At 37.7% G+C, this 144,179-nt stretch overlaps 1 protein-coding gene across 1 annotated transcript; it reads left to right on the top strand.

Annotated features, from left to right (window-relative positions):
• The first annotated feature begins 24,656 nt into the window (after nucleotides 1-24,656).
• MDFIC2 (MyoD family inhibitor domain containing 2) lies at nucleotides 24,657-122,618 on the top strand. Its single transcript, XM_061197484.1, has 6 exons — nucleotides 24,657-24,744; nucleotides 78,595-78,633; nucleotides 108,445-108,666; nucleotides 120,785-121,033; nucleotides 122,192-122,377; nucleotides 122,497-122,618. The coding sequence occupies exons 1-6, from the start codon at nucleotides 24,657-24,659 to the stop codon at nucleotides 122,616-122,618; spliced, it is 906 nt and encodes a 301-aa protein (XP_061053467.1).
• Nucleotides 122,619-144,179: the final 21,561 nt, after the last annotated feature.

Here is a 144,179-nt window from a genome sequence, read left to right as displayed (position 1 = left end):
ACCTCAATCTCAGTTCTTTAACTTATTAGCAGGAGAACTCTGAGATTTTTCAAATCTGTTTCTTCATCTATAAAAATGGGAGAAAAATAATTTACAAGGTTGTTTACAAAGGATATTGAACAAAATAGACGGTATCATGCATAGAGCTTACCCCAGTGCCAGGCATACAATTAAGCATTCAGTAAATAGGAGCACTTACTTATAATCATTTTTGAAGTAGGAGCAGGATTTAGCTAAGTAGCAAAAGGAATATATTATCCTATAGGTCACAGGTATCCAATTTATTTTCATTGAAATCAGCATTAGTGAAATACAGATTCGAGCTTATACCCCCCAATGCACATGAAGTTATTTATATATTGCATATATATGCTTCTATCATGGGCTAATATCTCAAGGCATTCTCTTCCTAAGAGGTCATGTCATCATTAATAATACTGAATGTAAATCCACGTTTTAAATTGTCTACTTGATAATTCTGAATTTTTTGGACTAATTCATATTGAATATGTGTATTATTGTTTATTATTATTCATGCCTTACAGTGAGGCTGACGAAGAGCTTGTACCCCAAAAAGCGGAAGGATGCTTACATAACGATACTACCGTCAGGTACTGTGGCTTAGAGATCTCTCGATGTCGCTTTTTATAGTTTAGAAAAAACAAAATTATATAATCTATAAATCTACTTAACAAAACTCCAGTATCCTTCAGAAGCTCAAAATATTCTGAAAGCAAGTGAACCAGTGAGGGTGCCTCATCTATAGACGCCCCCGTGTACAATTCCCACCTTGAGTGATAGCTGACCATCAGATAAATGATCCAGTGAGAAAGCCATTGACAGTTGATATATAAAATATTAGTTATGTTTAATTTCTCATTGATATACAATTTCTAATAGCTTATTCATGTGCTCTACTGGGTTATCCTGCCCACATCCCTCCGCTTGGATACCACTACTATGGAAACTGAAAACCGTTAAAGATGTTTAACAGGATTGAGACATAAAAAAGCGGCGGGGAGGGCGGGGGAGTGAAGCTCACTATTTAGCAGCAATGTGCAGGATAGTTTGGAAGGATGAAAGAAGAAACAAGCAGACCAGTGAGAAAACCAATTTAGACTCCAGGCTCTATATAAAAGTTTGACAAATAAAAGAAAGTCAACCTAAGTGTCCATAAACAGATGAATGGATAAAGAAGATGTGGCACATATATACAATGGAATATTACTCAGCCATAAAAAGAAACAAAATTGAGTTATTTGCAGTGAGGTGGATGGACCTAGAGACTGTCATACAGAGTGAAGTAAGTCAGAAAGAGAAAAACAAATACTGTATGCTAACACATATATATGGAATCTAAAAAAAAAAAAAAAAAAAGGTTCTGAAGAACCTAGGGGCTGGACAGGACCAAAGATGCAGACGTAGAGAATGGACTTGAGGACACAGGGAGGGGGAAGGGTAAGCTGGGACGAAGTGAGAAAGTGGCATGGACATACAGACACTACCATATGTAAAACAGATAGCTAGTGGGAAGCAGTCGCATAGCACAGGGAGATCAGCTCGGTGCTTTTTGACCACCTAGAGGGGTGGGATAGGGAGGGTGGCAGGGAGACGCAAGAGGGAGGAGATATGGGGATATATGTGTACATATAGCTGATTCACTTTGTTATACAGCAGAAACTAACACACCACTGTAAAGCAATTATACTCCAATAAAGATTAAAAAATAAAGATTAAAAAAAAAAGTTAAAAAAAAAAGTCAAGACCCAGATGGCGTCCATCTATCCCCCAGTCATCCTGTATGGTATTTCTTGCCTAGTATCAGGATGACTGTGGCAGTTTCGGGAGGACATCAACATAAGTTTTTGTGTGGGCATATACACTGTTGTCATTTCTCTTGCGTAGACACCCAGGAGTGGAATTGCTGGGTTATCGGGTAACTCAATGTTAGCATTTTGAAGAACTTCTAAACTGCTTTCCAAAGTGAAATTTCCAAATTTCACCAAACTTCTTGGTGAACATGAAAAATGCGTCTTTTATGTTTACTTAAAAACTGAAGGAACATTTTGGCCAACCCAATAGATATGACAACTTCCAGTGAGAAAAACAATGGAAGTTTCCACTTACAAGTCTTTTTAAAACTAGGTTTCTACTTACAGGTTTTTTAAAATATAGTTTCTCATGATTCAGGTATTTTACATTATTTTATTTGTTTTTTATTGTAATTATTTTTAAATTTAATTCTTAAAGAGAAGAATACCTTTCCTAGAAATCTCACGCACATCTCAGAGGCAGGATTGGGTCCCATGACTTTGCTCTAGGCCCAGTGGGAATGTGAGTACAGGTGGACCTCATTTTACCGTTCTTCACCTTACCATGCTCTGCAGATACTGCATTTTTTCTTTTTTTCTTTACAGGTTGAAGGTTTGTGGCAACCCTGCATCGAGGAAGTCTGTCAGTGCAATCTTTCCAGCAGCGTTTGTTCACTTTGTGTCTCTGGGTCACATTTTGGTAATTCTCACCATATTGCAGACTTTTTCATGATTATTATACTTGTTATGGTGATCTGTAACCAGTGATCTTTGACGTTACTCTGATGACTCTCTGAAAGCTCAGATGATGGTTAGCATTTTTTACCAATAAAATATTTTTTAAGGTATGTACAATACATTGCTTTTTTGACATAAGGTTATTGCACACTTAATAGGCTAGAGTATACTGTAAACATAACTTTTATATGAACTGGGCAACCAAAAAATTCATGTGACTCGCTTTCATGTGATATTGGCTCTACTGGAGTCGTCTAGAACCAAACATGAAATATCTCCAAGGAATGCCTATGTATGGCATTTCAGTCTCCAAAGTGGGAAACAGGCTCTGTGTACAAGGAAGGAGTGGGGACTATTGGCTGAGCAGTGTCTGAAGCACAGTGACGTGAGAAAAGAAATTCCCAAAGGATAGAGTGTAGAAAAATTTGTGACCTAGGAGGACAGCCTGAGTGAGGATGACACAGGAAGAAAAATGACTCCCCGTTTCTGAGGCTGAGCAGTCAAGGAAAGATAATAACATGGATACAAAAGAGAACACAGAAGGACCCACCATATCCAAGAATATTATTGCTCATCATAGCAACAACTAGGAACTTACACAGTGCCAAGCACTGTGCTAAAACCCTCGTGGTCTCATTTAATTCTCACTCGAATCCTTGTGATGAAATATTTTACGTAACTTCTTCCCAGAGAAGGTAATGAGCTCAGTTTGGAGGATTCTAGATCTGAGATGATACCCGGACACCCAAGAGGAACATGAAGACAGCAGCTGTGTCTCGCTTGTCACCAGGATGAGGACTGCAGGGCAGTGCCTAGGAGTCATTCCGAAGAAGCTTAACCTAGGGAAGGCCAGCTAGCCTGTAGTGCTAAGGAGGGAAATAGAGTCATTTCAACATCATGGAGACCTTCTACAAGAGTCAGACTATTCATGAGAGAGTTTTAGTGAAGAGAAAACAAAACACCAATCTGAAGTGAGCTTCTGGTCAAAGCCCTTCCCTCCCCAAACACATCTTTTCTCTTTTGAGCACTGTGTGTTTTGAATTAAAGAAAGCCATCCTAAAACGTCTGTTTAGTTGACTTACATCATTGTGTCCTTCATTTGGAATATTTGTACAGAGAAGAGAAAGCGACTCTCTGAAAAGGTTCACACTGACCTAAACAAAGGAGCTTTGCATTTCTAGATCATTCCTAAGATCTATCAATACTGAATTCACAAGTGCCACACTTCCCTTTGTCTGCACAGACAGTAGTGAAATAGTAATTTAATTGTGAAGTTACTGTACCAAATCTCATGAGATTTTCCCAAAATCTCATACTAATACCATTTTGTTCCATTAATTTTTATAATCTCCTGGCACTTGATAAATTCTACATTGTGCCATTATCTGAATATGACAGTCTTCTGTGAGTAGAAGCAAATGGAACTTTATTCCGCTAAGACTTCAATAACAGTAAAGATAAAGGGCAGGGATGCAAATTATCTGACAATTTTTTAGAAACAAAAACAAGGCGCTTTATTCTACCATTTATATATACAAGCTGCTTAGAAAAGTTTAAGTAAGTGAATTTTATATTTTAAAATAGTTAAAGGCACTTCTCCGGCAAGATGTGTGTGTGCAGACTTTGTTGTTTTACTTTCATCAACAGCACTTTGAATTTTCTACCTTATCTATCATAAAGTCCAGTAAGGCGTCAAGGGCTATGTGGAATGCTTAAGTCTAAAATAGATTGAATAAATTGGATTTGTGGGTGAGGTAAAATCTAGGGTCTGATAGCAGGTGGCCCCAAGTCTCGTTCTGATAAGAAGGAAACAGAAAACACACATTTCTCTCCCTGGAGTACCACGATGAGATAAGCTGCACATAAGCTCTAGCCGTCCACGATATTAGATCACCCATCCACCAGGACCAATTACTTCACGGGACGAAGTTTTGATTGGGCCAAGTAGGAGGGTTCACAGTAGCAGAAAATCATGCAATGGAGAGAAAAAAATATAGAAGAGCAATGGAAATAAACATAATGCTATAGAAGCTATTCCCAACATGTAGGATGAGATATCCTACGTGCATTTAAACAATCTTCAGAGTTCATGCTTTGAAGTATCTGTGCTTTGTCTAAGAGGAAAAAAGCTTCAGTTTGGGGATCTTAATTTTCCCAAGTTTCATATCCCCATAGGATAGTTATGCATATTGTTATCAATAGAAATAGAACTAAATTAAGATATGTAAATTTTTAACGCAGCCTAATCTAAAAGGAATTGTTTTATTTTCACTTTCAAGTGTATGAAATCATATATAATGAATTGCCTCTAATTCATTTTCTATCACTCCAATCATTCAGATTCTATACAATAAATGTCTTTTTATAGAATTTTCGATACAAATTTAAATGATTTAATGTTTAAATCATAATGTTTAATTATCATAATGTTTAATTTAATGTAATGTACATTACAAATTTTAATGTATTTGGAATGTTTTATTGAGATGTGAGAAAATTACAGCATTAAATCAACCACTCACTATAATCTACTATTATTTTTATATTTAATTAAAAACCCAAAACATCCTTCATTTATAATTGACCTAGTTTTAAACAAGCAGTACTGACTCAAATAGCGTAGTATCAGTCATAATTATCAAGTACAGCACATAAACAACTGTTTTTAAATGGTATGAAAATATTATACATGAAATAATGATTGCATTAATAAATAAACAAATGGTGTAATACAGAAAAACAATGAATACTGGGTTTTTCCCCTCCTTTGATTATTTTCTGGTATTCTCTCTTACCTATAAAAGACCTTAGGAAATCTAAATGCTGTATTCAATGGTATTATATAAAGACAAATATAGATATACCACGAAGATGAAGATAGCTTGTCTGAATATGCTATTTAATGTTAATTGTTCATTTCACTTTTCATGTACATCAGATTACTGATAACTTCTCAAAGTTCTATAACTAATTATAGAAAAAGGTTTGTGGGTTTTGAAAGATTTAGATTAGTTCATCATTAAGGTTTTAAAATGATTTGACTTTTTAAAATATAAAAACACATTTATACATGTTAATATTATTAGTTATTCCTTGGATCACTTTTTAAGTTTCTCTTAAAGTTTATATATTCTTTCTGAATTAGGGTTATGATCAGTTATTATTAAGAAATTTATATAGTTATTTACAGGTTACTCATTCTGTTTCACCAGAGTTAGCAGTCCTTTTTCACCTTGGAATCAAGTATTATAGCTGTCTTCTTATGTAAACTTAGACTACGTTTTTCCTGAATTTTTAAAATGTAAATATTTATATTGCACATAAAATTATTTCAGGTTCCACCAATACTTCATAGCTGTATGAAGTATATCTAGGTGTTTTTTGATAATTTACAAAATACAAAGATGAAAGTCTCTACTCAAAATATGTCTTGTTATTCAATTAAACCTTTTATTCCAATGAATTTTTGAGAACCTTCAAGTAAGCAAATAATCCTACTTGTTCCTTCAAAATTTTAAATAAAGTAAAATCTTTAGAATTCTTTCAATCATGTGATTTTCCTTTTATGTCAGATAATACATCTACAAATGAGTTTTATGAAACATGCTAAATTTCATATTATCATTTTTTTTCTCATAGGCAGTGTTTTCTAGTTTCTCCAGCATATCAGAATCACTCGAAAATTTGTCATTAAAACAGAAAACTTTTCGCATGGAAGTTACATTTTCAGTGATATAAGCCCATGGCTTTTTTCTACGATGTAATACTTCAACGATAATTTTGCACAAATCTTTACCGAGATTCAGTGTGTAGAATCAAGTTACTACCAGTTGATTAATACAGCCAGACATAAATTGAGTTAGAAATCTCAAGTACTCCCAATTCAATAGTCTTTAGAAAACTTGAGCAAAATAACAATAAAACAGCTTAACCATTAACTTGCTCACAAATAGCATTTTTAGAATTTTTTGAATGAAAAAAATAAAGGCAAATGTTAATAGAGCCTTTAAAATTTAATAACTTATCAAAGATATAAGGTTAATCCTTCACTTTTATTAAGCTACTGAAAAGCTTAAGGACTTTTATAAGTCTTTTTCTTCTTTAATTCTAATTACTTCAGAAAGTTTACTGCTATTATTATTAAAGTAAGATGAATGACTATGATTGAATATATGAAGTAATTGATTATCTAAAATTTTGTGTGTGTTGCCTAAAATTTGCACTGGACCTTTACTGTCTAAAATATAACTAAGAACGTAATTTCTTAAAATTTTTCTTGCAACAAAACATCATTAGTAAGTATGATCCCTGTTTAAAATGATAAAAACATTAATAGCTTAGTTGTCAAAAATATTTCTTGGACACATGATTTCAATTGAGACAGTCCCACCTCCTTCCAAATGCCGAAAAACACTATTCCCTAGCTATAGACTGGGACTTAGCCTAGTGAAACAAATACAAAGAAATTTTTTAGAGCAGGTTTAGGTTCACATTAAAACTGAGGAGGGGACTTCCCTGGTGGTGCAGCGGTTGGGAATCCGCCAATGCAGGGGACACGGGTTCAATCCCTGGTCCGGGAAGATCCCACATGCCGCAGAGCAACTAAGCCCGTGCACCACAACTACTGAGCCTGCGCTCTAGAGCCCGCGAGCCACAACTACTGAGGCCACGTGCCACAACTGCTGAAGCCCGCGCCCTCTGGGGCCTGCGTGTCGCAACTACTGAGTCCGCGTGCCGCTACTGAAGCCCGCGTGCCTAGAGCCCATGCTCCGCAACAAGAGAGGCCACCGCAATGAGAAGCCCGCGCACCACAACGAAGAGTAGCCCCTGCTCACCGCAACTAGAGAAAGCCCACGCGCAGGAACGAAGACCCAACGCAGCCAAAAAATAAAATTAAAAAAAATATATATATATATATGTGTGTGTGTGTGTGTGTGTGTGTGTATATATATATGTGTGTGTGTGTGTGTGTGTGTGTGTATATATATATATATATAAAACTGAGGAGAACGTACAGATATTTCCTATATAATCTCTGCCCCCATACATGCATAGCCTTCCTTATTACCAACATCCCACTCCAGAGTGGTATATTTGTTGCAAATGATGAACCTACACTGACACATAATCTTCCAAAATCTATAGTTTACATTAGGGTTCACTCTTAGTGTTGTACATTCTATGACTTTGGACAAATATATAAGAACATGTATTTATCATTATAGTATAATACAGAGTACTTTCACTGACCTAAAAATCCTCTGTGGTCTACCTGTTGATGTTTCCACCCCCATCCCCTTACAACTGCTGATCTTTTTACTGTCTCTATAGTTTTGCCTTTTCAAGAATGTCATATAGTTGGAATCATACAATATATAGCCTTTTCATACTGGCTTGAAGTACATTATTGCAAGCTCTATAGTCTGGCTATACCATGGCTGTGTTTCTTTGAGATCTCACAAGCTTAATTCCCTACTCCATGAAGTAAGGATGTCAATAGTATATATCTTTAAGATTTGGAAAAGTATTAGATGAGGAAAAGCACATAAAATGCTTAGCACATTGCTGCTTTGCATACTTGTAATGATGGTCTGCCAGTCTTGAATTCTCTCAGGTTTTTATGCCTGAAAAAACTCTTTATTTCACCTTTATTTTTGAAGGAGATTTTTGCTAGGAATAGAATTTGAGGTTGAATTTTCCCCTCTCAATATTTAAAAAAGTTGCACCACTGTTTTCCCTCTTGCATTATTTTAGATGAGATGTCTGTTGTCTGCTGTCATTTATCTATTGTACCCTATTTGTAATGTGTCTTTTCTCCCAGACACTTTTAAGATTTTTCTCTTAACACTAGTTTTAAGTAATCTGATGTGCTTTGGTGTACTTTTCTTTCTGTTTCTTGTGCTTGAAATTCACTGAACTTCTTCAACGTATGGGTTTATACTTTTCATCAAATTTGGAAATTCAATTTCCAAAAAATTGGATTTCTAGCCATATTTCTTCAAATATATATTTTCTTCTGTCTCCCTACTTTTTCAACTTTTTCTGAGCCTCAGTTCTACATAAAGTATACTGATTAAATTGTTCCACAACTCAAATGATGCTCTGTTGTTTTTTCCCCCGTTATTTTTTTCTCTGTGTTTTATTTTTGATAATATCTATTGCTATGTCTTCAGAGTCATTAATCTTTTCTTCTTCAGTGTTTAATATATTTTAATCCCATTCAGTATAATTTTTTTCATCTCTAAAAGTGCAAATTGGTTCTTTTTTTAGACCTTCCCTGTCTCTTTTTATGTGCATGCTTTCCTCTACCTTTAAGAACAAGAGAGTATAGATTTACTAGCTGTCTTGATGTTCTTGTCTACTAATTCTATTATTTGTGGCAATTCTGGGTCTATTTCTAATGACTGATTTTTTCCTATTTATTATCAATTGTCTTTCCTTGCTCCTTTGCGTGCCTGATAATTTTTTATTGGATGTCAGACATTGTCTTTTACATTGTTGAGTGCTGGAGGATTCTTTATTCCTAGAAATATTTTTCATTTTTGTTCTCGGACACAACTAAGTTATTTGGAAACAACTTGATTCTTTTTTGGCTTGCCTCTACACTTTGTTATGCTGAAGACTTACTCGACGCTCAGTGTTTTAGGTCTTTTTACTCTGGCTGGTGGGAACATAAACTCTTTGTGGCCCTGTGTGAGCTCCAGGTATTGTTCTGCCTGTTTCTTTCTGATAATTCTTCCTGGACTCTCATGGTTTTCTCACAGGTAGGCACAGAGCCATATTTAGCTGAATTCTTGACAGGGATCATTCACTCTGTGTGTAGCTCTCTTCTCCCCAGGACTCTGCCATAGGTATTCTATCTGTTTTGGCTTTCTTCATCTCTGAACTCTGTCTCCTAAACTCTCCTCAGGGTGAGGTTTCCTCACCCTGCAATGAACTTTTAAAATCCTTCTAAGAAGCAAGCTAGGGCAATCATTAGGCTCATCTTGTTCGTTTTCCTTCTGTCAAGGATCACTGTCCTGAACTTCCTGTTGTTCAGTGTCTAATTGTTGTTCCTTATGTTTGTCTAAATTTTTTTTCAGCTGTTTAAAGTGGAAGGGTAAATCTGGTTCTTCTTATTCCATTATGGCTAGAAGCAGAAGTCCTTTATAATATACTTGATGGGGTAATACTAGTATTAGTGGTAATCATCATGATCAAATATGTACAATGATGCCAAAAATTAGTAAAACAGCTTTCATCCATAATTGTCTTGCCATCATGACATAAACTACATGTACATGAAATACACATTTATGGGGTAATTGAATAATGAGAATAAAGGAAAGATAATATATATCAAATGGAAAAAATGTTCAAAATTTGATAAGACATGGAGGAAGGAGGAATGGAAGGATAAAAACTCTGGTACAACTGTTTAGACCTTCCAAGTGTCTCCTCAGAACATGAGAGACAACAACTGCACTAAACTTCCTGCCTAAGTGCCATGGACGTCTGTACTGTCAAATAAAAAGAAAGTTTGTTGCCCCACAAGGAGAAAGAGAAGTTTACATAACAATAACAATAGCCAACAACATTTATATAGTATTTACTAAGTTCTAGTAATTGTTCTAAGCACTTAACATTTAATAATCATTTAACCCACAATGACACTGTGAGATAGATACTGTTATTAATCCCCAGTTAAAAGATGAGGAGAGTGCAAAACAGAGTGGTTGAATAACTTACCCAAAGTCAGATAACTAATAAGTGGCATAGCTGGGATGTGAAACTCATCATTTGGGGGCTATATTAAGAATCCCCACTAATTTGCAAATGTTCCACTCTGAGGGTAGATAAGAAACACAGAATGACAGGAAAAAACAACAGAAGGTATGGAAGGGAGGGAGGGAGGGAGATGGAAAAGAAGAAAGAGGGAGGGAGGAGAGAGAGCACACATTAGAAATAAGATTAGAAATTCACAGAATTCAGAAATGCTCTGCAACTGTACTGATCCCAAAAATATCAGTGTTGTGCTGAAATCAAATCAATTTTGCTAGGATACGGAGAAAGTTACCAGGAAAGTAACAGTGAAAAGGTGATATACAAAAAGAAAAAAGAAAAAAATGTACTACAATCAACTGGACTGTAAATAGGTGAGGGAAAACAATTCAACAGAAGGGAAGATCTCTATATAGACCTAGAAGAAAGTAAACCAAAGTGATTGATCCCATACTTTAGGCCTATCCAGGCTATGACAAAGCAGCAATGGTAGCCCGGTCATTTTGTGGAGACAGGACCTGAAAGCTAGAGTAGATGGTTACATGCTCTTGGTGGACCTTCAGTTATTTTTGCTAAAGTTATATGCTCACCATTCACTCATCCACCCCGTCCTCTAGAGTCTGACTACTCGAAAGTATGGTTTGTAGAGCAGCAGCATGTCCATTACCTGGGACCTTGTTAGAAATACAGAATCTCAGGTCTATTCCAGACCTCCTGAATCAAAAATTACATTTCAACAGGATGCCCAGGTGATTCTGCAGGCATAAGAAATGTTGGGGCCTGGAGAGAAAGGGGTCACAAGACAGGCAAGGTCTCTTTCCACCCCTTTCATCACTGTATTCCCAGAGCCTAGTTCAGGTCTACACATAATAAATGCTCATCACACTTTTTTTAATGAATACATTATGGCTATTATTAGTAACACTTCAGGTCTGAAAACCAGCCTTGTTTTCTTCCTTGACTACCTCAACTCAGTGAGATGAACGTGTTAACCACTACACTATGGAAACACGATTATCTCAGGTCCTAGTGAGCTCTTCCCTGCTAAAATCCTACAGCTACTGAATGTGCATCTCAGCTGGCACTAATTAATATCATGCCATGTTTTAGTCTCTACCTTTCCATATGTATGTGTCACTGTACATGTGACATCCCTCCAACTAGAGCGAAACCTCCCTGATGGCAGGGATTACATGTACTTCCCTTAGATTATATACCCTTCCCTTAAATTACATATCCTTCCCTTAAATAACTAGTTATATTGAAAGCTATCTAGAACATACATACTCATGTAGGACAGCCTATAAGGCAAACTAAAAATACCTGTACACTGTAGGGTATAGTAATAAAGTATAAGTTTAGACACTAAGCTGACCTGGGGTCAATTCTGACTTCCACTAGTTCTCAGCATTAAACGCATTAGATATTTAAGCCTTCTGAGCCTCAGGTTTTATCTTTAGGGTGGAGATAATGGCACATTTCAGAGTGCAGAGCTTCCTTAGATACATACGGCTAGTGCTATAACTCATCAGCTACTCCTATTCTTCTACCTTTGGAGCTCTTAGTCCAAGATATAAAATAATAATGCATAAAGGGACTATTACACCAATAACCAAGCAAGAACATAAAATATTTTTGTTTTGGTCATGTGTAGGCAAGAAGGAAAAATCAGAAACTGCCACTTTGTCTCATTACCTATTTTTCATAGAGAGTTTAATAGTTCAGACAAGACTTCCTTTACTTTGACAGAGACATGATTTACAATCTGATATACCTACCAGTTGTCTCCAAGTACTGGCTGTTTGTTTTTATAAACATGTATTTACAAAGGTTAAAGGTTGATGTCGTGCAGGTGCAATATCAGCCACTCACAAATGATTTCTTGGAAAGGGAGTATTGTGAATAGAAGGATAAAGAGAGAGAGTAGAATTTGAAATGAGCAAATTGCAAAGGAAGGAAGTGTCTCAAAATTTCTCTCCATATAAGAGGACTACATTACGATTCTAATAAAATATTGTAATATATTTTTCCCTCTCACAGCATCAATTAGTTAGAGACTCTTTGTAGTTGATGATTTCCTCTTTTGAAAAATGTAAATGAACACTTGAAAGTTGAGTCTTATTCAATCTTCCTGCAATAACTTTTATCAGCTAATCAGCTAGGTGTGGATCTCCACACCTAGTTGAGATACACACATAGTGAAATCACTGAAATAGGAAAGGAAATAGACCCAGATGAAGTACTTTCCATGTATCTCAACAGAGAGGCAACTCATTTTGGGGAGGTCATTTCTTTATTGTGCGGGATCCTCCTTACATAACAGGATGTTCAGTACCCAAAGTTCCTGTCCTTGATATGCCAGTGATGTTCCCTAGTCATTACGGCCACCCAAAGGACTCCTTTTGAGAACCACTGCTTGCTTCACCGAGAGAAAACAAGTGCATCAAAAACTAACATTGTCTATTTTACAGTTTTGCCTTGCTGGCCTTGCAGCAACTAGTGTGCCATGGAAATGTCTCATCTACATGTAAACAGCTGAGTTAAGATACAAATGAAGTGTGTGGTCTGCTCTGAGCCTGACTTTCCTCCGTTTCACTCAAGGCTAACCTGGTCCCAGCTTTCAATATTCGATGCCTTCTGTTCATTATCTCATTGCCTTTTTTTGCCATTCACATATTCATCTTCTAACTCAACACTAAGAGGGAAAAAGAATGGAGAGAGGAGAAGAAGTATTCCCTCTATGACCTCTTTTCGTGGTCATGGTGCAGCGCACTGTGCCTTTCCTACACCAGCATGCATTTTCTGCCACCAGCCTTTCTCCTGTGGTTCAAGATCTCCTGACAAGGGCTGGAAGGAGTTACACTGCATATCAGCAAGTATTGTTCTTCGTTGCATTCTTATGATCACCTCCCCTGGATGCATTTAATTTTGACTGCCTAAGTGGGATTTTAAGTTACATTAATTCTGTTCTTAGATAGCACTTAGAAATGATGAGAGTCAAATGTTAAATGACTGAGCTTATCAGAATGTATTCCAATATTTCTCAAAGTGTGTTTCGTAACCACTGGTTGCAGGGTTATGTTAACAGGAGCTACTTGGAAAATGATTCCATGGTCAAATAAGTTTGGAGAAGGATGGACTGAACAAATTACTTTACTGCGTGGATTTACAGAGCCTTTACTGGGTGAAGGTGGTAGGATCTCAGTACAGTGGTGAGGAATGAGTTCAGGGTTTTTCAAATGTATTTGGCTACGAAGTCAATTTTCCCACCTATTACTGGAGCAATAAACGAGAAACAAGTGATTCTAGTCTTTAAGCCACTTAAGCTATGGGAATACAGACTTTCAGAGCTGCTGATTCGGCCCCTAGGCAGTGCACTACAGGACTATAGTAGTTGGCGCCATTTACATGGTGCAATGTGAATGGAGCACTTTATCAGTCAGAGTTCGATCACAGAAGCAGAACCACTAGGAGGTTTATATAGTAAGGGATCTGTTACAGGGATTTGATCTTACACAATTTGCGAAGTCGATTAGTCTCTATAGAGTTGTTGTTTTGTTTCTGATGCTGGAGTTTCAAGTGGGCGGAGCAGGTTATCAGGAAGACAAGAAGGTATGTAAAGCAGAGGATAAAAAGGATAAACTGACACCCACGAGCTTGAGCTGGAAGCCATGAGTTTGGATTAGAAACTGCGTTGGTTGTCACTACCTCCAACTCTGAGGAAGTAGATACCCTGCAGAGAAGCTGGATAAATTCCATCTAATTTGTGGAAGGAGAATTTCCCCTTTTATTATCTGTACCCTACTCCTTTCCCTTTTTCAATCATTCCTTTTTTTTAATCTCTCTCCACTAAAACTTTCTCATCTCTTCTCCAAGAAAACTCATTTTTTCCCCCTTAGAACTTGTAGAACATTAACAATTGTGTATTCTTAGATCACTGTGGCTTACCTATGTAGGTCCTGTGTGGTTTTAACTTTATTAAGTTCATAATTTAGGGATATACTGCTATTCTTTTCCAATTAGTCTCTACGGCTCTTCAAAGAATTATTTTATCTCAGATAACATCAAATAAAACAGCTTACAACTTTTTATTTGCTTTATAGTTCTTTAAAGGATACAAAGACATCATTTGTGAATAGCTGATCAAATGTTAGAATTTCTCTTTGAATCCAAAAGTCCTATTAAACTGGGATTGTATTTGAAGTTCAATTTATTTAAATGTCCTGCTTTAAGACTGACCCATGAGAGGTGGTCTGGAGAAAAGACTGATCAAGATAACATATTTTTTTCTTTCTCTCCAGGGATTAAAAAAAAAAAAAACAGTATTCCTCACTAATGTAGGTAGAAAACCAAGTACCGTGTGAAAGAAATCACGGTTGTCCATCCTACTTGGCAAAGGAGATCTTGGAACTAAAAAAGCCAAGACACAGCCAAGAAGATGACAAAGAACTTGACAATGACGAGACTCAAATAGGAGGGAAATAACTACATGTAGTCAAGAAATGTCTCTCCCCCAAGAGACAGACATTTCCAGATGTTAATATTTCAAGAGTACATTTGAATGACATAATGTACTGATTACAGAGGACTTTGTTTTAAGCATTATCATACCTCCACCAATAATATCCACTAGTTTACATAATTATTTAAAATAATTATTAAGAATTTAGCAAAAGGTACTGTAATGTAAGAATCCAATAAATCAATCCCTTCTCATTAATAAATAATTTTTAAGTAATTTCTAATACCAACTCAGTAAGGAACATTCTATATGGCTGTAATGGCTAGCATCCAAATATTTCAAAATATCTAGGTTTCCAGTGAGAAAGCAAAGTTGCTATTTCTCCAATTTATTTTCTAAATAAATTGCACTAAATGTTCTAACTGTATGAAAGTTCAATTATCTTTTAAAAAAACAATAGTCCACATTTCTGGGAAGACAATATGCCTCTTCATTTCTACAATACAATTTTGAGAGGTTAAGGGGCAGTATCTGGTCTTATTGTCTTGAATTTTATAAGCCACCTTTTTCCTCTTTAGAAGGTTTTCTAGCAGATAGTAGTTCAACAAAGACCTCACAGTAGTCAGATATAAAGATGAGACAATTGTAAACTCCACTTGGATGTCAACTAGTCTCTTAAAAGTAAAGTTGTATATTCTAGGGTGAAATTAATTTGCAAGCTAATGAACGCTATTTTTAAAACTGTATTTTCTAATCACAATTTTATTTATTGGGGGGTTTTTCTCATTTTCCCCTTAAAATTTTTTAATTTGATAAATACTAAAACCAAACAAAAAGTAAAACCACAGACTTGTGTCAATACGTAAGTGTTTACAACAGTTTTATTTGTAATAGCTGTAACAGGAAACTACTCAAACACCCATCAACAGGTGAATAGATAAACAAATTGTGGTATGCCCATACAATGGAAAGCAATAAAAGTGCACTATTGACACAACAATATAGATGAATCTCAAGACCATTGTGCTGAATAAAAAATCTAGCAAAACAAACCAAAAAAAAACAAACAAACCATAGTATATGATTCCATTTAGATTTAATTCTAGAAAATGCAAACTAATCTATAGAGAATAACAAAAAGAGGATTTGTATTTGTCTGAGAATGGGGGTGGAGAGAAGGTTGGATTACCAAGGGATGAGGAGACTTTTGGAGTGATGGGGATGTTTGTTATCTTGATTACAGTGATTGTATGGGTTCATACACATGTCAAATCTGACCAAACCACATGCTTTAAATATGTCACTTTTTGTGTTTCAACTATACCTCAATGGAGTTGAAAAATAATTCACTCATAATAAACATAATTTCTAAGTCTTTACTGAGTGTTTACTGTATGTTCAGGCTCTTTTCCAAGCTCTTTACATTCATTAATATTTAACCACCACCCCCAACAACTTCAAAGTAGATACCATAATTATTATATCTACTTTAAAGATGAAGAAACTGGAACAAATAAGTTGCCCACTTTGCTCTCCTGATTGCCCAATTTTTCCACTTTCTCACAACCCAAACAGGCCATCCTGTGTTAAACCCTAATGATTGGATCCCAATTCCAAATTTTGGGAGAGAGGATATTGGATTGGCCAGCTTGAACCACCTATTTCTGATACCACCTGTTATGGCCAAGGAATAGGGTGCTGGACCCACCTCTGTGAGTGATGGTGGTCATTATCTAAGAAGGAAGCCATTCTAAATAGACTCCTAAAAAGCACTTCTAAATGTTGCCTACATTGGTGAACTCATCTTTTAGAGATCTCAGGAGAGTGGTGGGAATGGAAGTATAGAGCAAGGCTATGTCTTCAGATCAACAAAACATATGGTGTTTTTATTTCTCTTTAACTGATATTAACTTAGCATTTGTGCCAACATTCCTACTGATGGTTGAAAACAAACTTACAAATTCAAGCTAATTCAATCTCTTCCAGCTTCAAAGAGAGGCTTTCAGGCTATATACAATCCCCCCTTAACTTCCCCTTGGATAGCAAATCTAATACATGATAATCCTCTGTCATTGCTGGTTTTCACTTAGAGAGAACACTTCCTGATAGCCTTTGGGGATCATCTCTTTCCCCACGATTTCTTCTCCCAAAATCCATAACCCTTCCATTGCCGCTAGCTTGGATTGTCTACTATGCAGCACCCACGAATGGCATCTCTTATTGGGACCAAGAGCCTTGTTTCTGTTTACTGGCCCTCAGCACTTCTCTCAAACTTGGACGAAGTTTGGAATTCTCCCCAGGTGTTCTCAGAATACACTGTATTATGGAAATACTCAAATCTTTTCACCTAGTCTTTCCATCTGCTATTGATATTTAGATGTCATGTTGGATGCAAAGATTTTTCTCTAAGTCTTGAAAACTACTAAGGTACTTCTAGGAAACTGGGCAAAGAACTATTCTGCCCTAGTAATCCCCAGATTATCCAGGGATCCTACTGTCCCAATCTTTCAAGAATTAACTAAAACAATAATGCACCAAATTCCTATTTAACGAACATCCAGCATCTAAACCACAGTCACACATCCCCTTCAAATTCCCTTCCTACTCACTTGTCAAAATTTAATTTGGTGGGGTGATTAGCTCAAACACTACTTTGAAGCAATTTTTTAGTCTTACCTAACATATGATTTATGGTTTAAATGTGATCTCAGTTCTTTGGTACTTCTCATAAAAAGGACTTGCTTTCAAAACTACTGATTCTTCTATGAACTTAAAATAAAATGAAATTTGAATCTCAAAAAGGAGTCACCCTTTGTTCTAGACTCATCTGCCCCACACCAGGGGATGTTGAAACCTGTCTCTGATGTCTGATTGACTGGAAGGATAGGGATAAAGGAATGTGCAAGATTTCTTTAACTTTTGGTCTCAATGGAAGAAATGATACTGGACTTGCATGTCTCATTTATAGTTATAAAACCTGACAAAATAAATGAAGAAGCTATTTTTAAGCATCAGACAACAAGCAAAACAGTAGTATAATTCTTGAGAGTAGGTAAAAACAAAAGACGAGCTACATATTTGCTCTAGCTCTTGACTTGGCAGCCCTTTCCCTACCAAACTGCAAGTATTGAATAGATGGGGCCAAAGCAGAGTAGCAAAGTTGTTGAAGTGAAGAGGCAGAGACCAGAGTTTGGGCTACTGAAGTGACTAGAATGTTCAGTGCAGGGTTCTGGAGAAGAGGGAGCTGCACGAAGTAGGTAAGGGGCAGAGTTCACCCTAGCATTCCTGGCTAGGGGCTGGGTTGTGCATGCATAGGATGAGACTTGAAGTATCTTGCAAAAATTAGCTTCTGCGGGACTGAGCAATGAATGCATGTATGAGGGTTAATACAGTGTTAGAGCACACTCTGGTCCAACTAGACTAGAGATATCTCACTGAGCACCTGGGAATTTAACTGAGCCCTGAAAAAGGACATGCCTAGCCATAATAACCAGATATTTTAGCCTGAGCTACATCGTAAGACTAAGAAAAAAACTGAAATTGACTCAACCCTAATAAAACATAAAACCAAGCCTGACAGGATCCAAAGGATATACCAGTAGTTTAACTGTTTGCTAGAACAAAATTCATTACCCTTTAAAAGAATGCAGTGTTGTCCAAAATCTCCATAATGTATCATCCAAAATATTTAATATACAATAAAAGATTATTAGCCATTTGAATAACCAAGAAAGCAAGCAGTCAATAGAACATCCAAATGTTGGGGTTACCAAATGCTGACTCTAAGCTAGCTATAATAATATGATCAAGAAATTAAAGGAAAAAATGGTGATAATAAGTGAGTATTATCAGCAAAAAAGTAGGAACTATTAGAAAGAACCAAATGTAATGTAAATTCTAGAACTGAAAGTATGTTTAAAATGAAAAATATACAAGATTGCTTTAGTAGTAGTAGATTGGGGAGTATAGAAGAAAAGGCTAGTGACATCAAAAGCAATTCTACAAAGATTATTCAATCTGAAGAAGAGAGACAAGAGGCTGGGGAAAAAATAAGTAGAGCCTCTGTGACCTTTGTGAAAATATTAAGTGGTCTAACACATGTGTAATTGGAATGCTGTTGGAAGAGAAGACAGAGAAGGGAAGAGAAAAGATATTTGAAGAAATCATGGCCCCAAATGGCTTGAACTTGGAGAAAAACATCAACTTGCAGAATCGAGAATCTCAGCAAAATTTAAGCAGAAAAAACTTTTTTAAAAAACTACATCTAAACACATCATAGACAAGCTGCTGAAAACCAAAGATTAAAAAAAAAATTAAAGTGATCAGAGAGGGAAAAAGGCATGTTAGATATAGGGGTACAATAACAGGATGTCAAAATTAAAATGAAGGAAGGAAGGGAGGGAGAGATGGAGAGATGGAGGGATGGAGGGAAGGAGGGAGGGAGGAAGGGAGGAAAGGAGGAGGGAAGGAAACTAGCAAACAAGAATTCTACACTCAGGGTAAATATCCTTTACTAAGGAGAATGAACTCAAGACATTTTTAGATAAACAGAAGCTGAAAGAGTTTGTCACCAGCAGACCTGAACTTCAAGAAATGGTAAAGAAAGTTCCTTAGGCTGAAGAGGAATGAAATCAAATGAAAATTCAGGTCTACTAGAAGGAATTGAAGAAAACCAGAAATGGCAACTGTGTGGGTAAACATTTTTTAAAATATCTATTTTTTCTTTTCCTAATTTATTTAGAAGACAGTTGACTATTTAAATACACACACTCACACACACATGCACACACATACACACAGGAACACTGCCCATCAGATTATAACATTTGTAAATGTACAGCATATAAAAATAATAGTACAAAGGGGAGAGTGTGTTAATTGCATTATATAGTTATAAAGTTACTACTTTTAACATGAAGTGGAACAATATTTACACTAACGGGACAGTAGTAAATTAAAGGATTTATACTGTAATCCTGAGGAAACAAAAATCTTCATAACCCACTAGCAAGTGTCATTCACATGTTTATTCTTATATCTTTTCTCAGTGCCAACCAAGGTCTATGTCAGTAACAGAAACTCTGTAAGGCACAAAAATAATTTGGTCAAGGTAAACAGCTTTTTTAATGGTTTGGCATGAAACACGGATAAAATTTAATGCATTTTATATCCCTGGGTGTTATTTCTTAAACCTAAACTTTTGATGAGATCTAACATCTAATAAATCCTTGAATTGGTATGCCTTGTTGTGTTAGCTGTAACTTTCCACTGGGAGAGCCTGTATTACAAATAAGGAATTTTCTTCTTGTTTTATTTGTCTTTACCACTGATACTTTAGACCAATGTTTATTTACTCCATGTGTATTTTTGTATCAAGGCCACATAATCTCAAAGAGAATTTTAAAATGTAAAACGTGATGGCATACATTGGTCATTAGAATGGCTACTGAAAACTTTTTCATTAACTATACTAAATAATACAGAGATTCCATTCTGTAGCAGAAAACATACTTTCGAAGGGTAAGCACTCATCCTATACCGTTTCCATCTGGACCCAATCTACCAATCCTTCAGAAAGATGTACTCTACAAGAGTCCTCAAATCCAATAATCTAAGTTGGTGACTTCTCTACACACTGATTAATATCATTTTGTGCATTATACATATAATGTCACTGTTATACAAACAATGGCAAGGGACAATGCAATGATTTTGAAGACAATCACAAAAGACTAATATGATAGCACATAATTATTTGTTAAAGAAGGCTCTAGTTTCACACATTCAATTTTATTTTAAAAGAAACAAGAAGATGAAACATATGACAATCTTGCAGGGATTTTTTTTTTTTTTTTGGCAAAGATAGCTTTATGCTGGATAGTGTGCCCTTAAAGATTCTATTTCTGGATTGGATTTTGATTAGGAACTAGAAATACTGCTGCATGAGTCAAAATAAAGGGAATGGAATTATTACTGCTGCATGAGTCAAAATAAAGGGAAATGGATAATTCAAATTATCTGCTTTTAGAAAAGAAAACAAAAAAAGAATTTAACAAGAAAACTTGAGCCTGGAGACCACATTCCTGGGTCTGAATTATTTAGCTCATTATTTGAAATAAGCACAACAAACATAATTTGGACAGGGGATCCTTTCAATAACATGTTTATTCTCCTTGGAGCTTAGTCAGACCAGTCTGACCTCTGAGGCTGGCCAGTCACTTCCAGGCTTCATTTTGGACCATCTATCTCCAAGTCTGCTCTGCCTGGGACCCACTGGACTTAACTCCTTTTTACTTCCTATCATCCACTGTGGTTTATCTGATTCATCCCAAGGCCCAGTCTAGCTCAAGAGACTAAAACCCAGTCCAAATCAGACTCCATCACCCGTATGGAGAATTCTGTGATCCAAGTACATCTCTAGGTGGGTGAATGAATGATTTAAAGGTTGGCATCAGTATGGAATACCCTTAATGCAATGTCCAACCAACAGGGACACTAGTGATACACAACTGGTTCAGGATAAAATACTTGATGCTTACTTTTATCATCTTTCCTGATGAAGTAGATGAAAAAAATCAAATACCATGCTTATTAATGTCTACAGTTCTCATTTTAAATGATTGCTAAAACAAAGACAGGAAAGGAATTTAAAATGAGTTGTCTAACTTCAAAAAATGGCGTCTTCAAAATGAAAAAAAAAAAATTCCATATAGAAAATTCAAATAACATCACCCACTCTTGAAGACAAAAGCCAATTCAAAGAGCAAAAGTGAAATCAAAGGGCAGTGAACGTCTAAGCAGAGAAAAATGATAAAATAGAAAAACAGAAAAATTTTAACTGTTAGGACATGTTTAAAATATATCAGTCAAAACTGGATAATATTTCCAAATTAGAAAAGAATTTTATCTTCATAAAAATTCCCTCCTCAGAACTATTCTTCCAAAGGATTTTAAAGTTTGCAATTTACTTAACAAATACAAATAAATGTATCACAGTTATTGCAAAAGTAAAACAAGTAGAAAAATATGTATAAAACAAGTGGAAAAACATGTATAAATCAAGAAAAATCAAAGCATAAATTAAGAAAAATCAAAGCATAAACCACAATCAATAGTAAACCATAACCTCCAAAGTAAGAAATGTGGACAGGATTTGAGTTATAGGTTGCTCTGGGGACAGATAATTAGAAACTAGTTTAGTTGAACATAAATAAAATATGTAAACATAATTACAGAATCCAAGGAGAGGCTTCATCATCATACACTCAAGGTAGGAATGGATTCTCTGCCTTAGAAATTGCAAGGAAGAAGAGGTTATACAATTTGTAAACTTACAGAGATCTAAAACCATTTTGAATGTTAAAAAAAATAGTTTCTGTTGAGGAATAACGTGGATAATCATATGGTCTATGATTAAAATACAACTGAAAATAAACTAGGAGGAATAATATGATCAGCAGTGTTTCGGCTCACTCATTCTCGCCTGAACACTTGACTATTTCTTCTCATCTGGACAGTGTTTGCATCTTAGGTTTCTTTAGCTCCGATGATGTCTCTACTGTTTTAAGATCACTGTGATTGTCATTTACCAAACATCTTTCTGACCCCACGAATACATAAAATTTAGATAATTTGTTTTTCCAAAGGACAATGCCCAAACTATTAAGGGCATTAGATTAAGTCTCCAATTTATGATGAAGGGACATAAAGTGCCATAACTAGACAAAAGAGACAACCTAAAGAAACATCGTAATCAGGTGTTTCCTGTGACTTTGGGACAAGGAAAACACCACTGGTTTTTGATATGCTGGTTTTGTTTATCCAACCATTGTTAATCTATAGGTGATCATGTCATACACTGAGCAAGATGCATAAAATGCAGAGACAGAGGTTGAGCCCTGGGGGGTGGGGTGGAGGTGGTTCTAACCTTGTCAGGAAGATAAGACAGGTTTACACAAGACCACAATGGAGATGATGATGCCAGGAGTCCCAAGGGGGATCAGAGAAGGGAATGATCCTTTCTAGACATCAAGAGGGCTTCAAGATGGGGGTGGAGGTGGGATTTTGAGGCAACATTCTGAAATGTTCATAACAAAAGCAGGTGAGTTCAAGGAACAGCAGCATTGCAATTAGGTTAAAGGGAAAGGATAGGCACCTCCGAGAAATCTTAAAACTTTAAGCCACAGTTTGAAAACGATGTTATAGATTCTGACCAGTCAAGGTCCTCCTTGGCTATTTAAGGAATCTGAAATTTATCTTTTGCTCCCAGTTTTATTGTTTTTAAAAACTACGTTGATCAGTCCATTTTCACGCGAAACTGGGAGCAAAGTAGAAGAAGGAATGAAGTTGGGAAAAGAGGTGAAATGGATACAAGTCGATCAGATAACAGACAGTTTCCAGGTAAAGACACTGGAGGAGGCAAACCACTTTGGGTTAAAAAATAAAGATTAATTTTTATGATGAAAAGAGGGGATATGTGTATACGTATAGCTGATTCACTTGGCTGTACAGCAGAAACTAACACAACATTGTAAAGCAACTGTACTCCAATAAAAATAAAAATAAAAAAAACCCAACAACAACATTTAGGAATGTTGGACTATTTATTATCACGCATTCCGAAGGGTTATGCTCACTGCTGCTAACCTTCTGTTGAAAACAGTACTATCTTTGCCTAAGAATCTAATGACAAATCCTCTTTGGAATGTGATTCAAAATTCTTTTGGGAATACCTGCAGACCCTCAAAAGAACGTGAAATGTTTTCTTGTTGTCTATAAAACGTTAGAAAAACTTGCCTTTTGAAACAGCAGCTGCAGGGTGAACTTATAGAAAATAAACCCTGAGAGGTTTCTCTTCCTTTTCTTTTAACCCAAATAGCCTACGTATATTTTTCAATCTCTTCTTTCTACATCCTTAATATTAACTGTAAGTGATGAATGGCGGGTGTGGAAAGAAGGAGACAGGAGAAACTCCGTCCATTTGAAAAGAGTTCATTCTTTTCACCCTATTTTGCAGAGTGTCATTTTAAATAAGTGCTGGCCTGGAGAAGGTTTTTATTGTTATGAACCACAGGCTTTACATTACCTTAAAAAAAAACCCTCTCAGCCGCAAGTTGGATGCTTCTGGCAGCAATACAAATCTAGCACCACCCAGGGAGGGAGCGTATTTGCTTCTTCGCTCACTTCTGGCAGGGCAGAGGAATGCTGGACATCGAGAGACAAGAAGGGAGGCTGCCCAGAGCATCGGCACGCTGCTCCCCCGTCCCACACCTTGGGCCTCCTCCCTTAGGAATAAACAGGTAAGTACATCGAGGTGCTGATGCAAGTGGGGCGTCCTAGCTCACTGCGACCAAGCCATGGAGGAAGTCAAGTGCAATGTACTGAGAATGCCTAATAGGTCTCAACACCTTCAGGAAGCTCAGCGTGGCCTGGCTGAGGTCATAAGGTTCTCATTCTACCCAGCACATTGCTGAAAAGTCCTTTGGTGTTTATTAGTCTTTCTAGCTTTGCACATCACTTTGCAGCATGCTTTTCTCTAGGCTATTAAGAAATGCATTAAAACAGCCACTGAATGTTTGGGTTTTGACAAATCTGGGGCTACTCGTTCATCTGTTTCTCTTTCGTATTCAGAAATCAGAGCTTACAGAGCTTACAAATCTTGACTGCTGAAAAGTGAAATATCATCTAAAGTTTCGTTCTCAATGTCAGTGTTGTAAAATACTACACATGGATAAAATGTAAGACTTAACATTAGGCAGGGAGCTGAAAAACTACAGAGATAAAATGTTCCTAAAATATGATAGTCGTCTCTAAATATAAGGGTCCATGTTATAAATTTGAGTTCTTAATGAATTTTTTATATAACCAATTCTGTTTCCACTTAGATGTCAGAAACTGAGCTGGAAAAGATAAAAGTCAGAACAGCTGAGCATTTTGAAAATGACAAAAATAACATTTCTTGGTTGAAGGAAGGTAAGTCCTCTTGCTGTTGATCTTCTATCAATGTGAGAATTGTGTTTTTGTTTATAAGCAAAAAAGAGTGTAGAAGAAAGAAGAAAAATGTCCCAGCATTTCAAATGACATTAATACTTCTGATTTTCTTTCTTTCTTTCTTTCTTTTTTTTTTTTTTTTTTTGGCCTAAGTGGTAGTTGGAGGGTGTTTAGTATTGAAATGCTTTTTGTATTCCTTAGACTGCAGAAGTCACTCAGATGATTTTATGCGTAAGAGGATATACATTTTCAATTCAGATACACGTTACCTGTGAGGTTCTTGTTGTGCCAGAGAATTTTCTCCCTTGTAGCCAGGAAGATGAAATAATTTGAGGACAAGTATTTTTTAAATAATAATCACAGAAAGGAGTGCAGGCTGTAGGAAGTCATGTCTACAAATAGAATTGCCATTCACTGCAATTACAGAAGCCACCTTCCCTTAATCTTTTTATGAACATCTTTAAAAGGAAACCAACTTGATATTCTATCTAAATAGATAAGTTGTGTCTTTCACCTCATTTCCTGAATCTATTCCATTGTTAAAAGACGGCTCTTAAGTAGTTGCCATGCCTCAAAATTGTTTTCTAAGGTCACAGGAGACTTTGATATATATGTCAAGTAAGTTCTACAACACCAGTAATAATAATAATAATCATGACATCAAACACGATGACAATGTGCATTAGTGATTATGCTGAATCATCACAACAACCCTAGGAAGCATTAATCACTCCTAATATTCAGGTAAGAAAATAGAGTCTCAAAGAGTTTAAGTAAATTGCCTAAAATTACAAAATGAGGAAGTAACAGAGCGGGGATTTGATCCCAGACTGTGTGACTCCATAGCATATAAATTGAACTACCACCTTACACAGTGTTTCATAGAAAAGATGTTTAAGTGACTTGTCAGGACATGATCTGTGCTCAGAAAGTTTTCCTGAAGTGTTTAAATCAACACCTCCACCTTCACACGTACTCTTCCATCCACTCTTATTCTTAATCCTGCTTTACCCCCATCCTCATGTTTTAACTGTTCACTTTTTTAAAAAAAGATTATCCTTCTGCCCCAGGGCCCCATAATCAAATTTAATAGCTGGAACTCATCTCCAGTGAAGACTTTATTTCAGGATAAAAGTGGGTACAGACATGTATTCTCAGAATCATTCCCTTCAAAGAGCCACAGAGCTAAGAAATTCTCTAACTTCTTTTTATTAAACAATCTTTTAAATAGAATCTTTAAAAAAACTGAACTCAGGCCAAAGATCCCTCTGTGTTTTTCTTGCGAAGACCAAGCCCACAAAGACAGAGAAGTTCTTCATTGTGACTTATAGTGACGTTTATCTTATTTCTTTTGCTTCAATTGCCCATGCTATAGATGTCTCAGAGAAATAATGACAAAAATTGATATACCAGTCATTTGCTTCCTGAAGAATTTCCATTTTAAAAAATTGTCTCCATTAAGTACAATTTAGGATTAAATTCTTATAATCTACAAAATCTAACTTCCTAGGTGACCTGTTTTAGCCCATTTGGACACTTCACTTAAGCTACACTCAAATTATGTTTACTGTATCATAAAAGGGATTCGAGCCAGATGCAAGATGACAACATCTTAATTGGGAATTACCAGGATGAGTTAGTTTTTGAACATAAACGTCTTTTTTTTTTTTTAATGTTAAGAAAAAGGATCTATGTTGGCTTTTCTTTCTTTTTCTTTCTTTTTTTTTTAAAGCAAGCCGGTGCAATGGAAAGAGCAGAGGATTTAAAGTCAGGCAGGTGAAGGTTTAAAATTTCAGCTCGGCTGTTTACTAGCTGTTTGGCTGTGCCATGTTGCTTAACCTCTCTGAGCTTCAGATTCCTTAGCCAAGGACTATAACACCTACTTTGTGAAATTATGGGGGAGAGATCTCATTACTTTTGTGTCTTTTTTTCCTCTTTAAAGCATGATTCAAAATAATATAATGTTTTTTTGAGATCCTGGTTCACACTTTGAACAATCTGCACTAGTACCAGCGCTGTATATTTTAATAGCTTTGTCAACAGAAAGGACCTCTATAAAGATGCAAAGAGGCAGTTTATTTGGGATCTTAGAATTGCAATTTGGGGAATCACAGATTCCGGAGGAACCCAGAATAGTGTCTCAACAGAGGAAAACGGGCAGGGGGTTTTATGGAAAAAAGGAGGAAGTTCATGAAGGCTTAGACAAGTTGTTTACCAAAGATTTGGATCGGAGGGTAAATTTGTTCCATATATACAACTGGGTTATCAAGCGTATCTCATCTCTTACTAGGGAAAGGTAGGGTTTCCTTAGTCCAAAACAAGTCCAGTTCTCAGCATTATTGTTTCCTTTTGGCAATTCAGCAACTATTCAGCAGCTTTAGTTTTGAGTGTTCAGCCGAAGTTCAGCATGGACAGCAAACACGGAGGTCCTTCTTGACACTTCAGTCATTCCTGCCATTGTTTCTCTCACAGCATTTTATATAAATTCCTTCCCGTGGTCCCTACAACCATTTAGTGTGCAGTAGCATTGTCCCATTTTACAGATTAAAAGACCGAGGCTCAGAGAAACTAGATCTTGCTCAAACTCACAGAGCTGTTAAGTGGCAAACTGAATCTTGAACCCAAATCTTCCAAATTCTGTTCTTTGCCTTAAACCACTTTGTCACAATGCCTTCTCCAACAGTTACCAGTATTTGAAATTTATCAAACCCCCTCCCCCTTAAAAAAGAAAAAGAAATATAGTCATCCCTCAGTATCTGCAGGAGGATTGGTTCCAGGACCTTTTGCAGATATCAAAATCCAAGGATGCTCAAGTCTCTTACACAAAATGGCATGGTACAGTCAGCCCTCTGTATCCACAGTTGCAGAACCCATAGATAGGGAGGACTGACTGAAGAGACTTGAAAGTGGTTCAACAGTTTTTTTCATGAATAACAAAAGTAATTGCTTCTCCCATCACAGTGCCTCTTGCCTCCCTCTGCAATTCCAGCTGAATACTGGCCACGTTTAGAACATAGGGAATCACAGCACTGCCCTATTAGGGTTGCAGCAAGCACTCACTGGCATAATCTACATAAACCACTGAGCACAGCACCTGACCTCATAGTGAGCATGGGACCAACAGGAGTTAGCACCATCACTGCCAACCTGAGTACTGATACTCTAACTTCTCATCTTCAAACATTCAGTCAATTTATCCAATTCGAGTCAACATTTATTAACAGCGGTATCACTGGAGACAAGGCATGAGCATAACAGAGAACAATTTTAAAAAATGAAAGAAGGAAAGAAACACAGTCCTGCACTCAAGAATTTTATCTAATTGTCCTGCTTTCCCCTGAAAGGTGAAGAGGTTCTTATTTGCCTTCTACTTTCTCTCCTATGGGACCATGGGCCTGATGGCCTCGGCAATGGTGTCAAAGAGCTGCTTAAAGCAACATCCAGAGCTTTTATTAACAATTAGGGTAAATAGTGTTTAAGAAACACACCAATAAACCTGAAAATGCACTCGGAGTCAAGTTAACTGAATCCTAGTTTACCTTCTATCAAACTACCTGGCAATCGTGTACCATTATTCGTCATCTTGCCTTTAAATTCTGACTTCTCAAATTTCAGATTGATCAGATTCCTGGGTCCCAACTTAAGGAGTTCAGGAGGATATAGGTGGAGCCCAGAAATAAATGCTTAAGAGCAAGTAACATGAAGTAACATGTTCAGGGACCATACTTGGGGAAACCCTGTTTTAAGACAATCAGAGAAACAAAATATGATTGTGAAATATGCACCAAGCAAGATGAACTGTACTGTGTAACTGTGGACCAAAGTGGTCTAGAAAGGCCAGTCTTGAAGGTGGTCATCCTCTATTTGCACAGGTGAAGAGGAGTAATGCTGGGAGCAAATCACAGGCTGCATGATGCCCGCTTTGGCGCTAGGGAAATGGGCATTTTGGCTAGTTACCTGTGTATGGATTAACACAAAACAAGGAGGACAGAAAGACTGAGTTCCAACTATAGGTCAAGTAGTTGGACATGGGTTCTAAGTTGTCACTGCAGGTCTGAGGTCAGGGACTAATATGCTGAAGCGTCATTTAAATCTGTAACTGGAGTGCAAAGGGGGATGGGGCAGGCAGAGGAAACTTTAAGGCAAGGGGGATGTTGATGGCTAAGACAGCAATGCATTTAGTAGCCCTGAAGTGAGGACAACACGACCAGCATAAAAGTCATAACAAGGAGAAGAAGAAAATAGGCCCAAATGTGAAAAACGTTACAAAGGAAAAATTGATATAACATAGAAATTGGGGGGGAAATTACAGGTGGAATAAGATGGCATGTAATACCCCATTAAACCAGGGAGCATTCTGGGCAAGCATTTCAGTGCTTGCTCCTTACACTATTTGATAGGGAAGAGAAACAGCAGAATGAAGGGATGGAAGCCTTTAAATTGTTGCCATTTGCAGTTTAAAATCACAGCATCACCAGTGTTTGAACTGCACACAATTTCTTAGTGTCTCCTGATTTTTCAGGAGAAAGTGGATTTCTATATGAAATCTCCTGATTTCTAAAGGTTAAATAATAACAATTAACAACAACAAACGACAATTACAAGAAAGGGCCATGCAGAACAAATGAAACCAGGTTCTGTGAGTCTATTTCAGCCCAGGGGCTACCAGTGTGTAACTTCTGTTCTAAGAGCTTGTATCTCTTAACAAAATCTAGTACAATTTCCTAAAAACTGATTTTCCATACATATATATATATATACACACAAAGTCAAAACAATGGTTTGACCTAAAAAATGTGAAGTTAAGAAGATCGAAATAAAACTGTTTGTCCTTCAGAAGACTAGCTCTCTGTAACAGTTTTAGTGAAGCAGTCTCTTTATGAGTGTAATAAATAGAGGGAAGAATAAAATTATCCCAAGTTACAAGTGTGCGCTCAATGTACGAAGCATAGTTTTATAATCTTCTAACCTGATGCTGACTCGGTCCCTTACGTGCTACATTGGGTGGAGCCCCAGAGGGAAAATTCATATTATAGAAAATACTTGATTTTTAAAAAATGGCCGGGGGATGGGGGCAGGGAGAGGGCAATGAATAAGCTTTCTCTCACTTTCCAAAAATGCCAGGAAGAAAAGAGCCTGGGAGATGAGAATTCTGTAGTAACTCTGAACAAACTATAGATCCTTTTCTATAAGCAGTCACATGGTGACTACAGTCTTCGGTGATTTCAAAATTACTATTTAGAGACATTTTAAAGGAAACTCCCCTAAACTTATTTAGTATTGATGTAGAGGAGTCAAGTCACCAATGAGTTGGCATCTTGAATACAGTGGTTATTATTTAATCAAAATTCAGGAGTATTAGAGACTAATATTCCAAGATACTGGAAAACATCCGAGAGGTCCAAAAAGCCATGTTACACAAATTTCCTTCTCAATATAATGCAAAACCTCAAATCCATACCACAAAAATCCCAGCTCATTCTTGATTAAGGTTTGTTTGCAAATGAGATAGAGAAAGTATAAATCTTACATTTATTGACATTCATAAATTCACTCAACTTCCCTTAATTCTAAGTGAAGACAGTTCATTTCATTTGCTCAAAAAATAATTTCAGATCATGAGCATTAAGACAATTCCAAAATGCATACTTTATACAATTCCACAAGCATTTGATGAGGCTCCTCTTGAACTCACAGATAACATATTAGGCGAAGAAATAAAGATGTCAAAAAAATGAAAACGCCACAGGTTTTGCCCTCAAGGAACTCATGTATTTCAGTGCTTTATTATAATGACTAAATATTAATCCATGCTAATTCGCTCATTCAGATAATTTTCATTTTTAAAAGGGCTACTTTTTTGTGTCTAGCTTAAAAATTAAGCCACACTAACGCCTATTTTAAATTGTTAATTTCCACCAATAGCATATCTTGGTTTCCTTTTACTATGTACACACAGGAAACAGAATCATTAGCTCTTGTTTCTGAGGTCTCCATGAACTTGTGAAAATGTGTTACCTAATAACCAAAATGTAGGTAAGGAGAAGGTAATAGTCAAATAGAATGTTGTGCTGTTTTTAACCAGAGCTGAAAGGAGAAATTATATGTGAAAATATGTCCTTGCAAGTCATATAAAGAAGTAAAATAAGCACAAGATAATTTCACAGGGTAATTGTTCTGAAGCTTTAAAACAAGATGATGTGATAGACATTGGTGTGGGGAACTGTGCTTGAGAATCAGTGGTCAGAGAAGTTCTGAAGGAGAGATATTTGAGTGGAGACTTAAATGACAAGAAGCAGCCAGCTGTGCAAAAATCTGGGAAGAGCATTCCAACAGGAAAAAGAGCCTGTTTAAAGATAGTATGGCTCAGAATGGCTGGATGAGAAGGAAGGAAGCAGGAAGAAAGGGAAGGAAGAAAAAAAGGAAATGAGGGAGGGAGGGAGTAAGGAAGGGAAAGGGAAGAAAAAGGGCTCAAGTTGCAAATAATGTAGAACCTTGCTGGTCACAGTCAGGAATTTAGGTGTTTTTCCTTAATCTGAATTAGAAGCCACTGCAGAGTCTAAGCAGGGGAATAAAAGGACTCATTTATATTGGATGTGGTAAAGAGCGTACACAGAAATAAAATAGAAGACACTGCAGTTAACCAAGCAAAAGATGGTAAGTGGGACAGGATAAAACTGTGAAGGTAAAAGAGGTAGAATAGGATTCGGGACCTATTTTGGAGGTAGAGCCAACTGAACTGGCTGGTGCCCTGGTGTGGGCCAACAGAAAGGAGGCAAGGCTGACTCCTGGCTTGAGACACTGCATGATGGTAATGCATGAAGAATAAGAGAAAAACTGGCTGGAGACGGGAGAATCAGAAGATCTGGGTGGGTCAGGTTAAGTGTGAAATGCTGAAGATAATCCCCATGAAGATCATCAATTGGGCAAGAGGATATATGAGATCAGTGCCCACTTTAAGTAACGCTGACAGGGAAAGCTGGCTAGAGATTTTGCTTTAGACTCGAAGATTGAGAAAGCATCTGCTGATGGGAGAGCACAGGAAATGAAATACAATTTCAAGTAGAAATACAATTTCTTTCAAGGCGGGAAAGAACATGTCATGTTCCATGAAGTGAACAAAAACAAGAAGGGCTGGAACATCTTGACCCAAAGGAAGGTTGGCGTTTGATGAGTGTGGGGAGTTTGCCCAGGAACCGAGCCTCAAGCCTTTCAGAGACCTTGATCAGTCAGCATCTTGGATTCCAATAAACTCTCTACCCTGGAAATGCCTACTAGAGATATATTTTATCTTGCAGTAAAATATAACCCACTGCATTTTATTCTCAAAAGAAAATTAGGTGAAGGACTATGAAAGGATAACGTACTACTTTCAAGATCTAACAATGATAAAATGAAGCTTTAATAGTTTGTATTAGTTCTCCAGAGAATCAGAACCAATAGGATAGATAGGTAGATAGACAGATAGATAGATAGAAGATAGATGAATGGATGGATAGGTAGATAGATAATAAAGGATTTATTATGAGGCACTTGTTTATACAATTATGGAGGCTGAGCAGTCCCATGATCTGCTGTCTGGAAGCTGGAGGCTCAGGAAAGCAGGTGGAGTAGTTCCAGGCCAAGCCCCAAGTTCTGAGAGCCAGTGGTGTAAATCCTGGTCCAAGTAAGAAGTTCTGAGAACTAGGAGTGCTGATGTCCAAGGGCAGGACATGGATGTCCTAGCTCCAGTGGAGACAGAAAATATGCCCTTCCTCTTTCTTTTTGTTCTATTTATCCCTTAACCCACTCTGGAAAGAGATTTTCTCTAATCAGACTATCAATTCAAGTGCCAATCTATTCCCTGAAATGACTTCATGTACACACCCAGAAATAATGTTTTACCAGCTCCCTGGGTATCCCTTAGCCCAGCCAAGTTGACACATAAAATTAATCATCACATAGTTTTTGAGAGGAAAGTAATAGACACTTTTTCTAGTGAAATTAATGAAAAGCGGTATTTATTGGAAGGCTGGGAGTCGGTTTGCAGTCTACAAGGAAAATTCAGGTCCAGGAGGGTCAGGAAGTAATCTAGCTCTGGTGATCCAGATAGCAAGATTTAACAATATATTCAGGTCACCATTCCTAAAACATGAGCTCCACACACTTTTTCTGTCCTCTCATCCCCCTGTACTCAAGACTCCAAATCTCAAGGAAGAAAGCTCAACAGATTTGTCCATGAGTCCCCATCCTGGCTAGGCAGGGCAGGAAGCCGTGACTGACAGCACCACAACGCTACGCGTAATGGGGGAGAGATGCTTCTTCGATGAAATTCAGTATGCTAGCACCAGAATGAAAGGGGAACAGATGCTGTGTGGCTTCCAAATAACGTCTACTCTAAGAGCCAGTACCCACGATTTTCAGTGCTTTGCTCCGCAAGGGATAATATTTTCTTAAGAACCTGACATGTGCTGTTGATGGAACACTAAACATTTCAGGAAGTAGAGAATTTACTTTAAATGTATTGGCCTTCTACCGAAGTTCAAATGTCAGAATCATTTTGTTTCTCTGATAACCTTATTTTATGTTGAGAAAGTCCAGTAAAAGATGAGATCTGTGTTCTCATAGGTCAACAAATTAAATTCACACGGCACATCCTACAGCTGACGGTTGAAATTTCTTTCCAACTAAGCCTATAAGGTGGTAAGTTCATTTCTTATAAAATGATGTTGTTGATCCCAATGGAATGGAAGGCATAGAAGATGCCATGTCAGCCTTGAGACTATGACCAGATGAATTAATCAGTACAAAGTCCCTATAAGTTGTTAAACAGCAGATTTAAAGACTCTCTTTCAATGATGATAGGGCAGTACATCAAATCCAGAATGATCTTAGCTCACCATTATTAACTGCAATTTTATGAACTAGGAGTGAAGCCATCTGTAGAAACTGGGAACCGATCTTTCCTGTCTCAACAGGAAAATGAAAGTTGTAGCTAACTAGAAACTTCAAGAGATTTACTCGTTTCAACTGAGATTTTTCAGGAGACTCATTTTCCTCTACGTCACAACAGCTGTTGGTGTGATTCACTTGATCAACATTAGTATAACGAGCAATCTTATAGGGAGAGAAAAAGTCCCCTATGTTCTATGGCTCAGGAATAAGGACACTCCATTTCTTGTAAATTCCACAAAGAGATACTTTATTTTTATATGATTATGGCCCATCTCTTTCAGCTTAGGAACAGCATTTAGAGGGAATATACTCTCTAATAAAACGTACCTGCGCTAGGTGTGCACCAGACCATTAGTAAAAAAAGGAATGTGAAGAGAGCAAATGAAGACATCAGTCTACAGACATAAATCACTTCAACCATTTTAGCCATTATTTAAGCCTGTCGAAATGTAAATGTGCAGCAAAGACAAAAAGCAAGGGCAATGACAGTAGTTTTGCCAGTGTATAACTTCAAGAAAAAAGAGAAGGGATAACTCCTAGAGGCGTAGTATTAAATAAGACATGAGTCAATTTCTCCTCTTGAGCTGAATTTCCACACTAGTATGGATTTGAAAAGAAACAGCTACCTTGCAGAAGGTAAGAAAGGTGCTTCACGATGTCTAATCTCAAACAACTGACAATAGGAGAGGAAAATCTGCATTTTAGCTCCTTCATTTGCTGATTTTATTTTCTTTATTATATTTAGAATATTCAGAATTATAGATTGGAAACCAAATTTCTCCCAGAGTTGACAAAAGATATATGTTAACACTAAAACATCCTGAATGTAAATTTCATTAAAATATGTAAAGTTTCTATAAATAAACTCTTCTGAAGAAAAAATTCATCAAAAATTATATTCCATCTACATTCAATAAAAAAAAGAAAGATTCCACTCTATACACGTGTCTTAAAACTAATTTCTTAGACCACTATATGAAAACTCAGATTGATAAGACAAAGTATTCATACCATAAAAGAGGCATTTGTTTTACAAAATAATATACAATTAAGTAAACCAAATCAACAAATGTTTTGATTTCCTGCAATGCAAAGACTTAACACAAATAATATGTCATGATTCTTGTGACCAAAGAACTTATAATTCAGTTGGAGAAACAAAATATCAACAACACATCCTGTGTGCCAGAGGATTCAGACAAGAGCAAGCTTTTCAACTTTATATGAAATATATACAATGTGCACAACCAATTTGGATGGAACTTTTCAGTATCAATCTCTCACACACCAAACCAAACGGGTATACCTAATTCCTTAGATAAAGATTTCTCTTCAGATTAAAACAGAGCTTGTTGGTTTGCTATATTTTTAATGGATTTAGCAGATTTCGGCTAAAACAATTGCGCTAAACATTCCCTTGAAAACAGGATTCATTTAAAAATATTAACTTAGATTTCTTACATAGTCTCTTAAAAGAAAAGAACTTTTTGTAAATATTCTTTATTACCCAGCCTTTTTTCTTAAAAGAAAAAAGAAAAGAAAAACAACTGATGCCCACATTTTAAAATGAGGAAAAACTATAGCATGAAGAGATAAAGATACTTAATAAATAGTAAGGGAGTTCACTTTTCCAAGGGAAATTCTAATGTGAATGACTTATTTAGTGAAGAGGGAAAACTGCATTAAGGACTTTTTTAAAAAAAATAACAACACAACTTGGAGGCAAAATATATTCACAGGTCATGAATACACTGTGGTGTCCAATATACTGTTAAAACTCTAAATTCTGTAGGTCAACAACCATTAATTAAGAAGCTACCCTCAGGCCTCTGGATTCTAGGACAAATTACCAAGTCTGAGTTCTAAACTCAATTCATCACTTCCTCTCTAATAGAAGAATGTACTTGTTGCTTCAGTTTTACTTAAGGACATCAGTATTGTCTTGCAGTCCCCTAGCAGCTAGGAGAAATAACTTGTTCTCATCACTTCACAGGTTAACAATGCTAATTGGAAATCGAATTTAATTTGTAAAAACCCTGAACAGGGAAAAGTTACATGGTTAAAAATTATACATACAATTATATATTATATACACATAATACACATAGTTATATATAATACATATGTATATGGAACAAAATATTTTATTCCATCCTTCCCTCTGGCCTTCTAACAATACATTTATTGACTATCTTCTCTTTGTAAGACAATATAGTGGTTTCTTAAGAGAGAATCAGACATAACACTTTAGGTGCCCACAATCAGTGTATATGTGATATCGCAGAGGCCGGTAGTAGCTAAGGAAACTTCACCATAAGCCAACAGATTTAATAAAGCAGAAATGTTAAGTATTAGATTGCTAATTGCTCAAGGGCATGGGTGTATCCAGCTTACTTACTTCTATATTTGAGCATCCAGATAGCCCCTGGAACAGAGCAGATGCTCAAAAATGATATGAATAAATGAAGGAATACATAAGTAAATTCCAAAGATGATATGATATTCAGAAGTGATATATGATATACGATATAAGAAAGAACACATCTACAATTCAGAAAAATCGGGGATGTGGCTGGGCTATAAATCATAAGTAGAGTAGGCAGTAGCATTACAAACTGATGGAATACTATGGTCTAAAGTGGAGACAGAAAAGTCTGGCGTGTTCACAGAACAGTAGTTATGTTTTCCTGGGTAAAGGGTATGTGTGTGACAGTAGGAAATAAACATTGGCTCTGTCATGAAGGACTTTTAATACTAGGCTCAAGAGCATATTTGGAAAGTTCTAGGACAAAGAGAAGCTATCAAATGTATCTGGGCTTCAGGTTGGGAAGGCGGACAGGACCTAAAGATGGCAGAAAACTCTGTGCTTTAGAAAACATTTGTGATTTAAGCATCTTTATTTAAATGGATTAGAAGCATATAAATTGAGGGGAAGGGTAGAAACAGAGTGTTGAATCCACAGATGAGAAAGAATGACTTCTGAATTGGGCTACTGGTTGCCAGGGCAATGGGAACAAAGTGGCTGGCACCCAAGAGAGTGCTGGCCCCAACGCCTTGGCCATGGACTAGATGTTAGAGGGTAAGAGAAGGAGGAGTTGTCAGAGATTCTAGAAAACCTCAGGGTTGAAACTGGAATGCCTCTGTGTGTGTGTGTGTGTGTGTGTGTGTGTGTGTGTGTCCCCTTATGTAAGTAATCTGTTTCAGAAAAATTAGAAAACGCAAATGGCAAAAAATTACTCCAAATCTTAACACCTAGGGGTAGCCACTGTACATCTTTCCTTATATGTTTTATATGTGTACCAAAGTGTATATACACACAATAGTAAATTTAATGAAATCTGATTAGGCAATATAATTAATAATGTGCTTTTCTTACTCATAAATGAACGTCAATACCTTTTCAGGTTAACAAATACAGATTTATAGCACCATGTCAATGGCTACACACATAGTACTCCACTACTGAAGTCATAAAATATATGTCAACATTTCCTTACTTTCGGATATTTAGGTTGTTTCCAATTTCTTGCTTTGAAATCTCAAAAGAATACACCACAGCATCTATTGCGATTTCCTTTTAAACGGATTAACCAGAAGCACCTTGTGCATCCTCACACCTTATCTTTGGTTGTCAGGGAACCGTATGCAACGTACTGCACATCAGTGCTTCACTTTATGTTCATAACAGCCATGCTCAGGAAGAAAGTAAAGGTCAGAGAAATTTTTAAAATGAGGTCTAAAGTCACACAGGTAACAGATCACAGAACCAGATCTCAAGCCAGGCATGCTTATCCTAAATCCAGTGCCTGCTCACCATAGACCCTGCTCTGAAATATACGTGAAGGTAGATAACCAATAACCCCTCACCTGCACTCATTATGACAAATAAAATTAAAGGAAACTAAAAAAGTTCGGGGAAGTCTTGTAGATAACGCATCTTTAAACCTCTAATTCATTTAGTTGGATTCTCTAAACACCTGTCTTCAGCAAAGACATGGTGATTTAAGTGGGAAAGAGGACTTAGTTATGACATTAGGCAAAGATTCAGAAGCCAACTTACCTACAGATTGTAGTGATTAAATAGTTCAGAATGAATTACAACATTGTAATATTGCTGCATTCATATTTAAGAGATAAAAGTTGGAGTTCAGTTCCCATAATATCCAGTCATTTAAGACACAAGAGAGTTAATCATGTTAATATCTTCCCATTGATGTTGGCTAACTAAACAAAAAGTATGGCTGATGGAGGAGGGAAGTGGAAATCTTATTTTGTTTGCTGATCTTTCTGAAACGAGCACTTGAAAATAAAACATATCACATCAAAGTGTGGGGGAAAAATAACTCCAGCAGAAGAATCAACCATGATCAGATTAAGAAACAGCAATATATTTTTGCATGGCTAATAAACAGATCAAAAACCTGCAGACCTAAGGATATTTGGATGCCAAATCTAACTTTAATTTTCAAATATCCTTATCTGGTCTTACCATCTCTCCAGCAAGAAAATTACATTACACATAGCCCTGCTTTCTCATATTCAGCAAGTAGCATCCCACGGTCAATCTTAGACGTGACCTTAATTTTCCTTGTTATATTCAGAATTTTAAAAAATTTGTCCCCTTAAATCTTTAAATAGTAGGATTTAGCAAAGAATAAAAGACACCATTCTGTAAAAGCTTGAAGCCAGAAACAAACACAATGTATTGCAGACATGATGGATACTTCATCCATTGTATTTTTCAACCATAAATTAAATTCAATTGTACTTTGGTGATCAGAAGCCTGCTAGTTTACAATAATAATATTTTTAGTTAAAATTATAAATAAAGCTATTTTTTTAGGTAATCAAATGACACTTAACAAATTACCTGAATTCTTACCATCTACCCCACCAACGGAAAACAACGACAATAACAAAATGCTTAGGGGAGAATTTTAATTTCTCATTTCACATAATGGAGGAAAGTGAGTCAAATATTTTTCCACCCTCTAAGAAGTTTAATGCAACTCAAAGAATTCTGATTACACAAATACACTTACTGCTCCACAAGGCACCCAGACATACGCAATGAAAAGCATTCTTATTTCTGTCTAACCAATTGAAACTACAGTGATTATATGAAATTGGCGTTAATAATGAGAGAAGCTAAATGAATAACTTGAGGGTTAAACAGAAGTAGAGTCTAATTACAGCCCTCTAGTGGCTCAAATATCTAAACTGTTCATTTTCACCAAGACATCTAGTCTCTGTGGTCTGAAGCAATTTTCTTACAACCTTTATCTAAACTTTGCCTAGCATATTCAAGTAAACAGGTTGGCTCTTTGGTTCTTTTGCTTTGTTTCTGTAAGGACTCATTTTACAATAACCAATTACTCAGAGTCAGACAAAATAATTTGCACAATTATTAAAATTGTCCAATATTAAATTCAACAAGGAGAGATTTGTGCTTAAATGTAAATTTTATTTGTTCTCTTTTTTAAAATAAGCAGAGATCAGAGAGAAATAGGTTTGTATCATTTCAGATTTCCATAAGGAATAATATATACACTAATTAGTCAATCAAAAATCATTGGCAAAACCATAATATACTGGGGGTAGGGGTTGGAGAGGAGGGTATTGGACCAAAGCCTGGCAATAGGCTAGACCAGAGAGGCAGATCATAGCGTACTTATTAACTATGTGAAAGAAGTTACTTGAAGGGCAATGGAAAATATTAAATGGCCTTAAACACAGAGAGACCATTATTAGATTTGCCTTTTTTAAAGACCACTCTGGCAGCAGTGTGGATGGGAGAGGCGGAAAGCAGATAGAAGGGTTCTGCAGTAGCCGAAGTAGAAATTTTTTAAATGACAATATGAATGAGAAGAGAAAATTTGAGGATTCGTTGAAAATTACAATTGTCAGGACTTCCTGGTAACTTGGTTCTGGGGATGAAGGAGACAGATCTCAAAGGCAGAATGCAAGTTGCTGGGTCAATTACCAAGCTCTTTGCTCAGTTGGAAACACAGGAACTGTAGTGTATCCTTCACTTGCTGTGAGTTACATAACTAAATGGGTTTGTTTTTTTTTAATTACCTTAATTGAAGAAGTATGTCAACCAATGTCGAGGTGTTAGAAGTGTTGGGTTTTAGAAATTGGAGTTGAGTATTTCTTGGACTTCGGTTAACTAACATGAATTCCATCATATTTTCTGGTGGGCTCTGGGTGCAGAAGTTAATAGGGAGGAAGCAGCATGTTTAGAGTTCTTTCAGTCTCTTAGGGAGACAATAAGCTGAAGATCTGGAGAGGGAAAACAAGCATAGGGTTTAAATGAAGCTTCATGGCCTTTTATGTTTTAAATTTCAAGTTGTTTGGGGGCTTATGGGAAAAGGAAATCTAAGGTTCGTAGTAGGTATAAACTACTCATTCATTTTCTCTTCACCTTATTACAAAGTAAAGAAAATGTCTTGATAAACAAGGCTTTCACCCTTTCCCCACCAGTAAAAATACTGCTGCTTGGAATGAAATTTAAGATGTAAAACAGATCTAGAATTCTGTTGATGTCTTTAACAAGGTGATTCACACATTAAACACAGTCTTAAATGGGGTACACAGAGGCTGTGAGGTTTGCAAATCAAGCTTGTTTCTATTTTTACACATAATTTACCTTTGTTGTTTCCATAAAGATGAAAGAATATAAGGAGCAGGTATGAGAAGCAAAGAGAAAATAAATAGGGGGCATGTGTTTTTTTATCAAACCATACTTAGTTTCATTAAGTAAGGCCCGTATCAACAACAAAAATGCAACAACTGAGATATTCAACATGAATCAAGAGGTATCATGGATCAAAAATACAGCACTTTAAAATATTTCCATTGCAGTATTTATACCATTGGGAATGATGCTGTCAAGAGCCGAGTCTTTGGAACCACACTGACCTGTATTTAAAATCTGGTTCTACTCCTAATTAAACAGTGATCTTAGTCAAATCACTTAACATCCTTGAGCTTCAGTTTCCAAAGCTATAAATCAAAAATAATAAAGGCTGCATATACAGTGGATTGCCTACCCGACATCCGTTTTCCCCTTGTTCTTAAGGAACCTCAGTTTTGTTCAGAAACCCACCTATTTCATTACAGCCACGCATTTCCAGGGAGGCTGGCTCCATCAACAGTCCCAGGAGTGAAATGAATTCTGATTGGTTTAACCCAGTCATGGTGGTCCCGATTGCCCTTACCGGTAATCGTTTTAGACAAGTTTGTGAAATAATTCAGGACAATGAGACGTGAATCTGCTGGAGACTTCTGGTACAGGTTTTTGTTTTGTTTTATTTTGTATAAGGAAAGGTGAGTTGATTGCTTTATTTGTTTGTTTATTTATTTATTCATTTTTATTTAGGTTTTAGGTTTTGGAGGATCCTAAGGAAGTTTACAAGAAAAGTTCTTTCCACTTTTGGATGCTGTCGAGTCTTTATGTGACACCTGAAAGTGGGAAGCCACCTTATGGTCCTAAAGGGGAGTCAGCCTGATAATAAAGTCATGCGTCTGACCTAAATTAACACAGGGGAAAAAAAGGAAACAAAAATCTTATGAGTGTTGTCAAGCAGTTGATTTAATCAACCCTTGAGCCAACCTACCTCTGAAATTGACATGTGAGAAATAAATTACCTTTTTTTTTAGGCAAGTTTTAGTTGGAATTTTCTGTTATTTGCAGCTGAAGGCTACTTTGCAGAATGAATAATAATGAATGAAAAGTACTGAGCACCCAATAATAACTACTGTCATTATCACTTTCACCTTTTTTTCTCATAGTCACTTTTTAGGTCTTTTTCTCCCTTTTCTTGACCCTATGGAAACCATCAGGGAATGTGTGGTTTCTTGTTCTTTTCTATATTCCCCTACATACCTACAACAGTGTTTATCAACAGTAAGTGCTTACAAATATTGTCAAAATGAAATAGAATTGAATCAAAGCATTTTCACACATTGTACTGTAGAGTCTATTAATGAACTAGAGTAGACAGATTTCATTAGCAAAAGAGGGTGTATTTTATAAAGAATAGTATGAGAAAAATCAATGTACTTTTTATTCTAAAGAATGATATATTTTTCATTCTTAAGAGAAATATAAATTTCCATGAACCAAGTTTCAAATGCTAGAGCAATACTATTTTGAACAAGTGACATTTCTAAAGCACCGGGAAAAAGAAACTCAGATGAGAAAACTTAAAACATGACAATGTCTTTGTAAAACCAAGCCGTACTCTTAATAAAAATTGATAAATATTAAAAATTCATTCAACTGTTGCCCAGAGTACCATCCTTGATCTTATATTCATATTCCTGAGTGATAGCTTGTGCTTTTTATGTTTTTATGCTCCGTCTTTCATCAGATAACTCCACTCTTTCTTTCTGGCTCCAAGAGTCTCTTTAGGCCTCAATGCGTAACACAAAAGTAAATAAAGTGACGAAATAGAAAACGGCACAGTTAATTTTACCAATTAGCAAATATAAGCAAGCTCATAAGGAGGCCTTTTTTCCCTCTCTTTTCAGTAAGAGTCAGATATTCATTCATCTTTTTTTCTTTCTTAAGACTTTCTGGATGAATATTAATGTCATAAAAAAAAAAATCCTGTTAACTTCTAGTGAAGTCTAGTGTTGTGCTGAAAAGAGAAAATGAGAAGAAAAGGATCAAGCCTACCAAAAAAATCTTATCTGGGGACAAGTCCCAAGCTAACACAGTTTTATATCACTGTAACATCCAACTAAAGCAGAAGTGTTTTGTTTTCACTAACCTCTAACTAAACTTTAGAATTCCCTTCAATCATAAAGGCAACATCACAATAATTGGCAACAACTGTGATTATGTGAACAACAGAAATCATGGATATTTTCACATCACCTTACAATTGTAACTGATATCTCAAAATGTTGTTTATTTTTATCCCATCATTAGTTATTCGATTTCTGTACTTACTGAATTTATGTGATAAAGATGCACATCTATTACTATATCAACAATTTTTAAATATTTTGATAACTATATGTAATTGGTTTCCTTATAATCCTATGGATTTTATTTTTATGCATTTAAAACATGACTCTGAGAAGTGGTTTATAGCCTTCAGCAGACTTCCATGGCTCAAAAAAAAATGTTAAGGACCCCTGAACTAAGAAAATGCAAATGAGCAGAACACTTCCAGAAATCTAAAAAGTAAAGGGGGTGGAAGCAGAATTGGCTAAGACTGAACCTCTGCCCCTCCCATCATACAATATGCTACGTATTTCTTCTCAAACAACAAAAATCAAAGTCGATTACACTCTCCACAAACAGCTTTTACTTCTTTCAAAAAGATAAATTCTTAAATTTTCAGAAATCAATTGTGCATATGTTGCTCTTGCATATGTTTGATAATTTTGAATCAAAAATATTCTAAGCTTATTTTGGAAAAGTTAATTATATCAGACTTATACCCACCAGGGTAATTCTACCTTCAAAAGAAAATTTTTGAACAAAACTTCTATTTTTAAATTACAATTCCAATCTGTAACCACGGAAAGGAAAGTAATTGTTTTTTTACCTGCAAATTATAGATAGATAACACAGATATCTGTATGTAGATATATATGTAGTATATACATCATCAAATATGTACTTTTAAACGTTTGCACATCATTAAAGAGGACATTTCATAGGCGAAAATACTGGAAATGAATTTTGATTTTGTCAAATTTTAAGGTGGTTTAAAAGTGCTATTGCTCAAAGAGAAGAAAATTCATCCCAATACAAGATATTCCTACATAAAAAATACATAAAAATACATAACAGATATGAAAGACTCCTACATAAAAAAGAAATCACAAGTTTGTGAACTTTCTTTTCTCAGTGTCTCTCAAATTAAAGGAGCCAGACAAACATAGCTTGAACTCCATCTCTGCAATTGCTTCCAGATTCACCGTTATTATGGTTAATAGTGATTAACAGTAAAGTGAGAGTAATTGCATTTACAAGGTGTCAGGCACACTAGCTAAACTGTAGCTATAAAAGGAAACAAGGCAGGCACAGTAACTACACTGTGAGACTCCGGTTTAGGCAGATATTATATAATGTAAACAATCGGTTAAATACAGTTGTTAATATTATGAAGGAAAATCATATTGTGTATTATCTCACTTAATTCTTACAACAACTCTGTGAGATAGGTTATTATTATCTTTGTTTCATGAAAAGAAGCTTAAATTCAGAGACGTGGAGTAACTTTCCCCATGTCAAAAGGGGGCCACAGAGATACAAGTGTAACAGGAGAGGTTGAAACATACAAATTTAATTGTAGAGTAATAGCTTTATATTACAGTGGTGTTTAGCTTTCTGAGGGAAGACAGTGATTATTTATTCAGCTTTGAAATCATCATGTCTTGTATGTGATAGGTAAAACTTAAGTGAATGACAATAAAAATAAATCACTGGACAAAATTTAAGAGGTAAAGAATGGGAGAACACAAAGTATTACACTCCTACATTCTGCCAGGAAGCCAAAGACAAGATCTGCCGACTGTACATTTTGGAAGAAGGTTATGTTCACCTTCGGTTAAAAAACAGAAAAAAGGTACTATTCTAGTGAGTGAGGTTTGTAACGGAGCAAGCTATGCATGCGGAGGGACAGGGGTAGGCGGGAAATCTCTGTGCGCCCTCTCAATTTTGTTGTAAACTTAAAACTGCTCTAAAAAATTCTCTTTACATTTTTTTCCACAATAAACAATGAATAAATAAATAAACAAGGGAAATATTACGTATTATTTAATATCTGATGAGCATCTACTATACGGGTAACAAATACATTGATCTTGAACTCTTTGGTTCTAATCGGCTGTCAGTAACTCCTAGGAGGGCTGTGCTGAAGGGCATTCTGAGTGGGGTAAGGGTAGCAACGCTGTACTGAGTACCGGAGGGGAGAATGACAGGATGCTTGCCAACGATTTGCCATTCCTGGCTACTGATGTTGTGATACTGTGCTAAGGGAACTGTCCTTTCTCAGGAGAATCTCAGAGTGTAGCGGGAGATAAGCTCAAAGAAAGAGAAAAAGCACAGGACACTGTGACAAGTGCAGGAACAGATCTATGTTCAAGATTCTAGGTCAGTCCAGAGAAGGGAGATAGGAGTTCTGCCTGTAGTTATTAGTAACTTGATTTATTAGTTATAATAACAATAACAGTGTAATATATTGCAAGCTAACAGTCTGTCCAGCACTGTACTAATTACTTACATGTCTTAAGTCACCAAATTCTCTCAAAATTCATGTGAGATGGCTGCTATTATTATCCGCAAAAAACTGAGAAACAGTTGAGAAAACTGAACTCTAGATAATATAATTAACTTGCCCAAGATCAACACATGGTAGGTGGGGAACCGGAGTGCAAACCTCACATGGTCCAGAGCCCAAGACATTACCCATGAAAATATGTGAAAAATACTTTTTTTTTTTTTGCACTGGGTGTGCTTCCTCCAGCGATAAGTAAAATTACTTTAAGAATATTCTTTTCCTTAGTAAGAAGCAAGTAATTTGGAACCACAGTGATTTAAGTTTAACCCACATAACATCGTCAATGAAACTTCAAAAACATGGATCAGCTATACCAATTCATTAACTCTTGATGTTTGTCACTCTTCAAGGAATTCTTTTTTTGCTTGTTTGTGCTTTTGTTTTCACATAGGTTAACAGAGTTTTGCAAGGAAACATACGAAGAGTCAAATACCGATTCTGATAGTTTACCAACTGGAATTGCAAATTCCAAATACAATTCTATAAAACTGTAGTGCAGGATTACAGAAATAAATCACAGGGATTAACAAGTACAGATATCCTGGCCTTGTCACTTTTCCTGCTGCTTAATGTTCATTAAGCCTGTCTAATGAGATAAAAACTATAAATGAAGCACAACATGACTCTAGCTTTCATGGAACTTTAACAAGAACAAGGTAACAGTTTTAAGAGTCAGACTCATGAAAACCAGTCTAATCGGGATTTAAATCCAAGTTTTATTCAGGATTTGAAAAAGCCACTAGCCAGTATCACTGCCACCCAAAAACATGTAAAGGCCTTTTGTATGAGGGTCGGAAGATTACAGATCAGGGAAGAGAAGCAGAGTTGTTAATCTTGGAATCATCGTGTAAGATTATTAACAGCACGTATATTAACTACTTGATTTTTGACATTTTACACATTCTTTTAAAAAGATATTATTTACTCACCACCCAGACTGAACAGATGTTAACATAAGGCCATCTTTGCCTCAGATCCTTTTTCTTTTTTCTTTTAAAAACTAAATACCACATACTCTTTAATCTCTCTTACTCTGTATGAAATCAGGATTCTAACTTGAATCCCCCTGGAGATTCAGACATTCAAACCCTAACTTTTATTATGATCATAGCTACAAAAGGTCAAACCCAAGCATCAATCCCGTGCAAACACCACGGAGTTGGGTGACACAATCGTGTCCGTCGTACAGAAGAGGTAACCAGCAATAGGAGAGACTGAGATTTGCTAGCTAGTAAGTGACACATGTGGGATTTGAACTGAGCTCTGACTGTCTTCAAGGTCCCTATTCTTTGCATGTGTCTACAGTTCCCAGGAATAATAATGATATCCATCAGTCTCAACAGTAACCATTCCGTCCCAGCTTCTGCCAAATCTAGGCCTATTTATACTACCGTTATTGAGCATTTACTATGCTCCAGGCACAGTGGATTAAAAACGCAGGCCAACCAAAAAAGAATCAATCAGAGCACTGCTGATTTTACAAGGCTTCTGCAAATTTATTCCAGTGTCTTCCTTCCTTAATAAAGCTGGGATTCACGGGCATCTCCTGCCACAGGATCACTTATGCTCTCAGCCATAGTGCTACTCTCTGTGCCAAGAGAAAGGGATTCTATTGCTTGATTATTAATCACCCCAAAAGCCACTGGTGGAGAGAATTCGACCGAGGTTCCCAAGCCATGAACCTCAAAAGCTTTGATGATTAGGATATATTCAACTGCTTCTTCCATCTCTTACTCTATTCTGTCTTGTTACCAGAATTAGTCTTGTCAACAGGCCTGTCCTGAACACCCAACTGTTATAAGACTCGTCTTCTAATTCCCCCTTTCCCTATTTTGTACTGGTGAGACAATGTTGGCAGGTTCATTTATTTTACAAATATTTACTGAACGCCTCCACTTCCCTGACACTATTCTAGGCACTGTGGAAGGAACAAACAAAATAGTTATGATGTTTGTATTTTAGTGGAGAATGGCAGACAATAAGCAAACAAGTATATGGTATTTCTGGTGATAAAACGATTAAGGAGTAGAAGCAGGTAGGGTACAAATAGAGTAGTCAAGGAAGGACTCTCTGATTAGGTAACACCCCAGCAGGGACCAGAATGAAATGAGGGCAAGAGCCACACTTGTATCTGGAGGAAAAGAATTTCCATCATGGTAAATAACAAGTGCAAAGTCTCTGAGTCAAGAGAATTCTCAACGTGTTCAAGGCCAGTGAAGTAGGATGAGCCAGGCTGAGTGCTAAGAGCTAAGGTCAGAGAGGATCAGAGGTCAGATCATAGCAGCCTTTAAATTTTAGCTCAAAAGGAATGAGTAACCATTAGTATGTATAAGTATCATGATCTGACTTATAAAACTTCGGTTGTCAGGATAGGACGTGGGCATTTCGGAATTTGGTGGGAGAACATAACAGATTCCATGGGGTTGGACACATCTTCTTGAATGGTGTGTCTGTCCAAGAGGGCTTCCACGCAAGCTGGGACTCGCCATGTGTGGTACACAGGGTGTTAAAGTAGGTCAAGGGGCCACACGGTGAAATCAACCAAAGTGCTTTATAAAATTGAAGATTCCATGAGGCTAGCTTAGATATGATGAACCAGAATTTCTGTGGCCAGGGCTAAAGAATCTGCATTTCAAACAAGGTACCCTAGTGGCTTACATATACGAGAATTTTGGAAAGCTAATGGGGTCAGGGAAAGCTTGGCAGAGAAGATGATTCTTGAACTGAGTTCCAAAAACAAGAAAGAGTTAACTTATGGGGGAGGGGCAGAGAGCAATGGTGGTGAGGATCCCTCAGGGAGAGAAACCATTATGAATAAATACCTAGATACATAAAATATTATCTGAATTTTAGATTCCCACATGCAATGTGACATAACCAAAGCAACTTTTTTTCAACATTTATCCTGTGCCAGGCATATATGTGATCTCATTTTATGACCCCAATCACCATGAAAGGAACTTTAAGGAAAGTGAGAACCAGAGAAATGAACGGACCTATTCAAGATTACTCAGTTAGTAAATGGTAAAGGCAGAATTGAGGCAAATGATGTTTAACTGAAGCATGTGATCTTAGCCATTAGACTGGGGAGAGTCAAATAACAAAGTATGAGAGATAATAGAACAGATCAGGAGGTCCTTGAATGCCTTTGTATAAGCCAAAGCATTTGAATGTTGACACAAAATCCATGGGGGGTTGCCTTGAAGAAATTTATGCAAGGGAATGATGTAATCAGATGTGAGTTTTGGCATGTGATTTTTGGCAGCAAGAATACAGGCAAGAAGTAGTGATGGCTGGAATCAAGTTAATGGCAAAGATAATGCATTCACTCAACTGCTCTAGAAATCAGAGCTTGAGGCAAGGGTAAAGTGCCGACGGCTTACTTGAGAGGTGCATACCTATGGTGGTATAAGGTGAAGAAATAAGGTAAGTGTAGGAGACTGAATAATGACCACCCAAAGATATCAGATCCTAATCCCTGAAACCTTTTAAATGTTACCTTGTAAGGAAAAAAGGATATTTTCAGATGTGATTAAGTTAAGGATATTAACCAGTGGAGATTATCTTGGATTACCTGAGTGGGCCCTAAACTCAATCATAAGTGTCTTTATAAGAGACAGGCAGAGGGAGATGTGACACATGCAGAAGAGAAGGAGGGGATGCAACCACAGAGACAGAGATGGGAGTGAAGCAGTCACAAGTTAAGGGCTACAGTCAGCCACCAGAAGCTGAAAGAGGCAATAAACTGATGCTCCCCTAGAGCCCCCAGAGGGAGTAAAACCACGCTGACTCAACTCTGTTGCAGTGAAACTGATTTCAGACTTCTGACCTCAAGAACTAGGAGGGAATAAATTTCTGTGGTTTTAAGCCACCAAGGTTGTAATTTGTTATAGCAGCCCTAAGAAACTAATCCAGTAAGCAAGGAAAGAAAGGATGCAAGGCAATGTGATGTATTACGATGCCTTACTATGCTGGTCACCACTTCACAAACAACCACATCATGTCATAACAGGTGGGTTGCCATGCAGCCCACGGGACTTCTGGAGAAGGTATACAAGGAGAAACAATACTCCAGAGCAGCCCATTAAAGGACAAAGGGTGAGGAATTTACCTGCCTGTATGCATAATCCAGCCCGTTGACAACAATTTGGAAAACCCCATTCCACACCTCATGGTGTGCATTTCATGTAAATGAAGAAACAGAAGAGCTGCTTAATGTAAATAGGACTCAGCATGTGGTGCAAGAGACCCATGCAAATCTCAGCCTTCAACTCTGATTCTGTCTGAATTGGGAGCTCAGCAGGCGGTGCCAGTAAAGGTGACGGTACGGTGACACATTTGGCAAGAAGAACATTGTCAAGGGAAGCTGAGAATGTGTACAAAATTTGCACGTGATAAGGGGTATAAAGATGAAATTATATATTCGGGATGTATTGTAGATACAATCAAGAGGACTTTCTAACTAGTTTGCTATATTGAATTGTAGTTAATCAAATGAGCATCTGAGTCAAGGAGATATGGTTTCAAATCTTAGTTCTACCACCTACTCAAATTATCTACCACCTACTCAAATTATTAAGGATAATTTGATCTTTCAAACTCTCAGTTTCTTCCCATCTGTGAAATGGAAAGAATAATATGCACTATGCAAGGTTCTAATGAAGCAATATGTGTAAAGCATTTATCACAGGGTTTGGCACAAAGCACTTGGTAAATTAAAAAGTGGAATGATACTCGTTGTCATTATTGCATGGAGTGAGGGAGGCAGAGGAAAGAATATAGGAGGACATTCAGGAGTCTGGCTTGGGCAACTGAGGATATTAGGGAGGAGAGAAAGCTTGACAAGGTAGAAAATGAGAAGCTGACAGGCAGCTATATATAGATGGATCTTTCTGGAGCAGCTTCACTGTTTTGCTTGACCACCCAGACCACTAAGAAGAGGGGAAAGGAACTATTCATTGAGTCCCAGCTATGTGTCAGGCACTATCTCACTACTTTACATGTGTTATTTCACTTGTCTTCATGACAACCCTTTGATTTAGGGTGTTTTGCTATGCTTTACAAAAAAAGAAATCTGAGGCATAGGGAACATAAGTTATTTTACCCCAGCCACTCATTTATAAATAGGTAGAGACAGAGATGTCAACCTAAATTCCTCTGATACCAAAACTGGTGTTCTTACCACCTCCCCCATGGCCCATGATATTCCGCACACATGCTCAAGTATACTTAGAAAACATATTCCCAAGCCAAGTATATTTTTTCTTGAATTTTCTACACATGCAGCATATAAAGGCATTCACATCTATTAAAATATTGCAACTGACAATATCAAGTACTGACAACAACACAGAGCAACTAGCATTCTCATATGCCGCTGACGGATGTACAAACTGGAACTATTTTAGGAAAACTGCTAAGCTTTATTTACCTAAAGCTAAAAATATGCCCATTCTACAACGTAGCAGCTCTACTCCTAGATTTATAACCAATAGAACTGAGTGTTTACGTCCACCAAAATAATATACAAGAGTGTTCAAAGCAGCTTTATTCAAAACAACCAATCACTTGGAATAGCCTCCAAGTCCCCCAACCATAAAATGGGTAAATAAATTCTGGTGTAGTCCTGCAATGGAACACTACAAGTCAGCAAAAAGAATGAACCACTTGTACACATAAAAACATGAATGAATCTTACCAAACAGGATGGTGAGCAAATAAAGTTAGGTATAGAAGAATATACATCACATAACCCCATTTATAGGTAGAACAGGCAAAAGTAATCTATGGTGACAGAAGTCAGGATAACAGTTACTCTTGGTGGCAAAGGTGCCAACTGGGAGTGGGTCACATGGGAACTGTCTAGGGTGCTGAAAGTGTTCTTTATCTTGATGGGCAGTGGTTACGTGGGTGTACATAAAAACTTAAAACAATCTGTACACTTAAGATTTGCGTACTTTATTCTATATAAGTTATATCTCAATGAAAATGTAATTTAAAACATTAAGGAGGCCAATGAAACTAGCCCCCAGGCCCTCAATCATCAACCTCTGATCAAAACCAGTTCTATATTAATCAGATCTGTCTCACCCTTTCATCCCCTACACCTGGCACACAGTAGTAGAACTCAACAAGCATTTATGTAACAAAGGATCACATGCCTAGGGCAATAGGCAAGTTCCCACCCACCATTAAGTACATCCCTCTCCGTTCCTCAGGTAAACCACAGACTGTGGTGGCATCAGGCTCTGCAGCTCAGGAGGTGGTGGGACCAATCTCCAAACCTGGCCATATCTTCATTAGAAGAAATAAGCCATAAAACCAAGCAGCAGTTTTGCAGTATGACACAGCAGTATTGCTTGCATTAGGCCAATTTTCCACTTATGACAGCAGTAATAGCACTAAAAGCTGATAAAAGCGGTCTGTTCGTTCCGAGATCAGCTCTTATGGCTTATTCTAAATATTATCAAGTGAATCAAGAGCCGCCATTACAGTGTCTAAAAAGCCTTCATACCATGTAAGCAATCTGACAAATAATCGTCAGCGTGCTTGTGTGAGGCCAGGACTGAGGGAAAAAAGTCAAATAACTGATATTCCCGTTTACATAAGTCATTAAGGTAATTTTGGTTAGTTTCGGAATAAACAAAATGGATTTCATATGTAAAGTCATATCCTACTGCTTTCAACAATTCCAGTATTTTTAAAAATCTTATTTCCAGGCAGCTGAAGATACGGGCTACTTAAGTTGTTGAAGCCTTCTCAGGCCTTATGAGGACAGAAGGAAAGTTCAATAAAACTGCTGAGGGCTCAGTCAATCACACTGGCTCAGCCAATATTTCTCATGTCTCATTTAAAGTAAATTTCAATATTTCTGATTCCACTAAATTTCAGATTTGGTGATTATTCATGCATGCTATGCTCAAAATGACTTGCTTCTAAGGAGTTTCTTAAGAAAAAATAAATAAGTCCAGTAAAAACCAAGCTATGTTTAGCTTGTTAATGTGAGAACTTCTGGATTACAGTTTAGGACATAAACTTTCTGGAGGATAATTTGACAAAATTACCATCTACCAGATCAGGAGTTGGTGAAATTTTTCTGTAATGGGCCAGACAGTCAATATTTTCAAATTTGCAGACCATGTAGTCTACGTCACAGCTATCCAACTCTGCCATTATAGCGTGACAGCATAGACAATATATAAATTCGTGTCACCATGTCCCAATAAAACTTTATTAAAAAAAAAAAGAGAGGCTGCATTTCACCCCTGGTCCATAGTTTACCAACCTCTGCACTAGACTGTAAGATCCCTGTCATAGGGCTAAACCTGCTTTATTCACCATAGTATCTCCAAGTGGGTGTCGAGAAGAGCACAAATTAGATATTTGGTAAATATTTACTAAATAAATATTGACTGAATCATAAGCCTTAAAATTCCATATAATTCATTCACCAGCCACCTCTAGACATTACCCTAAGAAAATAATCAGAGGTGAGTACAAGTATTTTGCTATGAGTACTTGTCACAATATTTGTTTACAATAACAAGATAACAGAAGTAATAACACAAATAACCAATAATAGGGGAGTGGATGGAAAAATATGTATATTAATAAGATGGAATGTTAATTACTCATTAAAAATGATGATATGTAATACTGGAAGAACAATATTTAACATTTTTAAAATATCTTCAAATTCATGAAGTAAAAAAATTTATTAGAAAAAAGTATTTTTCATTAAATAAATATTTATTGAACACCTACTATATACCAAACACTATTCTAGACACTGAAATAGAGGAGGAACAAAACCAGCAAAAATCCTGTCCACATGGAGGACATATTATCTTAAATAAGTATGGTTGTACTATCAAAAAAAAAGTACATATAATATTTTTAAGTTTTAAATGTTCTTCATCAAAATATTTTTAAAAATTAATTGTGGGGGAATAAACTCCTGAGTAATTTTATCTATGACATTTTGATTAAAAATATTAAACAAAGTTGATCACTTAACATGAATTGTATCAATAATAAATAATCTGATTTTAAGTAATTATTGCCTAATTAAACACTCATGGGGTAAGACATGACTTTTAGAATTTTTTAGCAGAAAAGTACCTATTTTGAATGAAATTTATTCACCAAGCCCTCATATAGCGTGTATATATATGTATATATATGTATGTATACACACACATACATACATACATATCTTATGCTAGACACTGCTCTAAGTACTTCACAAATATAAACTTATTTAATCCTTGTAACAACCCTATGAGGTAAGTATTATTATTATCTCTAATTGACAGATGAGGATACTGAGGTATGGGAGGTGGGGTAAGCGACTTACCCAAGGTCACAAAGCTAACCAATGGCAAGGCCAGGGTTTAAACTCAGGCTGTACCGTTCCAAAGCCTGTAGTTTTAATCATCATGACTACTATTTGGAAACGCAATATATAAAATAGGTAATAATTTTTTTAATGTCAACTTTCTTCGTAAGTTAAAATTTCTAACATTGATATAATTATAAGATCACTTAGAATGATGAGGAGGCATTTCTGTTAACTATGGGAATTTCTGTTTGGAAGTTATGAGTGACAGCTGCAGACTTATATCACCCTGAAGAGGCAGCTTATTTTTGCAGTTTGCTTTGGAAGACAAAGTACGGAGAATCTTCCTCCTTACAGACAAATGGTAATAGATTTTATTCTCCCTTTTTATATAACTTATATTGCAAAACAGGCAAAAGTCTTGAATGAAACTAACCCAGAGCTTACAGGAGGAATAGTAAAAAATAATTGGGTTTTAAAGTTAAATCACTAGCAACATCTAATAATTTTTATAACATTCCTTAATGCATATTCAATTTGGAAGTTCCTAAGTTCTTAACTCAGTTTAACATTATTTCCAGAAAATACTTCGCAAATGTATCTTATAACACCAAGCTGATGAATAATGTCATTGAAAAATTATATACCAATGCTCATTTCTGTCGGATATTCACTCTGTTTTTCAAGAGTTAAGTTTATTTTGTTGAATATGATGACTCTAAACCTTGTTTCATTTTCATCGATCATAATTTATCTGCAATCAAAAGCACCAAAATATTACAACCTGAATTGCCTAATTGAACTCCCTGAGATTCAAATAATCAGCTCTCTCTCTCTCTCACTACACACATACACACACCCCACATGCACTTATTTCTTCATTTTAATTATACTATTTATACCAACCTCTTGCTCTGAAAAGGCCAATAAATTTTGGTATCAAAAAGCAAATTCTGGACCTCTCTGTAAATGTGACTACTAAACAACTCTGAAAAAGCTACCCTTTAAAAAACTATGATCAATTCGTAACACCTGCTATTGGCACAATAGATGGAGAATGGCAACATATGTGTGCCAAGTATTTCTAAGGCTTGCCTTTTTCCCCCCTCTGACACTAGCAAAATGCTCTTATAACCAAAAACAAGACACCTCACTTCTTTTTAAAAAAAAGATCCTCATAACACAGACTTTACACAAGGACTGACTTTTTCCCAATTAGATGATACTATTGTATTATCTGGAGTTTACTGTTTTAGGGAGGATTTTTCTGGAGCATCTCCCAGGTGATGGCAATCATCCTAAAATACTCCTGGAGAGAAACAATTCTGTGATCTCATCCTGAAGCTTTTAAGACTTCCCTTCGGATTAAAGGTCTTAGCATCTCATCTTTAAGAAGAAAAGAGAGGTGATGCGTACTATATAAACACATATTTTCTTGAGAGTAATCTTCAGAGAAATTGTGGAGTCGAGTAAGTTTTAATGAACTCGCCGGGTTTAGCACACTTGTTATTCTACCTCTGGGACAAGCATTCACATCTGCATGAAACCTCATGCATACCTTTCATGTCTCCCTGATCACTGGGGTAAATCTTAGATTTGGCAGTCCTCTTAGGATCTTATTCATCTTCCTTTTACAGATAACCTTTCTCAGACAAAACTCAGGCTGGACTCCCTTTGGCAAAAGGTAGTCAGGAGTGTGACGAAGAATCTGTGAAGCTAAATGAGGAGGGAGGTTATTATGTGACCTGGACAGAGGCCTTAATGGCACCAATTACAAGGCACGTGACCAGGAAGGGCTCTTCGGAGAGCTATTGCAGAATGTTACCTGCTGGCTGTCTCTTTTAGTTATTTATTTCAGTGATCTCCTCTGATCTCTTTTCCATTTCCTTTCCTTCCCAAAATCTTGCTGAAAGAAAATTCTAACCCAGTGACCCAGGAAACATTCATTTGTGCTTTTCAATGAAAACTTGGAGGAAAGCATGGAAGAATTTAGAGGAAGGATAATAGGGTTTTGGTATTTCAGCATTGCTACATAGTCTAAACTCACAATGTGCTGAGAAGTTTTTTACAAGGTTGAACATAAACTTACCATACAAGGCAGCAGTTCCACCCCTAGGTATTTACCCAAGAGAAGAAATGAAGATATATGCCCACAGAAAGGCCTGCACATGAGTGTTCACAGTAACTTTCTTCATAGTAGCTCCAAACAGGAAACATTCAAGTGACCATCAGAGTAGAATAGATAAATGAACTGTGGTTTATTCATACAATGGACTACACACCTCAGCATTACAAATGAATGAACTCAGCAAAGTGGATCAATCTCAGAAACATTATAGTGAGCAAAAGAAAACAGACACAAGAGAGTACACACGGTATGGCTCCACTTACATTAAGTTCAGGAAAAGGCAGATTTAATCTAGAGGGACAGAAAACAGATTAGTGGTTCCCTGGGGCTGGCTGGTGGGGGGCATGGTAACTACAAAGGGGAATGGGGGAGCTTTTGGGGATATGGAAATGTTCTGCATCTTCATCATGGCGGTGTTTTCATTTGCCAAGATCCCGCCATACACATAGAAGAGGTACATTGTATTATATGTAAATTATACTTAAACAAACTGGACCAAAATAAATGTGCTGAGCAACCCTTGGCTTGTGACGGGGATTGTCATTATTCCTTTAAAAAATGTGATGGAACCATCACAATTTTAACCAATGTCATGCAGAGGTAGCATGGCACTCTTCTGTGCCTTTTGATAGGATTTTCACTACAACACAGCTTTGGCGAGTGTGAGTCAAGAGGCTGAGATTCAAGGGTCACCCCTGCCCCCAACTCTCTGTGAGGCCTCCTTGGACGGGTCAGTTACTTACACAGGTCTCAGTTTTCTCAGCTGTAAAAATGAAGGTAATGGGCGAGGCCAGAATTTGCAAAATGATGGGCTATGGGCCACATTCGATCAAATTTGCAAGTCCAGTGCAATGTAATTTTTGCAGTGTAATTCTTGTTAAATATTTGAATTAATTACCAATATTTAAACATCAGAAAGTTTTCATAGAAATTTCAGACTTATGGCTTCTTTGAAAAGCAAATATCCGATGACACTTAATCTGCACCCCAAATGGCACCACTTAGCTGGAAAGGATTAACCACAACTCCATTTAGCCAGGCATAATACTCTCCAGTTCGCCTTGCTTTCTCCCAGGCCCTTTGCATGTCCCCTGGTCATGTTGAGTTTGGAAATCCTAAACTAATGATGAATAACTGGTGTCCTCAAGGTGTGAACAACTTCCCAGCTCTGACAAGTGACCTATGATCTAATTTTAGGTATAAAATTGCAACGTATTAAAAATTGGCCCCGCAAAGCCACTCACTCAGGTATACACAAAGAGAAAACATTCACAAGCTGTGAAATTCCAGGCAACCTTTTGCAAACACTGGAGTAGGACTAATGTAGCAGCCTACATGTACCAGAGAAAGTTTCAATAATTAAAGTAGCCCAAGACCTACACTATGATAATCAGCCACTGATCTACTAGTGACTGAAACAAACATTTAGCCCTGAAACAGATCCTGCATTTATATGGGACTGCTCTGTGTTTTTCTTTTTTGGTTGGTTTGTTTCTTTATCATTTGGGGTTCAGGACTATATATTCTTTATAAAATTATTGGAAGCTGTTCTTATTTATTTTCCCTGCTTTAAATATTTTATAAAGCACTGGAATTAATAGTTGTACCTTAGAAATTTGAAAGGAATCGTCCTTAAAATCAACTAATAGTTGAGACTTCAACCACTTTTTCCAAAGCTCTTAGTCTATTCTGTTTCTCTACGTTTTCCAAATTTTAAAATAATCTAAAATTTCTAATTTATTTGTATAACTGTGTGGTTTGCATTACTATATTTCTCAGAACTTTGTGTTCTCGGTGTCTTTCCTTCCCTGGAGGAAAAATAAACTCTCTGATTCATTTATCCTTGCATTCTTGTCCAATTCTTATTTCTCATTCAACCTGTTTCCCCTTTCTTCTCTTTCCCTTAGGATCGTTTCCTTTTTAAATTTCTTGAGTTGAATACTTACATAAGTAATTGTCACTTAAGAGCAGTAATTTTCCTTAAGTTTATATTTGACTCATGCTTTAAACTTGGATATTTAGTATCACTGCCTTTGTTTCTAAACACAGTATAATTGTGTTTTGATTTCTTCTTTGTCCTAATAACAATTTGGAGAATAATATTTAAACTTCCAATCGGCTAGGCATATCTTTTTTAAATTGTCATTAATTTCTAATTTTATTTCACTATAGTAAAATATGACCTGTACATTTTCTGCTTGAAGAATTTATTGGTATTTTCTTATGACCTATCATGTGATGGGGGACTACCTTTTAATTTTTTGAAACACTGAATGTGGATATTTCAAACAAATATTCCACAAATGTTTAAAAAGAATACGTAAGTTTTATTACTCCACTCTTTATTTCCTTTTTATGCAAAAATACATATATTTTTTAACCTTTGACAGACTGATAAAAGGATATTACGATCTCCCACTATAAAAGTATTTTTCTCAATTTCTCTTTATGTTTGAGCTTTGTAATATACAGGAAGCTGAAGTCTTCTTCTGGTTCAAAAGAGAGCACCATGTTTTAATCACTGCCATTGTAAATTATTAATAGTAGGCATACATGATACGTGCTTCAGAAAAAAATAATTCTCATATATTGAGAGTTTATAAATCCATTGATACTAAATATTTGGTAATAATAGCTTAATTTCTTTGGTAAATGAGAGAAAAACATTTCTGAAGCAAATTATCACATGTAAAGTGGATACTACATTGAGATACTTCTCTAAAGGAGTTACTAGAATCAATAACTTTTTTTTTCAATTGGCTGCAAAGGAGCCGGGACAGACACTGAGAATTTAATCGTTTGAAAAAGAATGCTTAGAAATTAGAACCAAAGCTCAAATTCCCAAGTCTACTTTTCAGCAGTTGAACTAAAATCTACTGTTTAGATTATCAAAACAATAGATTGTTTTAATAGTCTAAAATTATTATCAAAAATCTATTGTTTTGTAGATTTTAGTGTACAGGTCATACACATATGTCCTTAAATTCATTACTCAGTATTTTATGGTTTTTGATGCTATCGTAAGTGGTATTTTCTTCAAATTCATTTTCCAATTCTTTCTCTCTCTCTCCACTCCTTCCTTGCCTCTCCCTCTCCCTCTGCCTCTACCTCCCTACCTCCATTTTACAGCTTGTCTACAATTCCTTTTTCCTCTTAGTGATACTCTCTCCTGCCACAAACAGGTTCTCTCTAGGAAGGAAAGTGGCCACTGGCATTGCTAAACCTAATTCCTTAAAGCTCATGGTACCAAAGGAAAAGATTCTTCCCTGTTGATTCCATCAAGAAATTCCCCAGGAAGTCTATTCTTGAACTGCCCTGAGTGACCGAATGCAAGAGGTTTTAAGAGATTAGGAAGAGTTTGCCAAGGAAACCCCTTTCCAATACTGAGTGGGCGGGGGCAGGCGGGGAGCGGTATTCAGAAGACAAAAAGCAGAGTTAACCAATTCCTAACAATAATCATAACGTATGTCATCAAATTACCTTCTAGGAAAGTTGTGCTGCTTTACCCTTCCATAAACACTGTACAAATATTCTCTTTCCTTTTTCATTCTATGCTCTAATGTTGATTTTTCACCATCATATCTCTGAATTTTATAACACTGACCAGATATTCTCCCCACCACTGGCCATGTCCTTCTCTCATTTGCTTAGTCACAAAGTCTGGCTTTTCCTTGGGCTTCACAGTGGGGACAAACTTTAATCCATTTCCCAAGGAACTGAAAGCATCTGCTAAATTCCAAGTATCCATCTACAGAAGTTCATTTAAGTTTCTAGTTGCCAACATAGGGGAAATAGACTATCTACTCTGAATTGCAGTGTCAGTGTGATAAAACATGTTTAGAAGCTCTCAACTTGAAAGTAAATGATTAAATACGGGGATTTCTCACAGTCAGAATAAACTAGAGGACCAATAGTATCATTCCACCCTTTCCATTGCTTCCCCCTACTTCTGGAAAAGGAGGGACATATTTCACAACTTTAGGCCCTACTGAATAACGCATTATTTATTTTACGGATGGAACAGAAAACGGCATCAATTTTCCAATGTTATATTAATTTCATTAGTCACTAGGATTCTAACACTTAGAAGAACTAATTGAACAATGGGGTCCTGAGATCCTCAAAGAGTGAGTATACCACCCTAAATTAGAATTGGGATTACAAGCTTTTAATAGTTACAGTTTACTGTCAGCATCCTATCTTTTTTTTTTTTAAATAAATTTATTTATTTTTTTTGGCTGCGTTGGGTCTCCGTTGCTGCGCGCGGGCTTTCTCTAGCTGCAGCGAGCGGGGGCTACTCTTCGTTGCGGTGCGCGGGCTTCTCATTGCAGTGGCTTCTCTTCTTGAGGAGCATGGGCTCTAGGCGCGCAGGCTTCAGTAGTTGTGGCTCGCGGGCTCAGTAGTTGTGGCTCATGGGCTCTAGAGCGCAGGCTCAGTAGTTGTGGCGCACGGGCTTAGTTGCTCCGCAGCATGTGGGATCTTCCCGGACCAGGGCTCGAACCCGTGTCCCCTGCATTGGCAGGCAGATTCTTCACCACTGTGCCACCAGGGAAGTCCAGTATCCTATCTTAAAAAAACCTTAGAGATTAGTGTATACACTGGATCATTATAGGGAGGGTTAATAAGAAGGCCAGACCATGGCTCTCAAATGATGAGTACACTTCTATATGACTCAGAGAAGCTGTAACAGAGATACACGTTATCCCTTTTTTTTTTGAATTTCATTTATTTATTTTTTTAAATAGCAGGTTCTTATTAATTATCTATTTTATACACATTAGTGTATATATGTCAATCCTAATCTCCCAATTCATCCCACCACCACTCCCATCCCCCTCCTGCCGCTTTCCCACCTTGGTGTCCATACATTTGTTCTCTGCATCTGTGTCTCTATTTCTGCCTTGTAAACCGGTTCATCTGTACCATTTTTCTAGATTCCACATATGTGCATTAATATACGATATTTGTTTTTCTCTTTCTGAGTTCACTCTGTATGACAGTCTCTAGGTCCATCCACGTCTCTACAAAGGACCCAATTTTGTTCCTTTTTATGGCTGAGTAATATTCCATTGTATATATGTACCACAACTTCTTTATCCATTCGTCTGTCCATGGACATTTAGGTTGCTTCCATGACCTGGATATTGTAAACAGTGCTGCAATGAACATTGGGGTGCATGTGTCTTTTTGAATTATGGTGTTCTCTGGGTATATGCCCAATAGTGGGATTGCTGGGTCATATCGTAATTCTATTTTTAGTTTTTTAAGGAACCTCCATACTGTTCTCCACAGTGGCTGTATCAACTTACATTCTCACCAACAGTGCAAGAGGGTTCCCTTTTCTCCACACCCTCTCCAGCATTTGTTGTTTGTAGATTTTCTGATGATGCCCATTCTAACTGGTGTGAGATACCTCATCGTAGTTTTGATTTGCATTTCTCTAATGATTAGTGATGTTGAGCAGCTTTTCATGTGCTTCTTGGCCATCTGTATGTCTTCTTTGGAGAAATGTCTATTTAGGTCTTCTGCCCATCTTTGGATTGGGTTGTTTGTTTCTTTAACATTGAGCTGCATGAGCTGTTTATATATTTTGGAGATTAATCCTTTGTCCGTTGATTCGTTTGCAAATATTTTCTCCCATTCTGAGGGTTGTCTTTTCGTCTTGTTTATAGTTTCCTTTGCTGTGCAAAAGCTTTTAAGTTCCATTAGGTCCCATTTGTTTATTTTTGTTTTTATTTCCATGACTCTAGGAGATGGGTCAAAAAAGATCTTGCTGTGATTTATGTCAAAGAGCATTCTTCCTGTGTTTTCCTCTAAGAGTTTTATAGTGTCCGGTCTTACATTTAGGTCTTGAATCCATTTTGAGTTTATTTTTGTGTATGGTGTTAGGGAGTGTTCTAATTTCATTCCTTTACATGTGACTGTCCAGTTTTCCCAGTACCACTTATGGAAGAGACTGTCTTTTCTCCATTGTATATCCTTGCCTCCTTGACACATGTTATCTTGATTCCCAGAAAGTGGCTTTATTTTTACCAGCAGCAAACAGTTTATAATATAATTGCTTTAACATTGCCATCTGAATTACAAGGCCCGCCTCAAAAAGTTGTTCCTTACACCAGGGGAAACTAATAGATAAAATTCTTTGACCTTGTTGGTTCTTGCCCCATCACCAAGACAGAGGCTTCCGTCAATTGGTGTGTGTTTGTCCCAGTTCCCAGTGTTCAGAGGGTACCTAAGGCAAGTTGAGGAATAGGCCTGCTTATTTACTCCTGAATCACAGAACCAACACACTTGTTCCATTTCTGCTTATTATGAACCAAATGTCAAGAACAGCTTAGACTCATCTATGGCCCTTTTATTTGTGTGCCTGGTGACACCCATAAAATCACAAAGTATTATTCATAGTTTTGTTTTATAAAAAATGTATCAGTCATTAGTACAATCTACTCTTTATCCTGTAGTTTACTAAAATTTTTTAATTTCTTTTACTTTTCTTGTAATGACATATCTCAAAGTAACTTCCTTGATACCAAAGACGCAGCATGGTTTAAGAACCAGTTTACTATTTTGTTAATTGAACTATTTACCTTTAATTGGTCCATTACTTTCATCAACACTTCTTTCTTCTTCAAGCTGGTTCCCCAATCATTCCAAAAATTATTACAGTCCTCCCTCAGTATTCACAGGGGATTGGTTTCACGGACCCGGCAGACACCAAAATCTGCCAATGCTAACGTCCCTTATATAAAATGGCATAGTATTTGCATATAACCTATGTACATCCTCCCATATACTTTAAATCGTGTCTAGATTACTTATAATACCTAACACAATGTAAATGCTATGTAAATAGTTGTAAATACAGTGTAAATTCTACATAATTCAAGTTTGGTTTTTGAAAAGTTCTGGAATTTCTTATTCCAGATATTTCCGACTCACGGCTGTTTGAGTCCAAAGATGCGAAACTCATAAATACAGAGGGCTGACTGTATTATAAAACTATAGGAAACAAGCTAAATGCCATATTACTGGTCAAATGCAGAGGAATATTATAAAATCATTAAAGAAAATGGGTAGTAGAAAAAGGGTAAAATAAAGACCACTGTATATAATAAGCTCTCATTTTTAAAATAAAAATGAGGGCTTCCCTGGTGGCACAGTGGTTGAGAATCCGCCTGCCTATGCAGGGCACACGGGTTCGAGCCCTGTTCCAGGCAGATCCCACATGCCGCGGAGCAACTAAGCCTGTGTGCCACAACTACTGAGCCTGCGCTCTAGAGCCCGCGAGCCACAACTACTGAGCCCGCGTGCTGCAACTACTGAAGCCCGCGCACCTAGAGCCCGTGCTCCGCAACAAGAGAAGCCACCACAACAAGAAGTCCGTGCACCGCAACGAAGAGTAGCCCCCGCTTGCCGCAACTAGAGAAAAGCCCGCGCACAGCAACAAAGACCCAACACAGCCAAAAATAAATAAATAAATTTATAAAAAATAAATAAAAAATAAAATAAAAATGGGAAGTGCTATATATGCAGAAATCGTGTAAAGAAAAACACAAGAAACTGCCCACAATTTAACTACTATGGGGCGGGAAGTGACTGAACATCTCCATTGGGGTAGAGTGATTGAGTGATGATAGGACTTCTAATTTTCACTTTGTAATCTCAAGAAAAAGACTATCTTTTTCTATCACTGTGATAAACTTAAGTAATGAACTTCTTCGTAATTACTGATTTCATAGAAGAAAATTGCTTTCCACATTTTGGTTTTTAAGTGCAACTACCTTTGCCACTTCACCATTGGGGAAAATAGACTTGTATTTATTGTTCCAAAGACTTCTATGTGAAAATTAATTTTCTCCAATGTTTAGCAGAAGGAAAGCCCCAAAAGAGTTTATTTTTGTTCTATATGCTTTGTATCTAAGATGGATTATATTATTTCAGATCATACTCACATCTGTTTATAATAATGTAAAACTTGTATAAAAAAAATAATAATTGAGAGTAATTGCACAGACTGAATAAAAATAAGCAATTTTAGAATGTTTGGGGTTGAGCATTTTTTTAAAAAATTCTTTTAAGTAGTCTTAAAATATGACTTTAATTTATCCATTAAACCCAAGAGAATTCAAAAACAGGCATTACAGCTGTTAAAATCATGCAATTGACACTAATGTTTTATCATTACTATTTAGCATACAATTTTTTGTGTGTAATTGGAACTAGGTTTTGTTATGTACAATTACCAAAAAATTTTAATGTTCTGAAAAGAATATTAAAAATATAAACGTGCCTACTAAATTCCTGCTATTTGAATCAAACTATACAGATTCATAATTAATCTTACCTCTGTATTTGTTAACCCTCTTCTTTAATTCTACTGAACTAGCTCAATTTTACCAATGAGCAAAACAGAAAAGCTTCTGGATTTTGTTTTGTTTTTAGATGTGATTGTGCATTTTAATATATTTAAATATTTTCATCTCATGGAACAGAATGTTTCCTTTTAGGTTTATTTGATGCGAGAATTTCAAACTTCTCTAAAATGGGTTATGGCATAGTGTTGTTGGATGTTTTATGTTACCTCACTTTTCTGCTGGTTTTTTTTTTCTCCTTAGCACTTATACCCATCTAAAATATTTTTCATTTTACTTATTTAATTTTTTATGGTCTGTTTCATGAACCAGAATATTAATCCCATGAAGATTTCTGTTTGTTTTGTCTACTGTTGTATCCGTAGAATCTAGAATAGTTTTGGACACATAGTAGGTGTTCAAAGACAATGCAGTGCCTGCATGACAAAACTAGTTAGAGCCAAATACCCACCTCCTATAAATGGGGTACATGTTCTCCAGTTTACCAGGCATGTCCCATTCCTATCACCTGGCCCACTTTATTGATTTGTGTTCTTTGCCTGTCTTTGCTTAAGTTTTGAGATTGAAACACTTGAATTATACTTCTAACCTATTACTCTCTAATCTACCTTAAGTGAACTACTTAGTTCAATAATCCATTTGCCAGCTATTACTATAATAGCTTATACCCTGTGAAAGGCTTATGGACCACTGGTACGTGCCACCATACTCCAGTGGACAATTACAGCATATACTTTAAACCTACGTGATATACTGGGTAAGAATTACACCCAGACTGTGTGTAGCTCCATTTCAAAAATTATTTCGAGTTTGTAAAAATCTTCTATTTTGTTCTATTTCACCAAGAAAGAGGTTTGGGCATTGATCACTTACACACAACTCATAAATTTATTGAAATGTTTCAAATCTGTATGGGGCTGAAGTCAAACAGCTTTAAAGGTAGCACAGAACCAAAAGACTTAAGAAAAGAGTAGATGTCTTCCTTCACCTGCTCACCTATGCAGAATGTTGTTTTGAAGACACAGGTTAAGGAACTATAATCGGACATAGTGTCTCAGTCAGACACTGCCATAATAATACTATGTAACAAACTACCCCACATATCAGTGACCAATGTCAATGAGCATTTATTTCTTGCTTGTGTATCTATGAGTCAGCTACAGTTTGGCTAATGTAGGCTGGGTACAGTAGGGCTTAGCTCAAAGCTGTAGGCTGGGTCCAGTTTTGCCCCACATGTCTCTCATCGTTCGTGGACCAGCAACTTTTAGGCATGTTATTCTCAATGCAAAAGGCAGGAGCCCACGTTTGCAAGCACGCTGCTCACATCTCATTCCCTATCTTTGCCAAGTCAAGTCACAGTACTAAACTCTCAATGTACACTCCACCACCCATCATGAGCCAGAGCAAGGTTCTGCAGGTAAAATACTATTTTAGGGGAGTGAAAATTTTAGACCAATAAATCAATCTAATATACACCCACTATTATATGAAATTAGAGACACGGTATATCTATAATCTGAGACCTCAGTATACATAGATGAAATAAAATTTCAGATGGTGCCCTTATTATGGCAAAGATGAGCTACCAACATAGAATATGAAGGCTGAAGACTGTGGTAAATGACTTTACCTTCTGGACATTAAGTTCTAAGAACTCAGATGTTAGAACTGAAACTACAAAGGGCTGGCATCTCAAAATCCTGAGACAGCAATAACCACAGAACCTGAGGAGTCACTCCGTCTCCAAAGATGTGGGCAGAAACCACCTTTCTGCAAGTTCTCTAATGGAATTACAATTAACCACAGGCTTGCTGTGGAATAACTCTCCACTGGGTATTAGAAGTTCGGCTTAATGAATACAATTCCACAGTATACAACACAGTTTCTAGGTCTCTCTGGAAACGCATTTAAATGGTGATTTCACAATATATTACTTTTAATCAAATCACATCGGGATGAGTCACTATTTTATAGTTTATCTTTCTCTAAATAGATTAAATTTTATCGAAGATCACTTTTTCAGCCAAACGTGCTATGTAGTTTTGGTGAATCCTTATTTGACAATCTGCCCATTAAACCTGGCTTCCCCTGAAAAGAACTGTGTGCTGAAGAGGAAATACATATGTTTATGTCTATAAATCCAAAGGGAACACAGTATTTTCTTGGTCCCAAATTGCAAGATGCTTCCAGGACAAACAAAGGATTGCCAGTGGAAACTCTGGATATTAGCATTTGAAGTGTTCTGGGGAAGCTGGAAATTTTTGTGAAATAAAAACATACAGTAATTTGAAATTACACACATTCATAGAATAAACTGTGCCAAACTGGCTTCTCTGAGACTGTTTTTCCACCCAAATAGTTTAATGGTTTTTCTTTTAAGTATTAGTTGAAAATATTTACCTAGAAGCTTAGAGGAATGTCCCAGGATTGACTGAATTCAGTTGGAAAACATTCTGAGTTTTTAAAAAAATTATTCATTATGAAGAAAAACACAGAATGCTTTCTTGTCAATAATGATTAAATCTGAAACATAGGGTGTGGTATCTTCTCAATTACCTAAATAATGTCATTGACAACAATAAAGCCACAAGTGACTTATAAATTATGTACTACGAGAGTAGAATTAATAAATGCAATAAGAGAGATTTAGGGCGTTAGCTACACGAGATGAGAAGAATTAAGGGGCCCAACCCAAGAAGTTGTGAGAAAATGTTGAAACTTCAAATCCCTCAAAATACTTCTTGAACAGAGAAGAATAACTAGCAACAGACTGAAAAAGAAATCCCTTGGCTTAAACCACTAAATAGAAGAGGGGACACAAAATGTGCACAACCTGACCATTCCTTTGTTTAAAAACAATAATTTAATAAACAACTCGAAGGCAGAAGTTCTCTGTTGATTTCTGACTGAAATAGCTCAACATCAGCTGGACCAGCAGATCTAATTTTATGTGCTAAAACTTAGGCCACTTGGCATACTGCTCACTTTTTTGCCAGAAAACTCCTTCGCCCCCTCAAGAATGTTTTTTATTAGGCTTAGCAAATAAAGGAATTTTAGTTCTTTATCTTATGACCACTGGCATCAGCAGTTACAATTTGAAATGACTACCGTATCTTAGCAACTCTAATCTTAACAAAATAAATACAGCAAGGAGCAAACAGGCTTCATGCCACACGAGTGTCTCATCACCATCCAAAAAAGGCAAAGGGGGAAATCAACAGAGGATGACTCTCACCACGCTGGTACTCTGGACTTGGCAACTCTCCCATGGCCAAAAACACTACATTTCTTTCCATTTTCACAGCAGGGGCACCTACAATGCTATATTTCAGGGAAAAATTCACTAAGAACTAAAGGGGCAGTCATGAAAGAGGGAGGGGAAAAGCATGATTCATCCAAAAAGAAAGATACGAAGGGAAAATTTGAAATGTAATTATTTTCTGTTCCCTTTTCTCCTGGAACTTGGGGGTCACAACAATGGTGGCATCTCCTCAACTGTATCCAAACCAATGCTCATATTTGCACAGTATTCCTTCCCTTAGACACTAAAGCCTGAGGTAGCTCCAAATTACGACTAAAAATAAGAAAGAAGGCACTCAATAAATATTGAGTGAAAGAATGAATGAATCCATTTCTGGCCTCTCAAACTGGTTAGGAAATAGTAAAGACACAAAGCTCTTGAAACCACTTCAAACTCCTGCAGAGATTACTTAAAGTGTCTCTGATGTAGAATTAAATCCTTGTTCAACGTGGTCCAAACACACGCATCACTCTGAAGTCAACCCGAGGCTGTGCAATTTAAAGGAGAGATCAGGGACTTTGTGATTGGATGGACTTGAGTAGGGAGCTCCACACCATCATTTCCTAGCTCTGTGAATTTACAATATTACATCTAACACCTCTGAGCTTCGGGTTCTTCTTCAGCCAAATGGGATAAAACTCCATAGGGGGAAAAAAAAAAGATGGCTGTGAAGTTGTCACTTAGAATAATGCATGTAAAGCTACCTATGCCATTTCCTTTAAAGGTGACTGATTTTACCATCAACAAAGTAGACTCACTTTCCTTCTCTTGGTATCCTTTCCTCTGAGTCATATAGGCCACCATCAGCAAACTTATCACATATGGCAGCCTACTCGATGTAATCCTGTTTGATGCTGACCAGGGTTATCACCGCTCCTCAGAATGTGCAGCTCTTTAGCTCTTTGGCTTGTTACATCTTGTGCATCTCCAGTTAGAAACTGACATCTTGTTTAAGCTTTCATTACCTCTCACCTGAACTACTGACTGCAAGAGCTCAGACACTGCTCTTCTAACCTAACCTTGTCTCTTCCAATCTGCGGCCAGCATTCTCTTTCTAAATTTGACCATATTAAACTTTATGGGGCCTCCAAGTTCTGAGTTATGCCTATTTCTTAAATCTCATTTCCTGGAATTACTTCTCTACTCCAGTGAAACCAGTCTGCTTCTAATGCTGCTTCAGACTCAACACTTTGGCAACTGTTGTGCCCTCTACATAAAATGTCTTCTCACTTTTTTTGGCCAGTTGGTAATTCTTCAGAACCCATCTCAAGCATTATCTCCCCAGTGAAGACATTCCTGCAATTGCTTTAGAAGGTTGATAAGATTCTACACGGGACCATGTCTGTACAATATACTCTGTCTTTATAGCACTTAATTACAGTGCATTGCAGTCATTCACTTCCTCGGCTATCTCTCCCACTAGATCATGAGTCAAAGAGTCCTGAGGTCAGAGATTATGGTTTAGCATTCCCACTGCCTGACACAGTGCCTGCATGCAGTAGATGTTAGTAAATGTTAGCCTATGTCCTCTAGCACTCTCCTCCCTACCCTTCAAATAGTATAAAGATGGATTAAACTGGCTTGTTTGGACTTTTATTTTGATGAAGTTAACTGAAAATTCTACTTTATTTGTTAATGTAATGTCTAACCTAATCTAAAAGAGGAGTAAGCATCTCTTTATCACAGAAAATAGATGGAAACTTACATTTAAGAAAAAAAAAATGTTGATGTTATTTTTGTTCTTGATGAACTTCCAGTTTCTGTTTTCTTGATGACCATAATTCCATTTCGCATGCTTGTAACCTTGAATCTAACTCATTCTACTTCTTCCTCCCACACCCCACACCTCTCTCACTTTATACTTCCTTGGCAAGAGCCCATAGCGTGTATATAATAGGAACAAAACCAATGATAATGATGATGGGGATAAAAAGATTTACCTTTTGCTATTAAAGAGTCACAAAATTCTGAGTTGTAAAAGAGACATAATGTTCTATATCAAGATTCTAATACAATGGAGTTGCTGCTTGGGTCTGTGGTTCAGAACTTGGTACAGTGCCTAAGATAAAAATTCTATATACTTAAAGTCCCCTAAGAGGGACTTCCCTGGAGGTCCAGTGGTTAAGCCTTCACTTTCCAATGCAGGGGGTGTGGGTTCCATCCCTGGTTGGGGAGCTAAGATACTTTCGGCCAAAAAGACAAAACACATAAAACAGAAGCGATATTGTAACAAATTCAATAAAGACTTTAAAAATGGTCCACATCAAAAAAAATCTTTAAAAAAGTCCTCTAAGGAAATTCTTCATTCATTCATTCATACAATAGATAATATACTTTACGTAATAAAGAATACATATGAAGTGCTCAAGAGTATAGTTGAATATCTGAAATTAAATATTTCTATAATACAACTTTCCTGGTGGCCTTAAAAAATTACTTCACTAAGTCTCCCCATCACCATGAAAGTCACCCTCAACCTTCCAGATCTAATCTAGTTCCATCCTTGTAAGAAATATTGCCTATACCCTACTTCTAAGATGGTATGACATTTCACCCTATGCAGGCTAAAGGATATCTTAAAATGGAAATTCAACTATAGAGGATATATTATCATTATGTCTGAAAAAGGAGGGAAATGAGAAAAAGTTAGAAGGAAAGAGAAAATCAATTCAATGGTGAGGGAATAAATTCATTCAAGCAGTGCGGATTAAACTCCTACCATTTGCTTGACTCCATATTTGGTACCCAGGAAAACACATTTTAAAAAAATTATCTATCCTTCATGGCAGTTAGGGAGACAGACAGACACCAATTATTATGATAGGACCTGAGTCTTACATTGTTCAAGAATATTCTGTCCAGGACCTATAATTATAAATTTTTGAGCAGAGAGTCACATCTAAACATAATATTGTGCATTACTATTCTGTGAGGAGGAAAGAGGTTTACAATCTTTAAGATGGTAAGGCTGTTGTAAGGATAAGAAAAAGTTAAAGTTCTACTGGTTTTTCTCTAAAACCTTCTTTCCCCAATTATAATCTACTTTCTAAACAGTACACGAAGCCTTGCTTTTATGGTGAAGATAGCCAGATTAAATGCAGGATGCCTAGTTAAATTTAAATTTCAGCTAAATTATGCATAAGTTTTTAGTATTAAGTATGTCCCACATATTGCGTGGGACCTCCTTCTCCTAAAACTTTTGCATCATCTATCAGAAATGCAAATTTCACTGACCATCCTGTATTTTTATTTGGTATTTTTTTATTTAACATGGTAACCCTATTTATAGGGGTGCCCATCCAGTCCTCAGACTCCCCACTTTGAGTTCACTGTATGTGGTCTTAACGAATGCAATGGATCACACAGTGACTGAGATGCAAAGCAGTCTACTCAGCCTTGTGTTTACCACAACATTGTTTCTCAAGCCTGCAGACTTGGACAGCTGAGTTCCCAGCTCCCTTTCCTAAACTATTTCTGGTTTATCACCAAGTAACAACATGTGACCTTTATCCTTCTCTTCTCCTGAAGAAAACAGAAATTTTCTAAAGGGGTAAAAATAGCCAAAATTAAAAAAGACTATGAACTACTCCAGAATCTTGAGGCTGTCAATACTTTATGCTTTTAAATAGTTGCCATGGTTCACCCCAGAAGCATCTGCATATTTCTGTGGTTTTCTTCATGGTGTGTAGTGAACTTTGATATCTTTGGGGAATAAAAGAACTCTCTATCTGTCTATCTACACATATATATTTAACAATGCAAGTTATTGTTATATAAATGTAGGCTGTTGTCAATTTCAGTTCCCTGCCATATCAAAAGAACAAAGCAGGCAGGAAGAGCAAGAGGATGATCTAATATGCCTACGCTAATAACAAAGCCAGTGTCCTAAATTGGCAGTGGCAGCCCTCTTCTGCAGAGATTGTTTTTTACACCATCAGTAGACATTTTACAAAATTGGATGGTGACAGGAAGAGTACATTTTAAATTGTCAACCTTCATGATGTCCTTTTGAAGAATAGCAATTACATAACTCAGGGAGCTTTATTTTGCATTTGAAAAAATATGTATCTAAAGGAGTTTGCAGGGTTATGCAAGACTCCACATTCTGAATTCTTTGTAGAAATTAAAGTCCCTTATTTTTTCCTGTAATCTCATATCCTTTTTTTAATCCACTTCCTAGTTAAGGTGGGAATCAATATTAAGTAAGTAGTACAGAATTAAAACTGTTTTTGATTTAAATTAACAAATTCATTTAAAGATGCCATCAACCATATGCCATTTCTTAACCATATTTAAAGTCCAGTTTGTAAGTTTCCAAGGATCACACACCTTTTTTTCATCTCTATGGCATTAAAAAGTTTGCTTATAATATTCTAATATTTTGTTAAGTTTTAAGTTGTTTCCTCTTAGGCAATGAGAGAGGGAAATATTATGCAAAAGTAATTTTATATCACCCAAAAGTCATTTGGTCTTTTTCTTCTAATTATCATCTTTTTTTGAAATAATTTTAGAAGAAAAAAAAAACTCTTTAAAAAATGCAGACAATGCCAAGAGAAACGCATTGCAAGTACCCTAAATAGTTAATGTATTTTCTAAATGAATGATTTAAAATAGCTATTAAAGGAGAGGAAATGAGCTTAGGTTTCTAGTAATGACTTCTCCTCTTCAAAATGAAATCTGTAAATCCCTGATTGCAATTCCAAATCCCCAAAGGACCAGCAGTTCTGGGACCAGGGCTCACTGGCTTTATGTCTAATAGCACCAGATAAGTAGCATGATTTTTATATATGTAATTTGGGAGAATATTCAGAATTTATAGTCCCGGAGACAATTTATGAATGAATTTCCTTTTCAAAGTACATTATTCTAAAAATCAACTTTTCCACCCAAATTGTAAGCAGAGCACATAGGAATGTGAGAGGCATGGATATATACGTAGAGAGACATATGTATATATATTTATATATGCATGCACACACATGCACGAAATATAAGTACCATTTTATTCATAAGAGCATAATGATTCAGCCTGTGATTGTTAATAAAAATGCATTTCTAACCATCAAATTTGAGTCTATTATTCTAAGTTAATTGCATTTGCCCTAAAGAGACTTACAGCTGGCTGTCAGCCTGTTTGTGTCAGTTTCGTTTTATTCATCAGTCAATCTTGTCTCCTCTTCTTTTTTACATCCCATATATTGATCAAATAGATTTGTTAGCATCCCTCCACAGCGTTCACAGCATTTAAAAAAATAAAAAAATAACCTCGATATTATCATCAGATACATCTGATGACTTCATTCGTTTGCGTGTTATCTTCAGTGCTATTTCAGTAGCAAATAGATGCCCTTTGGACAAGCCCATAAGATTGCCATTAAATATAACAGATGTAACTCACTCAAAGCAGCATTGAGAAAAAGTTAAACGGGAGAAAGTGAACAACGGCAGTGGTCGGCGGCATCTCCGCTTTTCAGTTGGAATAGAGGATACTCATCGCGGTAAACATTAGTTCTTTACTGGAGTGTATTATGGAGTAAAAAGCATCTTGTTAAAATTCATCCTCAGAAGAGAATGTACTATTAGGTGGTGAAGTGGATTAAAGAAATAAATGGGCACCATGTTCCCACTGGAGCCAAAGAAAACCAGTGGGGGAAACAGAAGAGCAGGGAGGTTAGGGTAGAAAAGTAGTTAAGGTGAAAATCTGCAAAGAATTAGAATCTTCCTTATGTGAGTCAAGTTGCTTAGAGAGGAGATAAAAGGCATCACAGGGTGAGGAGATAATTAGCAGATCAGAAGCAAAGCAGTTTAAAAGGTGACCCTTACCTCCTCTGTTACTCAGTCTAAGAAACTATAGACAATTATTACAGTATTTTCTCCAGGGATGTGTGATACAGTTTCTCCACATATCCTCCAAGACACAAAGCTCCCTCAGCATTGTCATTGCGTTGCCTGAGTTCAGTGCTTTTTATGGAAATGCCTTTACATCACGCCAGCCTTGTCTTTCAACCTTGCTTTAGATCAGTGATTCTCAAATGGGGTGATTTCACGCCCCCCAGGGGACATCAGGAATACCTGCAGACATTGGGGGAACGTGTTACTAACACCTGGTGAGTAGAGGCCAGCGACGCTGCTACACACCCCACCGTGCACAAGACACCCTCCACGACAAAGAGCTACCCACCCCAAATGACAACAGTGCCGAAGTTAAGAAACCCGGCTTTAGATGGCTGAGTGAAATACACGTAAAGCTAAAAAACAAAAACTACATCACAGCTCAGCAGCAGTGCAGAGAGGAGGATTTTAGCAACTCTGAGAGGCAGAGGGCAGTCCAGCGACTGCACACAGGATTTCACACTCGCCTATTAAATAATACAATTCATTTACCTAGACCCCAGGAACAGCGGAGCAAAATACAACCCCAATTTTGAGGAGAACAAAGAAAAATGAAAATCATGGCTTGAGAGAAGACATTTCAAAGACCTCCAAGACAAACCAACTGAAAAATCTCCAATCAAAAGACTCCGCAAGAAAATTGTATCACAGCCCCTAATCCTCAACAGACCTTAACAAGATGTTCATGAGCCAAAGACTCATGTCTGCAGAAGACAAAAGACATAGGAAACAATAGAGTCTAGAGAAGGATTCTTGTTAAGAGGCAGGAGAAAGATAAAACATTCCTCCACCTTACAATTAGAACACCTAAAAAGAATAACCAGAAATATGCTCAAAACCATGTCACAGTAACTGTTATATCTTTCTGCTCTTGGGAAATTAATATTTAGGTTAGACCTGGGGCAATATTTTTAAAACCTTTTTTTGATGAGTGCTTTTACCCCACCTGACTAGACACCCCTGCCTGGCACAGATGGCCAAGACATTTGCTTTTTTAAATACTCCATATTTCCACAGCCACCCACCAGACAAAAATTAGATTACCAATGCTTGTGTAAACTTTCCAAGCTCTGACACAATAAGATTCCAGGAAATGTACATGCACAGCTAAAAGCAGCATTATACATAATGCACTGTAATTCCAACAGACAAGTTGCTATCTTCGATAGATATACACACTTTCCATGCCAAACACATGAACGTCAATACATTTTTCTCAAGTTAAAATGGAAACCATTTAACAGATATAATGGGCACAATGAATTTCATTTTGCATTACTAATGCAGCAGAGGAGAAGGGAAGCTTTGGCAAGGATTGCAGTAAGACCAAGAAAAACAGGAAACAACTTAGAAGCTATCATGGCTGTGCAAGCTATTGCCCTAAAGCATGGTCATGAACCCAAGGGCCACTGAGACTTCATATTCTCAAAACTCTAATTCCACATAAACAAATTTTTGACTCATGGGAAAAAAGTAAAAAATGGACAAAAGAGTGGTTGCATTTTTCGCAAAAAGGTCAAGAGAACGTCACCATCTTCTTTTCCCACAGTTCCTGAAGAGATGTTATCATGACCAACTTGATTTTAGGGGAGATAAATTGGAGGCAAATGAATTAAATGATGTGTCATGTGAAAGGGAATTAGGAAGATAACCCAGGAGCCCAAATCCCCAGCCTCTGCTTTTACCACCGGAAATACGTTTCCCCCAAGACTCCTTTTCATCACTGTTAAAAAAAAAAAAAATCAAAAACAGCAATTACTTCATTGGCCCTTACCTTTACCTTAAACTCTTTCTGGCACCTAAAATAGTTTACCTCAATCATTGCACACCAAAGAATTTTTTGGTGCTTTCTACTAGATTTAGATAGTAAACTCTGAAGCCCTAGATAAACGTTATTATGTGGTTTAGAATAAAGGTTTTGAGCACTGGCTTATTGCAATCAGGCAGACCTCACTTCCAAGCTGATCTCGCCTACTTAGTGAGATGGGCAAACTGAGTGACTTTGAGCAAATTCCGTTATCAGAGTTTCAGTTTCTCTATCCATAAAATGGGTGTATAATAGTCCTTATATTAATGGTTTTGGGGAAGGATTAAATGGGGCCATGTGTGTAAAACATTAGGTAAATTAATAGTGGTAAGGTCTAGCAGCAGCAGGAACCCTTCCTGGGTTCAAATCCCTGCTTCCACAGCTTCCTGCCTCTGTGAACTTGGATAAAATCTCAGTTTCCTCACCTCTAAAATGAGGATAGTAATAATAATACCTTATAGGATTGTTACGAGAATGAAAGTGACATGATAATAATAATGGCTTAACAATTCCTAACCTAAAGCACATTACATTTTAACCATAATCATTCTTTCCATCATATTTACAAAGGGGATTTAACATCTTTAGTATTAGGCTCCAAAATAATTGGTGAAAGTATCTCAAAATGTAAATGCATATATAGAGATAAACTTGGAAAGAAACCAACTGGAGGAACAACATAAGACTTTCTTCATTACGTTTATCATGAGTTCCAGCAAGGATCTGTCTTTCTTTGATCTTATTTTTGCCCTTAGAAAAATAAAAGCACATCTCAACACAGTGAAGCTTTCAAAGTGGAAATATGACAATATTCAGAAAGCTCAGACCTAGCAATTCTTCAAAAATGCTCCCACGTCCAGCAACTGATGACTTTTTTGGCTAATGTGCCATACATGGTACCTCATCTAATTACAGAAGTCAGTATCACCACAGTCAGTCCCATGGCTAAAAATGATGTGACAGCAAATTGGTTATAAGATGTAAAAAATGGTGGACACAAAAATGAAGAATATCTTTGACTGTGAAAGGTCAAGATGAGTTAGTAAGCTATTAACTTGGCTCATTTTTCAAATGATGAGTCAATTTTTACGAGAAACATTCAGTGTTTTCAAACTGCTTATCAAGATCCTAATTCTGTCATCTTAGAGGCTTATATTACTCAAAATTTTAGAACACCACTTAACATCTTAGTTGTCACAGTGATGTGACCTGGAATATGAAAATAACTCAAACTTTTAGCTTGTTTTTGTCTTCCCATGCAGAATAAACTTTTCAAAATGAGGGGCTTCTAAGGTGTACCATGTTTAGCCAGATAAAAAATAAACCAGATCGGTATGATAGTCAGCAGTAGAAAGAGAAACAAATTAAGTACTTATAATTAAAGCTTGAGGAATGAAAGAATTCACACTTTCTTAGAGCTATTATTTCAGACAGTCTGGTGTCAGAATTAAAAGCCAACCGGTGCATCTGTTTACATTGCCAAGGATTTTCACAGTAAGAAGGGCTAGGAAACACATATTTTTTAATTAGGGTCCAAATACCAAAGAACACCTAAAAAAATAGGATGTCAAAAATAAATGTTCTTGTGATTTGTATTGTCCAATGTCTAAACAAAGACGAAAAATTATGTTTCTTACTTCTCCTTTATAAACACAAGTGAAAGGAAAAAAAAAAAAGAGAGAGAGAAAAGAAAAGAAAAGTAATTCTGTTGCTTTGGCCACAGACTCCTTTTTTTGTTCTCCTACTTGTTTCTGGCTTAGCTACTGCTTTTCTTTCCCAGGATGAAATAATATAGGAAAAGCCGATTAAGGAAAACTTCACTCACACAGAAGGTTCACCAAGATGGCTCAGTTATCAAGCCTTAAAAGCTGAATTACAATGGCCACCTAAAATGACCATTCTATACTTTAAAGTACATCTCCTATTTGAAAAATTTCAGTTAACTCTTTATCTTGCGCTTTGAATTAAAGGAAAGTCCTCTTTAAAATCTACACTGATGGATCGAACGTTGTAGTACTCAAATCTACCATTAGCTTATTTTTACTTCTCACCAGCAAAATTAGAGGTATTTTCTGCAATTTCAAAGATCACTCTTTTGGTCAGTTGAAAAAAATATATAAAAAGTAGTATTCTGTACACAAAAGTGAATAGACTTCCTTCCCTCATCTATTTATTCAACAGGTATTTATTGATCATCTATTATTTGCCATACGCTGGGCTCGTTGCTGGGAAATACTGAACTAAACAAGACATCACTGCATATAGCATATAATCATAACACAACGTGTTACCATCTCTAATATTGGAGGTATAGGGTTCTGGGAAGCGCTTACCAGTAGAAGAGGACTAGGATAGACTTGAGAGATGATCAGCCCTCATATCTTTTATTTGGCAGAGGAGGAAACTAAGATCTAAAAAGATTGAGTTGCATAATCCCAGAGCTATTTAGTGGAAAAAAATCACAGGACTAGAATTCATGTCTCCAAATTCAAATCTCAAACTCCCTATATAGCAATACACTTCTCCCCAGAATATAATTTTCCTGAAAACAATAATGCCAAGCCATGAATGTCAAAGCAGTTGACTTGTTGGAAATATGCTTTGAGATCAAAGGGTCAACATTCTTCCTAATTGTATGGCATTCCGGATGGTGGAGAGGGAGGGCTCAGAGGTCAGACCCAACTGGATCCTAACCTTAAATCAACCATACCTAACTAACTAGTGACCTTGGAGAAGAATGAAACTCTGAAAAGCATCTGGATTTTTAAAAAATATTCCAAGTCAGGATCACAATATCTACATGAAAGGGGTAAATTTCATGAAAGAGTTGAATTGAGTAGAAACTAAATACACATAAATTTTTGTCCCCTCTTCTCACTCATGTAAATTGAACAGAGCTGATTGAAAGACCAGGTTAGCAGAAACCACACCTCAGTTTCTTTATTTCTTACCAATTATTTTAGCATAAGATCCAGCCTCCAATTTTAATCCATTTTTGTAGGTCATTTTTGGCATACCTCCACATAATTTAACATTTCTACTCTGTGAACGTTTTGGGAGTTAGAAAGCAGAGATTAAACAATTGAATTTAGAGAATTTCATCAGCATACATCCTCTAAAGAGAGATGGGAAGGAAACAAGAGTCAGAAGAAATATTTAAAATGAATAAAACCTCCTATATAATGTCGTGGGCCTCTTTCCATTATAGAACACAGAAAGCCAACTAGCATAGGTAAAGGGAATTTGTAGATTCACGTATCTAGGATGTCCAGGAGTAGATGAGCTTCAGATGTAAGTGAATCCAGGGACCCAAATGATGAATTCAGTACCTTGTCTTTACTTTTTCTTGGCTGTTTGGCTCCCTGTTTTGGCTTTATTCTCAGGCTTTTTACACAAGGCAGGAAAGATGGCTTCTGTCAGTCACAAGCCTACATTATCTTTCTACCTCACAAAGGAGGAGAGAACCCTCACTTCCAGCAGTCTAATCTCAAGTCTCAGGGAGCAACCTGATTGGTACTACCTGGTCTTAGAGCCATCCCACAACAAACCGCTATGGCTGGGAAACAGAGGACATGGGTTACCATGTCTCTGTACAGGGAGCACTGATGGACAAGACCATTCCACTCAAGCTACATGGAATAGGTCCTCCACTGGAAAGTGGGTTTCTCTTTCCTGAAAAAGGGAGTAAAGGGATCCTGGAAAGGCAAAAAAATGGATATCCACGCAAATAATTATTTTTAATTTCCGTTCTTTTAAGGACCATCCAGCTCAATTCAAAGTCCTCTGGAAGACCCTGGTAGGTTCATTTTATTTCTTTGTAATAGCTTCCTATACTGGCTAATGGGTACTTTTGGTGCAATATGATAAGGGAAGGACTCCATCTTTGTCCACATCCACAGTATAGTGGCCACAGCACTGGCACACACATCATCACACATCTGCATTATTCAAGGCATACTGCAATCAGTTTTTACCTTGAAGGTGCTTACACCCTATCTCTGTATACATGTTAGGTCACAAAAGTTTAAAAATCATGTACTCATTTATACAATACATGGATTCAGAGTCTATGTTTAGGACCCTATGTTCAGCTTTGAGGGATGACAAAAACCTCAGTCTCTGTCCTCCAAGGACTGAGGAATCTCTCAAAGATATCACTTGAAGCTGGAATTTGCAAAGAGGACTCCATGTATAATTAACATCTGAGCTGGGTTTGGGGGCATAAGTAGAAGTTTCACTGTTAGGCGTGTACAAAGAGGTCAAGACAGAAAAGTTGAAAGGTGCTTTCTCGCTTAGTGAAAAGATGACACAGAGGAATGGGGAATAAATAGCAAGGTAGCTTTTAAGCATTCAGCAATGAAAGTCTGCCTAAATATGTCATGGTTCTCCAGTAGGAGGCAATACTGTGTCCCAGTTCTTCAGGAAGAGGCAGGGCTAAATGAGCAAGACGTATTAATGAGGGGAAAAAAAAAATAAATCCAGTGCCACATTGACAAATACAGTACGGCCCATTTACATTAAGTAAAAATCAGACATGCATATGTTCGTTAATGTAGATAAAAGGTCTAGAACTGAGTTATCCCAAACTGAAAATAGGAACCACCTCCATAAAGAGTAGTAAGAATGAAGCAAGCAGCAGGCGTGAGGTGGGAATTTTCCTTTGCTTTTACACTTCCGTATCACTTAAGCTCTTTTTTTTTTCCACAATAAAATTTTATCTACATGTTGCTTGCCTAATAAATAAACACTGTTTACATAGAAGGAAGTTTTTGATCAAAATAAGGACCAAAATAACACCGGCAGGATAAGGAGTGTGAACTTTTAAAAATTAATGTTCTCGTTATTTTTGGTTGTCAGTGGGGTAGATAGCCAATACCCTGAGCAAGACATTAGGAAGAATAACATTTTGCAGGTAGGATTATCTTCGAGCCAATAAACAAATAGGCAGGTAGAACTCTTTGGAGGTCATTACATAGATAAATACATATATTTGGTAGGTGTATATGTATATATAAATTAAACAAATATATAGCCTAAATAAATATACTTTATATAGGAGGTTATTCCAAATACATATAATGAACATATATAATAATGAATATATATAAATGAATAATAAGAGTTAGGGAGAGAGAAGAAAGACAAGTTCTTTTCTGAGTATGAGGGATTTTAAGATATCAAAGAAATGCCTTTAGGGATGTTTGCTTGCAAAGTGTCTTAAAGACAACACATCTGGATATGGAGATCACAACAAGCAGCGTCGGATTTCAGGTTAGATGCGGCAGTCATCTACACGAAGACGAGAAGTGAAGTAATGAATGAGGTCCAAAGGTCATCAGGGAATAAATGAGGTCAGCAAGGGAAAGAGTGAACAGAGCCTAAGGCAAAGCTTTGAGAAGGATCATCCATTAAGAGAAGAGAAGCAATGCATTGGCTCATTCATTCACAACTAATTTTTTCCAAGGACCCTGAGCCAAACACTGTAGGTTTTGAGGACAGAATAGAGTGGTGGAAAAAATGGCATGGTGTCTGCCCACAGGGACTTATAACCACTGGAATGAGAACACCCACTAACATTAACTGAGCGCTTCGTGACTTTGCAATGGCATTGAAGTATCCCATCAACCTTAAAACAATGTTATTATCATCTCTCTGTGGATGAAGACATGAGGCTTAGTGAGGTGGGCAATGTGTCCCAAGTCATACAGCTATGAAGTGGCAGGGGCTTGATGTGAACGCCAAGTTTATCTACCACCACAACCCATAAGCCTGTGTAATGCTGCAAAGTGGCCAACCACGGGGTCATAGAAGAAACATCAGAATAGGAAAAAAAAAAAACAAAACAGCATTCTATGCTAAAGAAGACAGAGACAGAGTCATGGGCCTGCTAAGCCCTGTTATCAAGGAGGAGGGAAACTGATGCAAGATCACTGATTTGATGATTAGAAAGTCATATATTCATTCATTTATTCACTCAACCAATATGTATTAAGCAGCCAGCATGTATTACCGCATGGGCTTTGAAAGATCAGTTTTACTTGTGTGGGGATGGAAGCCAATTGTGAAGGATTAAGGAATGAGTAGATGGTACAATTGCTGGTGTTAAGGATTCCTCTGAGGAATTGGGGTGATGGAAAAATTAGCTTAAGAAGGATTTTCAGGCTATGGTGTACCTAAGCGAGCATGCAGAGGCAGGATGGAGTCAGTAGAGAGAGTGAAAATACAGGGAAAGAGGATGATGGTGAATATAGATGCTTCCTATGGATGGAGAAAGAGAAGGAGACGCAAACTCCTGAGGCAGGAGGTTATCTTTAAAAGGAGGAGGGTCCCTTTTCCTCTGATAGGGGATAGAAGAAAATATAAAGGAACTGAGAAATGCTGCTGCAAAATGCAATCATAGGAAACTGTACCAATAAGATTTTATGTGCACACTTCTGGACATTGGTTCTCGACCCTGGCTACACACTAGAATCATCTTGGCAGTTGTTACAAACTGTGATGCTCAGACTGAACTCCAGACCAATTAAATCAGCAAAATGTGAGGTTTCTTCAGGCTGAGGATATTCAAGGCTGTAAAGAGGACTTGGCAAGGTGTGACTAGGGGGGAGGTTACATGTGATAACAACTTGAGTAAAATCTGAAAAACTAGGATCCAATAAAGACATGAATTTGCTTAAAATAAAGGAAGGAAGGAAGAAGTGGGCAAGAAAATAGAAACACTAGTATGTGGGCAGATGACAAAGGATCGTTATAAATTCCAAATTGCTGCAAAGTAGATACATGTGCATCCCATTACTTACGACCATAAACTGTACTAAGCACGGGTCTTAACAGTACTATTCTCTTTTGTATTCCCAATCAATCTGCATCAGAGTCCCTGGCATACAGTGGATACTCAATAAACATTAGTTGAATGAATAACTTAATAAAAAAACAAATGTATAACTCAGGTGGCAGCCCAGCCCTCTCTTCAAGTGTCTAGAATCCTTGAGAAAGGTGGAATCGTCTCATACGCAATCCCAAGTCACTCACTGCAAATACTTCTCACGTCTCAGATCTACATGGGGCCTCAGCTGGTTTCAGGGGATATGATTTCAACCTCTTTATTCTTAATGCCATCAACAATAGGTTATGTGGGTAATTGATTTTTACTAAAGTTTTACAAAAGTGAGAAAACAATGGGGAGGAGGGCTTTATCAGCAAAACACCAGCCAGCAAGCGATTTAAAATTAGCTATTAGACAGCCACAGTGTTAACTATGTCACTTGGCCATTCTCATTGGCCATTATTCCATGCTGAGTCCTTGCCTCCTGCCATCTTGTTGCACTCTTATTTCTGTCAAGCTTCACCAGTACCACCCAAACCACAAATTTCACCTTGTCTTATGCAGAGCAGTTTCACTATGACTATCTCCTACACCGAGGCTTGGGGGGATCTCACTTTTAGTACCTAAACTTTCCCAGAAGTGCTTTTGCCAAACCAAAGGTTAGATATTAACCCCAACCTTTTTAGGGCCCCAAACTTTCATAGCCAATTATGATTTTAAATGGCCATGTTTTTCCTTCCTTCCATACAAAAGAATGAATCATCCTGGGAAGACAAATGGAAAATCTCCAACCCAATAATAAATGAGGCCCCGTGAGGGAATAAACATTCGTCCTTGGAAGTCCACGGAATACGTATACACATTACTGTTGAGAATAATCCTTACCTTCCTTATTGGGGCGTCTCAAAATTAGTGTCTTTGTGAATGTCATCATCGTATCCAGTCACATGAGCAGTGATGTGACTACACCGGGCACTCAACACAGACGCACTAATCATGAGGATAAAGGGTAAAGATGAGATACTCTCTGAGATTTTATACCTTATAATAATAGTGGTAATAATAGCTGCTTTGTATGTCCAAAGCCGTTTAAAAGCATTAACATTTCACATGGCCACACATCCTCGGAAAGCAGATCAATATTTATTCTTCCAAGTGTGTCGAGTATACAGTTGCGGCACCTCGAGGTGAAAGTGTCGCCCTGCCAGTGTCAGCCTCAGAACTTGGAAATCACATCCCCAGTTCATTATGTCAGAATAATAAAGTGACCCTGGCTGGCTGAATGTATTCATTAATGGCTGGGGTGGGGGGGGAGCAGGGCGGAAGGAGCAGACAATAAGGCTTTGGGAACTCACAGCGCTAAATAGCCGGCAAGGAAACACTATTATTTGGTGTTGCATCAGTTCTGGAAGGGAAAAAGATACACACACACACACACACACACACACACACACACACACACATCAAAGCAGTCCTGTTTAGTCCTTTCCAATGAGAATTTATTTTTGTAACTCCTGGTCCAAGTAATTTTATTGCCACTGATTGGAAGGGAGGGGAGGGGGATGGTAGTAAGAACTTCCTTCTGGAGTCCCTCTCTCTCTCTCCCCGCTTAGTGTGTGTTTTGCTGATTAAGCAAATCGACCTTAATTAGGAACTAAGTAGAAAAGAACTCCGCAAGGTTTCCTTAAGCAGCGTCAAAACGACCACAGCCCATTCTCAGAGCCCATTAAGAGGTAATCAACCAACGCAACGAACAAGTCACTCAGACCAGACTTTTGGAATTTGGCTCTTTTGTTCTGTCAGTTTGAAGAGCGCTGGGCGAGTGATGCAATTTAGAAGGGAGCTCTTTCAGAGCTTTCACTCAGGAAGGCATCGGGAGCTCTGGGGGTAGAGCTTACTTAGCTCAGAAAAAGGGAAAGAATGCAAGTTTGCATTGACAGCTTGATCCCAGAGAGAGGCTTCGGGGCTGCTTGTCTGGCGGGTCCTCTGGGTGTGGCTGAGGCACGGGCAGGAGCCCTCGTCTTAAGTGAACGTGCGCCTCCAATATTAAAAGAACAATTACCTTCCTGTGCGCTGCTCGCTGTTTGCTACTGCTGTTTCCTTCAATAAAACCTCTTTTCACTTGCCAATGGGAACCTGTCAGGCAATAGTATTTTTCAGGCATGATACACATACTAAAATGCCCTTGTGAGCTTTTAATACATTTACAGTTGATAACAATAGGGCTGTTTTGTCAGGAAAAGTAAAAGAAAAGTATTTGTTACAAATGCAGAGCAATGGCAAGACAGGATGGACCAGTGTTGCTGTGCTTCGTGGCGGCTGGTCCCTCCTAAGTGTCAATCCAGCTGCCAGAGAGCAGGGAAAAGGAGCAAAATGTGATCAGGGTGTGGTCTTTTTATTCAAATTGAAATTCACCTTTTTTTTTTTTTTCTAACATAAATACATTTTATAGACAATATATTGTTTCAGGGAGTAGAACAGATATTCTTCTTTGGTGTTTACTTATTGATTTTCTTTTGTCTATAACAATTTAAAGTACTTTATTGCTTACATTTAAATAAATGCTAAATCAATAGTAAGTTATACAACTATATAGTAGATATATGTATAGAGACATTATCCAGAATACATGCCCTGGTCAGAATGGAGACTTGTAGAAATACTCACTTTAGATGACTCTTATAAGAGCAGAAATGTGAAGAAATAAAAAGATCTTACATTTCATCCTCAATGCTCAATTTTTTTTAACATCTTTATTAGAGTATAATTGCTTTACAATGGTGTGTTAGTTTCTGCTTTACAACAAAGTGAGTCAGCTATACATATACATATATCCCCATATCTCTTCCCTGTGTCTCCCTCCCACCCTTCTTATCCCACCCCTCTAGGTGGTCAGAAAGCACCGAGCTGATCTCCCTGTGCTATGCGGCTGCTTCCCACTAGCTATCTATTTTACATTTGGTAGTGTATATATATGTCCATGCCACTCTCACTTCGTCCCAGCTTACCCTTCCCCCTCCCCGTGTCCTCAAGTCTATTCTCTAAGTCTGTGTCTTTATTCCTCTCCTGCCCCTAGGTTCCTCAGGCCCTTTTTTTTTTTTTAGATTCCATATATATGTGTTGGCATACAGTATTTGTTTTTCTCTTTCTGACTTACTTCACTCTGTATGACAGACTCTAGGTCCATCCACCTCACTACAAATAACTCAATTTCGTTCCTTTTTATGGCTGAGTAATATTCCATTGTATATATGTGCCACATCTTCTTTATCCATTCATCTGTCAATGGACACTTAGGTTACTTCCATGTCCTGGCTATTGTAAATAGAGCTGCAATGAACATTGTGGTACATGACTCTTTTTGAATTATGGTTTTCTCAGGGTATATGCCCAGTAGTAGGATTGCTGGGACGTATGGTAGTTCTATTTTTAGTTTTTTAAGGAACCTCCATACTGTTCTCCATAGTGAAGTTCACCTTTTTAATAAAGACCTTTGTTTGTTCAGATCCTCTTGGATGATAACACAAGCCAGGTAGGTGGTGGGCGTGCAGCATCCTTATATTTGAATATACATTTGGCCCTTGGATTCACCACGGAGCACTGTCTTTAAAACTCAAGCAAGATGAATTGTTCCATAGATAAACCTCCACTTAAAAGAGATTTCCACCCAAAAACTAGAATCCTCGAGTTATAAACTATAGTTTGCTGTGATCATGGCTCAGGTTTGTTTCGTTAAATGAAACCAGATATTAAATAATAAATAATCAATAGAGAACGTCTATCAGCCAATTTCTAGAGAGATTTCTGTTGTCATTCAAACATCCATTTGGCTAGAGTTTGAAATATATATATATGAGTCATCTATTATTTGCATAACGGTAACAAGTTGACAGAGATTTTGAGAACCAAATAATAGTTCTAGTGGTCAAAAATAAAGATTTTGATACTAGCCCACAAATAAATACATATTTTTATGAAGGGACATACTGGTGAAAAGAATTTCTGTTGTCATCCTAAGGGTGAAATGGATCTTCTACATTATTCTGCAGGATAAAGGGAACTGGGTGTCATTAAACTATGTTCCCCTTCAGGAAAGAAATAATACGTGATATTAGTTGCTCAACATGTATTACGGTATCTACCAATGGGAGACAATATACAGTTAAGAGGACAGCTCCCATATCTGACAGTACGGATTCAAATCCTGGCCACGATATTGTTAATTCTATGATCTTAAGTAAAATGTCTCCAACTCTCTGAGCCTCAGTTTCTTAACCATTATTATGTGATGGCAGTAATAGTACCTACTATTATACAACTACATAGTACTACTGTTACAGTGTCTACTAAGTACATTTCTTATAGGAGAAAATTAAGTAATAAATATATTGTATTTTGTATCAATCCTGTAACCCTATAAATAGTAAATCGTTATTATTCTATAATAATTACTGAAACATATTTATTGATTACTTATGAGTTATATTCCAAATTAACACGTTATTAACCAGATTGATTAACAGTAGCTGCTGTAAACAACCCCCACGTTTCCATGGCCTAACTTACTAAACGTTCACTTGTGGCCACCCAAAGTTCAATGCAGATAAACACTTCTCAGTTGTCTCCTACCACATGGTGACTCAGGGATCCAAGCATTTTTTCTCTTGTGGCTCTGCCATCCCTAGAAGCCCCCTCAGAGTTTTCTACTGTATTCTTTGCTTATATCTGTCCAAGAAGTAAAGAACAAAATGTGGAGAATCACAGGGCGTATTTTAGGGGATAAACTGGAAGTGAGGCACATTATTTCTGGCCGCATCCCTTTGCACAGAACTATGTACATGATCCCACCTAGATGCAAGGAGGCCAAAAAACATACTTTTACTGTGTATCCAGAAAGAAGAAGAAGATTTGGCTCAGTAGACAGCCAGTCTCTGTCACCAACGTAAATCTTTATTAGCTAAAGTCAGTATAATTGAGAGTAGTTTCCTTAGCCATATTTGAAGCACTGCGTATGCCAATTTATGCAAATTAGGAGCTTTCTGAATATATAACGTCCTTCTTAGACGCACTGGCACTGTTGACCACTAAATTCTTTTATACACTCACCTTCCTTGGCTGTCTCTGGGTTTTTCTTCTTCCCCTCTGACTATTCCTCCTCACTCTTCTTTGCTGATTCCCTGTCTAACATATGTACCAGAATGCTGATAACTGAACTCTTTTTTCATAAAAAGTTTTACTTTTTTTTTCTTTTTTTTCTTTTTTTAACAAAAGAAAATGTGCATTCTTCCTACTCTTCCTCAGATTCCGCTCTTGACTCATCTTCTCTGGGAAGACCTCTTCTATGATGGAGACTGAGCTGGGTGCCCCTCATCAGTATCCCTGTAACCTCTGTCAGAGCATTTGTTACATGGAATTGTCAGTGTCTCCTTAGCGGAGTCTGCTCTTTGGAAGTGATTTGAAAACTGACTTATGTCTTTTATCTGAGTTTCTCCTCCCCTAGTATAATAGTATCTACCACATAGCAGACAATACCATTCACTGAATGAATTAAGGAATTTCGAGGTAAATCCAGCTGTACATCTTAGTCAATAAAGAAAACCAAAATACAAATGGAACTTCAGTGCTATCAAAGAATAAATGAGTCATGAAAAAAATAAACGGGAGGAATATACATTTACCTTTATAAAAGTATAAAAATCTATTTTTTCCAATTTTCAACATTTAACACCATACGTTTTAAAAAGTAAACAATCTTGAATGTTGCACCAGTTTCCAGTAAATTGACTTTGGAAATATTTTTCTTTCCTTCATGTATTCATATACTATCACTTGAAGAGAAAAGACAACTTAGAACAAGCCTATCAAAGATCCTTCTCCCAAAACTTGCATGCTATGTTAAAAAAAAAAAAAAAGAGGCCATCTCTGAATCTCTATTAGTGAAACTTTTCTTTTGGCAGCCTAATATAGTTACAAGACAAATAGTTCCTTCCAAGATACAAGAAAAATATTTATGCTAAAGGTGGGTGACTTTTCAAATTAAACTTTGATTACAAGATTTTTTATCAACGTTTTTCCATTCATTCACTGTGAAAATATATAGTGTTACATTTTCTTCAGTATTTTTGCATTATTGTCTATTTTGCATCTTATTATAAATATTCACCTCTAAAAAATGTCTGTCTTTATAACAAAACTTCTTAAACTTAAGGGTAGTAAAGACTACTGTTAGCACCTTATTCAGTTCCAAATATTAAAATATTTCACACTAAATCCTAATAATTGTGGTGACCTATTCAAACTGATATCATTCAAGTTTCTCCTTTGCATTTAATGTATACTGCATATTCTATTACCATTATAATACCACTATATTATCAATATTATTATATTATATGTACTAAGAATGGTATTTCTTGCCTATTAAGTCTACTTTATCATAGGCAGGGCACCATGATAATTAAAAGCTCATCTTCTTTTCTGGAACCAGACTTCCTGAGTATAAATCCCAGCTCTGCCATTCACCATCTGCAATTACAATTCATAACTTATATTACCTACCTGTGCCTCAGCCTCCTCATATATAAAATGTGGATAGTAACAGTCCTTAGCCCGTAGGGTTGTGGTGAGGATCAGATAAGCTTACCCATAAAAAGTCTTAGAACATCTTCTGGCACACCAAAAGCCTCTAGAAATATTTAGCTATTATTACTTACTGAGAGAGTACTGTATGTTCCATTTTTCTAAATTTCTTATTTCTGTTTTCCCCCATTCATCCTACTTTAATCTGTCTTCTAGCTTCACCCACCTATTGAAATTCCTCTAGCAAATTGTCACCAAATTACCAAACTCAGCGGTTTGTTTTCCATCCTGAAGTATCCTTGCCTTCCTTACAACATTTGGCCTTTTAATCACACATTTTTGGGAAATGTTCTCATCTCTTGGGCAAGAAGGGGCACAGAAAAATTCAGAGAGACTGACATTATAGTTTTGGCTCCGGAAAAAATAGTGTAAGGAAAAGGTTGTAATTGGTTTACAGGTAATGTGATGGAAAGTAGTCGAATAAGAATAGCTAGAATCCTGGACTCCGGTTTACTTTCTCTATAGTTCACCCTCCATATTGGACTTTCTAAGACAAATGTATGATCTTGTTTTATTTCTGCTTAAAACATTTCTTTCAGGCTCTTAAACAGGAGTTAAGGGAACTTGGATATAGTTTGCGTGTTTGGGGGGCGAGGGGTCAGGAATCTGTATTATATGTTTGGGTATGGTGCATTTTTCCAAGGAAAGAGTTCATATACTTCCTTGGGGTCCATTCCCCCTAAATCAAGAACCACTGCCCCAATGGCTAAAGTCTAAAATCCACAGCTATACATAAAAAACTCCACCTTAACTCTCACAGTCCTTCTTTTCTCTTTTCCCTTTTCCCCCCATGCTCTTACCATGCTCTACTAAGTACTGTTTTTCACACTTCCATGTTTTACAAACTTTTTCTTCTTTCTTGAGTATCAGTGGCCACCTGGCAGCTGAATACTAATTTTTTGAGATCCAGTGAAAACGTCGTCTCTTTGTAGACATCTATCTGCTGCAATACACCAAGCATTATTAGAAATTCCTGAATTTCACACCCAGAGAACTATGTACCACCTAACCTTATTATCCATTTATCATATGCTATTGAAGTCATCTGAGTGCCTATCACCACACTGAAGGGTAAACTCGGAAGACAGGGACCAGGTCTTATTCACCTTTGTGTATCTACCAGCAGTGAGCATACTGCTAAGTACGACGTAAAGAATCCATAAATGTTTCACAGATGAATGAGTGAATCACTGATTGTTGTCTTGCTTCAAATTCATCTGTTAGGTGGATACTGCATGATATTTTCTGAGGGATCTTTTTTTTTTATCAGTGTGGTTAATCCACATGAATACCATACTTCTGAATTCAGGAATAAGGTGCTATGTTTCACACTCCCTAAATTGTTTTAAATCGTGTTAAGTATCATATCCAAAAAAAACTTGATAGTTGGTGATGAAACAAAGATTTGATAGCATGATTTTTAAGTCCTAGGAGGCCAACACTCTTTCCACTAGTAACTTTTGTCTAAAAGGGACAGTTTGAAGTTATTTCAATAAAAGCACCACCATACATCTTGAACTGAACACAGCAGTGCTGCAGTAAAAGCCACATACATAGCTCCAAAGGGAGATGCTGAGATAGAAGCAAATGACATATTTTTAAAAGACATACATCTAAAGTACTTTTTTCTTTCTATGATAAATATATTTTCCTTCCATTGTTTCATCTTCATGGATTACAGAAACACCAAACTTCCTTTGATCCACAAGAGAAAGTTTTCTTACAAACATGTATAAAGAAGTTAGAATTAGGCATGCTTCTGGCATCTTCCCTTTTTATGGAGAACAGGATTTTGAAGCAGGAAGAACATAAACAGTACACATTGACTCCTGACACACCACTGCTTTCTTCAACTAGAATAATACAAATTTGCAAGTGAACAAAAGAGTGGGAGGTAGATATCTGATTTACAATGTTTCTGAGATAAAGAACACTGTAAAAAAAAAAGATCCATGTGAATAATAAAGCATTGTTAACTGAGTCGTGACATTTCTATTCTAGTGACAACGGCAGAACTGCATACGGGCGCCTTGTGCCACTTTGAAAGTGGGAGGAAGACATATAATTATAATTCTTACAATGACGAGAATTCAAGAAAATCTGGGGGAAAATTTATTGAAACACATATTGACATATCAGTATTATAAATTACTTTCTCTTATTGCCCTCCCCCCAAAAATTCTTTTGTTGGCTAGTTCGTCATGGCACAAAAGGCATCTCATGAAAAGACAGACCTGCCTTGAAAATTTTCTTCTTACGTTGAAAACTATCTACCATGTATTTATTCTGTAACTTGCTCAACATGAGAGATATATTAGAGAAATATATTTTCAAAACAGTTTTAACCTCCATTGTCTTGAGCGCACGTATCAACTCAGTCATGTCACTTATCGAAAATCCTCATGGAAACCTTACATTTAGGCAAAACTAATGAATCTGTTTTAACACCCTTTGCGAAAGTCAAAGAAGATATAATATTATGTTTTCACTTAACATACATTTTCATCCACCTCCTTTCTTTGTTGGATGGTTAAGAGGGGAAAAAAATATTACAAAAATTACAGTGATGTTATCAACCGCAGTGTTTTAATAGAGAACAGAATTGGAAATGGCATTTTGCTGAGTGAACCTCTAAATGAATGGAAAAAAAAAAAAACCACAGGGATGAATTTTCTCCTGGTGTTTATCTCCACTGAAGTCTCAGAGGGAAGACTCCCAAGTGTTGAAGGAAGCTCTCTAACTGACCCCATTACTGCCTTGGGCACTGGGAAGGCAAAGGGGCAGTTGTAAAGTCAGACCCTGAGTGAGCATCGTGGAAATTATAGCGTTGTGTTAAATGCATCCTCTGCAGGGTGCTTTCCTATCTTCAGAGAACACTTATGAAACGCTGCCAATGAGAAAACTAAGCGTTTGTCTTCAGAAAAAGTGCCACCTTTTATGAAACATCTGGAGCCCATCCAAAGGGCCTCCAGAATAGATGGAAGAACGTAATAAAGCAAAACACCTCAGCCATTGAGGGCTAGAGTCATTTCTGCACATGTACCAGGGTTATTCATCCACCATCATAAATACTCATGAGACCAAGGAAGAACGCAGGGTGTCTGGTCCGTGTAGAATTCAACTCAAGGGACATTGAACCAGTAAGCAAAAAGCCCACTTACAAACTTAGAAGAAAACATATTTTGGCTATTTCTTGCAGTTTACTAATCCCATTTCATCCACACTCAATATTTTCCCTCTGCTTGTTAGTGACAAGGATACACATGAGGATTTGCCTTTTACATGAACCCGGTGTTTTCTACAATGCCTGTTGTGATAAAGAATAAAGATTAAGATACATGAGGAAATATATAACGACTAGAGATATTGCACTCTTGTACATATCCAACGCAGAGAGCATATCAGCTAAGTCAAGAAAGAAAGAAAACCACAAGGACTGGGGAGGGGGGCTGGGGGGAGAAGTTACAAAAGTCAGATTGACTAACGGGTACCACAGAAAGAGCACAGTAAAAGAGGGTCAAAGATTGGGTCCCAAAAAGTGATACAAGTAAATTCACCTCTGAGAAGAAAAAAAAAAAGAAACACCAAAAGTACCCAAAGAAGCCCGGCGTCATTTGCTCATTTGTATGTGAATTAAATTGACTGCCTGTAACCATGTTGACCTGGTTCTGTCCTAGAATGCTCTTAAAATTGGGTAATAGGTTGGGAAAAGAAATATCTCAGAGTTAAGTTCTGGTGATGAACCTAGGACAGGGCACCAGCCTTTAAGTCTCATTCTGACAGTACGAGAATTTAATAGATTACTCATTTTCTAGAAGAGAATTTCAATCTTTCCTAATTGATGCATGGCAACTAGTCTCTTTGAAATCTAGAAAAGTAACTTTTGCTCGGAAAGGAAAAGAGAGAATCATTTCTAATTCTAACTCAAACATCTTCTTAAACATATGTGTGCCCGAAGTATTGGATGCGAGTGTTTATTATCGGCACTCTGCACTCATCTCAGCTGATTTGAAGGAATCTGTGCAGAGATAGATGGTAACAAGAGAGAGGACTTTGGAATCAGAACAAACTGGGTTTGAGCCTTGGCTGTGTGACCTTGGACAAGTTGCTTCATCTCTTTGAATTTCAGTTGCCTTGGGGCTCATAATGGCTACACAAAAATTTTGGGGACCACTCTCCTAGGTATTAGAAAACAAGATCTAGGTGGGCTCATGCTAACATGATGTATAAACTATTGCACAGTTACCAGCTGGACTCAACAAGCTGATCACCTACAAAGGTATTCCTTTCAGAGCAACCTTGACAAGAGCAAAGGTACTTCCTTTAAAACATCAGCAGTATCTTCTGATGACTTACAGAGCTCTCCTAGAGAGACAAAAAATCCTCATTCCAGTCTGCCACAATTTTTGAATTGGAAACACCTTGTATATTTATACCTGTTTGTGTATCACCAAGGGACAACTTCAAACAAAGTATGGCTGGCTCATTTCAGGTTTAAATATCCCATTAGCTAAGTTGTAAGGAAGTACACGTAACCCAGGAGGCCCTGTGGTTCCACCTTCAGTATTATTCCTTTAGAGTTTCTGTTACTGTTTTCAACCTTTTGAGCTCTTGCAAATGTATTTGGCATTCAATTAAAGTGAGATTAATCCAAAGCAGATGTTGTAGTAGTAGTAGTAGTAGTAGTAGTAGTAGTAGTAGTGAAGAATTGCTTTGTTGAAAGCCTACCCATCCAAAGTACTAAATTATAAACACATAGACACAAACAAATCCACAAATATCAATTCTTTAAAGCGATTTAAAATGCACAGTTTAATATAACTCATTTGACAAAAATACAAATGCCAATGCGCTCTTAACAAAGAGCTAAAATGACTAGTTTTATCTTTATGGAAACATAAAAGCATTTCAGATGCTGAGGACCTAGAATCTCAAAGAGTCTTCATCTCCAATTACCAAGAACAACTCAAATTTTACCCAAACCTCCAACTCTCCATGGCTATGACTGTTCTCCTACTTGAGTTCTTAGATTTCCAAAGAAAGAGACCAGCAGTGCTTCTCTGTCCTATAAACTTGGGGGAGAGTGTGTGGACCATAAAAGCACCTACAGCAATCTAAAGCATAAAGGGTGGATGACATCATGGTTAATACTATTGCTATTTTCTAAGTGAGAGTCAGAGCACTCACCTGCTAGACACAAAGGATTTCAGCCAGGCTCAGGGGTTCTTTTTCTATGACAACCTAATTGATAGAGGCTCTTAAAGAGAATCAGGAGATTAATCTACCCAACTGAGAGGATGAGGACCAACACTCATCATCTAATTTCATAATGCCCTGTAAATATGGAAGATCTCCTTAACAGTGATAGCCTAACACGATCATATGCATCAGAGTCCCAGGGAGTGGGACGAGAGCCAAACTGCCTTATCTTCCATCATACATTGTCCTTTCTGCCCCTTCATTTGAACCTTGGCCTCACTGGGGATTTCTGACCAGCTATTAGTCATTAAGGGGAATTTCACTGGTACAAAAATCAGGTTACAGATGGCAGAGAAGGGATACCTGTGGGCAAGGTATCTGTTGACAAGTTTGCCTCCTATAAATAGACCATAAAGACCCCAAAGGCACAGCCACGCCACATTCATCTTTGTACCTCCTGCATCTTTGTTAAGAGGAAGGACCATAGCTTCCAAATGCCTAAACTCAAATTCCTACTCCAATCTTTACTAGCTTAGGAACACACCAATGAATAAAGCACAGCCCCCTTCCCCTCTAAACTGCATTTTCCTCGCTAGGAAAACTGTACTTATAATAACCTCCTCGTTGGGTTATTGTGAGGATTAAAGGAGAATTCATTTAAAGCACTTAACCAAAGCTTCTCACGGTGTGGAGCCACTGTTAGGTATCCTTATCTTCATTATGACAGCAGGTGCTAAGTGAATGAATGGATGGATGAATTGGTGTCTGGAAGATGAAACTGACATCTATGATTTATCCAACATCTAAAATTCTATAATTCGACTCAGTTTCCAAAGAATTTCATATCTGAAAACTTACCTGAAAATATGTCACCTGTCCTGGCTATTATTGTACCTGTTTTGGATGCAATATAATATAGCAGAAAGAGAAAGAGACTAATGGCCAGGGGAACCAGAATTTAAACATTTCATTGCCTACCACTTAGTAAGCAGACACCTATCTACATTCATTAAACCTTTATGCCAAATGCTCTGCTAAGGTCAGGAATACCAAGGCATGGACCCCCTTCCTCACAGAAAAGAAAGACACACGCATAACAATGTCTTGGAAGCACAGAAAGAACCTTTGTCACAAGTCAAGGAAGGCTTCAGAGAAGATGAAATGCCCATGAGGATGGGAAATGGGTTTCATTAATCCCCATATTCCCTGTATCTGGCGGGGTTTCTAAGTACAGAAGCAGATGACAGATAGCTGTTAAATAAATAAAGTACCATCTCCTCCAGGTTTGAGGGATGAGGAGGAGTTGAGTAAGGTGGGGAAGGAGGAAGGGAACTCCAAGCAGAGAGAATGGCACTTGTAAAGGGCATTCACAAAATTGGGAGTCACAAATGTCTATGTGTGGAGAGGATGCTGTTGGGAGGAAAGGATTTGCAGATCAAAAGAGACAGTGGCTCTGAACACACTGTGTGAACTGAAAGCCCCGATGGCTGTATTACTACTGTGCTGCTCGCTGCCCTGATTCTGACCTTTTTGGCATCCCTTATGGTTCTGAGATGGGTTCCTCATCTAAACATTCACTAGCTCCAGGACCTTCTCTAAAATGCCTGAATTCTCTCTTCCGCCTTTCTTTATAAAAATATTTTAGAGAATCACTAAAGAATAAAGACATACAATACTTGCCTTCATCATTCCTTTCATTAAACAAAGGAAATACTTATACTAATACTTTCCAAAGAATAAAATTATTGACGTGTACACGCTGACCACTCCAGACACTAACGTTTCTATTTGACTATCTTGGTTTCTAATCCATATCGTTGCATCAGTCTTTTATAGCATTCATTTTAAAGTTCCCCATTTTTAATTGGTCATTTTGAAAAGGAATTTTTTTTCAATGAAGAAATATATTTTTCTTAGTTTTTACAAAGGTCTTTTGTGTCAAAATGCTCATTTAAGAAAACGTGAAAGATTCTGAAAATTTGGAAAACTCATGCTGGTTACAGGCATTTGGAAAATTCAGAAAACACTTTTGTGAGTGGAGGTTTTATCTGAGAATCTTTCTTACGTATAATTTCCAGGTAACTGCCATAATGAAGAATAAAATTGAATCCTGCAAAGGTTGCTTTATAATTACACCCAGAAACCATCTGATAAGGAGACCAAAGAGTTCTACCCACTCCCTGGTTTCTGGCTCTGTCACCTCCAATCAGTGTTAGTTCTGAATAACGACATTCACCTCAATGTTTTCATTGTAATTTTAATTTTGTAATAACCATTGATCGTTCCTCAAGACAACTGTCATTCTTTCCTTGCCTCAGCATCTCAAAACCTGAGTTCCTACCTTTGCTTTTGCTTTTTCTTTCTCTGGAAGTGAAAATATAACTTTAAATAATGTTTTCAAAAAAGGTTTTGTTAGTTTTCTTTAGAGTAGAATACTTTCTTCTGATAATGTATTATGAGAATACCTTAGTATATCTTCCCACAGAAAAGACAAATTGATTGAGGATAAAATTGTCAAGGCCTGTGTGAAAAAATAAATAAATAAATAAATAAATAAATAAATAACTTTTCTCTTAAAAAAAAAAAAAATTGTCAAGGCCTAATCTTTCCTCAAAATTTAAGAAATGTTGCACCACTGTTTTTTGGCACTTAGCTTTGGCAAAAATGATCTGGGGACAACCTCAGAACAATTGCTTCTTATATGATCTAGTTTTCTTGTCTGGGTGCTTGAAAAATATCTTTATTTTTATAATTTAAAATACTTTGTAGGATTATTGGTCTCTTTTTTACTAAATTTTAGACAGTGAGGTACAAACTCATAAATTGTTTCTACTGAAGACATACACATCAAGATTATCTTTAAACAAAGCTCATATTTAAATTGTTTTGGTTTCTTCTTTAGGAAACTATTAACTCTTGGGTGAGATCTATTTGCTCTGACCTCTGTATCTAACACCATTTTTATCATCATAAGTTCAGTCCTTTATCCTTTACTTTTAAACTATGGGAAAGTTGTTCATATTTACTCTCCACATGACTATTGATATTTTCCGTAGGGTCAATTCTCTGTTTTACTGCCCAGAATGCAGATTTTAATTCTGTCATTATAATTTTGACTTCTTCAGAATCTCTTAATTCACTGTGTCCCTCTGGATCTATCCTGCAGGCTTTTCACCTCCAGTTGTTTGCTCCTTAAGATTTTCTTCTCTTTTCTTCACAGATTTCTTCAGGCAATCTAATCAGAATCTCAATTTTTGAAAATTTTCTGTTTATTGTAAAAAATCATACCTGGATTGGTTAGAGTGACAAAGAACTACAGCTCGCTGGTCAGATCAAAAAGCACAGCTCTTCAAAGGAGAGGGCAGCTCAATTTTCCAAATGATACAGAATATTCATTACTGGACCAGGCAAGGTGTTGGGGCACGGTGGGGAGACAGAGGTTGTTCATTGCCCTCTCAGCTGAGCTAGCCGAAGCGCCAGACTGATTGGATTCTTTAGTTCAATTCTAATAAGTAGATATGTTGTATTAATTCTTCCCAGAACAAGCAAGCCCATATTTTGTGGACGTGAGCATTTTTCTTTTTCTATATTGTCAGAGGTGTTTAAGAAGGAAGCTAGGAGAAATTCTATCAAGGATTGCTATAAAGACAATATTTTAAACTTGGAAGCTGTGACTACAGTGACTATCTGGCCTGTGGAAATAATTTTTTAAAACCTATCATGATTAATACATGGAATAAGTGGATACTTTTTTAAAGGAGACTTTTGTTTTTTCCTTGAAATGGTCCAAACACTTCATAGAATTGTTCTGTTATTTTTAAGCCCTGAAAATGTAACCTAACTTTGTGCTAGCCTGCTTTAAGTATTCTAAAATATATTCAGAATAGTCTACCTTCACATGCTGGAATACTGAATATTTTACGCTTGGACAAGGAGCAAACCGTAGGTCTTTCGCCAAGCACCGTCAGTGCACTTGAGTATGGGTTACCAAAAACTCTGGAGAATTTTTTTTTCTATTTATTGTTATAGCTGAAATCCTTGTGTCTCTGGTAGGCTTTAAGTGACATAAATATGCATTTCCATCTGCACGTCCTTGTCAGGAATAGTTCTGCTGGGAGGTGTTATGCCACCCAAGTACTTCCAGAATAGAGTCTGTTAATCCTGTTACCACTATAGAAACTCAGAGGAAAAGTCTACTCAGGCCACTACTGTAGCTGCTGTGGCTGTCAGTCTTCCAGTGTGCCACACCCTCGGTACCAAAAGGAAGCCTAAGAAAATGGATTTTCCTTCAGGTGGAGAGGGATGTAGAGGGCTGACCTCAGTCTAGTACTTAGACCAGCGGTCTCCAAAGTTTTTCTTGTAAACCTTTATTAGTAAAAAAGGGGGGAAAAGAGCAAGGCCCACCTTAGGTAGGTATGCATACACATACACACACACACACACACACACACACACACACACACGTGCGCATGCAATGGATATATAAGTTGCCACATTAGCTTCTATGTATGTTATAAAATATACCAAAATAACTATTATATGATAATTTTCTTAAAAAAACGATGTCAGTAGCTGCTCTAACCTGCATTGGATAGACTTGTACCTCCCCTAGGAGGGACACCATTGGACTAAACTTCCACCAGATGGGCCACCAGGAAAATAGATCATAAACCCCAGTTAGGCTTCTGATAGATGCCATAATACACTGGGCACATACAATGGGCCAAAGGAGTTGTAAATGAGCATGTGCTTTGCTTCTCTACTTCTACTCTACCTTCTCTCTTCTACTTCTACCTCTTGCCCTTCCTCCTAGTGTGGCTTGACTTCTAGCCTCCAGGCTCTCTGTACAGATCTCATCCTTATCCTACATTTATATAGGCATGTTATGAATGGGTATGAACCTGTCAAGACCTACAAGCCAACAGGGATCCTGCACAGTCTGTCAACAGGCATGTCACCTCAGAGCCCTCAGGACACAAAAGCAAGAACCAGCTAAATAAATGAAATCCAAACATCAATCATCCAATAAATATTTTTGAACAAAAACGTATAGATCTATAAACCCAAAATGAATGTCTTTCACTGTCTAATTCCACATAATGCAGCAGAGCTCAGAATTACCCATGAATCTAGTTGTGGAACAAAAATTCTTCAGAAAGGCAGTGGATATGAAAAAAAACCTCGCACTTCTCATGATAGTGAAAGACTGTCTTTTCAGATATAGAAAACCGAAGATTTGGCTCAAAGTTCTGTTTGAATTGATAAAAATAAATTATTTTATTGGTAAAACCTAGAGTCAGCCAGAAAAGAGTATGCAAACTTCCCCCAATCACTACTGGTGTGGGTATAAATTGACATGATCCTTTTGGAAGGCAATTAGTAAATTATACGAAAAGCTTTAGAAATTTGGCCATTAATCCAATTAAGTCCTTACTTATGAATTAAACCTGCATAAATGAATAGATATATGAAAAGATTCATGAAAATAGCATTTACGAATATTTATAATAGCAAAAATTGGCAACAATTTACATCTTTATTGAATGGTGGAATGTTAAATAACTTATGATATGTCATGCAAGAAATGTTATGCATTATTTGACTTCTTATTTTTTAAGTACCTATTATGTTCCAGGCACCCTTCTAGGAGATTGCAATTAATTAATATAGACAAAGCTTTCATAAAGGTGATATTTTAGTCAAGGGTAGAAGAGACATATACTCCATAATCAAGTAAACAAATACATAAACAAAACATTTTCAGAATAATGGAAAGCACTACAAAGACAATGAAATTGTGATGTAGTAGAAATGGCTGGTGGTGAGGGCTTGAGGTTAGTTTATATAAGGATTTCTCAAATTCAGAGGAAACCATATTCTTTGTGTAGGCTTTTTTTTTTTTTTTTTTTTTGTCGGGGGGAGAGGCAGGGAGGATTCCTGTGCATCGCAGGATGTTTAGCAGCATCCCTGGCCATTAGTCACTAAAAACACTCATCCCAATCATGACAGTAAAACACGTCTCCAACCATTGCCAAATGTCCCCTGGGTGGCAAAATCTGTCCCAATTGAGAACCATTGCTTTAGATTTAGTGTAGGGAAGGCTTCTTTGAGGAGGTAAATTTGAGCTGAGATGTATGTTTTTAAATAATCTTTAGGATATAGGGAAACATTCATGAAATAACTGTAACATATATAATACAATATATTCAATAAAATCGCAATATTGATTTTCTTTTTAAACCTCTATCTAGACAGACAATATAGCATGATGGTTAGAAGCACAGACCTGTAGCCAGGCTGCCTTAATTATAATCCCAACTCCATCACTTTTTAGTTGGGTGACCTTGGGTAAGTTACTTTATATCCCTGTGCTCTTGGGTCCTCAACCAAAAAATGGGGATGCTACTAGTAGTACTTAACACATAAGGTTTCTGGGAGTATTAAATGAGTTAATACATGCAAAGTTCCTAGAAGAGTGAGTGGCACATCTTGGAAACACTATATGTAATACATATATATATATTGCATATATAATAATACATTAAAATTAGATAAATATTCTAATTTTAATACATATTTTATATATTATAAATCTGACATATATGTAGATATATATGCTATATATACACCAGATTTTTCCATTGTCTTTTTGTGAAACAAATGAAATAATGTGTTAATAATGGTAGAATTACAGGGGATTTTATTTTCTTTGTGTCTTTTTGTATTCTTCACAGTTTTATAGATACAAATGCAAATGTTGCTTTCACATCAAAATAAAAATCAATATATATTTTAGCACAAAAGAGAGAATTTTTAGACTTTCACCAGGATCAACTGGCATAGCGAGAGTGGGAGAGGAAGACCCATGGAAGATGTGCTCAGAAAAACCTGTCCCAGGGAAAATGAGTCAATTGTCAACTGAAAGCTGAGACACCCCACGTTCAATCTGTCAGTCAGTTCATCAGTCATCTGAAATTTACTTAACGCTTGCTTTCTGCCAGACACTGTGCTAGGTGCTGGAAAATCAAAGATGAATGGAGGTCACATTTCTTCAAGGAGCTCACAACAGAAAAGGGAAGAGAAATACATCCACAATTAGCCACAGTACAATAAATGGAAGTATAGGCTATAATGAGGACCAACCCAGGTCTCTGGGGGCTCCCAAAGGTAACAATTTCAGTTGGAGTGGGGGGCAGTGTAGGAAGCGTCACCTAGGAGATGACACTTGCAATGGTCTTTGAGGGATAAGTTTGGAAAATGCAATCATTTGTAAGAATTCTGGTTTTGAGCAAACACATAGCGTGCTTCCTAATCAAACACCAGCAAAATCGCTTAGCCTGGAGAAAGGAAAATCAGAAAGGACAAAGGAGTTATACTTCAGAAAAGTGTCTTGATCTCATATCAGAGTGCCTGGTTCCATAAAGCAATTTGTGAAAGTTTGACTGTCATAGGAATTAGAAGGCATAAGTTCAAGTACTAGCCCTGCCCCTTACCAGCCGGGTAATCTTGGGCAAACCATTAAAATCTCTGACACTCCATCTACTTCCTCATTCATATAATGGTGATAATAATACTTTGCAATACTGTTGTGAGCGTCAAATGAGATAATGCAAGTAAGAGACTTTCAGTGACATTCAAATAGTTGGGATGATAAATTGTGATGGTTTTAACATAATAGAGACGATCGTGAATAATTATAATTTTTAACATTTATATTTAAACATAACAGTAAAAAAAGAAATCAAATGTATACACAACACCAATTACACATGAGTTTATAGCCTGATTGGCTTCATTTATTTTTTTCAGAGCTCTTAACCTATTACTAATCCAAGTGCATCAAGGTATAAAAACTGCTAACCAATTATTTTTTTCCTAAGATAACATAATCTCTATTTTATTGAGACACTTTATACTAACGTTAAACTGAAGCTAACTGCTTCATGAAAATGAAATGGAGACTCATAATTGCAAACTGTTTTCATGTCTAAAGAAGATTCAACCACTTCCTAGGACTGAATTGCTCCTTGTTAAAGTTTAGGATCAAGCTATAAAAGTATATCACTTAGCCTATGTCTGCCTACCGGTGCAAAGTATAGTGGCAAGCAGAAAACGGAGGTAATTATCTAGAAACATTAGGCCAAAAATCCCACTTCGGTCCCAAAAGACTGAAGTTGCTTTGCAGGTATCAGGGAAGCCTGAGGAGGGGGCCATGTTCAACTTTCTCTTAGAACTTTCTTCCCCATGAATCCTTTTTACCTTGAACACTCATTGCTATGACATCTGGAGGAATAATATTCTTTTGCTTTTTTTCTCTATAAAAAAAAAAAAGATTTACTAAGGCTGACTAAAAAGGCTTAAAATGTCCTCTTGTCACGGCCCTTGATAAACATTTTATCTAATGTTTTTTGAAGCAGAGTTTCAGTTGAAGTGTTGCAGAAGACAAAGCAAAACAATGATATGTAAAACTGCTGCTTCAACCTGTCTTAAAAAATAAAACAAACAAACAAACAAAAAACCTGAATGTCTTTAAAGGACATCTAACCAGAGCTGGCATTTGAAAAATTAAAGAAAAAGAAGGTCCAGTATAATATTCTTAGTTCATTTATCCCTCCCCCATCAAAAAATAGATGTAATGAACCCAAGATTTTGTTTCGTCCAATCTAACTAACAGGATATAACAATGGAACACTCCATGAATTACTTACTGCCATTCATTTCAAAAGGTGAGAACATTTTAGGAAGCCTTCAACCCTCACCTTGAGAAAATTACCCCACTCAGCTTCCAAAAAAGAAAATGTGTTTCTTTTTTAAAAAAAAAAACACACCTTCTTTGAGTATCAGTTACCTTTTATTATGCTTTTGTGACTACTAGGGAATCCTTATCTTCCTCATTTTGTTCTGTCTTTAGCCATAGTATCAAATCTCAAATTTAACTCAGTGTAAGAAAAATAATGCTCTATACATCAAGAAAATGATTCTAGCTCGTTCTAATAATTTTCACCATGTGTGATCATGCTGTATGCTTTTCTCTACTTTGTGTATTGTGTCATTACCTACCAAGCTGTGGAGAAGAAAGTCCATATAGTCTAACAATAACAACAAAATACCATTTCTGACATTTGTGTGAACTTTACAAACTTTACATACAAAGGAAAAAACTTTTTTTACCTCTACCATGTCAGCTTACTAACCATACTTATTTATTAATGGTTTAGTAGCTTACACTTTGAAATGTCACTTGTATGTTTCGATCTGATTTCAACCACGGATAATCACAGTACTAAATTCTAAGCTAGAGTATAGTTTAAATCCAAAGGAAAATATAATTCACCATTACAGCTTTAAAAATGGTCCAAACATTTGAAATACACACTCACCTTAAACGTTTTGGTCTAGAATTAAAATTAAAATCACCCTGCCTTAACATCTTATCTAATAATTTTCATAGAGGCTTCTGGAGTTTAGCGTTCACAAGAAAAACTTAACAACAAGCAACTTATGTCAAAGGCAATTTGTCAATAGAATGGATAAGTTAATTGAGAATAAGAGAATGGGAAAGAAAGAGCTACTGACATTTTGTGTGTATGCATGATGTGCGTCTGCTTTGTTTTGTTTTGGTTTTTCATGAGTAATATGATCAGAAGAGTACTGCTCACGACATCATTTTGATTACAGTGTGTAAGATGTCTTAGGAGAGTTGTTATTATAGTTGAGATCAATGATTACTGAAACACAGGCTGACCCTGTTTCATTTTGCTTTGCTGTATAGTGCTTCACAGATATTGTGTTTTTTATAAATTGATGGTTTGTGGCAACCCTGCATCAAACAAGTCTATCAGAGTCATCTCTTCCAACAGCATTTTCTCACTTCGTGTCTCTGTGCCACATTTTCATAATTCTCACAATATTCCAACTTTTTCATTATCACTGTATTTGTCATGGTGATCTGGGATCAATGACCTTTGCTATGACTATGGCAAAAAGACGACCACTCACTGACGGTTAGCATTTTTCAGCAGTGAAGCATTTTTAAGTAACATATGTACCTTGTGTTTTTAGACATAATGCTGTTGCACACTTAACAGATTACACTATAGTGTAAACAGAACTTTTATATGCACTGGGAGAGCAAAAAATTCGTGTGACTTGCTTTATCACAGTATTTCCTTTATTATGGCCGTCTGCAACAGAACCAACAATATCTCCGAGGTATGCCTTGGAGTCCAGATTTGAGGGCACAGAAGATTAAACCCGAGTGGTAGTATTTCAAATGAAAAAACAGAGATGGACTTGTGAGATATTTAGAAGGAATAATAAAGAAAAACTGGAAGGTCATTGAATGGAGAGATGGGGCAAATCAAATATTTTTAAGCTCATGAAACTGGCAAAATGACAATACTATGAAAAGAAATTGAACTGTGAATTCTCCAGGGACATCCAGGATTACCAAGTTTGGGGAGGAGAATGAGGGGCCAATAGAAAGAGACACAGTAATTGTAAGGATTTGGCCAGTAATTCAAATAAAACATCCAACAGTCAGTTGCAAGTTTGAGACTGCAATTTGTGATGACTCTGGGTCTCTTGAGGACTATTTGCTTTTAGTCTTTGAATTCCCAAGCACCTAGTACAGCTAGGCACATAGTTTTTGTGGCTGGCTGGCTAACTGCATAGAGATTTGGGGCCCAAGTGCACAAAGAAAATAAGTTGTGAGTGTGAACGAATACAGACTTTAAGACCAAGGAACAAAGAAAGGAACCAAGAGAACAAAGTATGAGGAAAAAATATATTGAAGGAATGGGAGGGAAAGAAGAAACCAATAATCGAGATAGGAAAGGTCAAAGAAGTAAACCCAGACAGAGAAATGGGAAGGGAAGGGAGGGGGAAAACAAGAATAGGATCGGAGGAGCGCGGGGGAGAAGAGATGCTACTTATTCATGATTTGAATTCATATATATAGAGACTCAGAAGATGCACCGATGCAAAAATTCTAAAGTCACACTTAGTGAGCAAAAATGAAAATCATTAAAATGTTTCATTAATGACTTAAAGTAAATAAATTAATAGCTCCTGTCACATTGATTCATCCATTGCATGTGGGTACTCAATAAATGTTAATTGAATTAAATTAATAACATTTGCTCAGTGGTAATAAAAAATTAATTTACTGTCTGTTGTCTCTGTTACTTAAGTTTATGCCCATTGCTTCTGCAATTACTTCTAGCCCAAACAGAAATTTTCTATTTCCCTGACTTTCAGTACACACTTTAATTTCTTTCCCAAGAAATACAGTTGAACTTCTAATTTTTGTCCTAATTTTGGTGATTTTTTCCTGTTGAAAAAAATTATTTTCTCTAAGTTAATGTCAAGAACTATGTATAACATCCCAAATTTAGTTTCACGAGTTCCTTATTTAATTCCAAAATAGTTTTCTCTGCAGAAGATGTGATACCACTTTTTATGTGTTTCTCCTTTTAGCTTATGCTACTTTATAATACTTTGGGTACAAAGTCAAATAACACCGCAAAAGAAGGAATCTGGGGAAATTACTGTTAGCATTCCATCTATAAAAGATGGAAGATGTCAGTAACATTCACCCAAAAATTGTGACTCATTTCAGATGTCAGAATTCTGGGTTGAACAGACTGGGTTCTGAAATGTGTGTTTGTCAGATGATTTTCTAATGAGTAACAGATAGTTCCCAGTGGGGAATGAAAAAAATAAAATAAAAATATAAACAGAGATTATAGAATTAAAATAACTTTATGAATGGCAGTTTAACTTCTCCATAAAATTCTCTCAGTACAAGCCCAGTGTCTCCAAATGGTTGCTTAATGTAGCACACCACTTAGATTCAAAATGCTATACTTAAAAGTGTCGAGAAATTAAAAAGAGAATCATATACCACTTGGCTGTATACTGTATTCTCCGCATGTTCTTATATTCCAGTAACCTCTATCCAACTTTTTTTTTGTTACTGAATTACTTTGTGCAAAAGCCATTTACATTACATGCAGCCTGACTACGTGTGATAATTTGAACTGATTGTCAATTAATTCTGTAGTAAATAGCTGCTGTGATCTCTATACTCATCAAAGTTTTGTTATGTATCAGCTCTGTCTGAAATGCTCTTTAATGTAGGGGATACAGCAGCTGTAACTAAAGAGGCAGGATTCCCTAAGTGTGCAAGAAGGTAGTCTTGCTTTGCCAGAGACTGCTTAGGTATGTCTGTAAAGCGATGTCATTTGCAAGGCTTGATTTCAGGTAGGTGACACATCACGGGATTTAGAGTGAAGAGGGTTTTGCTGATGTGCAGTCCCAATATTGAGGAAGCAGAGATAAAAGCTAAGAACAAATTGGAGAAAATGTTGAATAATATAAAGAGACAGGGACAAGAGCAAAGCTTTTGGAATCCAAACGGCCTGGGTTCAAATCCCAGCTCTCTACCATTTACTAACAAGGAAGCCTCAGGGAACTTATCTAAATAAACTAAGCCTTGGTTACACTCATTCATCCGTTAACTTGGGTACCAATTTATACATTTCCCATCTGTCCTGGGAGGCTGACAGTATCTACCTCCTAGAGTCTCTGTGATGCTTAAATTAAATAAGGTACATAGTGGTAACACAGAACCTGACATACAAGGTATACAACTCTGTGTGCTGTGTGTGTGTGTGTGTGTGTATGCGTGTATAAAGCAGTGGTTTGATATTCAGAATTGGTGATTTTGCCCCATGGAGGAAATGTGGCAATATCCACAGACCTCTTTGTTTGTCGTGTCCTAGGGCAACTGGCGTTACTGGCATCAAGTAGGTACAGGACGGCGTGCTACCAAACATCCTACAATCTCCCTGTGACAAAGAACTATCTGGCCCAAAATACCAGTTCTTCTCTAAGTACTGAAGGCATAATTTGAATGACTATTTGTGATTAAAGCTGGTTACTTGACACTTTGATATCCAAGCAAGAAAAATAAACTATTATTTTTGTCATCATCGTCACCATCATCATTATCATCACTATACCATTAATTCGGTGAATCTCTCTTGGGTTAAAGGAACCCAAGAGTCTCCCGATCTGTTGAACTAATTCTATCTATTCAATATTACATTAACTGCTATCAACAATAGATGTTTTTCTGAACCCCTATGTCTGCCAATCCCTCTTAAGGTGAATCAAACTGCAACCAAGAGATTTAAAGCTAGCAGCCTAAGAGGTAGGGAATAAAAATTAAACACTGTTGAAAGCCGAGGCTGTTTGGAGGCTCAGAAAGCAACAAAAACGGCCTGAGACAATTGTGCGTGCAATACTGTCAGCGCCCGTGCCAGTTAGGAGCCTTTGGAGAGCAACTGTCTCATGATTAGCTTCTGAAAATCACTGATGTATGTATCAGTGGGCTGTCCTCTCCTTTCTCCACTCTCAAAAGCAGAAGGCCCCTGTGGCAGTGGTTCCCAAAGTTTTCTGCATGTTGGAATCACTCAGGGAGCTTCAAAACTCCCTCAGGGACTGCGCTCTAACCTGTTGAGGGGGAGGAGGGATTGCCTGAGCTTTAAACAAATGCCAAATTTTTAGAAGGTTTCCGAGATGATTCTACTCTGTAGACACGCCTACCACTGTCCTAGGAGGCAGGATCAAGCAGAGATTTCCATCTACCTCAAACTAAGAAGCAATTTCTGGAAGGACAATGAAAATGGACTTGGCAAGAATGTACTTCTTGCACGGAGCTGCCTAAGCGCAGTAAAATTAAACCAGGTTGCCAACTGTTTTATTGATTTCAGTCACTCAGTGAGCGTCACTGAGTCAGGCATTGGGCTAGTGATGGAAAAGGCAATTCTTCAGGAGGCACCTTCACTATCTCCCAGTAGTGCCGCCAAATCACCAGGACTGATGCTTGTTTAGGGCTGAAGAAGTCCCTGGGCATCATCCTGGATGCAGGTTTGAGAATACCTTCTGTTAACTCTTCTCTCCATCTTAGGACGATTTAATTGGTGTAGGTAAGCTATACAGTGCCTGCATCACTACCCCGTCTGGATGTTTCTGAAAGCCAGGGACCATGCCTGTCTTAGTCAGCACTCAATCCCCAGTTTCCAGACCAGTGCTTGTTATAAAACAGACCCTCAATTGTTCTGCAGGAACCAGTAAATGAGTATGGGAGTTCTGAAATACACGAAGCACCTAGGTCTTTTCAGCCTTCTCTGTGCCTCTCCAAACCAGAATCTCAGTCAAGGACTTTGCTCTAGGTTCCCTGCCAGGTGGTTATATGGAAATAAAAGCCTGTTCCCAAGGAGTACACCCCCAAAGCCACAAAGACTATCACCTTCATAGACACCTAACAAATGGCAAGGCAGAGAAAAGAATGGCAAAGTAAGAGTCTTTAAGGGCAGATGTAGAAATGAGCTTATAGGATGGTTATGTGTGACCACTTTTCTTATACAGGGGAGGAAACTAAGGTTTGTAGACACAAAGAAATAAAACAACTTGATTGAGATCATATACATTACTGAACATTACTGTCCAGCATTTAAGACCCTTCTACTACTTCTGAGATCCATAAAACATTATGACAATAAGCTGACAACATTCTATGAGATTTTGTTAATCCTAGTGAATGAATGCCTTGATTCTCCCCACCCATCACTATAAAAACCACTGAGTTAAAAAAAAAAAAAAAAAAAACCACTGTGTTTTTGAAATAAGTGGTACAAATTACTGTGATAGGTGAAACTTGAAATATGGGTAAAATTTTATAATTATTGAACTTTTATTCTTACATATGGTTTCATTCAAGATAATCCTGTCCAATAATGCTTCATGCTTCTAAATAAGATTTTAATCTTATAAAAGTCTAGAATGTGAATTTTTCTGCAAACGTCCCTTCTTGGATCACAAGGTCATGTCAACTATAAGCGGGTCTGTGTATGTGTGTTTTCTTTTTTCATCTAGATACGCAACTCACAAACGAAAAGCAGGCAGACGAGAAAGCCATTAATACCATCATTATAAATTCAGTATCCGAATTCAAAATCACAGATGGACCAGCCAAGGAAACCCCCAGTGAGAAAAAACTGTCCGAATCCAGCATATCACTGTCCTCCCTTGAAGAATGCCAAACGAAATTTTCCTACCTCCAAACTCATCCTTCAGTTCATCCAAGAGACACTGATGGTATGTTTCTCACAATCAACCCATCTCTAAATAAAGCTCCCCAAACCCCAGCCCCTGGAAAACCATCATATATGCCGTTAGAAAAAAAAAAGTCTTTATGAATATTAACCAGGAAGGCTTCAACTTGAAAACTCTGATGAATGACACATGTCAAGGTCACCTTGCAATTATGAGGTGCTTGGCAGGTTGTTTGCTCTCAAAGCTGGGAGTTTGAGGCAAAGTGTTTTAAATAGCCGGAGTGAGGTAAAATCATTCTTGCTATGGAGCTATGAAGTAGACTAAAAAATAGCCAATTTTTTTCTCTTCTTGCATCTGGGACTATTCAACCCGCGACTCTAGGCTGAGAGGAGACGAAGACAGGGTGGAATAGCATTGCAAAGCTGGAAAAGTATAAATATAGACTGCAATAAAATACAAGGACGCTTACACCAGCAGCCTGTGGAAAAGGGTTGGTTCCCCTAGGTAACATCACCTTCTAGGCATTCGAATCAGTGCAAAGCTACACCAAACCACCTCTATATGTGACATAAGAGGCATGTTGCACTTGCAAAACCAATTTCAAATTGAATTGATGCTAAATGATCAGCACAGTCAAGTTCAAGGCCATAGACTCCACACCAAGACATATGGAATTTTACTCATGTTAACTTTTGCACTGACCTTCATAGGAGACATAAACCATTCAGGAATTGTGTAATGTTCCATACTGACATTTGCATGTCAGTTTTGCAAGGTTTAAAGAAACCTTGAAGTTTCTCAAAGGAAAACATAAAAAGGTACAGTTTCTGGTCTATATTTAAATTCATATTTACTATTTCAACGTAAGATAAAAAAGTGAAATAAACTTTGTATAACAGGAACTTTGAAATCACATCAGTTTAATTCCTGGCTCTGAAATTTATTCACTGTATAAGACTGGATTAAGTTTTTTACCATCTCTAAATCTCAGACTCAGTTATATAATGGAGCTAGTAACACGCAATTGGGTGTTTTGAAGATCAAATGAAATAACATGGGTAAAACATCCAGTACAGAACCTGTCACAGAACAGATGTTCGACTTTTGCTTTTATTATGATTATGGTTTTAAAAAGTAAGGGGAGAGATTTCTAACACACGTTATATATAATCTCGTGAAAACACTGCCATGGAGCCTTTAGACTAGAAGACACAATTGCCTGCAGTTACCAGGAGACAATGCGAATAAGGAAGTACCTCCAGATGTATGATAGGGATGGGTGAGGACTGTGGCAAGGAGAAGAACACTGTCTCTACTCAGCTCCAGCTAATTGTTGCCAGAAGGAAAAAGAGGTTCAGACCTGCCAGAGCTAGAGTGTTATAGGAAATCTCCCAATTTTTAAGTGTTGGCAATAGTTCTATTTCTTTTATGAAGCCCCAGACACTCCCAACAATACACAGCTTTCAGCTAACTTTGGCCGATAGACTGCCAGGTATGACCTTGAGTCCAAGATGATGTCCAAGTTTCTGGTTTTGTTAGAGCTTGATGCTAATCAAGAAAACAGGCAACAGAGGAGAGTTCTCTGCATTTTGGCAATAGAGAATTTTATCAGATCGTGTCAGGGATGCATGGATTTTACTTGTAATGGACCTTGGTTGTAATGATCCCAGAATTACGAATTACCATTATATGTATCCACACAATACAGGAGAGTGGTGCCCCTCCGGAACCACTCTGATCTGTCTTATCAGGTATCTTGGCAGAATGAGAAGGACCAATGCAGCTAGCATGATACCTGAACCCTTGTATTCTCAGGGAAGACCAAAATGACTACTCCATTAAAGTGGCAACACATGCTCAGGAGCCTCATGTAGGAAAAGAACCAACTACTCTTTCTTCAAAAGAGCAAAGGAGATTCATGAAGACCATTGAATTAGACTGTTTTCTTAGGGCCTGGACAGAGGCTACTATGACCCAGAAAATTCCAGTATTAAGCTGACAGCACAGGTAATAGCTCATCCTTCATTTCCCACATTGTAAAAAAAAAAAAAAAAAATCCCCCCACTGAGGTAAGAGTTTTTGGTACCTGGTTAAAAAGGAGAGTAAAACACCTAGACTAGGGCCCACAGATAGTGCTAAGAACCTCTCATTATCCTAGATAGCAAACATCAAGGAAATAAAGAGTTAAGTCAGACTCACTGCATTTTAGGAAAATTTTGATAGTAATTAATTTAAGGATGCAGAAATTGAGAGCTGGGGTCACTGTTCATACTGAGATAAATACAGAAATATCTTTCAGGAACAGCAGGGGAAACAGAAGGGAAAAGAGAAGATTGCATTCACTTTTATGTAGTTTGTGGTTAATTTATTTTCAAATATATAAATGACTGCATAGGAATGGATGCTTAATTGCTAATATCTATTATTTATATACATTGCTCCACTTAAAACAGGATGGAGAAGCCTCACACACGCAGATTTTGTAAAATGTGTTACATCCATTAGCACAGTTCATGGTGTGTGCTCTGATGGGAATTTAAAATGATCTCTACTGCACATCACACACTGTGTGCTGCGACATTATTATTAAATTGTGCCTCATCCTGTGTGGTCCCTTTCCTGAAGAAAATGGAAAAAGTCCAGAGCGCTATCTGTGTCTCTGCTTCTGCTTCTATGTTCGGATTGCAAAAGCATCCCCGTGGATGATAAAACCAGGGATACACATGATATGAGAAAACAGCCTCTTTAAAAAGAATCCTGAGAAAATACCTAATTGATGTATAATTTTGAATTTGAGATGTCTCATCCAGGTGGAAGGGGAAAATCATAAATACAAGATACCTCAAAAGAACAGTCTTAATTACACCACGGACTACTGAATAAAATGATTACATTTTCTACACTGTAAATTTCATACAATTAAATGCAATAGTGTCATCTTATAAAATGTTTCAATTTTATAATTATTTCAGTTCATTTGCTCAGAAAAAAACACAAGCAAAAATTTACTAAGTATCACCCAAATCTAGTCATTCTAGTTCTAAAGAACTGACTTGAATGTTAGTTGTGCTTGTCTGAACTTAAATAGATCTTGACATATTTAAGTAGCTATTAAAATTGATAACATCAGGGATGATACCCCAGCTAGAGAAAGGCAGTCACACTTTATTTATTCCTATTCTGTATTACAGACATTTTTTTAAAGAACTAAATGTCGGGGGAGTGGGAACCAATTTTTATACTTTTTTGGTTTATTTATTTATTTATTTATTTATTTATTTATTTATTTGGCTGCGTTGGGTCTTTGTTGCTGTGCGCGGGCTTTCTCTAGTTGCGGAGAGTGGGGCTACTCTTGGTTGTGGTGCGCGGGCTTCTCATTGTCGCGCCTTCTCTTGCTGCGGAGCACAGGCTCTAGGTGTGCAGGCTTCAGTAGTTGCAGAACGCGGGCTCAGTAGTTGCGGCTCACGGGCTCTAGAGCGCAGGCTCAGTAGTTGTGGTGCACGGGCTTAGTTGCTCCACGGCATGTGGGATCTTCCCAGACCAGGGCTCGAACCCGTGTCCCCTGCATTGGCAGGCGGATTCTTACTCACTGCACCACCAGGGAAGTCCCAATTTTTATACTCTTTGACCAAAAACTTTTAGTGATCAGTTGGAGCCAGTGTGTCATGAATCTCGTTATTATGCCAAATTCTCTCAGGGACAGCACATTAACCATTAACGTATGAGAATACTGGGGGTGGACCAGGTTCATCTCGTCTTTTTTTTTCTTACTTTGTTTTGGAGGGAGACTGTTGTTTATCTGGGGTCACTTCTGGAAGAACCATGTTCTTGCCACTTTGGAAAATGATTCCCAAAGATGCAGGAAGCATGTTTCTGGAGTTGAGGAATGTGCCAGGGACCAGAGAGGGCAGCTACAGCTACCTCTTGTTCCTCCCTCCTCCTGATCCCAGGGAATCATGGTGGCAAGAACACTGAAAGCTGGAAAGACAAACTCAGGGATTACAGGACCGTGAACGTGGGGCCGACCTCAGGTATATTAGTGGAAACTCCTTCGCACTGTTACCTTTTCCACTATAATTAAACACGATCCATTCTTATGAGGCAGATTCTTCTTCTATTATCCCCTTTTTTGTTCTTTTTTAAATTGAAGTATACTTGATTTACAATATTGTGTTAGTTTCAGGTATACAGCATAGTGATTCAGTATTTTTGTAGATTATATCCCATTATAGGTTATTACAAGTTAATGGGTATAATTCCCTATGCTGTACATTATATTCTTGTTGCTTATCTATTTTATACATAGTAGTTTGTATCTGTGAAGCCCATACCTCTAATTTGTGGACCCCTTCCATCTCCCCTTTGGTAACCACATTAAGATGAGGTATACATATACAATGGAATATTACTTGGCCATAAAAAAGAATGAAATACTGCCACTTGCAGCAACGTGGATGATATTAGAGAATATTCTGCTTAGTGAAGTAAATCAGACAGAGAAAGACAAACACTATATGATAGAATTCATGTGTAGAATCTAAAAATAATACAAATGAATGTATATACAAAACAGAAACAGATTCTCCCTCTTAAGTAGCCACTATCCAGTTAACATTTAGCACCTTTAGAAGCTGCAGTGGTCCTTCAGGGTCTAAGGATGTCACTTAGCACGTTATAGCCTCCACATCCTCAATGTACCCTAGGGGTGTAAAGAGGAAATGTAACCAACTTAAGAGAGGGTTTTTATCATGGCTTCTTGCTCAAAGGCAAATACCACTTCCAGCTGAATGGCCTGCAGGTCTTGGATACATCTTAAACCTCCTTTAATCCAGGTTTAAGGAAGGAAGAAGTAGGAAATGAGATGGGTACTCTGACAGCAGCAACTAGAGCCTATGCCATGATGCCAGGCAGTCCAATAAAAGAAATTTAATACTTGGGAATGTGTTACAAAGGTATAGGGAGAGGTGAAAAGCTACATGAGGAAATTACCGACAACAGGAAAGCTCTGCCACCTCTTCCCTTGGTCTCTCTAGGGCACTAGTAAATCACTACTACTGGCATTAGCTCATCGGCCACTAGTAACTAACTATTAGTAGACAGACCACTAGTAAGTGGCATTAGCAGAAGTCACAAAGAGAAGGGCATTCGGAAAAAGATAAAACCAAAGGGAAGATACAAAGCAGAGAGAAGGAAGGAGATACACCCCAGGCTTTCCTTTCTCCCACCCTCCCATTTCCTATAGCTGCCTCCTATTGGCTGGAGCTAGCCAGAAGCCACCTGGCAGACCTGCAAAACACACCTTACCAGTCTTGGGAATACAGAGGGGAGTAGGATGAGAGGGGAATGGAAGGGAGAACAGGTCACCAGGAGGCCTAGAGCATCTGGTGCCAGGCTTGAACGTGACAGAAGAAAGCGTGTGTGTTATGAAGGGCAGGTCAGCTTCAGAGTTAAGGGCTCTGGAGGAGAGAATCTAGGTTCACATGACAGCCCCACCACTTCCTGTATTTCTTAAATTCTCTGAGCCACAGTTTCCTCATCTATAGAACAGTAGTAGTACTCAATTGAGAGTTATCTCAAGACCCATGTGAGATGTATGTAAAGTGTACAGGACTGCAAATTTGCTTTACACGAACCAGCTGACACATCTAACAATGAGAAAGAGAGCACAGATTTTGGATCCAGAGTTAGATTAATTCCTTGCTCCACCACCATACAGGTGAAAGTTTTAGGACAGTCAGTGACAATCCCTAAGCCTTAGTCCTTACATCTAAAAAGGACAACATGGGGACCATGTTGTTTATCTCTTATTGTTCATTTATTCATTCATTCAACAAGAGATAAGCCATTCTTGTAACTTAGGTTTTAGTCGGGGGGGGGGAACTAATCAATAAACTAATTAGTTTACTATCCTGTGGTCAGTGCTATGAAGAAAAAAACAAAGCAGGGTGCTATGAGAGTTTCTGCAAGGATGTGATTTACAGGGAAGGTGTTTTAAGCTAAAGACCCAAAGGTTGAGTAGGAGTTAGGTAAAGTTGCGAGGGGAGAGTGTGCAACACAGGCCAGAGACAGAGCATGTACAAAGGCCCTGAGATAGGTGCATCCCAGGAACTGAAATTTAACCAGTGTGGCTGGAGTGCAGTGAGTAAGGAGGACACTAGAACTGGAAGGCAGAGAAATAGGCAGGAACCTGATCACACAGGAGCTTGCAGGCTATGGCAAGGATTTAGGACTTGACTCTAAAGGGAGAGTGAGATGTTCTAATTAATGATTAACAGTATCACAGGGGCTGATGAATTTGAGGTGGGCTCATGTGGAAGCAGTGTCAGGACAGGAGGCTGTTTCTGTTGACCTGAGGATGGCTGATGGTGGCTACAGCTAGGATGGTGGATAGCGGGTGATGGGTTTCAAATAGGAATTTGAGAGAGAATCAGCAGAACTCAGGAAAGAACTGGCTAGGAAGGGTATGATGAGGAAAAGGAAAATGACAAGAATGAGTCCCAGATTTGTGCCAATTCATCTGCGTGTTTGGGAGCCATTCACAAGAGAAAACGAGGGAAGAGACAGGTTTGTGGGATGCGGGAAAGAGGGACACCCATGACGTAATGTGGCCTTGGTAAGTGTGAGATGTTCTGAGCACAGTGCAGAAGAGATGGGAAGCAGGCAGCTGGATGCAGGGATGATGCTTTGGATGGGCCGAGAGGAGTACTAATCATAGGCTATGACTCTGAACATCAAGTTTATTAAACATTAAAGTCCCAAGGAATACTGCAGGCAAAGGAAAATATACCCATTCAGGAGAATGGAAAGTCCAACTCTCTTTTCAAACAGTGCGTCAATTTTCCTCTGAACTGCTTACGTTACTTTTGTGCAAACATAAACTGGCCATATGCAAAACAGTTTAGCCTGCTCATGTAGAATTATTTAATGTGTCTTTTAGGAACAGTGTGGAACACACTTGAAAGTGGGGAAAAATCTGTTTTCAATTCATTAATGTTGCCGTGTTTCTCTAGGCAAGAGGCTCTGCCTTTTACAACCAAATAAAAAGGACTGACTTATAAACAGAAAAAAATGGGCTCTATTCTCAAGTGCAAAACAGAGAGATGGAAGGAAACAAATGCCAACTTGACCAAAGGATTAGGCCAACATATATATATTTTTTATAAATAAAATCTATAGTATACATCAGAAGCGGAGACCTCCAGAGTCTGCCAACTTGAGGAGACGTTGGCAAGAGGATTTCAACCAAACGGTTATATGCCCACAGGAAATTATAAGGCCATTTTACAAACAGGTTTTCACACTCTGATAGGAAACACCAGCTCCCATCCCCACAGAACACCCTACACCCAACCTGACTTACTTCCAAGCCAAACTTTCAGTCTCGCACCTACAAAGGACAGCACCTAGTGGGAAAATCATTTTTATATGGTCATGGACCTGAGTAAGTCTCTGAGTCTCTAGCCTAAAAGATCAGGGAGCATTTGCTTGGAATACTTTCTCCTGAGAACTTCTTTGCCAGGGGCTGCTGTAGCAGCAGTCTTGGAATTGCAAAAAACGTGACGAGGTTTTATGCCTGAAATCTTTGACCACCAACACGCCCTCTTCAGAAATGCATACGCAGAATAGAGTCTATGTATGGCACTCACTCACTCCTGAATTTCTGTGGGAGATTTATAGTGATTTACGAGATACGGGTGAGTTGGCCACATGCTAGAAACTGGCTCTGAGTGAACAAAAATACACCCAGTCTGGCAAAGAGATGAGTACACACACCACAGACATTTTATGGAATAGTCCACCTAAACTACAAATACTGAGTAATGGCCACAGCACCTGCAACAATATATGGCAATTAAAGTGGTCATAAAAGTCATGGTGTGGTTCTTTACCACTGTCTTATGGGGAAGAAAGAAATGGAGGGTGAGAGGCAGGGGGAGGGGGAGGAACACAGGAATGAAGGGAGATTTCTGTTTACCTATATGCAGAACTCACTTTAGACCTTTATAGATGTTTTTAAAAGAAATAAGAATGGTCTTCTTTAAAATATTTGTTCCCTTTCAGAGCAAGTTTCCATGTTCTCCCTTCTCTTAAACCCTAAGAAGTATATGAATAAGAAAAGAAAAATGTTTTCTGGAAAACATTGTTTGAAATCAATGAAGGGAGCTCTAAGAACACTTAGATCGCTCTGACAGATGAGGCAAAGAGCGAAATCTCTCCTGCAGGCTTGTACAGTTACAGTCAACTGAAGTCTGAAAACCAAAGGTTATTAACATTCTTAATGGGGGAAAAATAGATTACAAAAAGTCTAATGTTAATTGATTGATAAGCCCATCAGGAGGAAGGAATTTTTCTCCAATTCATGCTAGAATGTTACTTTCAACCATCAAGTCTTCAGGATGCTGATTTTAACTAATTAGATGCTATATCACGTGAACACTTACCTACCCTTTTTCAAAACCCTCACATGTTTTTGAGACTTTCTTAACTAAAAAAAGAAAGAAAGGAAGGAAGGAAGAAAGGAAGGAAGGAAGGGAGGGAGGGAGGGAGGGAGGCAGAAAGGGAGGAAGGGAGAGAAAGAAAGAAAGGAGGGAGGGAGGAAGGGAAGGAAGGAAAAAGAAAGAAAAAGAAAGGAAGGAAACAGAAACTAGCAAACAGAATCCAGCAGCGCATTAAAAGGATCATACACCAGGATCAAGTGGGGTTTATCCCAGAATGCAAGGATTCTTCAATAAACGCAAATCAATGTGATAAACCATATTAACAAATTGAAGGAGAAAAACCATATGATCATCTCAACAGATGCAGAAAAAGCTCTTGACAAACTTCAACACCCATTTATGATAAAAACTCTCCAGAAAGTAGGCATAGAGGGAACTTACCTCAACATAATAAAGGCCATATATGACAAACCCACAGCCAACATCGTTCTCAATGGTGATAAACTGAAACCATTTCCACTAAGATCAGGAACAAGACAAGGTTGCCCAATCTCACCACTGTTATTCAACATAGTTTTGGAAGTTTTAGCCACAGCAATCAGAGACGAAAAAGAAATAAAAGGAATCCAAATTGGAAAACAAGAAGCAAAGCTGTCACTGTTTGCAGATGACGTGATACCATACATAGAGACTCCTAAAGATGCTACCAGAAAACTACTAGAGCTAATCAATGAATCTGGTAAAGTAGCAGGATACAAAATTAATGCACAGAAATCTCTTGCATTCCTATACACTTACGGATGAAAAATGTGAAAGAGAAATTAAGGAAACACTCCCATTTACCATTACAACAAAAAAGAATAAAATACCTAGGAATAAACCTACCTAAGGAGACAAAAGACCTGTATGCAGAAAACTATAAGACACTGATGAAAGAAATTAAAGATGATACAAACAGATGGAGAGATACACCATGTTCTTGGACTGGAAGAATCAACATTGTGAAAATGACTCTACGACCCAAAGCAATCTACAGATTCAATGCAATCCCTATCAAAGCACCACTGGCCTTTTCACAGAACTAGAACAAAAAATTTCACAATTTGTATGGAAACACAAAAGGCCCCTAACAGCCAAAGCAATCCTGAGAAAGAAAAATGGAGCTGGAGGAATCAGGCTCCCTGACTTCAGACTATACTAGAAAGCTACAGTAATCAAGACAGTATGGTACTGGCACAAAAACAGAAATATAGATCAATGCAACAGGATAGAAAGCCCAGAGATAAACCTACGCACATATGGTCACCTCATCTTTGATAAAGGAGGCAAGAGTATACAGACAGCCTCTTCAATAAGTGGTGCTGGGAAAACTGGACAGCTACATGTAAAAGAATGAAATTAGAACACTCCCTAACACCATACATAAAAATAAACTCAAAATGGATTAAAGACCTAAATGTAAGGCCAGACACTATCAAACTCTTAGAGGAAAACATAGGCAGAACACTCTATGACATAAGTCACAGCAAGATCCTTTTTGACCCACCTCCTAGAGAAATGGAAATAAAAACAAAAATAAACAAATGGGACCTAATGAAACTTAAAAGCTTTTGCACAGCAAAGGAAACTATAAACAAGACCAAAAGACAGCCCTCAGTATGGGAGAAAATATTTGCAAACAAAGCAACTGACATAGGATTAATCTCCAAAATATGCAAGCAGCTCATGCAGCTCAATATCAAAAAAACAAACAACCCAATCCAAAAATGGGCAGAAGACCTAAATAGACATTTCTCCAAAGAAGATATACAGATTGCCAACAAACACATGAAAGGATGCTCAACATCACTAATCATTAGAGAAATGCAAATCTAAACTACAATGAGGTATCACCTCACACCAGTCAGAATGGCCATCATCGAAAGGTCTACAAACAATAAATGCTGAAGAGGGTGTGGAGAAAAGGGAACCCTCTTGCACTGTTGGCGGGAATGTAAATTGATACAGCCACTATGGAGAACAGTATGGAGGCTCCCTAAAAAACTTAAAATAGAACTACCATATGACCCAGCAATCTCACTACTGGGCATATACCCTGAGAAAACCATAATTCAAAAAGAGTCACGTACCACAATGTTCATTGCAGCACTATTTACAATAGACAGGACGTGGAAGCAACCTAAGTGTCCATCGACGGATGAATGGATAAAGAAGATGTGGCACATATATACAATGGAATATTACTCAGCCGTAAAAGGAAACCAAATTGAGTTATTTGTAGTCAGGTGGATGGACCTAGAATCTGTCATACAGAGTGAAGTAAGTCAGAAGGAGAAAAACAAATACCGTAGGCTAACACATATATATGGAATCTAAAAGAAAAAAAAAAAAATAGTCCTGAAGAACCTAGGGGCAGGAGAGGAATAAAGACACAGATGTAGAGAATGGCTTTGAGGACACAGGGACGGGGAAGGGTAAGCTGGGACGAAGTGAGAGAGTGGCATGGACAGATATACACTACCAAATGTAAAATAGATAGCTAGTGGGAAGTAGCCACATAGCACAGGGAGGTCAGCTCGGTGCTTTGTGACCACCTAGAGGGGTGGGATAGGGAGGGTGGGAGGGAGACACAAGAGGGAGGGGATATGGGGATATATGTATACATATAGCTGATTCATTTTGTTATACAGCAGAAACTAACACCACAACGTAAAGCAATTATATTCCAATAAAGATGTTAAAAAATGAAAGGAAGGAAGGAAGGGAGGGAGGGAGGGAGGGAGGAAGGAAGGAAGGAAGGAAGGAAGGAAGGAAGGAAGGAAGGAAGGAAGGAAGGAAGGAAGATGTTAAGAAGTTATAATTTTAACAAGAGAACTGCTACATCTTCTAACTAATTCCCTTTATGGAAACAAAAAATACAATAATCTATAACCCATCACAGCTGTTTGGCTAGAATTACCAATTACCTTCAATGCCTTAGAGATACTTTTCACATTTTTACAAGTCTGCATAGTAAATTTTTAAACCAATTTTCTTAAAGAGGATTGATAAGATTTTAGGTGTACACGATGCCATATTTCATTTAACTTGATATAAAATCAAGGCTTTACATAACTGGAGGAAAAAGAAGACAGGGATTAAAAATAAAATACAACCCGAAACAACTATGATTATTTAAAAAATCGTTTATGTTAGGTTTTGAAATGTGCTTTTCACTCACATTTGAATATGGGTGTGGCAGATTTACTGGAATCCACATAAAAACAAATAAGAAAGCCTTGTGATGAGAAGCCAGAAATGTGTATGATCTCTCATTGTCCCCAAATCTAATTGCTGCTGCAAGCTCCCTGCACTTGGGGAGGATGCTCTGTTTTTCAGACCATTGCAAGGTTTCCAGATAGGCAGCTAATTGTGCGGCTTCCCAGCACCCCCGCAGGCAACGTAAATAAAGGAGTTTAGAAAAGTGACAGCACTTTAAATAACCAGATTACGTGGAATCAATAGGAAATGCTCAGGAAGTTAATGAAGCAATTAATTAAGTAGAGTGGGTACTGGATGGGGGAGGGGGAGCTTGAGAGAATAACTGGTGTACATCGCCCCTAACACGGATAAATAATTAAGAGTTGGCTATAAAGTTATCAAGCACACCACTGCACATGCCTCCGCTTCATATGCGCCCCCAGATGGGCCACCTGTAATTGTCTTTCTTCTTCTTTAAACAGAGGACTGTGCCTCCCTCATCCTCACCTGTCTGTTTTGCCAGTTTTTGGATTGTCTCCTGATGCTCCCGGATACGTGTGAAACGGTGTGTACCAATTTGTGCCGCCCCTCTCACAGGTATCGCCACACCTCAGATGAAAGCCACTCCCGGAATGACTGCAACTGCAACTGTGACATAGACTTCAGCCTTTTTGAATCTTGCCAGGAGACCAGTGAGTGTCTGGAGCTGGCCATGGAGATTTCAGAAATCTGTTACCACTAGCGCGACAAAGGAAACACATTGCGGCAGACCCTTTGGCCCCCGGGGGAAACTCCATTACAGTGAGACTGTGATTTCTATGTGCTGAAATGTAAGGACTGTATACATTTCTTGGATGCTCCAGACCATTTTATTCTGCACCTGTCTGGGAAAAAGCTAGTATTGTCAACTCAATGGCCTTATTCCAAATTTCCCAACCGCATGGCTCACTGAAAAATCAGATCTTGATCACATGTGATGAACAAATCTTAAATACCTCTTAAATGCCATAGGTACAAGATGTTTCTTAACTGTAAAACAGCATGTGAAACCATTCTGTTATTGCACTCATTGGCTTGCATCATGGATTCAACTTCATTCACAAATTCAGGACAAATTAGCACATTCTTTTAGAACTGACATACATTAGCTTGTCCTTCTAATGGACTCATGTATAAACATTATGCATTGTTGGTTATTATTAATAATGCATTGTATAACATCATTGTGTAATTAAAAATTTATTTGTACAGTCTCTTAAAATTCACTTATATGTTCAGTTTAGGTAGGAAAGGGAATTAAATGAATTAGAAACCGTGTTCCTGTAATTACTACACATGTCTCCAAGACATATCCAGTGAATTTTGAATATGATGTACTTCGAGAGAGTACTGTAATTCTAGACCGTATTATTATATGTCTATGACTATGTCATAACAGGTTATGCATGTTCTTCATTCGTTACAGAAAGGCTGTTCTTTATTCTAATGAGCAGAAGTGGGAATTATGTGCAAGTTTCAAGAAAATGACCCCAGATCATCCATTTGTCATTTTCCTCATTTCTGTTTGTCAGGTACAATAGGCAGCAGGATGTTAAAACAGAACCAGTTCATTTTACTGAACGACGAGTTGTGTAGGCACCTGAAAGAAATACATGTGCAGGTACTTATTCAGCACTAAGTTTCCTAATACAGCATGTGCTTCAGAAACCATATTTTTTCTTCTATTTCTGATAATTCAAGTGATTCATAATTATGTTGAGCACTTCCTCATACTTACAAAAAATTTTTTAAAGATGTGATACAAACGTAGAAAGTGACTTCCGACTCAAACGAATTAAAACAATTTGTGCAGGTTGAAGTTACTCTGGAATTTTCTTTACTTTCTGTAGGCATGGCGTTGCTCACAAACATGTGCTTAAATATTCCCATGGACATCTTCACTGAATATAAAAAAGCACACGATATCAATAACCGAACAAAGAACACAAAAGTAAAATGGAGAGTTGAGGGAACGTTTTATGATTTAGGCAAACAACAAGAACAAATTCCAAAATACCTGTCTTTGCCTGACTTAGGTAATTTTGGACAAAAGCTACACTTGTTTTGTTTCTCTAGTCAACTGGCACATTCTTCTACTCTGCAGTAACTTCCTCAAAACGCTGAAAACTCTTAATCTTTTGAAAATATTCTTAAGCTTCCCATCAAAAGGCATCGAACTGCTCTTGTCTTGTTCCTGATAGCACAGAGCGTCCACGGTTAATGCAGGCTTCATCCCTGTTTGACTATCATGTTTTCCACGAAGTACAGAGCATGTGATTGCCCACCCCTTATGAAACACTTTGGGCTCAGTGCTTTTCAGAAGCTCAGAGACAACTCTATTCTCTATGCATAGAACTTGTAGATCTTTATGAGGGAAAAATGTAAACTCTTAAGAAGGGGACTTAGAGCTGTTCTTACCCAGTATTTTCATTTTTCATAAGAGAAAATAGAGGACGCCAAGAACTGACTTATCCAAGACCATACAGTGATTTAATGGCAGTGTCGAACTCGAACCGGTGGTCTAATTTTCTAACGACACTGTACCACCCCAGGATTCTCCACGTCTTAGTCCAGCTCTACACAGCGGTACAGCTACTCCAACTGTTCAAATATTAAAACTACTACTAGACTGGCTCATAAACAGTTGCTACCGTGAACCTCCTTAGGGCTTCCCCCCGTACCCCCAGCCACCTGGCCCCTCTCCAAGCACCCACCCACCTCCCCCTGATCCAGCCACTCAAGGAAGAACACCTGGACCTGTACGGGGTCTCTGGGATCCTGTCCCAATAATATGGTACCTGGTGTCATTGATCAGGCCATGTCATATCGGTGTTATTTACCTTGACCATCATCCCCTTATTCTTTCTAGTCTACATACCCTCAAATTGGGCAAAGATGGTCCATTTCAAATGTGAATTGAACGCTTGTCAATTAGAGACGTTAAGAATTGTCAGGTCTTATTTTATACTGTGGTCAGAATACTACAAGATCTTTCTGTGGCCTCTCTTACCACGGTTTGTTAACTTATTCCTCACTTTCAGAATTCACCATGCTCCATGCTCTAACAGAAAGGATCGGTTATACAAAGTGTGCAATTTCTTTTCTTTATCACCAATAATAAAACATCATCCTTTTTGCAAACATGAATGGCTCTTTCAATTGAATTCTTACACAATAAAATATACGCAGCTGGGAAAATGCAATTGCAGAGGTAAGACAGATGAAAAAGGAATGTGGTTATTGATTAAATACAAATATCAGAATCTGAGAAGGCTCAGATTTTTTTTTTCTGCAATGATGAAGGCCGGTGATCACAAATAAAGATAATGTTGTTCTTTAAGGTGGGCTTTTAAGGGAAAAGAATATTCTGATTTAAGGAAGCACACTAGATAAGAGAGATCTGAGAACATACAACCTTTATAGGGATTCCAGAAGAGAAATTTTTTTTCCCACAGCAATATAACAAGATAAGTACATTGTCTTTGCTTTGCTCAATGTATTTTTATAAAACCATTGCTTCTCTAAAAGCCTACAAAATATGGAAAGCCATGAAAAAACGAAGTTACATTTAACTTGCTAATGAAATTTTCCCACTACGTAAGCTGACAGGCCTAAAAAATTAATTATCAATGCTGGACAATCAAAGTTAATAAAGCAAAAGTCCCTTCAGTTTTTTCCAAAGAAGTAAGACAACATAGTCAGGGAAGCTTTACAAATAGGAAACATCACATGAAGGCATATCAGCATTTTTTCAAGGATAAATGTGAAGGTGGAAACGCCTGAAGGACAGAATTCATTATCCAATGCCTCCAAATTTCTCCCTCTACAAAATGAAGCAAAAGAATAATACATACACTTAAGAGAGGCACTTTGACTCTAAGAATTTTGCCCATCAAATGCTAAGTTCACCCAGGGTACACAAACTGATGACCTGTGCTAAAATTATAAAATTTAAGTATTTGGTTTAATAGTTTGTTGGGTGTTCTTCGAAAAAGATATCTGAGTTAAAACCTGAAGAGTTGCCATATAGAGCCTCATGTGAGCTGTTTAGAAAGGCAGAGTGAATAAAGAATAATTTTCCAGTGATCATAATCAACACTGGACCAAAACTGTACTAGTGAGATCCTCTACGTATGTCTAGAAAGCTCCTTACATTACTGTGAAGGAGTCCAGAATGTGGGGAGGGATGAAAACGGAGGAAGGGACAGGACCTGTATCAGCATTGGATAAAAGTGCCTCCTTCTGGCCTACCATCTTGATTGGATAAAAGTGCCACCTTCTGGCCTACCATCTTGATTGGATAAAAGTACCACCTTCTGGCCTACCATCTTGATTGGATAAAAGTGCCACCTTCTGGCCTACCATCTTGATTGGATAAAAGTACCACCTTCTGGCCTACCATCTTGATTGGATAAAAGTGCCACCTTCTGGCCGACCATCTTGATTGGATAAAAGTGCCACCTTCTGGTCTACCATCTTGACTGGATGAAAGTACCACCTTTATCCAGGTCTACCATCTTGATATGCTTCACAGCCTCGCTTTTGCCACTATCTCTAAAGCAGTGGTTCTCAATTAGGGGTGATTTGGCAATCATTTGGCAATGTCTGGAGACACATTTGGTTGTCACAATGGAAAGAGGAAGGATGCGAGTAGCCTTTAGTGATTAGAAGCTAGGAGTGCTGATAAACATCCTACAACACACAGGATAACCTCCCCAAAGAGCTCTGCAAGCCTCTCTATCAGTCTCAATGAACCATCACCAAATTGACCTTAAAAAAACTATTGGAAACAGACTTGCCAGGTAAAAGAGAGGATGTCCAGTTAACTTTAAATTTCAGATAAATAACAAAAATATTTGAGTATAAGCATGTCCCAAACATTGCATGGGACACACTTATACTATGAAATGATTCCTCGTTTATCTGAAATTCAAATTTAAGTGGTTGTCCTATATTTCTGTTTGCTAAGTCTAGCAGCCCTAGCTCAACAGACTCCACATTTTGAGAAGGAATGTAGGGGAATGATGGTCCTTCAGCTCCCGCCCTGACTCCAAGAGAGGAATGGTTGTTGACCTCTTGGGTCAGAAGCCAGGACATTCACTGGGCCACATTTTACCTGGTGGTGTAATTTAGGTCGGGGAACCTGGTTTAAAGATCAGCTCTAAAACAGGACACTCTCATTTTCCCTCCTGTCTAAGGTTCCTGTCTTGGACTAAGCTGGTCATGTCACACCTCTGTTGGCAACTGAGGAAGCACCTTAGCCAAGAGCTATCTTGATTCAAGAAGTAGTAAGCAGAGGCCTTCACTTACACCTTCACATCTAAACCATATATTCTGATTCAGTCTTGGCTCGAAAGACCTGCCCTGATTAGTGCTTGCACCGCTAGAAGGGAGCCTGTTGCCCGTCTAGCTGTTTTGCTTTCCATATAATCAATAGCTCCCTCTGCCAAAATTCAGTAAGGGAAAAAGGGTGAGTGGGAGGGTGACACTGAGGCATTTCTTAAACCTGGACTGCAATACCATCTACTAACACCTGAACTTCACCATGCACTCTTAGTATATAGTTAGGAGGAGACCAGAGAGCCTGAAAGTGTTCCCTTTACTACATTATTCTTATTTATTTTACGGATGAGAAAAATATCAAATAGAAAATATTTGGGGGGGGAGGAAGAGGGGGTAAGGATAGACTGGGAGTTTGGGATTGACACACTGCTATATTTAAAATAGATAACCAACAAGGACCTACTGTTAAAAATAAATAAATAAACGTTTAAAAAAAGAGAAGAAAATATTTGATTAAGTGCTTTATATACATTATCGCAATTCTCTAAACAGCCCTATGACACAGGTTCTACTAGCATCCTTATTTTCCTAGGGAGAACAGAGACCTAAAGCAATTAAGTAACATGCCCAAGGTCCATACCAAATAAGCAATTGTCACAAGGCTTGAACCCAGGTCTGTTCATTCCAAAGTTTATGCTTTTAATCACTAAGCCTAAAAGTTGTCCATATGAAAAATGACCAAATCAAAATAAAGTTCAAGTATTCACTTCTAAAGCAAAAGCAATCAGAAAAATATGACACTATTCAAAGAAACCCATTCGCTGATAGTAAATGTTTTCCAGGTTGTTATCCTGTGCAATGATGAGAATCTGGAACATCTTCAATATGCTTTTTTTTTTTTTTAATATGCTTTTAAGACATGTACCCAATAAGTAATAAATGAATGTACTGCAATTTAATCTTTATGTGAATGCAAAGTGAATGTATTGCAATTTAATCTTTATGCCAGTAGCTGTGCCCCATTCATCTCTGGTTATGAAGGCTTACATTTTAGTGCTCCATTTTAGCAAAGCAACTTTGATCTCTACCTCCAGAGTCCATATCCTGTACACACACCCAGGCCAGCCCTCATCAGTATTCCATGAGAGCATGAATTGTTTTTAATCAGTCAACAACACTATGTCAACCAAATGCATTCTGATTCTGAGACCTTTTATCTCAAAAGCTATGCAGAAACCAAGGTCACGGTAACCTCTTTTATGGTTTATTGTTCCTCAAATGTACTTACAGTGAATTTACAAAGCCACAACTTACTTTGTGGATTCTGAGCTTTCACTAGGTTCAGCCCTCTCCAACATCCTCTTTGTTTCCTCTTTCAGCACTTCCTGCCTAAGGGTCTTCACTGAACATCAAGTTCCCGTAAATATTGAAAAAAATAAGAATATCGAACAAGATTCTCCTAGCAGATAAGCTACTCATCATTTGTAATTGAGGCTCTTCAGAAAGCTGCATGAATGTTTCAAATCACGGCTGTACAGCTTTGTAATATGAGGTGCAGGCCCCTGCAATGGGGGAGGAAGGCAAGAAGGTAGGATTGTGCCAATGCTGTCACTCCGCCATTGTTACAATCAAGTATCTGCTCATGTGGCCAAGGCAGTAAACCACCTAGCTCAGGGGACAAGTCTGGGGAACTGCTCCTGGAGAGATGAGGCAGAGAGAGGGTTCTAACTGCTGAAGAAGGGCCTCAGCAGATCCACAGACCTCATGAAGTTACCTCCTAGCTCACCTTTTTGATGACTCTCATTCTAAGCAATAATACGCATAAATTCATGGTCTTGATCTACTAGTAACATTTTTACAATAATGTACTAGCCGGGTGTTAGAAATGATTTTGAGAATAAAAATGTCTGTAGCACCAAAAATCATCCTGCATGCCACCAATGGTACTTATACTGGGCAACAGTAGGTTCAATGAAAGCAAGAATGAGAGAAATTTGGTGACCGGTTGGGAGGTTATTGCCCAGCTCCAGGTAAGACTTAGTAGAGGCCTGGACTAGGTGCGTGGTTGGGAAGTGAGTGCTTGGAAAGGAGGAAGAGGCAAGGTTCATATCTAGAAAGGGCCTTGGATGTTCCTTTGTGATGTACTTAGGAGCAAATGAAAAGCCACTGAAGAATGGCAGGGAGTTACATGATTAAAGTGGTGTAGGAGGAAGATGGACCATGACACAACGCACAGGACAAATTAAAGCAAGGAGACACTAGAGACTGACAAAGGAGCCATTGCAATGAGGCATGGGGTGCTGAAGGCCTGAAATAGGATGGTGACAGGAAAAACAAGACGGAAGAGATGGATGGGAAAGAAACTAGAAAAGGACCATTAGTCCTTTCTCAAACTCTTCTCAGTTTAAGACTCAAATATTCCCTACTGTCTATCATGTCTATGAGTCATGAAGCCATTATTTTCATTAGGGAAGGAACCGGTTGGGGAGGGGAGAGTTATATTCCAAGTGGAAAGTCAAGGTATATTTTTAGCTACATTAAGCCAGCCTTCTGCTGCTTGGCACACTGATGTAATTCCAACATAAAACATAATCTATAATATTCCAGGGGAACAAATCCAATTCTTGGTCATATAAATTTTCATATAAGTCCATCACAATTCATTCCCAAAACATCTCATTCTCTTTGAAAGCTGGAGCTGCAGCAAGTGATCAAAAAGAGTAGTTTAAAATTGCTCTGGAATTTCCAGAGATGCTAAATCTAACCTGCCGACGGCACAGGACCAATCCCCCAAACTTTAAATCAGAGGTAAAGCATTTTATGTTTTAAAAGATATATTCCTCAAAGTTTATCACAGTGTATTAAAGTCAAATGTGAGTTATTACTTACCAAATCTGGAGCTGATGTCTCCTCTTTGATTGCCCTAGGTAGGCGAGAATAAGTATCTTCCAACCAACATATTTTTTACTTTTTCATCTGCCTCTTGCTATTTACAATAGAGTGAAAAATAATAGCCAAGGAGTGACTTTTCAGGGTTGGACGAAGTGCAAATCCCATCTGACTAGAGCCTAAACTGTATTCCAGGCCCCTGGCAAGTTCTGCCGCACGGGGAAGGATAATGGAAACTGACTTCTCAATAGCTGGATTGGTCCTGTAGGAATAATCAGTGAAAACTCATCTGATGAACTTTCAGCACATTTGCATTGGCTTAGAACCCAGTGTATATATTATTAGTCATGCTTGAAATTTAGTTCTCTCTGCCCTTGCTGGGGCTTTCTGCATGATGGAGACAGCTATGCCATGATCAGGATGCCCTGTGAAAGCCCAGAGAGAGCAGAAATTTTATAACTAATACCACTGATGCAGAAAAAACATCCCTGTCAGTTTTTCTGGTGTTATCTGTTGCCAACATAGCAATTATGAGTAATTCAAGCTTCCTTCTAGGGGATGAGGGCGTTGGGAGGATGGAGGACATCCTTTGGTTTAAAGCGATCTTAGATCCTTTTCTGTAGGTGGGGTCAGAATATTACCTAGGCACTCAGTTAGAGGAGCATCCCAAACGTTCACCGTCCCAAGGGCCCTCCCTTCTGGTCTCGGGGTGTTTGGGCTGTCAGGACACCCCTGCTCCAGAATGCCCAATTATAACGCAAGTATCTTCTATTAAATGACTTCAAGTAGCCATGTAACAGTAGATAAGAAGGTTGAGGTCTAAAGACAGACGTGGATACCAGCCCTGTCTCCACTGCTTACTAGCTAAATGTATTGAATCAGTAACTAAACCTCTCTGAGTCTCACATCAGTAAAATGTGGCTATTAACACCTACCCCATGGGTCATTGTAAGGGGTAAAAAGAGATAATTCAGCAAAATCTTTAGTGTAGACTTAGTACGTATAGTACATTCATTAAAATTTTCAGCTCTAATTATTATTAGCAGCACTACCCAGCTCATTTGTTCCCATAACACGAAAGATGTTTATGCTCTATTTCTGTAATAGCCCACATCACACCAATCTTTTGAGACTTAGCCATATGCCATCTTTTTCATTATTCCCTGGTTACTTATCCAGGAAATGAGCAGAGTATCTAATTCCCGTATGTCTTTATTTTTCCTTCTCTTACGATACAGTACCCTTTTCTCCCAAGATTAGGATAATACTCATTACAATAGATAACTTTAATAAGCACTTATTATGTGCCAAGCACTGTATGAATGGCCTTTCATGTATTATCTCATTGAATCTCCTCAACAAACTCTGAGGAATTTTACTGAAGAGGAAAGTGAGGCTTGCAGTATGTAAATAACTGTCTCATGCCAAGGGAACATGATGGCAGAGTGGAGATTTGAACTCAGGAGTCTGTTTGAATCCAAAGCTCATGTTGTTAGCCACTTAAGCTGTAAGAAGACCATGGTTGAAGTCCAGATTGGCCAATTTCAAAAGGTAGGTAGTGGGAGGGTCTGTCCTCCTCCTTAATCTGGTGAGAGGGACTTCAATGTCACCACTCAGAGAGCTTGATGTGTTCCCCTTGTTTTATTGGGAAGAGGTGAACAGTGTCGACTCCCACCCAGGAAATCAGAAGGGTGAGCTGCTTTGTCAACAGAGTGAGAGAGAGTGGCCTTCACCCCGAGAAAGCCTCCCACATGAGTGAGCGTGGGCAAGGAGTTGTGTGGGTGCCTCTGATGGACTACATATGGGTGAGGTACCTGGGAGAGAGTCGGTTCAAGAACTGTCTCACATCCTGTGTCACAGGGCCACCCAAAGTGTCTATGAGACTTCAGCAGAAAGGCAATTAGGTGTATAGCACCAAGACCTGGGGAAATAGGGCTCACTTTCCCAGGTCAAAGGAGCTGCAAGTGGGAGGACATTCTCCATGATGGGTTCTCTGAAGAACCCACAAAAGGCACCATTAATGAAATTGGCATCTTACACACATGACAGTTTCAGAAAAGGTGACACCATCTTACGAGGGTATCAATCAAATTAGTTGTTTTCTACCCTCCTAACCCTTCTTCTCTCCCCTCAACCTGTTCAACCTTGGTAGAATCAGAAACCACAGTGAGTAAGCGAGTGGAGAAGGAAAAATGGCAGCTGGAGAAAGAGAAAAGACCCACACACCCTCTCCTCCAGCAGTCAGTCCACATGGCAGTCACCAACTAGAGCAGAAGAAGACATTGACCGAATAAAATTCAGAACTATGGCTATTACTGCTCAAGCTAAGTTATGAACTGAGGTTGTGCTTATGACTTAAAGGCTGTCTATTGCTGAAGACTAAACAGAATGTCATGGGGCCTCCCTAAGTTCACATCCAAGGGCCAGGGAAGGACTCCGTTTGCTGAATAAATATAAAGATGGTAAGAGACAAATATAAAGTTGCCTTTATGACTACACTCCATGAGTACTGCTTGGTCAACACATACTGTTAACATTTATTTCTCATCACCCCATGGAATAAAGTCACAACATGGAAGCTTCTTGGGGGCTCTTCTGTGTTGATCATGTCATATTTCACCCAAGAAAGGTCTACGCGGTTAGGTTTCTGATCCTCTGCATAACCACCCTCCAACTCGCTATTGCAATCAAACCCCTTCCAACTATTACAAAACTGTTAATTTTTTCAAAATAACACTGTTATTTTCCAAAATAAAAATTCCATCATTGGATATGAGGAGAACATTTTCAGGATTTGATTTTCTCTTCCAATGGATGAATCTATGGTCACACAAGGTAGGGGAAACTACTTTAAAGAAATCCGCTAGTTATTAGAGCCTATGATGCTCTGGGTAATATACAATGTGATGAGGAAAGGATCTTTCTGTGTTTCAGGTGGGAGTACTGAGGTGCTGATGGAGTGAAGGGGTCTTGCAGGTCACACCGCAAGCTCCTGGCAGCGCTGAGTCAGGACTATGGCATGACCTATTTGAATGTCCACAGAAGAGTTTAAGATAGAAGTTAGATGACTTTAGGCGGTATGCTCTGGATCTGGCAAACTGGGTTCTTTTACTCATCATGAAAAGGAGTTTCCAAAAGTATCAGAGGCAACTCAAGGGTTAGTCATGCTCTCTGCTGTCCTGTAAAGTTTATACAATGCCTAGATATTCTCTGCTAGGTTTTCAACGCTCTGCCCAGAGGTTGGTGGCAAACTTCGATCACTGAAGAGTTCTAGGCCCTGAAGTTGCTATGGTCCCATAACTGGGGGGAGAAAAGACAGAATGGACACTCACAGCTACAGCTGAGCACGTGTACGAAAGCCTCAGGTGAACATTCCAGCACACGGAAGGGGTGTTCTGAGCCTTTTTATGATGATGCCTGAGGTTAGATGTGACCATGGATGAAATTTTAATACGGCCCTTTCCTTGTGTGGGAAAATCCAATTAAGGCTTTCTTTGGTAATGGAGGCAAATTCACGTTTTGTGGGGCTTGGTGCTCAATACTAGGGAGAATCATTTTAAGACTCAAGACTGCAAACCTATCTTACTTGGGCAATTTTATAAAAACAGTCATGTGTTGAAAGGGGCTCCGTACAAGAGAGGACCCTGGAAGCGTATGTTTCATTAGCTTCAAGATAAAAATTGCTTCTGTTTGGGATCCAATAGATAAGTGTTTCTGCGATCTACGATGGAGGTCTAGACATCAACAGGGCAAGCAACTTCACACCTAATGGGAAAGGGCCTCAGCAGGGGATTTGCATACGCTAGCGTTCTCTTTGGATGTAGACAGTCCTTTCTTGCAGGAAAAGGGCAAAGCAAACTGCCCATCATGCTTCAGCTCAGTACACAATGCATTAGTCTCACCTGACAACTTGAGAAGCAAAATACAGTGTGCCAAGAGGCACCCCGGGCTCCATTTCAGGATTCTTCCCAAGGATTCCCCATAAAGGTGACATAAACACACATAGTTATTCCAGCAAGGGCTTACAGCTAAATTATTCAGTGAGAGAAAAGACTCCAAATTTCAGTTCTGACTTACCCTACTGCTTTCGTTTCTTCTTTTACATCTTTAATTTATGGTTGTCGAAAATCTAATTAGTTATTAATCCTTAGGAATTATGTGCTCCAAGCATGATAAGAAACCAAAAAGGACTAAAGAGAGGGAGAAAGAAGACTTAACTGTGAAAAACTCATTCACAATGAATGTCTAGGTAGATGGGGGCTTAGCCTCAATTACCCTAAAAATGAAAAAGTCAGACCCTTCTTTAGCGAAGTGACAGTATCCCAGCATTTCCCTAAGGCTGTTGGGCACCACAGTAGTTTCAAGCAGATACTTTGTGGAATAAGCATTCTAAGATCAAGGGGTATAATATTACTCCTTCCTGGAGACTCATGGGGCAGATTAAAGGCTCTGAGAAGTCCTGCAGTTAAAACACCTATACATATGTGTTGAACTCAGCATTTCCCAAACATATATTAGCCAAAGAATCATGTCTATTAATAAGGGCAAATAGATTTGAGACATTGGTTGAAGCCTTTATTTAACACTTTTAAAAGCATCATGGATGGTGCACTTCATGGGGTATTATAATTCTTTTAGATAGCTGCACAAGACAGTTCTTCAGAGAAAATCAAATGACCCACCCCATCTTTGTAACCACACTGCTTCAAACAGGAATCTGCACCAACATGGAATATCCATCTGCTTTACAGAACTGAGATTTGGGATTCTTTTCAACATGACATCCAAAAGAAGATTTTGATTCTGCCACGGGGAAGCAGTGACACACTCGCTCTTCTTATCTTTCTCTTTGTTTCACAGTATGCGATGTGCTCTCTCCTTCTCTGTCTAACCATCCCTCTAAATAGATATCCATGCTCTTATTATTTTTTTTTTCTTTACCTGCTCTCAGTTTGAGAACTGGGAAAACATTCCTTTATTTATTGATGTCGTTCATAAGAACGGAATAGAATCACAACATCAGGGGCCCTGATTCACATTACGCCATGTATATGATGACTAGCTTATTTCAAGAAGGGTCTACCTTTTTGTCACAATTCTGGCACCCCAGGGGACATTGGGTATCTGCTGGCTTTTAGAGAAAGCTGCTCCCAAAATAATAAAGAAACTGTAACTTCCAGATTAACTAATTAGTTAACTCGGAGATTCAGCTGCATACTCCATGATTCCTCTGTTTGAGAAAGAAATGTCTTGACCTCTGAGAAACTCCCTGCTCCTGCAGTATTGGATTTTTCTTTAACTCCATTCCAGGGTAAGTCATTTCACACAAGCCACTGACAATAGCGAAGTGGGTGCAACATTTATTCTGGGAATATTTTGTTCGTCATAGTTACTGAAAACTTTTTAAAATGACCAGACAAATAAATCCATAATGTACATTCATTGTCATCTCTTTGGGCAAGTCACTTAAATTTCCTATGCCTCAGTTTCCTCACCTAGAACAGGGAGATCAAACTCAGACCTCAGAGTGAAGATATAGTGAAAAAGTACATTACCTGTCTTTAGGAGAGTGGTTGACACAGCAAGTATTCAACAAAGAATAGTTACGTAAATCCAAAGGTCTGAGGAGGAGGCAAATGCCTACTTTTCCCTAAATTGTTAAGTAAGAGGGACTTTTTATGTTCAAATTTCACTTTGGATTAACCCTCCTGTTGGAGTCTTTTCCTTTTGCATCATTAATATATAGTGACCAAAAAATCTAATTAGTCATTAATCCTTTGAAATCATGAGCCATAGCATGATAAGGAGGCAAAAAAGGCTACAGAGAAGGAGAAAGACGAATCGTTAACTAGTAAATGTTCATTCATAATGAACTTGTATGTAGGTGGGAGCGAAGCCACAGTTGCCCTAAATTAGCGAGAAATTTACATCACTAAGAACGATTCTACCATCTCCATTACTTGGAACTATTATATTCATGTTTGAGTAAAATTGAGCTAAATTGGGCTCAAGTCACATTTGGGGGGCCTCCCTATAAATTAGCCCGTGAAATCCCTGAGATTGAGGTGAAATTTCCAAAAGCTTAGTTTTCTCTGGGAAAATGAACAGACCAACAATTCCTGGGCGTTAGCTCCACCCCACTCCAATCTGTTAGTTTTACGTCCAACGTCAAAGGCGAGCTCTCCTCATTCCAACTGTACCCTGAACGCTCTCCCCCATAAAATACAGTTTAAAGGCCAGCTGCAGTGTGGAGCCTTTTCTCGGAGCCTACAGTTTCAAACAAACGACTGGGCAGAAGCCAGGATCTATATGGGCTCACGAAGACTGTAAAACATTTGGTGCGGAGTGGAAAAAGACGCCTGAGAGCTCTGCCAGGCGTTTTCAGCTTTCTTGCACCTGTGCCAAGTGTTTTGCAGCTCCCCTACCCCTTTCTTTGGAAGGGGGGCTGGTGGAATGGGGCGGGGTTGGGGAGATAAGCAAGCTTTCGGAGGGCATATGCCATGGGAATTGAAAAACTTGTTACCACCATTGGACACTTGTTTCCTGCCCAGTCCCTGCTCTGAAGGCAAAATGAGGACCTCCAGCCAATCTTAGTACTGGAATTCTGAGCATTTGAGCCTACTTGACATTTATTTCATCCTATCATATATCACCATGGACTCCGAAGACCACCTCCTCCCCAGCCCCCTCCCTGAAATCTCTTTCTTGAGCTCTCAGTTGAATCACCCCTGCCCATCACCGACACCAAATTGCCAATTATTTCAAGGAAATAATTTACACGTTGAGACAGTTTGTAATATGCAAAAATGTGTGTGGAAGAAAGTATATGTTTCTTAAAGGAAGAACACCCAAAATGTTTTCGGATGAAAGTGTGAAAATGTCTAAACATAGATGACATGATACAGATCATGAGAAAGTCAATTTGAAATTATCCTGAAACGTTGTGATAATGTTTTCAAAAGAAGGAGAATTCAGGGGAAGGGAGGTGCTTCTCGGACCCTGCACAGTAGTGTTGAAGATAAAAAGTTCCACAATGGTGTACTGATTCCCATGCATTTTTTCAGTTCATTCAACAACCCTATGAATTATTTTCCCCATTTACAGTTAAGGAAACAGAGGGTTAAGAAGATTAAGTCACCCGTCACACTCCTAGGAAGCAGGGCTTGGACTTTATCCCTGGTCTCTTTATCTCTGAGCTCTCACTGTTAGGCAGGCCACATTCCTCTGAAAAAGAAGCCCTTTCAGTTTATCGAGTTGTTGATGCAAAGAAAATCACACATAGAGATTCATTCCTTTGGCTTAAACTTGGATCTCTGTTAAGATGTAAGTGTTCTCTCAAGACAAAATATACAACTTCATCAGCCACTTTAACTTATCAGAAGTGAGAAAATTAGATCCTTTTCTCTGGGCATGTTTTACTAGATAGAGAGGGCAGAAACATCACTGGGCTGCTGTAGGTGGGAAAGGAGCAAGAAGAGGGCAGCTGCTGTTAGGGAGACGGTGAAAAGAAGTCTCTTAAAAACAGAATGGGAACTAAAACTTGTCACTTCCTTGCTCCTCCAGTGATCTCCCATTGTTCTCTGATTAATTCCAAGCTCCCCACCACGATCCTTGCACAAAGCTTGCAGCCTTAGCAAAAAAAACAGTCAGTTCCCCAACTTAAGGTGCTCTTTTCTACCTCAGGCCATTTGCGTGGGCTGTTCCTTCATCTGACTAGCTTCAATTAGCCCTCCGGGTCACAGATTTTTACTCTTCCCCTCTGAAACCTAGATTTAAATTAGGAGGCCTTTGTTTCATCATCCCTTAGCACTTTTCTTTTCCTTCATGCTATGTAATTAAGTTTGTAACTCCACAGTAAGAGCAGGAGGAGTATGCCTTTTAAACAGCACTGCACACCCCGTAACTAGTACACTCCCGGGTACTCGGTTGGCACGGATTAATATTTTGTGGAAGAATGAATGGATACAGGGTCGCACAATCTACCTTGGTACTCCCTGACTGTTCTATGAGGAATAGCACAGCTGAAAGTTCAGCCAAGACTTGAACATGTGCTTGATTGGACACTGACGCAATTAAAGGAGATTCTTGCCTACGTAGGTATATAAAAGAGACCCTGGCTTTGTAAAAAGCTTTCAGGTCTTAGATATCTGTTTTCTAAGGCCTACGTGTTATATATAAGTATATATTACACCCATACACGTATATGCTAGTATGTATATGGGTGTTATATATACTGTATGTACATTACATATAATATATATGTATATTAGTAACTATCAACATGATTACTATTTTGTCATTATTATCATTTTGTTATTATTGTTATTATTAGAGTAGCTCCCACTGGCCTGAGAGCTTGCTATGTGGTAGATACTGGCCTAAACAATTTATATGTATTATTTAGTCCAAGCTTCATAAAAAAAAAAACCCACAAAAAGGTATTAATACCTTCATTTTACATATGAAGAATTAGGGCTTAGAACAGTTAAGACATCTGACCAAGATTCTTTTAGAGCTAAGATTAAAAGCTAAGTTTATTCAAAGCCATTTATCCTCAAGGACAATGGACTTCCAGTTCATAATTCCATCACTCGAAAACTCAAAGAAAAAAAATCAGAACTCCCTCCCCTTTATCCATTTTTCTCTTTTTTCACACACACGCACACACGCGTGCGCGCACACACACACACACCCCAAGCTTAAGTGAACAACAAAAACCCATCGCATGATAAGAGAAAAAAAGAAACAGAGCAGGAAAATGAAGGCCACAGGATAGTTGAAACTGTGCATGAACAACCTGCTACCACATCCATCCACCTGCCCAACAAGGACATCTTCCTTCTGAGTTGAACTTTTCCCTAAAGACTTCGGGACATAGCAAGCCTGACATTATAATCCAAGATCTCACACAGAAGTTTACTGGCTCCATTCAGCTATACCAGGAAGTATCCCAACATGCAATAGGCGCTTAACTAAACTCTAAGTTTTCTTCCAACCCCTAGACACCGTCATTCTCATCAACAAGTAAAGACCTGCTTAGAAGCAAAGCTCGGGGCTTGTCAATAAAGATCCTAGTGATACTGGCCTTCAGCAAGTAAGACTCTCAGTAAGATGAGATATTGGACACCATTAGGGGTATATTCGATATGTTGCTTTGGGGGGTCAATGGAGGCAGCCAAGAGAAGATGAGTGGACAAGATGCTGGCCTGCTCTTGCCCTGCAGCCACTGTAACTCTTAGGTATTTTGGTCCCACATATGATGTCATTGACACTCACCTAACATTCATTCAACACACACCAAAAATACATTTACTGAGCACTATGCTCTAGGCAATGTTTAAGTGGCTACAAATTTCACTTCTAAAGAGAAGAGGAGCAAGGGGTTCAGAAGGGAGGCGGAGAAAGAACAAGGAAAAAAGACAGAGCGCCCGCAAGACAGAGCACCACGGCAGCCCTTCCAGCCTTGACGTTCTAAGTCTCACACTCACTTAACCTCTTGGGTCTCAATTTCCCCATCTTTAAAACGGGGACAGTTACCCTGCCTCAGGCTTCATGAGATAGTTGTGCTGTATGATGTCAGAGAAAAAAACATAAGACAAAACTGCTCTATCCATTATAAAGGTCCTATGATTGCTCCATGAGCCGCACAAAAATCCTTTTTCCTCATGAAGCATCTAATCATTTCTCATAACCCACACGGGAAGATCCTCAGTGCCTCCCCAGCGGTATTTGCCGAGCTGGAAACGCCCCACACGTGCTGGCTTCCCACTACCACACCCCAGTTGCAAAACATTCGTCCCTTCTCAGTTTAACGTATTTTCTTGCAGCAACTGGTCCACTAACAGGCAGAGATGCATTAGTGGGAGATTTATGCTAATATCTCAGCAGTGAAAATCATGAGCCTCACTATATTCTCATTCAGTCTGAGACAAGTAGCCAGGGTATGTCCTTTAACAGGATTTCCAGGAAGGATACTGCATCTTATGAAACGCTGATTTGCGGGCATTTATAAATTCCAGGAAGAGGGCTGTCTTAAGTGTATCAGGGCCTCGAGCAGAGAATTATTTTAATGCCCCTGCCTCCCCTCCACACGTCTCCAGCATAAGAGAGGAGCAGAAAATATCCACTGGCTACAGAAATGCTGGCATTGGAGAAGAGGCTGGAACCGTTTTGAAGAGCCCTCGTAAGACAATAAGACAAGCGGCCTGGAGAATGGGGTGCTATCCATCCCCAGCAACTGCTCCTAGGATGGCCCTGCCAGCATGTGTAACGGCCAACTGGTTCATCTTGCTAACTATAACGCTCAGCATATGGGGCGGGAGTGTTTATAGATATATACATACACCATACATTTTTCACAGCAAGTACATATAGAGACCATCCAACTGTATATTTTGCAGACATACAAACACGCACATATATTGTCCATATGTTCAAACAATTTTTAAGCTATATCATGAACAAATAAAGATCTCTTTACACAAAAAGTTGCAAAAGGTACCACAGTGAACACTTTGGAGCATGTATTTTGAAGATGAAAAAAGTGGACTTGAACTCCAAGTATGAACTCCAGAAAAGCCTGACCTTTGCCAGGTATGTGACCTGACCTCTTCTATAAAATGGGAATAATACTGGGATCTTCCCCATAGGATAACTGTAAGCACTACTCAAGATGATGCATATAAAACACTTAGCACATCATCCAGTGTAAGGTAAATTCTCAACAAAGGTTGGCAGTATTACTTCTAGATACCAAGCCAGGTTGTCCTCACCAAACTTCTTTCAGAATCAAGAGAAGTCAAAACAAATGGCAAGATATTATACAGTGCCCATCTAGGGCCTTCAACAACTTGATGTCTCTTGTCTGTTTCTCACTATATCCCAGGCACGCGTCTGTCATTGTACTTACCCTATGGCAGCTCTCTCCCCTCACCAGCCTATGGCCGTCTTGAAATCAGGAACCGTGTGTTTTTCATCTTTGTTTTCTCAGCCTGTGGATCAGAGACCAGTTCACGGTAGGTGCTCAATAAATACTGATTGAACAAACTATTATTCATAGATGACACATCCTATGCAGAAGATCTGCAACTGGAAAGTGTCAGATTCGGCCCATCAGGGAGATGTACAAATGTAAATTATCGCAGTAAAAGCTGATCTCTTAAACAAAGAAGTCCAGATAAAGCAAAGGAGTGTTAAAAAAAAAAAAGACTATTTTCTTCAGATACTTTCTTTCACTGAGAATATATGAATGTACATATTTTCTCTCATCTTTTCGGATAACGCCAAAGGACAAGTGGATGTTTGATAAAGACCTGCATCATTTTTCTTGCATATACCACCTCCTTAATGCACAGCCTAAAATTTCAGCCTTAGATCTTAAAGCGAAGATCATATAGACTCTTTTTAAAAACCTGTGTGAAGAACTCTTCCAGACATTATATCTTGTATCTTAGTAAATGTGGTGAATTCAAATTCTTACCTAACCTGTGAATCCCGAACGCATGGAGATACTATGTGTATGGTAAATTTAAGTCTTGGAGCGTGGACAGAAATATCTCTGGATGAAATGTGCTCTTGAATGGCAAACAATAAAAAATTAAGTGTAATGACTATGTGGAAAGGTGTTTTGGTGGCCCAGTGGAAAGAGCAACCATGAATGGTCAGGATACCCCACCTTCCCATTAGCTTTCTCTTAGGGAGTCACAGAGCCCAACTTCTTACCATCATCAAAAGGGAGTTTTATTCTAAGAGTTCCTTGTTATAATGCAATAGTCCTGAGAAGCTGACCAAATGAAGTTATCCTAAGCCATTATCACCTCATCAGGAATGTATTATCCCGTGATTCGGCAGAGTTTCTGGAGGAGATTGCAGAGGGAATGGGAAGGATAAATCCAAATCCTTGGATGATATCTATGAAGTCTCAGTACAGATCATCATCATTATTTTTTTCTTTTTTTTAGCACAGATTTCTGGACTGGGCTCAGCTCACACATATCCTCTTCCCTAAGATGGACACTAGGAATTGCCTACCGAGATCTATTCTTTCTCTCACCAAAAAAACCCCTCTAATTTTAGTCATGTACCTCCTGTCTCTCATATAGCTCATGTAATTCATGGGACACAGGTGAAGCTTCACGGGTAGAGCCTGATGAGAATAAACAAATCTGACTGGTCCAAGGATGGCCAGGTGACCTAAACTGACCCAATCTGATTGAAAGGAAGGACTTAAATATTAGGCTAAGGGGAGAGGTGCCCTTTGTCATTTTCATTTGGCATAAATAAGGAACTAAAGTGTCTTGGTTGCTATTGATGGCCAACTGATGGCCATGATTAAATCAATGCCATATCTATATTCATATCATTGGCAGAGAAGAGATGACAAGAACTGAGCTCCCTAACATTGTTAAACCACTATGACAATTAAAAAGCAAACCTGTTCAACTCTAGACCTTCTGTTAAGTATGATAAATTTCCTTATACTTAAGCCAATTAAATACCCACTTTTGTGATATAAAAGAAAAACTACTGCATTAACTGTCCATATTGATTTTAAGATGCAGTTCAATTTGAAAACATTAAAATGTATATGGGAGTGTGAGGGGCAGTACTTATTAAAATTTTGGAGACAAGGTATAAGACAAAAATATGTTGGAATTGGCTTGATTCATGATTCTGAAATTAGAATGTCCACTTAGGATTTATGGTCTATAATTAGAAGTGGTTCCAGGCCAGTGGCTACCCCTTCATAGACAGCAGCCTAAAAAATCTTAGACCTTGTTGATATTAATTGAGTAGATAATTGAAAGGACAGAAGATTAACCTTTTCTAGATTTTTCATTTGTAGGCATATGAACACAATAAAACTAGATCCTTTAAGAAAAATAGACTACTGAGAAGAGTTGAAAAGAAAATTCTTTTTAGATATCATGAAGTACCTCTAACTCACATAATTGTTCTTCTTATAATTAATGGCTATTTACCTAAATCTAGAGTTAATAAATATCTTTGGCCACTTCCAGGATCCTCTATCTCCACTATTATATCTTGTTCAGTGCCTCTCCTCTACATGCTTTCATGTTTATTCTATTTTGGCTCAACTGTGAGCCTGAGTTTCAGATACAACCACTTCATAAAGCAACTGACACCTTTCTTTCTCTACTCAGCTACTTAAGCTCTTTAAAACAGACTTAAAAAGAGATCAAAACACGATTACATGTACCATTTAGAGCTTTTCCAAAAGGTGAAACAGTAGTTTCCTAGCATAAACAATTTCTATTCTCACCGTGCTCCAAACCATCTTATTAAACACTTGGGTGTAGGGGTCCTGGGTTTAAGCCTGAGAACAAATACAAACCAATACAATCATCCAAAAAATAGGAAAATCAGTCCAAAAAAGAGCACCTTATTCAGCACCTAGTTAAGGTGTAAGAAATTAAACTGGACAGGATGCCTCTTCAAAAAGACACCCAAATAACTAAAGAGAGGGTATAATTTAGGAATCCCCACATTGAGTCACTTTCCTGGGCAGTTTGTTTTTGTTTCGTACTTTTTGTCTTTTTTTTTTTTAATCAGCCATTCTGATTGCCAGCCATTCTGCATTCCCCAGATACAGAAATGTGAAACTTGATAACATGTTATGCTACAGCTGGATCACTCCCCTATAAATTTCAATGCATAAAATTATTTTTATACTGAGAAGAAAATACCACCTCCAGGAGAAAATTTTATGAGTATTGGGGGGGGGGAAATGCTAATTTATATACCTGTTAATATAAATAAACCTTTTATTATCTTCAGAGAACAAAATTAAACAGAGATACAGTTTTTCACCTGGTTAATGTGATTAACAAGATAGTGATTAACAAGATAGTGAAAACAAAGTAGGCCAAATTTTAAGAAGTATCAAGTTTTGTCATCTTGATGGATGGTCACTCCAAGTACTCATTTCAGAGAAAAGTATTTTTTAAAGTTTTTGCAAGAATAATCCAGTGTGAGCATATACAAATGTTAGTATTTATTAAAAGCACATATAACAGTAGTGGTAGAGGGAGGAGTGTCAAGGATAATATAACGCCTAAACAGGTGACTTACAAGTTATGACACATACTTGCTTTTTTCGTTAAAGTGGATTTTTCTTTTTACTGCTGTGAAAAATTGGGGCAAATTTTACACCATTTCTCAAAATATTCAAAAGCCATTTTTAAAAATGGATTTTGAAAAACCACAGCAAAGAGTAGGCATTCAATAAATGTTTTTAAGAATAAACTGGGGCTTCCCTGGTGGCGCAGTGGTTGAGAATCTGCCTGCCAATGCAGGGGACACGGGTTCGAGCCCTGGTCTGGGAAGATCCCACATGCCGCGGAGCAACTGGGCCCGTGAGCCACAACTGCTGAGCCTGCGCGTCTGGAGCCTGTGCTCCGCAACAAGAGAGACCGCGATAGTGAGAGGCCCGCGCACCGCAATGAAGAGTGGCCCCCACTTGCCGCAACTAGAGAAAGCCCTCGCACAGAAACGAAGACCCAACACAGCCATAAATAAATAAATAAATAACCCAAAAGTTTAAAAAAAAAAAAAGAATTAAACTGAATTGATCAATGCAGCACTACACAGGCCAGGTAACAAAGAGAACAGAGGCTATTTGAAAGGTAATTCATGCTGAAAAATAAACAGTTGAAGAAACAGTAGCTTGTATTACAATCTATTAAATGCATTAATACGATAGGGTAATAATATGTCTATCAGTATAAATTTAGGCCTCTTATATTTATCTGAGAAGAAAAATGCAGTAGGCTGTTGGTGGTTAAGTTTGCAAGCAATAATTCATATGTATTCCTAAACCCTGCAAAGAACTGGATCATCTTATGGGGACGGTTTCAACATCCTAGGTAGAAAAGGACCAATATGAGATTAATTTATAAAGATGCTATGAGACAAACTTAACTAAGGTGGAACATTCGCAGAGAATAAAATTTCTAATAAAGAAAAAATAATTTAGTTGTAAATCTCAGATGTGACCTGAACTGATGTTTACTAAACAAATAACTATTATGGAAAATATAGCTCCCTAATATTGGTCCCATTTTAAATCAAGAACTCAGATTTTGTGCCCAGCTAAAATCCTGAATTTCCCAGGCTCACATTTGGCTGTAACGGGCCATGAGAAATCGTTCTGTTCAATGAGCTTTTGGGGAAAATATGGTTATCTTTAAAAGGAACAGGTCTTACAGGTACTGCCTTTGCCCTGAGCCCTCCACTGTGTTCAAGCCACTCTTTTTTGAGTTTTCTTACCTGCAGCCAAAAGCCATCCCAAACCCAAACAGGGGTCTGACATCTTAAAAGTAATTTATTATTATGAAATAGGATGTCTCTTCAAATTACATGAAAATAAACCAGCACGTATAAGCAAAATAGTGTAATAAACTTTTCACCCCTTTAAATAACACGAGAAAACTGGCAGTAGCAGTATCTTAATGGCACAGAAATTCCAAGGACTTAAAAATGAAGTTTTGTTTTCTCTTTCTCACGGATGCAGGTGAGACCATAAACTCTTTCTAGTCTGATGCAGAGAACTCCCCTAGCCAAAACAAGACTATCACCTAAAAAAAAAAAAAAAAAAGACTACTCATGAAGCAAACTAACAACTTGGAGAGGTGGGGGGGATCTGTT

Source organism: Eubalaena glacialis, chromosome 7 (assembly GCF_028564815.1).
Source record: "Eubalaena glacialis isolate mEubGla1 chromosome 7, mEubGla1.1.hap2.+ XY, whole genome shotgun sequence".
Taxonomy (NCBI): Eukaryota; Metazoa; Chordata; class Mammalia; order Artiodactyla; family Balaenidae; genus Eubalaena; species Eubalaena glacialis.
Note: the sequence above shows the minus strand (reverse complement) of the source record. Positions and strands in the feature narration are given on the sequence as shown.

Bases quoted from the DNA above. Each gene is read 5' to 3' on its own strand.
- MDFIC2 (XM_061197484.1), top strand. From the start codon at position 24,657: ATGTCAGAAACTGAGCTGGAAAAGATAAAAGTCAGAACAGCTGAGCAT. The intron at 24,745-78,594 runs GTAAGTCCTCTT...CGTTCTTTTAAG, and splicing joins CATTTCTTGGTTGAAGGAAG to GACCATCCAGCTCAATTCAA. The intron at 122,378-122,496 runs GTAATTTTGGAC...AATATTCTTAAG, and splicing joins CCTGTCTTTGCCTGACTTAG to CTTCCCATCAAAAGGCATCG.